The sequence below is a fragment of the Carcharhinus amblyrhynchos genome, chromosome 5 (assembly GCF_965287045.1).
Source record: "Carcharhinus amblyrhynchos chromosome 5, sCarAmb.v2.hapA, whole genome shotgun sequence".
NCBI classification, from domain to species: Eukaryota; Metazoa; Chordata; class Chondrichthyes; order Carcharhiniformes; family Carcharhinidae; genus Carcharhinus; species Carcharhinus amblyrhynchos.
Window position 1 is genome coordinate 14689781 of NC_137328.1, and position 144179 is coordinate 14833959.

At 44.7% G+C, this 144179-nt stretch overlaps 1 protein-coding gene across 2 annotated transcripts; it reads left to right on the forward strand.

The window, feature by feature from the left end:
- Positions 1-6816: 6816 nt before the first annotated feature.
- On the forward strand, positions 6817-84279 carry LOC145343399 (uncharacterized). Of its 2 annotated transcripts, none has more exons than XM_080189620.1 (2): positions 6817-7054; positions 83251-84279. In XM_080189620.1, exons 1-2 carry the CDS (start codon positions 7027-7029, stop codon positions 83556-83558), a joined length of 336 nt encoding a protein of 111 aa, XP_080045746.1. In that variant the 5' UTR covers positions 6817-7026; the 3' UTR covers positions 83559-84279. The 2 variants fall into 2 exon arrangements, 1 of the variants encoding a protein (XP_080045746.1); XR_013886700.1 differs by lacking the exon at positions 6817-7054 and adding an exon at positions 57974-58321.
- Positions 84280-144179: the final 59900 nt, after the last annotated feature.

Genomic DNA, 144179 nt, shown 5'->3' on the forward strand with positions numbered 1-144179 from the left:
TTCTGTGCTGTAGGGATTCTATGAATTTGAATTTGCAAAATGTAATGTCTTAAAATCTGAACAGATGTTCAAAATACACCCCCAAATATGACAGCAAGTGGTAGTGGTAGATATGACAGTATGATAACCCAAGCAGACATTATTTCATGGCCTGCAGTAATGCAGGATCTCATTTCTGGTGCATCCACTTGCACAGCATTTCTCTGTGAGTTGAGTACCGGTTAAGCCATCCCTCAAGATACGTTTTGGATGAAAAGTTGGCATCCTCCTCCCCCTCACCGCCTCAGAGTCATATCCATTAAATTTGCCTCGCCGATGTCCATACTGTTGGTGTTTAATGTAAATCGGTTCCTGTGCGTAACCCAAATCAAACCCATTTTTGCCAAAGTTCCACCGGATATTCTTTAGATTTGCCTGTTTGGAATCGTCATTATCGCCCAAGGCCTGGGGGAGCGCTGGAACAGAAACAGAACTCCATCAGTGAACATTGAGCAATTATTCAGATTGATCTCAACCTCGTTTGTCTCTGTCTCAACTGTTACCTCAGAAGGTGAAATATTCTGGTCTTTCAGCTGCACTTGTGGCCACACAGACACAAATCTCCAAATGTCATGCTGTTCAGTGTGCTTCACCAATACTGACAAAAGCACTTTGAATGTAAAGCCCTTTAAAGAACCAAGTATTTTGAAAGGGGGTGAATTGACTTCCTGATTATCACATAATTAGTCTTCCAGATATGCCAGTTTGATTTGGGGTTGCCATTCAGATGAACAGCTAAGAAACAAAAAGTAAATAGAAAGCAAATTGTATTGGAATTAAGGTTCAGCCTCTTTTCTACTGTTTAGCAGTTTAGGACACTGAGGGGGCAATTTTACCGTTTTGATTCTAAGTGCTGAATCTGGGTGCAATTCAGATCCGATTTGGAAACCTGGTCTCAGCCACCTCTATATGCTCTGAGCCTGAAAAAAAATGTCACAAGTTTGTATTGTGTTGTGGGTGGGGCTTATTGTTCCCGAAACGCTGCAGCTCCAATCGGAGCCTTCAACTGCGCAAGCGCAAGTAAAAAAAATTTGAAAAACGCTCCCCTGCACATCGCTCCTGGGTCGGATGAAGTGGCCTGGGAATGATGGCCCCCACAGATATCACCCCACTCCCCACAACATAACTGCCCTCCTTATCTGTCCACCAAACCCCCTGCTACCCAGACCGATCACAACTCCCTGCCCCACTTCCCCCCCCCCACCAATCACCCGCAGAGTGGCAGGGAACCCCCTTCTCTCTCCACCGATCACCCACAGAGGACTCCCTCTGCCCCTACCGCTCTGGCTCCCCTCCCATCAGAGATCCATCTAGCCTCCTCCCCCTCCTCCACCCACCAGAGAATGATCTGGCACGCCCTCCTCCACCACCAACACCCCCGCTCCATCTCCATCAGAGAATGATCTGGCACCCCTCCTCCACCACCACCCCCCCTCCCCCGCCATCTCTACCAGAGGATGATTGGGCCCTCCCTCCTTCTCCAGTTCCCCACCTCCCCCATTAGAGGACCACCAGGCCTCCCTCCCACCACCAGAGAATGATCGGGCCTCCCTCCTCTCCCTACACCAGAGATACACCTGACCTGCCTTCTCCTTCCTCCCCTCTCTCGAAAATGATCATCGATAAAGCGGGAATCTGCACAGATGCAGGCACAGATCATGCTATTCACTTCACACCCGACTTGACCAAGTTTTCGCACCCGAAAAGGGGCAGAACACAATAGTAAAATCGGGCCCTTGGAGTTCATGCAAAGAAACATCAAACAAGGTTCTCTCTGCGTTGAGTAGTTGACTGTTTGGGAGCCCTCAGACAGATCCTGGTGTTGAAGCAGAGTCTGCAAATCAAGTAGAGACTGTGGCCCTGATTTTACCAGCACTGCCGCCGGAGGCTCATAAGATCGCACCTGAGGCCAATGGGGAGTGCCGTTCGGGGACCCTTTTCCTTCCTGGTTGCAGGGTGGCCATGCCAGTAAAATCAGAGCCTGTGTGTTTCATCCAAAATGTAAAGAAAGAACATTGGAGGCAAGAAGAGTGAGAGATTGGGGATTGGACAAGGACCATTGCTTCTGTTGAAGTGGGGCCAGAGGCTACCAGACCATTTAAAAGGAAGGAGGAGAGAGTCTCTGGGTTTTCTGTGGCATCATGATTTTGATGACCCAAGTGAGAGACTGTTTGTAGATGTGTGGTGGTAACCATGCCCAGGAACTTTGGATGGAATACGGTTGCTGGTGAAAGCAGCTCAAGGATTGACATGCTTGGAAGGAAAGTCATATTACCAAATGAAAGCTGAGTTGGAAAGACTGAGATTACACATGGTCCCACATTTCTGCAAGAAGTAATGAGAGTGCATGTAACTATGGAAAGCATAGCACTGTTGTATCAATTAAAGTGAAATTTACCCTTTATATTGAACCATAGATACAGTGCAGAAGGAGGCCATTCAGCCCATCGAGTCTGCACTGATAACAATCCCACTCAGGCCTTATCCCCATTCAGTTACCCTGCTAATTCCTCTAACCTATCACATCCTGGGACACTAAGTGCTAATTTAACATGCCCAATCAACCTAAGCCGCACATCTTTGGACTGTGGGAGAAAACCGAAGCACCCGGAGGAAACCCACGTAGACACAGGGAGAATATGCAGACTCCACACAAATAGTGACCGAAGGCGGAAATTAAATCCAGCTTCCCGGGAGTTGTGGGGCAGCAGTGCTAACCACTGTGCCAACCTTCATTTTAAATGTCCTTCAACTATTAATCAATGTTTGAATTGTGTTGATGTTAATTGGTTTGTTGCTTAAAAGACTTAAAAATTGAAACCTTGCCCAGAAGCTTTCTTGCCATTGGCACTGTGAAGAATCCTTTCTTTAAAAAAAAGTATTGGTCTCTTTGGGGATTGTAACTGCAGGCAAAGGGGTACCAATTATCAAAAGTTATGACAATTACTCCTATATCTGGTAAAATATTCGAATACTCAACTGAATATAGAGACCAATGGCATTTCTACAATCTGGATGTTGCAAAGATTCAATCAAAAATATTAGTCAATAGATCAACAGTTTTGCTTCAAGGCGCATTCCAAAATTGGGAATATTCATATTACTCAGAGTTTACCCTTTCTTACATTTGTTGAAGTGAAAATTTTATTCAGCTTCTTCCTATCAGGCAGCAAGTTTAAAGCAAAAAGAAAACCAGGAAACTCTAGAATGACTCAGCCTATTTTCTCAAGAGAATAAGGAAATATGGCATGTCTGCTAAGCTCTCATTCTAATGCATGACAGCACCACAGATGCACCATAGAAAGCATTCTTCCTGATTGTAACACAATTTGGTATAGCTCCTGCTCTGCCCAAGACCGCAAGAAACAGCAAAAGGCTGCAAATGTAGCCCAATCCATCATGCAAACCAACTGCCCATCTATTGACTGTCTACACTTCCTGCTGCCTTGGAAAAACAGCCAGTATAATCAACATGCACCCAGTCTTCCACCTTCTTCATTGGGAAAATGATACAAAAGTCTGAGTATGTGTATCAGTTAACTGAAGAACAGTTTCTTCCTTGCTGCCATAGAACTTTTAAGTGGACCTACCTCGCATTAAATTGATCTTTCTCTACACCCTAGCAATGACTATAACACCATATTCTGCACTCTCTCCTCTCCTTCTCTAAGGTACTTTTTTTCTGTATAGTGCGCAAGAAATAACACTTTTCACTGTGTGCTAATACATGTGACAATAATAAATCAAATCAAATCAGGTCAGGTCAGGCAGCATTTAGGTAGAGAAGAAACAATATGATTGCATGACGGTCGTGGGTCTCTTACAAAAACACTTGAAACCAGGGTCTGCCCCCAAGAGCAACCAGCCAGTGAAAAAGCTATAAGACTTCAGCAGCATCACCATGAGAGGAAGCCATTACCAGAGTTGAACCTGAAGAGAGTGGGATGCAAATGGATGGATGTCACCCTCGGAATGAAGTGAGGGGAGTGTGTGGAGGTGAGGGTACAGGTGAGAACAGGGGTTAAGGTAGCAGGAGTTGGGTGCACCATAGGATTGACTACTGTTGCTGAGGTTGGGTGGGGGGAGGGCTCCTTTCTGGGAGACAGGAGGGCCCCTTACCTCAGCAGCCCCCTGGGAGGCAGCCAGGATACATCGTATGGCCTTCCCGTAAGGCAGAGGGTCACCCTGCTGTTGTGAAATTGCTAATGGAGGTGGGAGCTCATCATGAATGATCATCTAAATGGCTCAATTGGCATCTTTGTTGTTGGCAGAGCTGCCACTTTCTGAATCTCTGGGAAGGTGGCATGGTGATGAAAAGACAACTGGCATACCACCCCTGCTTTCTCTGCCTATTTTAACCCATTCCACCCCCATCAATGTCTCAAACCACCCCGAAGGGCTGGCTTTGCATGCTTTATTCCTGTATTTCTCACATTGCCAGAATAAAATTAACTATCCTTTAATTTTTGTTTAAAAACTAATATGTTGTGTTGTTTAAACTTCATGAGCTGAAGTTTACAGCCTGCTGCTGGTGTGGTTGAACGTGGAGGGTGTGTGAAATGTAAAATGCAGTGGATGGTCTTCCCACCACTTTCCCGTCCATTCCCAATCTATCTCCCATTTTACAGGTGGAGGAAGAGCAAGCAGGTATCTTGCCCGCCCACTATTGGGTCTATTGGGGGCCTTAGGGGTCCAATTAATGGCCTCTCTCTGGGCCTCATTGCAGCTCCGGGGAAGATCGAAGCAAGCAATTATCCTGGCACCTTTTGCTGCTGTTGGGTATGAAGGGAGGATGATATTTCCTGTGGGTGTTTCCCTGTGCCCAACCGAGGCATCATTCCCACGATTGTACCTGACTCCCCCTCCACTCCTCTTCCTCCCCCACTTCCACTGAAAGCTCCCTCCTCTCCTGCCTTTCAAACTCAGCAACCACCCCTCCATCCAAACCTTGCTGAGGTCAGCCACCTAGACTATCCAACAAAACAGAATTATCTCTGAGTCTGAAATCAAAACCACCTTTTTTCCTTGAACAGCCTGTGCACACCCCCCCATTAGCTGCCATCACTTGATCCTAGCATGGTGGGACTTCAGAGGTGTTGGCTAATCAGATTGCCTGACAGATTTCTAGAGCAGCATAATGGCACAGTGTTAGCACTGCTTTCTTGCAGCACCAGGGACCCGGGTTTGATTCCCAGCCTGGCCTACTATCTGCGTGAGTTTCCATCGGGTACTCCAGTTTCCTTCCACAGTCCAAAGATGTGTGGGTTAGCTGGATTGGCCCTGCTAAATTTCCCCTGCGTGTCAGAGGGACTAGCTAGAGTAAATGTATGGGGTTATGGGGATAGGGCCTGGGATGGAATTGTGGCCGGTGCAGATTTGATGGGCCAAATGGCCTCCTTCTACACAATAGGATTCTATGTCTATATCTGGCTTCCTCCCAGATGAGGAGCAAAGCCCACCACCCCATCCCGAAACATTTAAAACTGCACCCCTGCCCTTCCCCCTCATGTTAAATTGCTGCTGGACATTTGGCTTTGGGTGGGCAGACTAATAGCCCACTTTTTGGTCAGTACACAGTGAATGCAGTGCCCCCATAAAATCCGGTCCCGTACAATTTTTTCTTCGGCTATCTCCCACATATACACATACAAAGTATTGATCAGTGATTATGGAGTTAATATGACCACTGAATTGCTCACTGTCCCAATCAATAAAATTACATCACACAATGATTCTCTAAACACTCTCCTTGCAGGATGGAAATGGTTATTACACTTAGCCAATAAAAAGAGGGTTCAATACTCACCATAGTATCGGCGGAGGCGAGGTGTAGAATTGGCGCAGAGTTCGACAAGTTTATGGAGGAAATCGACGTCGCAGAGTTTCATCACAGCATTAGGATCAGAGGCCATAATGTAGGGCAGCATCAATCCCACTGCCAGGATGACTGCTGGATGCCTCATGTCAACTCACAAGAGATCAGCTTCAGCCCACCCTGTCTTTGTATAGGAACCAAGTGCCAATTTTTCCACTTACTCTCTGATGAACCCAATTGGAGCTGCTTTTTATTAACTAACCCAAATATTTTCTTCAATCACCAACTCCCACCTAACTGGATTTCTCTATTGCATTTGAGTATTTTGTTATTTCTTTTCTGCTCCCTTCTCCCTTTATAGCAGTTTTGCTTCCTTACAGTTTTTTAATTAACATTTGTTCAGTTTCTAATGACACTTGAAATTTTTCCAACACTTCAAATCCGTAACTTCCTAACCGAGCATAACTACAACTTTTTTTTTTGCTTAATGTTTAGCCTAACCGGTTGATGTTTGCAACAGATATCTAACAGCTCTTGAGCGGACCATGAATGCTGCAATCCTGTAGTATTGGGAACAAAGTAGGCAAAGTGGCAGGCATGGCTGCCGGGGGAAGCAGAGAGCATAAGGAGTGGAGGGTAGTGGTGACCTTGGGGAGTGGGGTTAGTGATGCCTGATGGCGGGAATACCTGTGAATGATGGGGTGTAACGGTGATTGGTAGGGAGCTGACAGTGAGCATTGTGGAGGAACTGTGGCAAGAGGTGGAAGAGCTGGGATGGTTATCATTGGCGTAAGAGGCAGCGATGCCAATTTTCAGGGGTCGCAGTGGTGGCTGGTGAGGGTAGATGGTGACCGTCATGGAATGGGTTAATTCTAACTGGTGAATATACCTATCGGATACCGTGTGCATCATTACAGGAAATGATGCAACATGACACGACAGAGTTTCTCATGCAGCCAGGACAGTAAGGTGTGTTCCAATAAACCTTGAGTTTTATACATCTCTGCAGACACATTACCTATTGCGCATTTTTGAAAAAACACCGAGAATAGTATATGGCAACCCACGAAAGAATAGTTCAGGGCAAATCCTTTTTTGTCAGAAAGCTTCAATAAGATCGCCGGCTTCAGCCAAGCAGAAGCGTGCCTGAATCAGCACTGGAGATTTGCCAGATGCTCCACGATATCGCTCGCTATGAAGGTGAGCAGTGAGCAGGTCAGTGTTGTTATATGTAATGGGTGACGGAGAAGGTGATATCTTTGTCAGGTAGTGTATGAATGAGGAGACAGCTATGTACACTGAAGTAATAAAAGCACTTGATACGTACTTTGATCTGACCGATGTATATCTAACAAACCTACCCAATGATGGGGGGAAAATGGTGATGCATTTATAAATGATATGTATGGACTTGCATAAGACTGAGTGTGATGCCATGAACAGTAGGAATGTTGGATAATGCTTGTCTGACCACTTGCTGTCAAGAGATGTTTCAAAAGGCAGAATTGATTTGTGGTTAGGGTTAGAGGTGACAGAGAGAAACCTATCTCAAAAACAGTTCATGGAATCATAGAATCCTTACAGTGCTGACAAAGGCCATTTGACCCACTGTGACTGCGCCAACAACAATTCACCCACCCACGTGTAACCCCATGTATTTACCCTTCTAGTCCACCTGACACTAAGGGGCAATTTAACATGGCCTATCAACCTAACCTTCGTTTCATTGGAGCAAACTGGACCACCTGGATGAAACACACGTGGACATGGGGAGAATGTGAAAATTCCACACAGACAATGACCCGAGCCGGGACTCAAACCTGGGTCCCTGCACTATGAGGCAACAGTGCTAACCACTGTGCCATCATGTTCCCATTGACTCAATTATATGTCAAATATATGATTCTGATTATATTTCAAATGTAAAAAAAGAGAATCTGTCATTAAAAAAAAAGACAGGAAGAGCATTCACCAAGAACCCCAGCTAACTGTAATTGGTGTGGTAGGATAAAATGCAGGGGTGAAAACATTTGCCAAAGAGGGCAAATGTCATTTATGTAGAAAGTTGCTCCAGTTCCGAGCTATGTACTGTAGCAATAAGCCTGTCCAGAGGTATGCACAAAAGTCCATGAAGTAGATGACATCCAGGACATTGAGCTGCCTTTCCTTGGAGAGATCTAAGAACCAAGTGGAAGCTTTTGGCATGCTGATATCCTAACGGATGGAAAGAAGACATACTTTAAGTTAGATTCCAGTCCAGCAGTTTCAGTTCTTTCTGCTCCTGGAATTTATTTGAAGAAGCATTCCCTTCAGCTATCATGTTTAAAATCCATGTGGGCCACCAGACATAGAACTTAATTTCACAGCGGACCCCAAGGCAACTCAACACTAATAGTCTCGGTAGCACCAATTACTGGGCGCTGCCAGGACTGGAAGCTGACCACAGACTGAGGGGCCCATGGATCCTGGAGTCAGGTAAGTCTTTAGTCTTGGGCAAGATGGGAGGAGGGTTGGGTTGTTCAGGATGAGGGCATGAGGGGAGGGGATTGGTGTTTTATAGATTAGGAGATGGGAAGGAATGAAGGAATACAATTGTAGGAAGTCTGCCCCCACAATGTGAAAAGGGCCCTTTGAAAAGATTTATTTCAAATGAGATCCATCCACCCCTTCCTGATTGCCCACACCAAACATATTAGGCAGCATGTTACCAGGGTCCAATGGTTGGTTATAATGCGTTAATCCTAACTATTTTAATATGCTAATGAGATACAGTGTACATTAGTGATATAACATCTCACTATAGATTCTCTCATTGAAACTATAGGCAGAACAATAAGATGTGCGTTCCAATAGACCTTGTGTTTTATATACCTCTGCAGACTCATTGTATGTTAATATTAGTCAAACAATACCGAGAATATTATATTCACTGTGAGGGCAGTCAGTATAGAGATTGGTGGTGGCTAATACTGCCAATCAATGGGGAAATGCAAAGTAGGGAGGATATAGCAGTGCTGAGTGTGTGGAGGGTTAGCAGTGGTGGGTGCGTGAGAGGGAGAACAGTAATGATCGTGGGGGGTGGTGGGAATGTCAGTGCTGATAGTGTGAGGGGTGTAGCAATGGTGATAGTGGGACTGTGGGAACTACCATGAGTGATTGTGCTGATTACGGGCAGTAACAGTGTTGATCGACAACAGTCTTATGTTTTCCGAATGTGATGTCTGGAGAAGTGCACATTTTTAAAACTCACCTTGGTGATCGTAGATTCAGCCCCGAAACAAAACCTGCATTTGGGTCACTAAAAGGTATTAGAATCCACAGTTACAGATGTAAAGTGGCTAATGAGTGTTCCATCTGTGGATACAGAACATAAATGTTTTGGCCTTTACTAATAGGATGGATGGTACATCCCATTAAAATGTGTGTGCGTGTGTGTGTATGTGTGTGTGTGCTTCCTGTCACCATATTGGAGACTGAAGAAACTGAACAACAGGCTCTATGTGGCCAAATTCCTGGGCCCAAGTTCCTGAGTGCACTATAGCTGCACCAATGAATTATGTAACACGGTGCAATTATTTGGAGTATTGGATTTAATCAAATGCTTATTGAAATGGCCCAAATCTTTAAAAATCAAACAGTTATGGCCCATTTTAATGGCTAGATTTCAATAGTTACATTAAAGACTATTGTTCCTTGCACCCCATCCACATCTGTCAGTGCACCACGTGGGAGTAATAGGAAAAGCTAAAGCTTTGTAGTTGCACTAGGATACTTATGTCGGGGTTACTTGATCATGAATAGGATGATATGAATTGACTGGGGGGAGTCAGTGGAGGAGTGTGTTGTGGGCAGTTTGTCATTTGCTTTGTGACAGAGCCATTGTCGTGATGTGGAGACAGGGCAATGGACAAGAACAGGTGCATAGGAATTATTTATCCCTTTCACACATTGCTCTGGAGCATGTTTTGAGAACAAAAATCTGAGAGAAACGCACATTTACATGATCGCCTGTAGCGACACCAGCCCATAACTTCCGACCAGCAGTGGACTCCAAAAATAGTTGAATTTTTTGCACACCTACTTCAGTTGAAAAATCACGATTCAAGTCCCGATGGGAACAACAGCCTTCAACTTTCAGCACAACAATCTCTGCAGGCCCCAGTGTGGCACACAAGGACTCCAGCCACACTCCCTTGAGAGATTGAAAGAATTCTCTGCTATTATAAAAGTCTGTTGAGGTTTTCTTTCTTTCTCTTTTGCTACTTTTTTTAAGCAGTTAATTTTCTTGTTAATGGCTCGGTTATAGTGTTTTTTTTATGATTGAAGACGCGTATAATTTAATATATGTAAATGAACATGGGTTTCATTTTTCTGTTAAATTTGGAAACTATTATTTAAATCTGCATTATATTATTATATAACTTTACATGTGGGATTCTTGTAAGTGCTTATTTTAGTTTAGAATATGGAAACCGAAAATGTAATTGGGAAGAAGAGGTCATAACTTCAGACAATGATTTGGATAACTCATCATGTGGAGATGCCAGTGTTAGACTGGGGTGGGCACAGTAAGAAGTCTCACAACACCAGGATAGAGTCCAACAGGTTTATTTGGAATCACGAGCTTTCGAAGCACTGGTCCTTGATCAGGTGAGTGGAGAGGGAGATTTCACAAACACAGCATATATAGACAAGGACACAACTGCAACATAGTGGTCATTTGTAAACATATAGACAAATGGTCTTTGTCTATATATGCCTTGTTTGTGCAACCTACTTCTCCAATCACCTGATCAAGGAGCAGTGCTCCAAAAGCTCGTGATTCCAAATAAACCTGTTGGACTCTAACCTGATGTTGTGAGACTTCTTACTGTGGATAACCTATTGCATGAGATTGAGCAAAGGAGAATTTATATTTTGGGCTGTGAAAAGTCTATATCACCATGTGATTATCAGTACTCCTCTGCCTTGCTTAATCATATTTAACTATTCTATTTTGATGTTGCAGTAAAGCAATTTATAACTTCATATTCAACTGTTCTGTTTTATTGTTTCAATAAAACATTGGTAGAATTTTGTAAAATTTAATGGAAAAATAGTTATAAATACAAAATTTTAATAGCATATTAACATTTAACTAAACATTTACTTTAGTAGCTGCAGTATGACATTACATTTAATTGCCTCACCTTTTCAAATTTCTTGCAATAAAATATATTTTTTCTCTTTAACACAACAATCAATAAAATATTCTTTCAGTTTAACACAAGGCATAGTGGCAAAGTTAGCACTGCCGCTTCACAGTGCCAGGGACCCAGGTTCAATTCTCGGCTTGGGTCACTGTCTGTGTGGAGTCTGCACATTCTCCTTGTGTCTGCGTGAGTTCCTTCCGGATGCTCCAGTTTCCTCCCACAGTTCAAAAGACATGCTGGTTAGATGCATTAGCCATGTTAAATTCTCCCTCAGTGTACCTGAACAAGTGCTGGCGTGTGGCGACTAGGGGATTTTCACAGTAATTTCAGTGCAGTGTTAAAGCTTGCGACATGGATAGGTAAACTTTAAAAAAAAATCTTCTGATGTCTCTGTAAACAAGGAGATAGGGAATAGAGGGAGAAGGGAGACATAAAATTGTACATTTTGCATGTAGCCTGACTCTTCTCTGCACCTATGTCAAATCCTCGAAAGAACTTTAATGATTTTACAAAACCAAGCTAGAAGTGTGATGTACCAGCGGTGGTGCAATATGACTCCAGATTTTCAATCTGCACTGTGTTCTGCAATACTTATCAGGCAGATCAATTCATCAGCTTACAGGAGGCTTGCATATGTCATCTTAAGTAATACACTTTAATAACACATTTGAAACAGCAAGTTGCAAACTTCCCATTGTAAATCTAGAACTAATTTCACCCAATATCTTAAGAGGCTTCTGAGGATCAATGTTGCATTAGCGAGAGTTTCAAAATTGGGATTAACAATACTGCTCAAAATACATAGTAAAATCCAAATGGACTTTAGCTAAAACTTATTACAGATACTACAAATCCATTTTGTTGTATAGAATCATAGAATCTTTACGTTGCAGAATGAGGCCTTTCGCTCCATCGAGTGCACCAACCACAATCCCACCCAGGCCCTATTCTCATAACCCCACGTTCTTACCCTGCTAATCCCCTGACACTATGGCCAATTTTCTACAGCCAACCGAACCTGCACATCTTTGGAGTGAAGCGGGGAGGTGGGGGGGGGGGGAAACCTGATCACCTGGAGGAAACCCATGCAGACACAGGGAGAATGTGCAAACTCCTCCCAGGAAGTGACCCAAGGCTGGAATTGAACCTAGGGCCCTGGTGCTGTGAGGTAGCAGTCTAACCACTGTGCCACCAGGTCGCCCCATGACAAAGCTGTAAAAAGGTTTTTGAAAAAATCTTTCTTTCACTTTTTGTGCATTACATATATTTTAAAAATCTTTAAAACACATTTACAAAAATAATAACGCATCCAGTCTCCTGCTGTTACTCCCTGCAGCTTGACCAGAAAATGTGTGTAAATAAATAGGCATAAATACTCATCTATCGTCAGGGAAGAAAGGGAAGTTTGAGAGAGACTTCAGCGCAGTGCTTCAATGCTGGTGGCTTTAAAAAACAGAAGGAGAGGTTTAAACTTGCCACACTCTCAGTGTGCATGTCCATGTATCAGAACTTGCATCTTTTTCCGATGTGCATGTGTGGCATACAATCCCCATAAATTGAGATTCAGACCAGAGGTTTCATTTGCCTTGTTGTCTAGTGATAGTGCCCCTATCCAGGTTCGAGTCCAACACCAGGACTTGTTGGCCACAGAAGGATGTTCAACTTGGTTCACCGGACTGATAACCAGTTGGGAAATCCTCCCACCATTTCACCCATTGCTCTCCAAAGGGTGAAAAACAGTGTGGATGCTAACAAAATTGTATTTAACTGCTCAATGAAATAAGACACACAATTGGATCTGTTCTGGAGATTAGAAGTGTCTGATGACAAACCTGCAATTACTTAAAATCTGTTGAACATTAGACCTCCTCTATCCATGAGCCTAGTTTCAAGTTTGCGGTAGCCAGTTGCAATGAGAATGTGAGATGTTGCATTAGGTCTTATGGTTTTTGTGCCTACAATTGCTACATGGTTCTCATCTAGCATCCTTTTTGGATGTATCACAGCTTGGTATGGCTCCTGCTCTGACCAAGACCACAAGAAACTACAAGGAGTTGCGAACGTAGCCCAGTCCATCACGCAAACCATTCTCCCATCCATTGGCTCCATTTAGACTTCCTGCTGCCTTGGGAAAACAACCAGCATAATCAAGGACCCCACATACCCCGGATATATTCTCTTCCATATTCTTCCGTCGGGAAAAAAATACAAAAGTCTGAGATCACATTCCAACAGATTCAAGAGCAGCTTCTTCCCCGCTGTTGTCAGACTTTTGAATGGACCTACCTCACATTAAGTTGATCTTTTTCTACACCCTAGCTATGACTATAACACTACATTCGGACTCTTTCCTTTCCTTCTCCCCATGTACTCTATGAACGGTATGCTTTGCCTGTATTGCACACAAGAAACAATATTTTTCACTGGAAACCATTGCATATGACAATAATAAAGCAAATCAAATCCAATATATATATTTCAGTGATTAGTTCTTTCTGCCATACCTTTACCTAGTTGCCCAAGGTTGATTTGAAAGTCGAATGAGGTTATTTCATCATATATATTACTACAATTTGATAGTGTCTTATTTGTAATGCTCTGCTCTGCCAAACCCATAGCAACCCAAGATTTGCTGATGGTTACAAGCACCCTTTATCTGATTAAAAAAAAGCTGTCTGCTAAACATTCTTTTATATTTCTGTTCCTCAGCTTGTAGATTAATACAGTTTCACCATCAATATTGTTCTATTTTGTTTTAGAGGTCATCTTATTTTTAGGGATGTCTAAAATGGTACTTTCTTTCAATCCCTCCCCACGTGTTTTGGAAGACCTTACCTCCCAGATGTACTTTGCAACCTCACAGTGTCTTGGCACTACCTGGACATGTCCATCACCATCTGGGGCTAGTCTTATTTGTGCAACCCCAGCGTGGTCACCATGTCTAGTATTCATCACACCAGCTGGGTGGGAAGATACGTTGAGGGTGGAACTAGTGGTAAAAAGCCTGCTAATAATATTATAATAGATGCTAATATATGCTCACTCCCCTTCTGGGTGTGAGCCTAATTGCATCATCAGAGATGGGTGCAGGGATGATCCAGGACTGAAATTTCGCCAGTGCAAATCCAGTTTGCGGCCTCTCACAAGATTTAGCGACCATGACACGATTTTTGTCCGCTGCCAAGGACACAAATATCTCCAAAAAAAGAAAACTTTCAATTTACTGTTCCCATTTACAATCTTCTGACCTTCACTGGAATGTACATTGATACCTGACAGGGGTGAAACCATGATCAGGCTGGGGGCAAGGCTAGCCCTTTGCACTGATGGTGTTCTGCACCCTCAGTCTGCTAAATTAAACATATCCATGCTACTAATTAATTTTGTTGCCTATTCTTTATTCTAGACAAAATTTTATTTACCAAAGATTTACCAAAGTCCATCACACAAACCAGCCAGCATCATCAAGGAGCCCACGCAACGCGGACATTCCCTCTGCCACTTTCTTCCGTCAGGAAAAAGATACAAAAGTCTGACATCACATGCCAACCAACTCAAAAACAGCTTCTTCCCTGCTGCCATCAGACTTTTGAATGGATTTACCATATTTTAATCTGAACTTTCTCTACACCTTAGCTATGGCTATAGCACTCTTTCCTTTCTTTCTCTATGAGTGGTATGCTTTGTCTGTATAGCGCACAAGAAACAATACTTTTCGCCGCATACATTTGACAATAATAAATCAAATCAAATCAAATCATATATTGGCTGGAATTTTGCACTCGGTGCGAGCTGAGGTGAGAAACCCAACAGGTAGATCTCCCACTGCACAGTTGAGATTTCTCCCCAGGTTCTCTGGCACACTGTGCACAGAAAGTCAGTGGGCAAGGTTATTGCCATCATGCAAGCGGGGCGGGACCTGAGAGAGTTGGTGACGTAGTGTGGTGGTCATTACATTCACTGCACACACAAAATGTCTGCGGTCTGAAACAGGGCAGATGCATTCCTACAGAGACTGGAATGTTCCTGAACTGCAATGAAACAGTACCTCCCCCTTCGCACCTACCCATGATAAGAGGAACAATCTCCGCACGCACCTGCCCCCACCTCACTCCCCAAGTATCAGGGGCAAATCCTGCTCCCTCACTCCCCTCACTCCCTCACAAGCACTGGGGCAACTCCCCGTTACATAACTGGAAACCTAATGGGGCTTCACAGAGGGCCTGCCCAACACTATTCCCAGGCTGCCTGGTGCAGCCAGGTTGCCACTGCCAGGGTGCCAAGGGTAAGTCCCTCTCACCCTAAGGAGTATACTTAGCATTGCATCCCTAACGGATTCACCTCCACTGTTTCTCATTTTGAAATACCTATTGTAAGCCTTGCCGATGTGACAGAGTTCCTTACATCAGGGGAATGTATGTAGGGACATGTAAATTTATTAAAATGATTTAAATGAGGGGCAGGGAAAGTCAGACAAAACCTTGCCACCTAGATTTTGGGAGAGGTGATGGCCAAGTGGTATTATTGCTAGACCATTAATCCAGAAACTCAACTAATGTTCTGGAGATCTGGGTTCGAATCCTGCCATGGCAAATGGTGGAATTTGAATTCAGTAGAAACATCTGGAATTAAGAATCTACTGATGACCATAAAACAATTGTCAGAAAAATCCATCTGGTTCACTAATGCCCTTTAAGTAAGGAAATCTGCTGTCCTTACCCGGCCTGGCCTACAAGTGACTCCAGAGCCTCAGCAATGTGGTTGACTCTGAACTGGGGATGGGCAATAATTATTATTTCATGGGACAAGCAACACCCATATCCCATGAATTAATGAATAAATAAACTTTTGAGATCCTGTACAGACCATTTACCCACATGGTGCAGTTGTTTCTTAGAATCCCACAGTGCAGAAAGAGGCTATTCAACCCATCAAATCTGCGCAATCCCATTCTATCCCCATAACCCTGTGCATTTACCCAGCGAGTCCCCCTGCCACTAAGGGGAAATTTAGCATACCATTGCACCTAACCTGCATATTTTTGGACTGTGGGAGGAAACAGGAGCACCTGAAGAAAAGCTACGCAGACACAGGGAGAATATTTGCATCCTCCCTTGGACTACAAGGAAGGGAGATATAGTAGAGGAGACAGAGCACAGGACAGGCTGGTGCAAGAGGGAGGAGGAGGAGGGGGAAAGGGCAACTAAATGCTGGCTTGCCACAATGTCCATGTCCCACGAATAAACAAAAAATATTCTGTGGTCTTGTGAGATTTTTTGACCATGGTATACACTGGCAGAAAATCCTCCTTTGCAACAGAATTAATTTTATTCTTTCAAAATGATTCTAAATTTAAAGACCATTATTGTTTGGAAAATTGTCAGTGCCCCTAAGGGGATCTGCCTCAGCGCAATGTTTTCAGTTTACAGTAATTTGAACACACCTTTCCTTTAATCTTCCCCCCATCCTCGATCCCTGATGTCACCGAAGCTCCACGCATCCTCAGTGCTACTCACTCCTCTCGCCTGTCATATTCTTTCTGTCACCCACCCCCAGTGCAGCTCCCCTGGATCACCCTGTGCTATCTGCCCACACATTATCACCCACTGCTACACCCCCACACTCACCCTCTCCACACCCCCCCCCCCCAACCCACTCCGCACCCAACAGCACCACTGTCCGTGGTTTGACATCAGAGAAATTAAAGAGAGCTGGATGCCAGGTGGGAGAGGTGGGAATGGGAGGATTACAGAAGGTGTGCGAGGGATGGGGTGGGGATGGGTGAGCTGCAGTTTTGGAGGATGATGGGATAGGGGGCTGCGGGGGGGAGGGGTGTGGCTGGAAGCTGACATGTCAGGGGTAAGCAACTTTGGAGATGGCTGGGGAGTGACAGTGAGGAGACTTTCACTTGCGAGGTTGAGGGAAGGGGTTGAGTGAGGGTTGAGCTGGGGGTGTGATTGGTAGGGTGAGTCAGGATGAGAGAGCAGGTGGATGAGCTGAGAGTCTGAGTCTTGGAGGTGAGACATAGAGTCACAGAGTCATAGAAGTTTACAGCATGGAAACAGGCCCTTCAGCCCAACCTGTCCATGCTGCCCAGTGTTTTCCACTAAGCTAGTCCCAATTGCCTGCATTTGGCCCATATCCCTCTATACCCATCTTGCCTATGTAACTGACTAAATGCTTCAAGACAAAATTGTGCCCACCTCTGGCAACTCGTTCCAGATACTTACCACCATCTATGAGAAAAAATTGTCCTTCTGGACCCTTTTGTATGTCTCCTCACTTACCTTAAACCTACGCCCTCTAGCTTTAGACTCCCCAACTTTGGGAAACGATATTGACTATCAAGGTGATCTATGCCCCTCATTATTTTACAGACCTCTATAAGATCTGTAAGTCTCTGGATCTCTCGTTCTCAGGGTTTCTGGGTCTCAGTGTCTCAGGGTCTCAGTGTCTCAGTGTCTCTGGGTCTCAGGGTGCTCAGGGTCACAGTCTCTCAGGGTCTCAGTGTGTCAGGGCCTCAGTGTGTCAGGGCCTCAGTGTGTCAGGGCCTCAGTGTGTCAGGGCCTCAGGGTCTCAGTGTCTCAGGGTCTCAGTGTCTCAGGGTCTCAGTGTCTCAGGGTCTCAGTGTCTCAGGGTGCTCATGGTCACAGTCTCTCCGGGTCTCAGTGTCTCCGGGTCTCAGTGTCTCCGGGTCTCAGTGTCTCCGGGTCTCAGTGTCTCCGGGTCTCAGTGTCTCCGGGTCTCAGTGTCTCCGGGTCTCAGTGTCCCCGGGTCTCAGTGTCTCCGGGTCTCTGGTTCCCTGGGTCCCAGGGTCTCAGGGTCACATGGTCTCAGTGTCTCAGGGTCTCAGTGTCTCCGGGTCTCAGTGTCTCCGGGTCTCTGGTTCCCTGGGTCCCAGGATCTCAGGGTCACATGGTCTCAGTGTCTCAGGGTCTCAGTGTCTCAGAGTCTCAGTTTCTCAGTTTCTCAGAGTCTCAGAGTCTCAGAGTCTCAGTGTCTCACTGTCTCAGTGTCTCAGGGTCTCAGTGTCTCAGTGTCTCAGGGTCTCACTGTCTCACTGTCTCACTGTCTCAGTGTCTCAGGGTCTCAGTGTCTCAGTGTCTCACTGTCTCACTGTCTCAGTGTCTCAGTGTCTCACTGTCTCACTGTCTCACTGTCTCAGTGTCTCACTGTCTCAGTGTCTCACTGTCTCAGGGTCTCAGTGTCTCACTGTCTCACTGTCTCACTGTCTCAGTGTCTCACTGTCTCACTGTCTCAGTGTCTCACTGTCTCACTGTCTCAGGGTCTCACTGTCTCAGTGTCTCACTGTCTCAGTGTCTCAGGGTCTCACTGTCTCAGGGTCTCTGTGTCTCTGTGTCTCAGGGTCTCAGTCTCTCTGTGTCTCAGGGTCTCAGGGTCTCAGTGTCTCAGGGTCTCAGTGTCTCAGGGTCTCAGTGTCTCAGTGCTTAAGGGTCTCTGTGTCTCAGGGCCTGGGTCTCTGTGTCTCAGGGTCTCTGTGTCTCAGGGTCTCTGTGTCTCAGGGTCTCTGTGTCTCAGGGTCTCTGTGTCTCAGGGTCTCTGTGTCTCAGGGTCTCTGTGTCTCTGGGTCTCAGCTTCTCAGGGTCTCAGCTTCTCAGGGTCTCTGTGTCTCAGGGTCTCAGAGACCCAGAGACACTGTGTCTCACTGTCTCACTGTCTCAGTGTCTCAGTGTCTCAGTGTCTCAGTGTCTCAGTGTCTCACTGTCTCAGTGTCTCACTGTTTCACTGTCTCACTGTTTCACTGTCTCACTGTCTCACTGTCTCAGTGTCTCAGGGTCTCAGGGTCTCTGTGTCTCAGGGTCTCTGTGTCTCAGGGTCTCAGTCTCTCTGTGTCTCAGAGTCTCAGCTCTCAGTGTCTCAGGGTCTCAGTGTCTCAGGGTCTCAGTGTCTCAGGGTCTCAGGGTCTCAGTGTCTCAGGGTCTCAGTGTCTCAGGGTCTCAGTGTCTCAGTGCTTAAGGGTCTCTGTGTCTCAGGGCCAGGGTCTCTGTGTCTCAGGGTCTCTGTGTCTCAGGGTCTCTGTGTCTCAGGGTCTCTGTGTCTCAGGGTCTCTGTGTCTCAGGGTCTCTGTGTCTCAGGGTCTCTGTGTCTCTGGGTCTCTGTGTCTCTGGGTCTCAGCTTCTCAGGGTCTCAGCTTCTCAGGGTCTCTGTGTCTCAGGGTCTCAGAGACCCAGAGACACTGTGTCTCACTGTCTCACTGTCTCACTGTCTCAGTGTCTCAGTGTCTCACTGTCTCAGTGTCTCAGTGTCTCACTGTCTCACTGTTTCACTGTCTCACTGTCTCAGTGTCTCACTGTCTCAGGGTCTCTGTGTCTCAGGGTCTCTGTGTCTCAGGGTCTCAGTCTCTCTGTGTCTCAGAGTCTCAGCTCTCAGTGTCTCAGGGTCTCAGTGTCTCAGGGTCTCAGTGTCTCAGGGTCTCAGTGTCTCAGGGTCTCAGTGTCTCAGGGTCTCAGTGCTTAAGGGTCTCTGTGTCTCAGGGCCAGGGTCTCTGTGTCTCAGGGTCTCTGTGTCTCAGGGTCTCTGTGTCTCAGGGTCTCTGTGTCTCTGGGTCTCTGTGTCTCTGGGTCTCTGTGTCTCTGGGTCTCAGCTTCTCAGGGTCTCTGTGTCTCAGGGTCTCAGAGACCCAGAGACACTGTGTCTCACTGTCTCAGTGTCTCACTGTCTCACTGTCTCAGTGTCTCAGTGTCTCACTGTCTCAGTGTCTCACTGTCTCAGGGTCTCAGTGTCTCAGGGTCTCAGTGTCTCAGGGTCTCAGGGTCTCAGTGTCTCAGGGTCTCTGTGTCTCAGGGTCTCTGTGTCTCTGGGTCTCTGTGTCTCTGGGTCTCTGTGTCTCTGTGTCTCTGGGTCTCTGTGTCTCTGGGTCTCTGTGTCTCTGGGTCTCAGCTTCTCAGGGTCTCAGCTTCTCAGGGTCTCAGCTTCTCAGGGTCTCTGTGTCTCAGGGTCTCTGTGTCTCAGGGTCTCTGTGTCTCTGGGTCTCTGTGTCTCTGGGTCTCAGCTTCTCAGGGTCTCAGCTTCTCAGGGTCTCAGCTTCTCAGGGTCTCAGTGGCTCAGTGTTTCAGGTTCTCAGGGTCTCAGGGTCTCTGCATCTCTGGTACTCAGTGGCTCCGTGTCTCGGTGGCTCCGTGTCTCGGTGGCTCCGTGTCTCGGTGGCTCCGTGTCTCGGTGGCTCCGGGTGTCGGTGGCTCCGGGTGTCGGGGTCTCTGGGTCTCTGCATCTCTGGTAGTCTGTGTCTCAGTGCCTCAATGTCTCAGTGCCTCAATGTCTCAGTGCCTCAATGTCTCAGTGCCTCAATGTCTCAGTTTCTCAGGGCCTCAGCTTCTCAGTGTCTCAGTGTTTCAGTGTTTGAGTGTCTCAGGATCTCTAGTTCTCAGTGTCTCAGTGTCTCAGGGTCTCTGGGTCTCAGGGTGCTCATGGTCACAGTCTCTCAGTGTCCCCGGGTCTCAGTGTCCCCGGGTCTCAGTGTCCCCGGGTCTCAGTGTCCCCGGGTCTCAGTGTCCCCGGGTCTCAGTGTCCCCGGGTCTCAGTGTCCCCGGGTCTCAGTGTCCCCGGGTCTCAGTGTCCCCGGGTCTCAGTGTCCCCGGGTCTCAGTGTCCCCGGGTCTCAGTGTCCCCGGGTCTCAGTGTCCCCGGGTCTCAGTGCCCCCGGGTCTCAGTGCCCCCGGGTCTCAGTGCCCCCGGGTCTCAGGGCCTCAGTGTCTCAGGGCCTCAGTGTCTCAGGGTGTCAGGGTCTCTCGGTCTCTGGATCGCTTGTTCTCAGGGTTTCTGGGTCTCAGTGTATCACTGTCTCAGGGTCTCAGTGTCTCACTGTCTCAGGGTCTCAGTGTCTCAGGGTCTAGTTTACAGACCTCTATAAGATCACCCCTAAGCCTCCAGGGAAAAAAGGTCCCAGTTTATCCAACCATTCCTTATTAATCAAACCATCAAGTGCTGGTAGCATCCTGGTAAATTTTTTATGCACTCTCTCTAGTTTTATAATACCCTTTCTGTAATAGGGTGACCAGAACTGTACACAGTATTCCAAGTGTGGCCTTACCAAAGTCTTGTACAACTTCAACAAGGCATCCCAACTCCTGTATTCAATGTTTGAAAATGGGAAGTAAGGATTCAAGATGGTGGGGTAGGGGGGAGGGGCATGATGGAGGTGGGATTAATCAAAGTTGACAGGAGTATGAAGGCATGCTTCCTGGTACAAAGAGCTGTGTTCCTAACGTGCTGAATACAGTGCTTATAAATCAGTGCCAAAAAGTAGATAAGCACAGGGCAAGCAGCCATTTTTGGTAAACCAGAAGTTCAGGTTTCCAGCGTAAGTTGGCTCCCTGGATCCCCAAAATTCCATTATGACTCTCAGTGGTGATGAACATCTTAGCATTCCTTGCTATTCAGTCTCGAAAAATCTGGAACAATGATTCCAATGTCCACCACGGAATTTTCCTCGTCCGCCCACCACAAGAATCGTAGTGGGCGGGGGAGGGGGGCAGCAAGGGTCCGTTGACCTCGAGTGGGATTTTCCTGTCTTGGGGAGAGCGCAGGTGGAGAATCCCTTCCCAAATCTGGAACAAGAGGTCACAGTCTCAGGATATGAGGCGGCTATTTGGGACAGTGATCAGGAGAAATGTCTTCATTCAGAAGGTGGTGAACCTGTAGAATTCTCTGCCACAAAAGACTGTGGAGGTCAAATCATTCAATGTATTTAAGAAGGAAATGCATCTCTTGGCATCAAAGACATATGGGGAGAGAGCAGGAGGATGGCGTTGAGATAAGGAGTCAGCTATGGTCTTACTGAATGGAAGAGCAGGCTTGAAGATGTGAACACCCGCTCCTAGTTTCTATCTTTCTGTATTTCTAAATACAAGACGATAATAAATTAGCTCAATGCATGGAACTGTGAGTGATGCTGACAGAGTAAAACAACACACAGTAGTGCTTTCCTCCCACAGTCAGAAAGAAGTGCTGGCTGGGTGCATTGGCCATGCTAACTTCCCCCTCAGTATACCCAAACACTAGGCAACTAGGGAATCTGCATAGTAACTTCATTGCAGTGTTAATGTAAGCCTACTTGTGATAATAATAAATAAACTTTAAACTTAAAAAATCTGCCTTTAAAAAGATTTAAAGGCAGACTTTGAAACAAGAAAATTGCAGCAATTTCCTCAAAAACCATAAAGCTTCCATACAGATGCTCAGAAATACTTTCTTACTTTTTAAACAAAAACAGAACATGTGGAATACACTTATCCTGTTTCTTTCTCAGCATCTCAATACTTTGCTGTGGACTTTTTAACTTCTCTCTTTTTCCTAACCCCTTTGTGACACTTCTAGTGCACAGGCTATGTTTTATTTTTATGAAACATTTGTATAGCATTTGTGAACAACTTGATCTTAACTCAGTTAATATTAACTCCATGTCCTCCATCACAGCCCCTGTCCCAATTCTTCATCTTTCTATTTAACTCCTTCTCTTACTTGACGTGCTTTCTGCAACCTGTCTTCCACGTCTGGTAGACAGAAAACAGCCATTTCTTCTGGATGGAACAACCATTCACTGAGACAGTGCTTATCACTTTCCAGGCTTCTCTCTGAATGGATTTGTGTACATTTGGCCATCCGTTCATCGTCAGGCCTGGCTGAGCAACAGCAAGCACTGTAACTTCTCACTCTTTCCTACCATAACTGTCCACTGTCCAGAATCACTCCACTCAGCTTTATTTCTCTGCTCTTAATTCCACCTTCTTGTGTACTCTCTCCTCAAGAGTGCACGATGGCACAGTGATTAACACTGCTGCCTCACAGTACCAGGGATTTCAGGTTTGATTCCTGGCTTGGGTCACTGTCTGTGCGGAGTTTTCACATTGTCCCTGTGTCTGCATGGGTTTCTGCCAGTTTCCTGCTCTAGTTTCCTCCCACAGTCCAAAAGATTTGCTGGTTTGGTGCATTGGCTGTGCTAAATTCTGTCTCAGTGTACCCGAACAGATGCAGGAGTGTGGTGACTAGGGGATTTTCACAGTAACTTCATTGTAGTGTTAATCTAAACCTACTTGTGACACTAATAAATGAAATTTAACTACAGACTTAAACTTAACAACAATTGTGAGCGCCTCATGAACTTTATTGTCTTTCAGTTTAGGGCCATTAGGTCCAAAGATGTGTAGGTTAGGTGGACTGGCCATGCTAAAATTACTCCTTAATGTCCCAGGATGTGTAGGTTGGATGGAATAGTCATGGTAAATATGTAGGATTACGGGTATAGGGCAGGGGATAGGGCCTGGCTAAAAAAACTTTGTCAGAGAATTAGAGCAGATTTGATCAGTTGAATGGCCTCTTTCTGCACTGTGGTAACTCTATGATTTGACAGTCTGCCTCTACTGCTCATTCTTTCCCCAATGTTAACCTGCTTGGATCCTGAACAGTGGTTAGCACTGCTGCCTCACAGTGCCAAGGACCTGAGTTCGATTCCTGGCTTAGATCACTGTCTGTGTGGAGTTTGCATGTTCTCCCTGTGCCTGCGTGGGTTTCCTCCAGATGCTCTGGTTTCTTCCCACAGTTTGAAAGACGTGCTGATTTGGTGCATTGACCTGAACAGGCGCCGGACTGTGATGACTACGGAAATTTCACAGTAACTTCATTGCAGTGTCAATGTAAGCCTTACTTGCGACTAATAAATAAAATTTAATTTTAACTAATGTCTCTCTCCATTTTCTCCCCATCTCCAATCTTATCCTATCCCTGAAAAGCCACTTCTCCATATTCACAATAAATGTCTTTATGATCCAAATTCTCTTCCTTTTTACCTCCCCCATTTGCTTTCTCTTAATTTCCCCTTTAGTCCTCCCAAACTGCTGCTATTGTTCTTGCAACTCGCTATCTGGAATTTTACAGCCCTTCCCTTTGACAGGATTTTCCAGTTCTGTCCTTGGCACCACTTGCACCGCAGCAAGGCCATAAAATTCTCTCCTATATTCAAATCTTTCTAATTCAGTTGCTACTGCTGGCCTGGCTCTGAAATAACCCAATCAGTAATAACCTTTGATTTTCTCATTGGTTGAGACACTGTCTAACTCAGCCTTGGATATATGCAATGGCCCAGACCCCACGGCTCTCTGGGAAAGAGAATTCCAAACTCTAATAAGAGAAAAAATTCTTATTTCCATCTTAAATGGAAGACCCTTATTTTTAAACTGTGCCTCCCATCTGGAATGACTGGCTGCGTCACACTGCATCTCTCAGTCTCAAAAACAAACTCATTAAACCCATTTGCCAGCTGCTCATTCTGGTTGCTGTCATTGTTACCCACGTCCTGTCTATAATCCAGCTCAGACTGCTCAATCCCAAATATCCTCTGAAGATTCTCAAAGTCGTCATAGCCACCTGATACCTAGAGGGGATTGGAACAGAAACAAAATTCCATTTGCCATTACTAAAAGATTATTTTGCCAGATTTTATGTTCTTTTTCTGATTGAGAACTGCTGCATCCCTGGAACTGGGATATTCTGAATCCTTCACAACACTTGTCACTGCTCAGACCATGAAGGGCCACCTAGGCTAGAGAGTGGGCTGCAAAGGGATCTTGATCAATTGAGCCAGTGGGATGATGAATGGCAGATGGAATTTAATTTAGATAAATGCAACATGATGCGTTTTGATAGATCAAATCAAGGCAGGATTTATTCAGTTAATGGTCAGGCATTGGGGAGAATTATAGAAAAAGAAATCTAAGGCTACGGGCTCATAGCTCCTTGAATGTGGAGTCACAGGTGGACAGAGTGGTGAAGAAGGCATTCAGCATGCTTGGTTTCATTGTCAGAACATTGAATACAGGAGTTGGGAGTCTTGTTCAAGTTACTAGTAAGGAATACTTGGAATACTGTGTACAGTTCTGGCCACCCAATTATGGAAAGAATGTTATTAAATTAGAAAGACTGCAGAAAAGAGTTACTAGGATGCTACCAAGACTCGATGGTTGACTTCTGAGGAGAGGCTGGATAGACTGAGACTTTTTTCCCTGGGGTGCAGGAGACTTAGGGTGATCTATTAGAGGTCTGTGAAATAATGAGGGGCATAGATCAACTAGATAGTCAATACTTTTTTCCAAAGGGAGGGGAGTAAACAACTAGAGGGCATAGGTTTGAGGTGAGAGAGGATAGATACAGAAAGGTCCAGAGGGGTAATTCCTTTCACTCAGAGGGTGGTGAGTGTCTGAAACAAGCAGACAAAGGCAGTAGACATGGATACAATTTTGTCTTTTAAAATGTGTTTAAGCAATTACATGGATAAAATGGGTATGGAGGGATATGAGTCATATGTGGGCAATTGGGACTAGCTTAGTGGAAAATACTGAGCGGCATGGACAAGTTGAGTTGAAGGGCCTGTTTCCATGCAGTAAACCTCTATGACTCTAAGCTAATATTATCACTCTAGTTCTGACTCACTGAAGAATAAAATCCCATTACCTTTCAATTGGAATAAAATCTGAATGCTCATGTTAAAATAGAATCCCTACACTGCAGGAGGAGACCATTCAGCCCATCAAGTCTGCATCAACTCCCTGAAAAAGTATCTTACCCAGGCCCTCTTCCCCATCCTATCCCAGTAACTCCAAATGTTTTCCATGGCTAATCCACCAAATTTACACATCTTGGAGCAATTTAGCATGGCCAATCCACCTAACCTGCACATTCCTCGACTATGGGAGGAAACTGAATCATCTAGAGGAAACTCACACTGACATGAGGCGAACATGCAAACGGACAGTAATCCAAGTTTGGAATTGGAATCGGGTCACTGATGCTGTGAGGCAGCAGTGCTAAACACTGTGGGGCTGATTTTACCATTTTTCTTTCTAGGTGTTGGGCGGACCAAAACTGGGAAAGTTTCAGATCTGTTTTTTGGACGTGTTTATAGCCATCCCTCCCCATAAGCATTCTGTCTGCAAAAATATCAGCAGCCTGTTGCTCACTGCAGAAGCCTGTGGTAAGGGCTTAATGCGCCCAAACGCTTACAGAGGAGGAAGTGTCTATGTGCAGGGCTCTGAAAATGCACATATGCATTAGTAGTAGCAGGGATCTGACAGAGAAGACAAAGTTCTCAGACCCTTGCTCATGCAGGCAGCCTGAAGCAGCTCCCTCCTCTGCAATCATCTGAGATACAGCGCCTTCTGATCCCCCCCCACCACCCAGACCGAATGCGCACCCACCGTCCTCCCCACACAGATTGCAGACCCGCCATCCTCACCCCACCAACCGCAGATCTGCCACACTTCCTCCACCGATCACTGCAGAATGATAGCAGGCCCCCTCCCTACATTAGCCCCACCCCAATTAGCCCCACCCCCTCTGATCACTCCTCCATTAGACCCGGCCCACATTGACTCCCACCTCCAATTAGCCCTGCCCCGGTACTGCCCAATGGGCATTGCCCAAGTGCTAGAGAGGCACTGTCATTCTAGCATTGCCCAAGGGGCACTCCCCCCATGCCCTCAACCTTCCCTAGGGGTCCAAATGGCCTCCGGTTCCACCTGCGAGGCCAAGTCAACTGCTCCCCTTTCCCAGCAAGATAATAAAGGCAGGTGAGCTTGGACAATTGACACCTGGCTTGCTAAGCAGACGTAAAACAGCATTATAATAAATTTCCATATATTAACCTGCCTCCCACCCATTTCCAGCACGAGGCTGACTGCGCTGGAAATCCAGCGCTCGCAAAATGGTGCCATTCATGAAAACCAGCGCCAATCATGCGAAGCGCTTTACATCCTACTTTACCACTGTGCTGCACCCAAAAACAGGTACAACACAGTGGCAAAACTGTCCCCTGTGCCATTCTCTTGTTAATGATGTTTCATCAGGGGTCAATGGTTAGCGGGGTGGCATGGTAGCACAGTGGTAGCACTGCTCTTCACAGTGCTAGGGACCTGGGTTTGATTCCTAGCTTGGGTCACTGTCTATATAGATATGCATGTTCTCCCCGTATCTGCATGGGTTTCCTCCGGGTAGTCTGGTTTGCTCCCACATTCTGAAAGACTTGCTGGTTCGGTGCATTCACCTGAACAGGCCTGACTCAGGGATTTTCATTGTAACTTCATTACAGTGTTAATATAAGCCTACCTGTGACTAATAAATAAACTTTATTAGATTGCGAGCCTGTCCATAAAAGGGCTTTCTATTACTTACCAAATAGATATTGAAGACGAAGTCTCAGATTTGAACAAGAGTTCGATACGTTTTCATGTGAAATCTCAATCGCAAGATTTTATCTGTTTATGATTCAGCTTTACTAACCCTGTGGAGGAAGTCAGCAATAACTCGATTGCCAGAATGAACACCAGACTCTTCATTTCAACTCCCTTGTGACCAGCTTCAACCCCTCTGACTCTGTACAGGAACCGAGTGCCATTGCTCCATTCACTCTCCAATGGTACGACTATACAAACTGAACCAATTTATCGTCTGATCCCAGTTTCTTTATTGGCCGCAAACTCTGATTTGACTGAATTGCTCTATTGTTGCTGAGTATTTTACAATTATTTCTTTGATCATGACTTCCATGTTCATTTGTTCCTTCACTTTTTATAGCAATTTTGCTCCCTCAAAGTTTTTCATTAACTTTTGTCCATTTGCTAATGACTTTTGAAATGTTGCCAACTCTATGAATCTGTAACACTCTAACTGAGGATATCAGGACTCTTCCCTTGGTTAACGCTTAGTTTAATCAGTTGGTGTTTGTGATCAATAGCTAACAGGTCTTGCTTAGATCTGCTGGGTGAACCTGCTATATCGATAGATTAGAATACACTGATGGAAAGTCCACAATAGGTTGGGCTTAGGAATGGTGAGAGCTTTGGGGGACACTGGTGATTTTCTGGGGGTAACCATGATGTTAACAATGATTAGAGGAAAAATATCTGCACTTGTTGGGTGGAGCGATCAGTGAGAGGTGAGAAGGCAAAAAGAACTGCATTTATATAGCACCTTTCACAACCTCAAGGTTCCCAAAGTGCATTATGGCTAATGAAGTGCAGGACACTGTTCTCAGGAACGCATATTGTAACAAATATTAGCTATTGCTGGGAATCATCAAGTTGATGAAAGACAATTTTTAGTCTGCCTGAAATTTGTTGGATTTTGATTTAATTTGATTGATTTGATTTATTATTGTCACATGTATTAGTGTACAGTGACAAGTATTGTTTCTTGCATGTTATACAAGCAAAGCATACCGCTCACGGAAGCAAAGGAGAGAGTGCAGAATGTAGTGTTACAGTCATAGCTAGGATGTAGAGAAAGATCAGCTTAGTGTGAGGTAGCCCATTCAAAAGTCTGATGGCAGCAGGGAAGAAGCTGTTCTTGAGTTGGTTGGTATGTGACGTCAAACATTTGTATCTTTCTTCCGACAAATGAAGGTGGAAAAGAGAATGTCTGGGATGCATAGTCTTCCAGCGCAAGTAATTGTCTCCGACCAAGTGCATTTAGATGAGCTCCTAAAACAACAAAACAAACAAGGCTATGGACCAAGTCCTGGAAAATAGGATTACAGTAGATAGGTGATTGATAGCCAGCATAAACATGGTGAGCTGAAGGGCCTCTTTCTGTGCTGTAGAACTCTATGGGCACAATATTACAAACTTGTACAGCCCAACTTTCGATGAGGTAAGGTGGTAAGATTGGGCTGGAGGCAAAAATCAGGTTTGTGCTCAGTTTCTTACCTCCCCTGATCACATCGGTACCATTTTGTTGGCTAAACCAAATTCTGCTACAACTCTCACCAACTTCTACAGGTACACCATTGAAAACATACTTTCTGGTAGAATCACAGCTTGCAATGGCTCCTGCTCTGTCCAAGACCGTAAGAAACTACAAAGGGTCATGAGCGAAGCCCACTCCATCACTCAAACCAGCCTCCCGTCCATTGACTTTGGCTACACTTCCCGTTGCCTCAGAAAAGCAGCCAGCATAATCAAAGATCCCATGCACCCTGGACATTTTCTTTTCCATCTGAGATCACATACCGACCGATTCATAAACAGCTTTTCCATATTGCCATTAGACTTTTGTATGGACCTACCTTGCATTAAGTTGATCTTTCTCTACACCCTAACAATGACTGTAACACTACATTCTGCTGTCTTCTTTTCTTCTCTTTGTACGGTATGCTTTGTCTGTATAGCGCACAAGAGACAATACTTTTCACTGTGTACTAATACATGTGACAAGAATAAATCAAGTCAAATTAATCAGCTTTGCACCCAGAATATCAACAATAATATCAAAGTCTTTACAAATGGTCAGCTACAAGCACTTCAGAAAGCTTGGCTTAGAGCTCATAAATTCTCATTGCCTTCCTAAAGTTTATTAGTCACAGGTAAGGTTTACATTAACACCGCAATAGAGTTACTGTGAAATTCCCCTAGTCGCCATACTTTGGCACCTCTTCAAGTCAATGCACTTAACCAGCATATCTTTCAGACTGTGGGAGGAAACCGGAGCACCTGGAGGAAACCCACGCAGACACAGGGAGAATATGCAGACTCTGCATAGACAATGACCCAAGCCAGGAATCGAACCCAGATCCCTGGTGTTGTGAGGTAGCAATGCCACTGTGCTGCCCCATTCCTTCTTTTCACTTTTTCACTCAGCACAGTGCCTATTTGTAACTATCCAGAAATTCCAGTATTCGCTAAGCCGAAGAATTAACCTCAGGTCTGCTAATTGATAGGCCACCAGGCTCTTAGAATTCATGGCTGGACTAGGTTACTGGGCAACTTTGTGCATATTATTATAAAAGGGCAGAAAAGGGAAGAGTGACTTTTCAGTATTACTTTGTTTAGAATTACAGGTTTGCATACTAACAGAGTAATACAAGATGTACAGGAAATGATGGACAACCAACGCTCCTGGTCATCCATCCACACTGAACCATACGGTTACTATTCCTTCTACATCACAGTTCAAAAGTTCCGCTCCCCAAACCCAATATGTTGTCACCTGACAGAGCAGAAAATAGAAGAACACAAGTAAACTAAGGGTGCAAAATCTGGAAAATTCATCTCTCCACCCCGAGGGGTGGGAACGAGTCATGGAGAGCATCCTGCCCTCATTAAGAACACAAGCTACCAAACTCTGCCAGGAGGCAATCTACTCATCAGCCAGAAGCAGCTTCTGCTCTTTTTCAAAACAAAACAGTAAATCAGTGTTAACTGCACAAACTGGCAAACTGTTTCCTGGGCCCTCAATTCTCAAAGGAAAGAGGAAATTACTGATGACTGACTTAGTTTAGATCTTATTCAACTTGCCTGCATGGCTCTCAGGCACCTCATAGCCTGAAAAGTTTAACCAGATTTTCACATTAGACTCAATTTCTGTTATAACAAGGACAAAATATGATGGCTGCTGGAGAAATAAAGGCACAAAGTGCTGGGAAAACTCAGAAGGACTGGTGGCACCCATGCAGAGAGAAGCAGAGTTAATGGGTGGAATCTTGAACCCTGTGAACAGAGTGCTGGTTAGCTTTCTGGCACAGAGCAGATTATGCTAAAAAGCTTAGCCTCGGAGGCACACAGAGGCTGTGACGCCCAGAAGGAAGCCCGCACAACAGCCCACCTGATGTCTCCTTCCCCACTGTGTTACTCGAAGTGCAGAAGGAGAATCAACCTCCTCATCTTCCATCTAGTTATAACCTTCCAGACCTCAGATTAATTTCTGGAAATTTCTGGAAATGGGGTGGGGGGGGAGTGGAATTTTCCATTGCCATTTTCAGTGGGTCGGACTGGCAGCAGGGGGGAGAATCATGGCGGAGCCCCATAATGGCTTTCACATGGATGGAGATGGTGCCTGCTGTGGAGCTTTTGTGGCGATAGGCAAACTGTAGTGGATCCAGGCAGTCTGGTGGGCAGGAATTGATTTGTGCCATGACTAAGCTTTCGAAGCACTTCATAACAATGCGTGTCAGAATTGCTGGAGACGGTGGTTCATATCTGTAGTGAGATTCTTTCTTGTTGTTTTGATCAGGGCAGCCTGATTGATTGAGAGCTGCTGGTAGAATAGAATCATAGATTCACTACAGCACAGAAGGAGGCTATTCAACCCATCGAGTCTGTACTGACCACAGTCCCACCCTATGTCCATAAGCCCACATATTTACCTTACTAATCCCCTGAAACTGGGCTGAATTTAGCATGGCCAATCAACCTAATAACCCATACATCCTTGGACAGTGGGAGGAAACTGGAGCACTCGAAGGGAACCCATGCAGACGCAGGGACAATGCGCAAACTCCACACAGACAGTGACCCAAGACGGGAATCGAACCTAGGCCTGTGGTGCTGTGAGGCAGCAGTGCTAACCACTGTTCCACCGTGCCGTTACATTTGGAGCGGGCTATTTCCTGCCTGTGCAATGTCATGGGACCTGCCTCCCAGCTTTCTGTGAAATTATGATGGGAGAGCTGGGCAGTGCCAGCTAGTGGGCCACACTGCCCACACTATGCCATAAAAAGAAAAGATCAACCCAATGGCTAATGAAGCTAATGTAACATCATAAGATGGTGACAGAATGGCCACAGCCATTTGTGTCTATTCTAGTCACTTTTGCAGAATGAAGTGATCTTTCCAATATTCAGCATGGTGCTGATGGGGATAGTTACACAGCAAAGTCCCTGATATCCAACAGAAGATGCTCGAGAATAGCTGAAGACATTCTCCTTTTGAAGGAGGGAGGAAGCTAAGTCTGATGTTTGAATTTTATCCGAATGCTCAGTGTTCAACATTATTACTTTCAAAACCCATTGTAAAGCAGCACGGTGTTTAGATAGAGTCACAAATGTACCTTTCTCTCAGTACATTTTGTGCTTGGAGAATGTACTGTGCACAGCCAGATCCCCCTGAAGCACACCCCGTGACAAACACATGGTGCATCAGATTGGAAAGCATGTCAGATGCCCACCAGGTGACCCTGCATACTTCCAGAATATTAGATTTTGCACACTTAGACTATGTTTATCTGACACATGGTGGCACAGTGGTTAGCACTGCTGCCTCACAACGCAAAGGGGCCCGGATTTGATTCTTGGCTTGGGTCACTACCTGTGTGGAGTTTACATGTTCTCCCTGTGTCTGTGTGGGTTTCCTCTTGGGTGCTCCGTTTTTCTCCCACAGTTCACAGATGTCCAGGTAAGGTGGATTAGCTATGCTAAATTACCCCTTAGTGTCCCAAGATTTATCCAGGATAGTGCCTGGGTAAGATGTTCTGTTGGAGATTCAGTGCAGACTCCATGGGCCAAATGGCCTCCTTCTGCACTGGAGGGGTTCTATGAATAGACTAGATGTTTTATTTTCATTATGTGCCACATGGGCACAGGTTAATTGTACCATATAGGATCACAGAATCCCTATAGTGCAGAAGGAGGCCATTCGGCCCATCGAGTCTTCACCGGCCACAATCCCTATTCCCGTAACTCCACATATTTAACCTGCCAATCCCACTGACACTACAGTCAATTTAGCGTGGCCAATCCACCTAACCTGCACATCTTTGGAGTGTGGGTGAAAAGAGGAGCACCCTGAGGAAACCCACACAGACACTGGAAGAACATGCAAACTCCACACAGACAGTCACCCAAGGCCAGAATTGAACTCTGTGAGGCAACAGTGCTAACAACTGTGCCACTGAACTGTCCATATGATTTTGAGCCTTCCCTGAGCCCTGAAGGAATAAAATTTGAGTCACAAGTGAAATTTGATAGTTTCTTAAAGTGATTCTGATGGGCAGCCAACGCTACCCACATTGATCATTGGTTGCAATGTCTTTTCACCGATGGGAAATTAGAAGTCTCTGAAACTATTTAAGGACAGACAGCACCTCTTCATTGGGAGGCAAACTCTGACTGGAAGCATCATGGGAGTATCCGAGATTGAAACCCTGAATCTGGCTAAGTTAGGGGTTCCATTCGTAGACACGCAGGGTAGAATAGGTGTAGGATGATGCGGCGGCGCGGGCTCGTTGGGCCGAAGGGCCTGTTTCCCGTGCTGGGTTGTTCTTTGTTCTTTGTAAAAGGAAATTACTGGAAGAGACCCAGAGAGGGTTTGCTGTGTCTCTGAGTGTGCGCTTCAAGCCCAGATTCAGGCAATGGACAGAAGGGTGGAGACCCTGTTTCTCCAGTATCAGTAAAGTCTGAAGGTAACACCTCTACCATTGGTGGAAGGAGATTGCAGAGGAGACCAATGGCATCAGCTTAGGCTGCAGGACCTCAAGGCAATATTGAAGTAGGTCCAATGGCCTCACCAGGTCTATCAAGATAAGATTGTTGAATGTTTCCTCTCCCTGTCCTCATTCACTCTCCTGCATTAACTACACCACACATCACTCTGCCTGCTTCTCTGACTCACACATTCACTACTTTTGCATCTCCCAGTTCTCCAAGCCTCACATCTAACACATTGCATCTGCACCATCCTCTCATGATGTGGGTATGCCGGCATTGGACTGGCGTAAACACAGTAAAAAGTCTGACAACACCAGGTTTTAGTCCAACCTATTTATTTGATAATATACTCACCTGACGAAGGGGCTAACCCCGAAAGCTTGTGAGTATATTATCAAATAAATAGGTTGGACTAAAACCTGGTGTTGTCAGACTTTTTACCATCCTCTCATAACAGGCATTATTGTAGCATGAGGTAACATGGTGAGGAAGCTTTAAATCACAATGGTGTTTCATTGAACAACAGTTATAACTTTTTTTACAGACAAGCTTAGCACTGATGCAGCTCTGTCATATGAGTACAGACTAAGTCAGTTAGGATTATATTCACTGGAGTTTAGAAGAGTGAAAGGGGATTTCATAGAAACTTATAAAATTCTAACAGGGTTAGACAGGGTAGGTTTGCAAAGAATGGAGCGATTCTCCCAAAAGTGCTGAATTGGTGGGAAAACTGTTCTAGATCCCAAGTGTTTTGTCAGTGCAGCTTCTCACCCGAATCTCCACATTCTGTACGCTGCAGAGGTCCCAATCATAAATATAACTAAAAACCCGAGGGGTGAGGGGGGGAGGGGGGGCAGAGCCTATTTGTGCCAGAGTCTGACAGTTCTGGAACATGCGCAGTGGTCCCAATCCCTCAGTCTCCCCGTTTGCTGGCCAGCCCAGGATCCCCGCGGTGCTGCCCCCCCACCACGACCCAATTGCGGCCCCCACAACAATTCCCGGGCCAGCCCTGATCACCCGCTCCGTCCTGGAGCACCCTATTGTCCAGCCCAACCTCCACCAGTGGCGATTCCCCCCATCTGCCTCATCCCCATCACCCCGGCAGACTATCCCCTCCCACTGACTGCCCCTGGGGACCCTCTGCCCCCACCACCCCCACCACCAATCATGCCTAGGCCCCACCCACAATAGGCCCCACTTGGTACTATCTAATGCTTGGTGGGCAGTGCCAGGATGCCCCGGGCAATACCAGGGGCACAGGTTGGCACTGCCAGGGTGCTCATGCTCAGGGGGCATTACCTCCACTGCTCGACTCCCTGGGAGACCCTGATTGCCCCCCTTCATTCCAGCGGGGTCTCCCACTAGCTCCCCGAGTGTGGGGAGCTAGTGTAAACTCCATCGGAATGAAGTACTCCTGGCAGGGTGGGACATTCAATCAGGACCGGTGAGTTCCCGGTAATGAATTGATAAACATATTTAAAATGTATTTTACCTGCCTTCCTGCTGATTTCCAGTGTGATCTGACCAGCGACTGTTTGCTGGCTCTGGGAGATGCACATGCGTTCCTGGCGCATGCGCAAATCCTGGTTCAAAGCCGCTGGTACGTATCTCCCATCTCGACCTGCCAGAAAAGTTGCGGGTTGCAATGGGAGAATCGCGGCCAATGTTCCTGATGATGAGAGAGTCTAGAACTATGGGTCATAGCTTGAGGATAAGGAATAAACCTTTTAGAACTGAGGTGAGGCGAAATTTCTTCACTCAGAGGGTGGTGAAAGTAAGGAATTTACTGTCACCGAATTTAACTGAGGCCAAAATATTGTCTGATTTCGGGAAGAAATTAGATATAGCCCTTGGGGCTAAAGGGATCAAGGAATGTGGAGGGAAGGAGGGATCAGGATATTGAACTTGATGATCAGCCATGATCAAGGTGAATGGTGGAGCAGGCTTGAAGGGCCGAATGGCCTACTCCTACTTCTAGTCTCTATGTTTAGCCCCATCAATTCCTGGGCTCACACTGCAGGCACCACCTATCTGGACCCACACCTTGACACTCAATAGGCTGAGGTATGTGCGCTCAATTACGATTGGTCCTGGAAAGATCATGTGACTTGTAAACATTGGCCCCCTGAAAAGAGTGACAACATCACAGGCATATTCTCTCGAACACCTCACGAGAATATCCAAATTTGCAGATGATACAAGTTGGGTGGGAGTGTGAGCAATGAGGAGGATGGAGAAATGATCCAGCATGATTTGGACAGGCTGAGTGAGTTGGCATACGCATCACAGGTGCGTATAATGTGGATAAATGTGAGGTTATCCACTTTATTAGCATAAATAGAAAGGCATATTATTATTTGAATGGATGGAAATTGTGAGAGGTGGATTCTCAATGAGACCTTGGTGACCTCATGCATCAGTCACTGGAAGTAAATGTGCAAGTGCATCACACAGTAAAGAAGGCAAATGTTAGTTTTGCCTTCATAGCAAGATTATTTGAGTATAAGAATAGGGTGTTGATGAGGTGTTGAGTATAAGAATAGGGTGTTGATGAGGCCACACCTGCAGTATTGTGAACAGTTTTGATGTCCTTATCTGAGGAAAGATGTCCTTGTTATAGAGTGAGTGCAGCGAAGATTTACCTGGTTAATTGCCTGATGGCAGGTGTATCATATAAAGAGAGATTAAGTCGATTAGGGTTGTATTCATTGAAGTTCAGAAGAGTGAGAGGAAATCTCACAGAAACTTATAAAATCCTAACAGGGTTAAACAGGGTAGATGCAGAAGGAATGGTCCCAAAGATGGGGGGCCAGAACTAGGGGTCATAGTTTGAGGACAAGAGGTAAACCTTTTAGGGCTGAAGTAAGGAAAAACTTCTTCACCCAGAGGGTGGTGAATGTGTGGAATTCAGTACAACAGAAGGTAGTTGATGCCAAAGTATTGTGTGATTTCAAGAAACAGGGGTCAAGGGATATGGGAGGAAGGGGGGAATCAGGGTATAAAATTTGATGATTAACCATGATCAAAATAAGTGGTAGAGCAAATGCAAAGGGCCAAATGGCTATGCTATGTTTCCATGAATATCACCATCGTAGAATCCTCTTCCTTGTGGGAGAACAGTGAGCACAGCCTGTACCCAAAAACAGTTAGCAGCAGGAAGATTGAGTATATTTTTGAATCATTGTGTTCTTTTTCTCTTTAACCCTCAATGATTCGCTGCTTGAGATGATTCACATTCTGTGCCATAGTATTGGTCAACGCCAAGAGGGTTTATTGCTAATTTCAGTGACTGTTCCATGATCAGGATATTGAATTGGAATCCGAGAGTAAACTGAGCTTAATTCCAACCTGGAGGAACTATTTTGAATCTTTCAGAGCAGGAATCTGATGAAAGCTTTTAAAAGCTGTCAACCCAGTCATATTTCAAAATAAAAACCATTCCGTTGCCCCACTTGGGACTTAGCTTGTCCAGGTTCATTTTGCAATTTACTGCTTTGGTTTCCTCCAAAGTTTCTTTTTTACTCCAAAGTTTAAAGTTTATTTGAAGTTTATGTATTAGTGTCACAAGTAGGCTTGGATTAACAGTGCAATGAAGTAACTGTGAAAATCCCCTAGTTGCCACACTCTGCTGCCTGTTCGGGTACACTGAGTGAGAATTTAGCATGACCAATGCACCTCTTCACTCAAAGGGTGGTGAATCTCTGGAATTCTCTGTCCGTTGAAGTGGTGGAGGCTGCCTCGCTAAATATTTTTAAGATGCAGATTGATGGGTTTTTGATAAGCGAGGGGATTAAGGGTTATGGGGAGAGGGCGGGAATGTGGAACTGAGCCACGACAGATCAGCCATAATCTTATTGAATGGCGGGGCAGGCTCGAAGGGCTAGATGGCCTACTCCTGCTCCTATTTCTTATGTTCTAACCAGCTCGTCTTTCGGACTGTGGGAGGAAACTGGATTACCCTGAGGAAACCCATGTAGACACAGGTAGAACGTGCATACTCTGCACAGAGTGACCCAATTGAGAATCGAATCCGGGTCCCTGGCACTGTGAGGCAGCAGTGCTAACCATTGTGCCAACTCATCTCGTTCATGAGATGTAGGCATCACAGACAAGGGCAGCATTTGTTGCCCATCCCTAATTGTCCTTGTATTGGTGACTTTGCTCAGTTGTTTTAGAGGGTAGTTAAGAGTCAACCACATTTCTTGGGTCCAAAGTCACATATAAGCCTGAGCAGCTCATGATGGTAGGCTTTCTTCCTTAAGGAACAATAGTGAACCTGATGGATTTCTAACTACAATTGTTCATGGTCATCATTTCTCAGACTGGCATTATGTTCCAGATTTGTTATTGAATTGAAGTTCTACCAGTTTGGAATATGAACCCATGTCCCCAGAGCATTAGCTTGAGCACCTGGGTTACTCGTCCAGTGCCATTATACTACTAAATTGTCTCCTCCCACTGTAAACATAACATGCATCTAAAGTTAAAGCTTATTTATTAGTCACAAGTAGGCTTACATTAACACTGCAATGAAGTTACTGCAAAAATCCCCTAGTTGTCGCACTACAGCATCTGTTCGGGTACACTGAGTGAGAATTTAACACAGACAATGCACCTAACCAGCACGTCTTTCAGATTATGGGAGCAAACTGGAGCGCCCTGAGGAATCCCACACAGACACGGGGAGAATGTGCAGACTCCACACAGACAGTGACCCAAGCCAGGAATTGATCCCAGATCCCTGGCGCTGTGAGGCAACAGCGTGCCTCACAGTAACCACTGTGCCATCACCATTCATTGGCTGCACTTATCAGCAATCTCTTTAGGAAACAGTACCACTTCAGTTTCGCTTACAATACTTCAATTATAGCCAAGTACAGTGGATGCTGCAAATATGGAATAAAAACAAAATGTTGGAGATACTCTGCAAGTCTGACAACATCTGTGCAAAAATAATAGGTAGGATTTTCCGGTGGCGCTCACCCCATGACAGGAAAATTACGCCTGAGGTCAATGAACCTTTGCATGGTCAGCCCCTCTCCCCCGCCCACCCACTACGATTCCCAAGGTGGATGGGACAGGAAACTTCTGCCCAATGTTTCGAGTGGCCTTCCTTCAACAGAACCAATGTCACTTCGGCAACTGAACATGACCTGGGAAAAAGGAAGTTTGACCCAGGCAGATCATGTCTATAATTATTCTTTTACAGGATGTTGGCATCACTCACTAGTCTAACAATTATTACCTAACCCTAATTGCCCTTGAGAAGGTGGTGGTGAGCCTCTTTCTTGAACTCTGCTGATCATGTGGAGTAGATACTCCCAGAGTGCTGTCAGTTCCAGGCCATGATCCAGTGATATTGAAGGAATATGGTATAGTTCCAAGCCAGATCAATGTGTGGCTTTGAAAGAATTTGCATGTGATGGATTCCCATGTGTCTACTGCCTTTGTCCTCCTAGATAGTAGAGGCTATGTATTTAGAAGGTGTTGTCAAAGGAACCTGGGTGAGCTGTGCAATGCAACTTATAGATGCTACACACAGCTGCCACTAATTGCCAGTGGTGATTGGGGTGAACTTTTGTCAATGGGGTGCCAGCCAAGTGGGCTGTTTTGTCCTGGATGGCCTGGAGTTTCTCATGTGTTGTGGGAGCTGCACTCATCCAGGTAAGTGGAGAATATTCCATCACACTCCTGACTTGTGCCTTGTAAATGCTGTACAGACTTCAAGGCGATCAGGTTTGTTATTTGCCACAGAATTCCCAGCCCTGAGGTTGTGTGGCTGTAAAGTTACTTATTACTTGTCAACCTAATCCTGAACGTTGTACAGGTCTTACTGCTGCCTTTGGACATGGATTGCTTCAGTATCAGAAATATCACAAATGATGCTGAACATTGTGCAATCATTGCAAACACCCCCACTTCTGATCTTAGTTGGAAGGAAGGTCACTGAAGATGGTTGGACCTAGGACACTAAACTGAGGAACTCCTGAAACAGAAAATGCTGTAATATCTGGGCAGGCCCAACAGCATCTGTGGAGAGAGAATAGAGCTAACGATTCGTGTCTGGATGACTCTTCATCCTGAAGTGAGTCCCAGAACTGAGATGGTTGATCTCAAACAACTGTGACCATCTTCCTTTGTGCAGAGTACGAATCCAGCCAGTGCAGAATTTTCCCACTGATTCCGATTAACTCCAGTTTTGCGAGGGTGCACCGATGCTACATTTGGTCAAATCCTGCCTTTGGGCAGTCATTCTCACCTCACCTCATGACTTCAGCTCTTTTGTCCATGTTTAGTCCAAGGCTGTGATAAGGTCAGGAACTGAATTGCACCAGTGGAACCTAAACCTTGATTTCCAATGCTGTACTGGAGGTCCCAATGAAGAAGGTAGAATGGAGGAGAGATGCCCTGTTTCCTTAGGAGAGCACAAAGCCCTTCAAACACGTAGAGTCATAGAGACATAGAGGTTAACAGCATGGAAGCAGGCCCTTCAGCCCAATTTGTCCATGCTGCCCTTTTTTTTAACTGCTAAGCTAGTCCCAATTGCCTGCGTTTGGCCCATATCCCTCTATACCCATCTCACCCATGTGACTGTCTAAACATTTTTTAAAAGACAACGTACCCACCTCTACTACTGTCTTTGGCAGCTTGCTCCAGACACTCACCGCCCTCTGTGTCAAAAAATTGCCACTCAGGACCATTTTGTATCTCTTCCCTCTCATCTTAAACATATGGCCTCTAGTTTTAGACTCACTTACCTTTGAGAAAATATATTGACCATCTAGTTGATCCATACCCCTCATTATCTTATAGACCTTTATAAGATCACCTCTAAGCCTCCTACGCTCCAGAGAAAAATGTCCCAGTCTATCCAACCTCTCCTTATAACTCAAACCCATCAAGTCCTAGTAGCATGTTAGTACACCTTTTCTACACTTTTTCTAGTTTAATAATATCCTGTCTATAATGGGGTGACCAAAACTGTATACAGTATTCCAAGTGTGGCCTTACCAATGACTTGTGCAATTTCAACAAAATGTCCCAATTCCTGTATTCAATGTTCTGACCAATGAAACCCAGCATGCCAAATGCCTTCTTCACCAGTCTGTCCACCTGTGATTCCACTTTCAAGGAGCTATGAACCTGTACCCCTCGATCTCTTTGTTCTATAACTCTCCCCAACGCCCTACCATTAACTGAGTAAGTCCTGTCCTGGTTCAATTAACCAAAATGCATCACCTCGCATTTATCTAAATTAAACTCCATCTGCCATTTGTCAGCCCAATGTCCAATTAATCAAGATCCCATTACAATCCTAGATAACCTTCTTCACTATCTACTATGTCACCAATCTTGGTGTCATCTGCAAACCATGCCAACTAAATTTTCATCCAAATTATTAATATAAATGACATATAACAGTGGACCCAGCACGAATCCATGAGGCACACCATTGGTCAAAGGTCTCCAGTTTGAAAATCAACCCGCTGTAACCATTCTCTGACTTCTGTCATTAAGCCGATTTTGTATCAATTTAGATACCTCACCCTGGATCCTGTGAGATTTCACCTTATGCAACAACCTACCATGTGGTACCTTGTCAAAGGCCTCATTAAAGTCCATGTAGACAACATCAACTGCACTGCCCTCGTCTACCTTCTTGGTTACCCCTTGAAACATGATTTTCCACTCACAAAGCCATACTGACTGTACTTAATCAGTCCTTGCCTTTCTAAATGCTTTCTAGATCCTGTCTCTCAAAATACCTTCTAACAGTTTGCCCACTACAGATGTGAGGCTCACTGGCCCATAGTTCCCAGGCTTTTCCTTGCAGCCCTTCTAAAACAAAGGCACCACATTTGCCACCCTCCAATCTTCAGGCACCTCACCCGTGACTATTGATGATTCAAATATCTCGGCTAGGGAACCTACAATTTCCTCCCTCACTTCTCATAATGTCCTGGGATACACTTCATCTGGTCCTGAGGATTTATCTACCTTGATGCGCTTTAACACTTTCTTCACCTCCTTCTCTATTATATGTACACTCCTCAAGACATCACTATTTATTTCCCCAATTTCCCAAACATCTATGCTTTTCTCAGCATTGAATACTGATGAGAAATATTCATTTAGGATCTCACCCACCTCTTATCTGCACATTAATCTTTAAGAGGTCCTACTCCCTCCCTGGTTACTCTTTTGCCCTTTATGTGTTTGTAGAAGCTCTTTGAATTCGCCTTCACCTTATTTGCCAAAATGATCTTGTGCCCCCTTTTTGTTTTCCTGATTTCTCTCTTAACTCTACTCCTACACCTCCTATACTCTTCAAGGGATCCACTTGATCCAAGCTGCCTATGCATGTCATGTGTCTCTTTCTTATTCTTGGCCAGGGCCTCATTATCCCAAGTCATCCAGGGCTCCCTACTCCTGCCAGCTTTGCCCTTCACTCCAGGAGAAATGTGCTTACACTGAACTATGCTTAACACTTTTGAAAGCCTCCCACTTACCAGACATCCCTTTGCCTTTCCACAGATTTCCCCAATTAACATGGGGCAGAAGTTTCCATTAAATGGCAAACAAAGTAGTCTGAAAACCGAGGTTTTCTCTCCATTAACACAACCGAGTTTTCTGACCAGATCTTCTGACACGCTGTCAAAAAAAGAATTGGGAGGTATGGTTTTTCACTGTCAGTCTGGAAAGGTGGGACCTGATAGGCCAGCTCCACAGAGTTCACAGCCCCATCTTTCAAGGAAGAATGGCTGTAACTGGGACAGTTGTTAATTCAGGAAAGAGAACTATTTCCTCCACCTAGTTTACCTGTGGCCAGTGTGATCGAGTGTCTGGTTCCTTGTCTCATACTAAAACTCAACTAGAATCATAGAATCCCCACAGCGTAGAAGGAGGCCTTTTGGCCCATCAAGTCTGCACCAATCACAAATCAACCAGGCTTTATTGCTTTGACCCTCATGTATTTACCCTAGCTAGTCCCACTGACACAACCTAACCGGCACATCTTTGGACTGTGGGAGAAAACCGGAGCACCCGGAGGAAACCCAAGCAGCACAGGGAGAATGTGCAAACTCCACGCAGACAGTGACCCAAGGCTGGAATTGAACCCAAGTCCCTGACACTTTGAAGCAGCAGTGCTAACCCCTGTGTCATCGTGCCACCCAAAAGCTAGCACATCAGAACAAAATATCTTGGGTCAGATCTCTCACGACTATCACAGTGGAAGTGCCATTTTGCTCCTATTTATTTATATGGAAAAGCCCCTGACCCCTCCATCCACAGAACATTCAGCCCTCCCCCACCCCCCACCCCCAGCCATATCAATACTCAGACCTCTCACGTCTACCAACATTGTCTAATTATCAGTATGGCAAGGGGTGAAAATGTGTGACAGTCTGCCCACCTCATCAGTAGGTGGAAGAACTTTCCGGCACCCTTGATGTTGTTGGAGGCAGTAGCAGCTGAGGTATGTTCTTCAGCCTCTCTGCACCTCTACATCATCCTGTTCAGTGACAGGTCGCATTCAGCTGTCTGTCAGTCAGGAGTCAGGCATTTCGTTGAGCAGAAATAGTTGATGCCAAAACATTGAATGTATTCAAGAAATGGGTAAGTTTTTCACTCAGAGGGTGGTGAGTGAGTGGAATCGGCTGCTGTCGGTGGTGGTAGGGGCAAACTTGCTGGGGTCTTTTAAGAGACTTCTGGATGAGTACATGGGATTTAATGAGATTGAGAGTTATAGATAGTTCTATGGCCTGGCAGATATGGATGTGATTGGCACAATTTGTGGGCTGAAGGGCCTGTTTGTGCTGTAGTGTTCTTTGTTCAATGTTCTAAATGGCTGGATATAGCACTTGGAGTGAATGGGATCAAAGGTTATGGGGGAAAAAGCAGGATTATGTATTGAGTTGGATGATCAGCGTGATCATAATGAATGGCAGAGCAGGCTCGAAGGTCCAAATGGCTTCCTCCTGCTCTGATCTTCTATGTTTCTGTGATATTTTTCATTCTGATTGCAGTGAATCTTTGGAATTCTCTGTAGCAAAGACTGATATGTTTTGAGTTGTGAAGCAACTCGAAAAGCCACATTGTCTCTTGTTAATCTTATTATGTTCTTAATGTTGATGTTCTTAAGTCAGTTTTCTTTCTCAACTGTGTTGCCCTGTTTCTTTCCCCGAATGCACAAAATAGCCGACTAACCACTAATCAGTGGAATGGAGGCCTTGCAAGTCTCAAACCCAAATAAATCAAAGCAGCAGAGACAAGACCCAGATGTTGACAGCTCTGTTATAGGCCTAGGAAGCCCTGGTAAGAAAGCATATTGGCCAACTTTGCTGAAAGGTTTATTGCTGGAATTCACACAAACAAAGGAGGAAAGATACTGACAATTGTTTGCTCTCCTTAATGGATTGGCCCACATATATAAGTAGGCCATCAGGTACATTCTAGTAGTTGCACAGTGGTACAGTGCAAGGAATCTGCGTTCAATTCCTGGCTTGGGTCACTGTGTGGGGTTTTCACTTTCTCCCAATAAACTTTGATATCATTAACCCATATCATGCCCATATCAACCTGCAGCTCCAACCTGCATTAAGGTGCGGGCCCAAGTGGGATCCTCATGGGGAGAGGGATTCCTTTGTGTGTGGCATTGGCCGTAAGCAGATAGAAGAGCTGGGGAAGCTGGCGATGGCTACTGGGGGAGTGGGGGAGGGAGATGGGTGTCGACCCTGACTGTGGTGGTGGGAGGGGGAAGAGGCCAGTGAGAATGGGTTGGGGGGAAGGGCCGGGGCCGATGATCGGGGAAAGGGGAAGGGGAATGATAAGTGCTGACATCGATCGGGGATGGGGAGAGGAGCTCCTGAGATCTCCGTGGTGGGTTGTGGGGAAGATCTAGGTATGGTCTGATCAGGCCGACCTTTAAAGGTGGCACCCTGACCTCAAGGCAGCCGGATTTTGCTGACAAGTTGAGGACCCCCCCACACCCACCCCCTGCTCCCTGAATGATGGCATGAAATGCGCCCACTTGATTTTTTTTGGCAAAGTGTTGTAAAATCTGGAGATAACGGTTTTCTCTGGAGACAAACCTTTTTCTCACCAGAAACAACACTCTGCCTCTCTCCAGTACAATTTCCCTTAACAGCTCTCTCAGCTCTGTCAGACAAGAACAAGGGAACTGTAGAAGGACAGACCTGCCAAAAAGCACACCAGAAACTAAAGAACAACTAGCTATGGAAACTAGACAATGAACGTGGGGTGGTATGGTGGCACAGTGATTAGCACTGCTGCCTCACTGCACCAGGGACCCAAGTTCAGTTCTCTGGCTCGGGTCACTATCAGTGTGGAGTTTGCACATCCTCCCCATGTCTGCATGGGCTCCTCTGGGTGTCCCGGTTTCCTCCCACATTCTGAAAAATGCGCTGGTTAGGTGCATTGACCTGAACAGGCACTAGACTGTGGTGACTGGGGGAATTTCACAGTAACTTAATTGCATTGTTAATGTAAGCTTTACTTGTGACTGATGAATAAAATTTTAACTTTAAAAGAGATATTGCAGGGAGTTTGTAATCGAATGAAAAATGGAAACTGGAACTGGAACAAGCTACTGTTCATTAAACCCACAGGCAGAGCTGAGAAGTTGCTGGTGAGAAACCAAAGATATCGGAAGTGATCTGAAGATTTGAGATATTTCACTATAGCCTGTGAAGTGATGATTGATGCAATTGTGAATCAACTAGTGGCTGGATCACTGAGAGTTTGTATAAAAGCATAAAAATATACAAGACAAACAAATACTGTAAAGAATAGTTGTAAAACCCAGAATGGATCATTGTTAATACAGTGTAGAGGATGCCTTGTTCAAAAAGGTAGTTGAAAAACCCGGAGGCAGATCCCAAATGAAAACAGCTGAAGGAAAACGTTGTTTGAAAGAAGATTTTAAAACATGCCTTTTTGAATGTGGATTTTGGAAGCACTTGTGTGACAATCATCTTGGGGGACAATTTGATTGAGTGGCGTCTACCACATGGTTTCAATGTGGAGTATTGTCTGACCACAGTCAGCCAATGCGTTTAAAGGGATTGTGTTTGCCAAAAATGTTATAACATAAGATATACTCTGTTACTGGTGTCATCCTTAAATCTGGGCACATTGATGAAGATAAGGAGGTGGGGTGGGGTGGTAAAGGAGTATTCTGTTATAGTCAATCAGTTCATGTTTAATGTGCTGAGAGCTAATTGCTTGCCTTCTGAATCTGTTCATCCACGTTTTTTTAATACAAAAAGTAAAAGTTATAGTATCACGGTGGCACAGTGGTTGGTACTGCTGCCTCAAAAGGTCAGGGACTTTGAGTCACTCTCTGTGTGGAGTTTGCACATTCTCCCTGTATCTGCGTGGGTTTCCTCCAGGTGCTCTGGTTTCCCCCCACAGTCCAAAATGTGCAGGTTAGGTGGATTGGCCATGTTAAATTGCCCCTCAGTATCCAATGGCAGAATCAAAGTTACAGATGAGAAGTACCAAGAATTGTAACTGTATTCGAGTTCTTTGTTTTCCTCAATCTCTCTGCCATCCTTGACAGAGTTCGCCAAACCATCCAACTCGGTGCATCTTCTCAATTTTCTGAATCAGTGGGAATGCTTTTACTTTGTTGCATGGTTTCCCATTCTAACATAGCTAATGGATCTTAACAAAGGCTTCTCATCTCACCCAGTGTGTTCCATGTGCGGCCTCTTAAGGATCTGTCTCTATGGTCTTCCTTTTCCTCATCAAGTTCTGCTCCATGGCAATACCTCCCATCAGAAATGAGAGCATCTTTTATATGTAAACTGACATCACTATCTCTCTACCATCTCTTGCAACTCCTCCACTGTCTCTGAGACCACAGTCTGCTTTTCAAACATGCAGTTTATTGTTCAGAAGGAAACACTTGCCTTTGACCCGAGCATACATTCTGTACCAATGAGAAATGCACTTCTACCACCACTATTTCAGATTAAATTAGATTTCTCACAACTTCAGCATTCAACTTAGCCCCATGATGAGTTTCTGATCCCATATCCTATTCATTACAAAGTCCACCTGTTTGTCAGTATATCTTGCCACTGTCCTACTGCTTAAACTTCCGTTCATTCCTTTGTGACAGCCACATTCTATATCTTTCCAGGCGTCTTCCATTGTTCACCCTCCTCAGTACATCAGTTCTTGCAAAAACCACTGCCCATTTCCTATCCTACACCGAGTCCCACTAGCTCATCCCACCTGTGCTCACTGGTGTACATTAATCCCTGGTCAACCTATTCTTCTAATGTGAAACTCATGGGAAGAATTTTACAGCCCCTATCACCAGAGGCCAGAGAGACTTTCTGGTCTCGATTATGTCAGTGGAATTTTGAATGACTTGCTGCATTTTCCAGCCATGATAGGACTGTAAAGTTCAGCCCAACATCATTGAGCCTAAATCGCTTCATTGCTTCGTCACTCTTGATCTTGGTAGCCTCCTACAATCTTATAATCCTTCATCACCACCCAGAACCCTGCTTTCCTCTGATTCCGACCCCCTTCACATTCCAATTCCCTGCAATCTCCCAGTGAAGGCCATGTCTTCAGCAACCCAAAACTGCCATGCCAAGAAGGAAGTGGCATAGTGGTATTGTCAATGGATTAGTAATCCAGAGATCCAGGGTAGTGCCCTGGGGACCTGGGTTCGATTCCCACCATGGCAGATGTTGGAATTTGAATTCAGTAAAAATCTGGAAGTCTACAGATGACCATGAAGCCATTGTCAATTGTTGCAAAAATGCATTTGGTTCACTAATATCCATTAGGTAAGAAAATCTGCCTCCTTATCTGATCTGGCCTATATGTGACTCCAGATCTACAGCAATGTGTAGATTCTTAACTGCCCATCTGAAATGGCCTAGCAAGCCACACAATTCAAGAGCAATTTGGGGATGGGCAATAAATGCCAATGATGCCCAGATCCCATGAGTGAATAAAAAAAAGACTCAGGGCAATGGTCCAGGGACCTGGGTTCAATTCCTGTTGTGGCAAAAGGAGAAATTTCAATTACAAAACAACTGGACTGCAAAGTCCAATAATGACCATGGAGCAATTGTCACAAAAACCCCATTTGATTCACTAATATCCTTCAGGGAAGAGAATCTGCCGTCATGTGATTCCAGATCCTGAGCAATGTACTTGACTCATAAAATGCCCTCTGAAGTGGTCTGAGCAAGCTATTCAGTTCAAGGGCAATTAGGGTGGGGTAATAAATGCTGGCCCAGCCAACAATACTTATATCAAAAGAATAGGAGATAAAATCAAGAATTTCCTTCCTCTTTTCAGCTAACAGGGCCAAAGGAGGTTCACAAGAATGATCCCAGGAACGAAAATCTTGAGGTATGAGGAGTGTTTGAGGAGTCTGTACTCGATGGAGGTGAGAAGGGGGGTTTGCCATTGGAACTTACAGAATACTGAAAGGCCTGGATAGAGGGGAGGTCTGGAAGATGTTTTCATTAGCAGGAGAGACTAGGATCCAAGGGCACAGCCTCATTTTAAAGGAATAACCTTTTAGAACCGAGATGAGGAGGAATTTCTTCAGCCAGAGGGTGGTGAATCTATGGAATTCATTGTCACAGAAGGCTGTGGAGGTCAGGTCATTGAGTGTACTTAAGGCAAGAGATAGACAGGTTGTTGATCGGTAAGGGGATCAAAGGTTGCAGGGAAAAGGCAGGAAAATGGATTGAGAACCTTATTAGTCATGGTTGAATGGTGGAGCAGACTCGATGGGTTGAATGGCCTAATTCCACTCCTATGGTTAATGGTCTTATGGTTTTAACATCCTTCTTACGAAGCAGCTTACTGGGAAAATGTTGACCATCCTTCTTAATATCTATTTCATTGTCTGATTATACCCCTGTAACTTGAAGATATATATTTTTCCCACTTTGAAAGCACTCTGCAAATATTATGTGCAGTGTTATATATTATGATGGTAGAGACTCTTGTGTTAAGATTGGTCCAGAAGTGTATTTTTTCTCATAAAATGATATTGATAAGAAAGCAGAGCAATTCAAGTTGCAATATATCTTTTAATACTTTTTAGAACAAATTTGTGACTACAGAACTTTAAGTCCTTGACAGGGACTATTCTAAAAAGATTTGATAAAGACAATGGAATAAATCTAATGAATTTGCTCTCCCGGATGTAGAGGTGCTGGCATTGGGTTGGGGTAGGCACAGTAAGAAGTCTCACAACACCAGGTTAAAGTCCAACAGGTTTATTTGGTAGCACGAGCTTTCGGAGCACTGCTCCTTCATCAGGTGACTTACCTGATGAAGGGGCAGTGCTCCGAAAGCTTGTGGTACCAATCAAACCTGTTGGACTTCAACCTGGTGATGTGAGATTTCTTATTGTTCTCCCAGCACAGAGCTTCCCATTGTGGGGATTTGGGGCAAGGGATTATCCATCTGTGCAAGATTTTCCAGCCATTTTTAGATGGAAAATCGTACACAATATGCTGATCTGTGTGCCCTGATCCCCAAAATGGACTGTCATCAAATTAAGGTTCTTGTCGGAAAATTGAATTCTGAAAATGTACCATCTCGCCTTAAGATACAAATGATTCTGAACCCCAAGCATATAGAATATTCGGTGAAAAAACAGTTGACATCATTTCACCAGAAGCAGAGTCGACGCAGCTGCCTTACGCTACAAGAAGTTTCGCAGCATTGTTCACTTATTTCTGTTTTGTTGAGCTTTCTCGCTCCAATGTTGCTGACTTTCTCAGTCTCAGAGGCTTGATAATTTAAATTGCCTGGCACCTTCCCATTCTGGTCACTATTGAGTAGCCGCTGTATGTTTGGCAACACAAACCGCTGCATCCCATCATTGTCATACATCCTCTTAGATTTCACCACAAAGACATCTTCGTTGTGTGAACTTTCCACATTAGCTGAAATGGAAATAAAACTCCATCTATAAACACTGATGGCTTATTGAGATTAAATTTATGTCCTTTCCCTCTACACTAACCATACGCTGCAACCCTCTCTCTCAGTATAAGTGAGATGTTCTGGACCCTTGCTCAGACACCACATATCTAATATTGCACAGAGAAAAAGAATATAAATTGATCATAATTGTGCCAATTAGTTGACGTTTATCATTTTAATACTGAAAATAATGGCATGTCTACCTTGCAAGTAGCAAATATTTTGTTATTGAACTACCAATGGATCGGCATTTCAGCTTTTTATCATAATTTGAAGCAAAGCTTCACTTCAAACAGAGTTTACCCAATCTTCCATTGGTTAAAGTGAGCACTTTAGCCATTTTATCATCCTCCAGAACTTTACAACAAACTTTGTGGTTTTCTATCCTTCAAGATAAGTTTTATGATCCTGCTTTCACAGCTCAGAACTTCATTTGAAAGCACAATGACATTGAGATTTCAGATAAAACTTTTGACAGGAAACAGAAGTATTTTAACTCATTTAAATTTGTACTTGTGGGTCTTAAAAACAAGTTTTTATCTAAGTTCAATTTTGTGCTTCTGCATAAGAAAGGATTGGCATTTTAGTTAAACAGAGGTGCCTGCATGTCTGTGGGTTTTGGTCATTTGAAACAGTGCCTGTACTGGAATTAAAGTGTTGATGGTACAAAAATAAATTGGGTTTAAAGAAAGACTATGCTGTTGCTCAACAACCATGGGGTCACTCTGGTTTAAAGATAACATTTGTGTTTAGTTTTAAGCTGGACCCAGAGGCTGGGCAGGGCAAGGGAGTTGCAGGGAGCAGAGTTCCCAAAAGAGCAAAAGGAAGTCCAGAAACCAGGGAGTTAGGACTAGAAGTACGCCTCGCGGAGACAGCTATGCTAAAAGAATAAGGAATAAGAAGTTGAAGGCATAGGAATACAAAGGAGAGATTAAAATCCTGGAAGTGGATCCTTGATGAAAGCATCCAAGAGTTAGCTAAAAGCAAAGTATTGCGGATGCTGGAATCTGAAACAAAAGCAGAAAATGCTGGAAAATCTCAGTAGATCTGATAACATCTGCGGGGAGAGAATAGAATCAATGTTTTCCGTCTAGAGCTAATAGCAAGAAGAATCAGTGGAGATTTATACTATGAGGTTGGGGGAGTGGAATTGGACAAAGGGAATGTAAATAAGGACAAACAAGGCTGAGAAGGTGCTAAAAAAATGCTCATTAAATGATCAGAACTTGTGAAGGGCAGAACAAAAGTGTAGATTGTTAAAAGACTGCCTGAGGAATGTGATGGTTACCCTGAAAGGGTGGGGGAGAGGGCAAGAGGGAGAGCTGAAATGGAAAGTAGAAAAATGGAGATGAGAAAGAAGGAAGTTGAATTGGATGAATGAGACAAAACAAAATGTAAAATGAATGGGAATAGGGTTAAGGTGGAGGGGAGGATGGGGGGGGGGGGTCTTTCGGGTCAAACCAAGTAGACAAACTCAAATTACATTAGGACAAAGTAAAAGGGGCAGCTCCCCAAAAGGGAGGGGAATGACCCAAACAAAAACAAAAGTACAAAGGAAACTTAAAACACAACAAATCAAAATGTGATTGTCAGGGCCTATAATGCACCTCAGCCCCTGCGGTGCCTAACGGGCACGAAAGGCATCGACTGTGCCCGCGGACACTGCGTGCTCCCTCTCCAGGGACACCTGGCCGCGAACGTAGCTGCAGTAGAGGGGCAGGCAGTCGGGATGGACGCCCCCCCCCCCCCCCCCCCCCCCCCCGATCGTCCGTTGCCTGGACCTGTTGATGGCACGTCTCGCCAGGCCCAGGAGCAGGTTCACGAGGAGATCGGCATCCCTCCCCTCCCCTCTCCGCACCAGGTGTCCATAGATCAGGAGCGTGGGACTGAAGTACAAACAAAACATCAATAAAAGGTGTTTCAGAAAATCGAAAAGGGTGTGCAATCTATAACATAAAACGTAGACATGGTCCACGGACTCCACAAGGCCACAGAAAGGGCAGTCTCGGGAGCCCATGAACTAGTGAATCCTACGGTGAAAGGTGGAGGGGAAGCTTAATGCTCTTAAGTTATTGGACTCACAATGTTCAGTCCAGAAGGCTGTAAAGTGCCCAATCAGAAGCTGAGGTGCTGTCCCTTCAGTTTGTGTTGGTGTTCACTAGAACATTGCAAATGGCTAAGGACAGGCATGTGGACTGGAGAGCAGGGTGGTGTGTTGAAATGGCAAGCGACAGGAAGGTCTGGGTCCTGCTTGCGGATGGGCTGAAGGTGTTCAGCAATCATCCAGTCTACAATTGGTTTCTCCAATGTAGAGAAGACTGTATTAGGAGCAGCGAAAACAACAGACCAGATTGAAGGAGGTGCATGTGAAGCACTGCTTCACTGGAAAGAGGTGTTTAGGACCCGGGGTGGTGAGCCGGGAGGAGGTAAAGGGACAGGTGTTGCACTTTCTACAGTTGCATAGGAAGGTGCTGTGGACAGGGAATGAGTTGTTGGGTACAATGGAGGAGTGGACCAGGGTATCCTAGAGGTAACAGTCGTTGTGGAATGCTGAAAGGGGGAGTGAGGGCAAGATGTGTTGAGTACTGGCATCATGCTGGAGTTGACGAAAGTGACGGAGGATGATCCTTTGAATGTGGAGGCGGATGGGGTTAAAAATGAGGCCAAGAGGGATCCTATCCTGGTTCTGGGAGGAAGGGGAGGGAGTGAGAGCATGCCCTGGGGATGGATAGGATGTGGTTGAAAGCCCTGTCAACCACAGTGGGTGGAAAACCACGATTGAGGAAGAAGGAAGACATATTGGCAACACTATTTTGGAAAGTGGCATCATCAGAACAGATGCGGCGGAGGAACTTGGAGAAAGGGATCGAGTCCTTACAGGATGTGGGGAGTGTAGTCAAGGTATTTGTGGGAGTCAATGGACAGGTTGTCACCAGAAATGGTGACAGAGAGGTCAAGGAAGGGAAGTGTCAGAGGTGGACAAAATGAAGGTGATAGAAGGGTGGAAATTGGAAGTAATTGGAAGAGATTTCCAAGAGTTAATGTCATTTTGGAGAAGGTTATTAAGGCATGTGGAGTTTGGAAACTCATGTGGAAGTCAGAGTTCCAGTGGGAGCAGTTGGCTCAGAGTGTAATAAACATCTTGGGGGGATGGTGTTGCTGAGAAATGCAGAGAGGTTGTCTGTCACTTGGATTCAGAGTCTGCTGTGTCTGATCACTATTGGCCTTTGGTTTGCATGCACTGTGTACTTACCCATAGTATAAGATATATTCAGTAATTTTTGTATGCTGAAAACATCTGTCTACATCTGTGAAGATATAGGTGGGGTAAAGGAGTCAATATTACAGTCAATCTTTTCATGTTTAATAAATATTTTACTTTTTGTTAAAAGCTAAAATTTACAGACTCTGTTCCCCCACGACACTACAGAAAGGCAAAAGTTGAGCCAGAGTTCCTTTCTGGGACCTGACTGTCCAGTTAGTAAGGTCAGCTGGGATCATAACACTTTGTAGAGCTGATTCACCAGCCCGTGTTCCTGTTGAGACTTCCTCACATTGGTATTTTCCAAATGCATTTTCAATGTAGAGCCCACTGCTCCACGCGCCACTGGAATAAATTGGTGATGAAGTACAACTGGGTGGCACAGTGGACAGTGGTTAGCACTGCTGCTTCACAGCACCAGGGACCCGGGTTCAATTCCAACCTCAGGTCACTGTCTGTGTGGAGCCTGCACGTTCTCCCTGTGTCTGCACGAGTTTCTTCCAGGTGCTTTGTTTTCCTCCCACACATCAAAGATGCGCGGGTTAGGGTGATTGGCCATGTTAAATTGTCCCTCAGTGTCAGGGGGACTAGCAGGGTAAGGGGGGGGATGGGGCCTGGGTGGGATTGTTGTCGGTACAGTTTTGATGGGCCGAATGGCCTCCTTTTGCACTGTAGGCATTCTATAAGAATTTATTGTTATTCTATAACTGTGTATTGGATGGTGTCCCCTTTTAGGCTACATCATCTGATGATGTGGAAAGTAGCACCCCTTCCCCACCTTATCACTCTATATAAGACGTGAGGGCAACTGTGGCTGTCATTAATTTTTCTTTGAGCAACTAACTTGAAAATCCATTTTCCAGTCTCAGTACATAGCAGGTCCCAACAGTGAGTGAAAGCTAAGGAACTCTTGAGCTAGGCAGTCCCCACCCTGTCCCTGCTACTGCACATCCATGGCCTTGTTTCGAGCTAGTTCAAGGTTCTGCCTTGAATCAAGATCTCAAGATTTGCAAGTCCAGGACCTGGAGATGCACATAGAATTATACAAAATCCCGCAATGCATTAACAGACCATTCAGGGCAAGTGAAATGTTTCTTTTATTTTGTCATGGACATGGCATAGCTGCCTGGCTAGCATTTATTACTCACCTCTAATTGACCTTGAGAATGTAGTGGTGAGCTGCCTTCTTGAAACCCTAAAGTCCATATGCTGTGGGTTGACCCACAATGTCATTAGGGAGAGAATTCCGGGGTATTGACCCAATGACTGGGAAGGAACACAGATGTATTTACAAGTCAGGATAGTGAGAGGTTTGGAGGGGAAACTGCAGGGGGTGGTGTTCCCATGTATCAGCTACCCTTGTCCTTCTAGATGGAAGTGGTCATAGGTTTGGAAGGTGCTGTTTCAGGAACCTTGGAGAGTTCCTGCAGAGCATTTTGTAGATGGTACACACAGCTGCTACTGAGTGTCGATGATGGAGGGAGTGGATATTTGTGGATGTGGTGCTAATCAAGCAGATGTTGTCAAGCTTCTTGAGTGTTGCTGGAGCTGCACTCATCCAGACAAGTAGGGAGTATTCTATCACAATCCTGACTGATGCCTTGGGCAGATTTTGGGGAGTCAGGAGCTGAGTTTTGTGCCACAGTATTCCAAGCCTGGAAGTCAAGTAAAGAATCATGTTGTGGGATGAGCAGGTCAGGTCAGGAGGAGAATTTGCTTGGGACTAGTTAGATTGTGTTGGGCGATTGGAGATCAAGTGGGTAATCAGGGAATCGGAGAGGGAGTTGGGATTACAGGGCAGGTGGACTGGGGGCTGAGGGGGGAGGGGGTAGAATGAGTGTTTGGAGGGTCAGTGATATAATTGTCCAGGAGTTAGACTAGGTTATTTTCTGTCTAACACTGCCAGAGTGACTCTCCGGGCAAGGAGTTTGGAAATGTCTGAAGTTTCTGACTCTAATCCAGAGTTGGAGACTTTTCTGGGAGTCTCTGGGAGAAGGGAAATTGCTCAATGGAAGTTTACATTTCCTGGATAATGTTGACAGAGTCTTGTGATGGGATTTCTAAAGGTCCCATTAGTGCACCTTTCAGGTTACACCCGGTCTCTGATCGGCTGCAAGAGATCTAGAAGATCTGGGATTATATTTTCTCTTCTGTAGTCACCTTGTTTTGAATTCTATGCGTTCTGCTACAGTGCACTGACTCCATGGGCCCAGGATCTCAGTTATGAGGCTATTGCACAATATCTTGTCCAAAGCCTTTTGACAATCCAAACATATTCCATATGTGTGTTTGTGAATTTTTTTTTGGCAGAATAGACCTGTCTTAATTTCTATTTAAGGTTATTAAAAAATTGCCATTTGTTGGTCTAGCTTTCAATTGTAACTCTTTAACAGTTTAATTACAGTTCCATTCTCATCCCCTCAATATTAGCTTTAGGTTCATTCAATTTTTATTAACCTTACTTATGATTTTAACTTTATCTTAAATTTTTTTCTTACCTTAAACCTTGGGGCAGCACGGTGGCACAGTGGTTAGCACTGCTGCCTCACTGTGCCAGGGACCTGGGTTTGATTCTCAGCTTGGGTCACTGCCAGGGTGGAGTTTGTACATTCTCCCCATGTCTGTGTGGGTTTCCTCCAGGTGCTCCAGTTTCCTTCCTCAGTTTAAAGATGTGCAGGTTGGGTGAGTTGGCCATGCAATGTACAAACTCCATAAAGACAGTGACCCAAGCTGGGATTCGAACCTGTATCCCTGGCAAGAAGCGATTCTTCCCTGCAACGATCAGGCTTTTAAATGGACCTACCTTATATTAAACTAATCTTTCTCTACACCTTAGCTATGACTGTAACACTATATTGTGCACTCTCTCCTTTCCTTCTCCCCTATGTACACTATGAACAATATGTTTTGTCTGTATAGTGTACAAGAAACAATACTTTTCACTGTATCCCAATACATGTGCCAATAATAAATCAAATTAAGAATTATGCATTTAGTTCACCTAATTATCCTCAAGCAAATGGACAGAGTGAGAGGGAGAACTGTTCAGCAGTAATTAAAGAAAAAGAAGGGCCCTCATTTTAGCTCTTCTGAATTATCGATCCTTGCCATCACAGAATTCTTTTTTCCAGTGGAGTTACTAATGGGTAGGAGATTGGGGAACACAGCTTTAACCTCCTTCTTACACTACAGTTAAAGTTAAAGTTTTATGTATTAGTCACAAGTAGGCTTATATCCACACTGCAATGAAGTTACTGTGAAAATCCCCCAGTCACTACACTCTGGAGCCTGTTCAGGTATACTGAGGGAGAATCTAGCATGGCCAATTCACTTAACTAGCACGTCTTTCAGACGGTGGGAGAAGCACCTAGAGGAAAGCCATGCAGACAAAGGGAGAACATGCAAACTCTACACCGATAATGACCCAGGACAGGTTTGAATCTGGGTTCCCGGCTTTGTCAGGCAGCAGTGCTCACCTCTGTGCTACTGTGCCACAATTCAAACCCAACATTACCACAAATGACCACAAGAAGGTAAAACAGCAGGAAGAACAGATTTATAATCATGCTGGGAACTTGACGTAAAGCATATGAGTTCCCAGGGTTGAAGCCCGGAGAGAGAGCTTAGGTCTGAGACCAACAGAGGGAAGGCACGCTCATTGAAAAACTCCACCATTAAGTTTGTACAGAGTTGAGGCAGGCCAGGGTATCATAAAGTGATATCAGAGTGCCTTAATATCATTGAAAAGAAAGCCAGTAGAAACTCAGGCCAGAATTTCATGTTCCCCTGACAGCAGGTTTTATTTTGCTGGGGAAGATGGTAGGGGTGTGAAATTGAAGGAACAGGATTTCCTCCCAGTTCCCACCTGCCCCTCACTGTTGGTGGGCAGGTCGATTGACCAGGTGGCCTGTAGGGACTAGCTGCAACCTAGGTGCAGGGCAGGATGAAATGTCTGGCCCGAAATAAAATTAACAAATGCGCCTGGGACAGAGATCTGTGTATGATTGTGCTACCGACACATTTGGGGCTCAGTTTTAACATCAATGTTTAGACTTTAAGGTTTAGCAGCTCCCTGAGATTGCTCCGCAGAGGTTGTCCCCCTGAGGGAACATGTTGAAAACATCAGCTCGCACCCACTCATCCTGGCGCCTACCCTCTTTCTGCCCTCCCTGGCAGTGCTTAACTATTTCACACTGGATGACAGGTAATTGGCCAACCAGCATGAAACTTTGCTCTAGGGATAAACACGGCCGAGGACACATTTTGTGTCTGCTTCTGAGCCTGCGTGTGCATGTGACCAACAGTCAAAACATTCAGGCTAATATGTACTGACTGATGTAAATCCAATTGTAACTGATGCTCTTGAATGTCCACATCCTGGCCAATAAGAACATATAATGATTGATAATTCAACCCCCCCACCTCACCAAGTTTTTACTTAGTCCACTACAGACTGAATTTAGGGGCAGGAAAAGGCCGGCTTGTCTATCAAGCATCTCCCGCCCTGCAAGCCAGCAGTGAAAAGTCTTTGCCGTGACCACCACAGCTTTGGCAAAGATATGGCAGTGTGGTGGGAACATCTCCAAGAAAAGTCCTGTACCCCTCATTGAGCAGCTCATCTCCATTACCCTGGTTTACATGCTGACCAACCCTTTACTGAAGAGTTCATTCCAATTTATTGACCCCAGTGAAACTATTAGTACACTAGGCCAAAAAGTGCACTAAATATTGGGACTAATATGCTCTTCTTCATTGTGGTCAGTGACAGTGGTCATATGACAGTGTGGGAAGATCAATAAAAGGGACAGATGCAAAGAAAATCCAACCACGTCCCCATCTGGGAGACACACAGACTCGCTTTCAACAGGAATTACTATTTCAAGTTTATTTACTGGTATTACAAGTGGGGTCACGTAAGTTATGATGAAAATCCCCCAGTCGCCGCACTCCAGTATCTGTTTGGACACACTGAGGCAGAATTTAGCATGGCTAATCCACCTAACCAGCTCATCTTTGGGACTGTGGGAGGAAACCGGAGACCCGGAGAAAACCCATGCAGACGCGGAGAGAATGTGCAAACTTCACGCAGACAGAGACCCAAGCTAGGAATCGAATCCAGGTCCTTGGCGCTGTGAGGCAGCGGTGGCATTGTGCCACCGTGCTGCCCGAACAACAGTCAGGGATAGGAAGTGGCTGATTTACTCCCTTCCATTTTCTAAGGTTGTTGAGGCCAATTGTGTCTGACTAATTAACTGAATTCAATTAATAAAACACTGACTGAAGATTGAACCTGAAATGCATCCCAGAATTTTTTTTTGGGCTCTACCTCATGTTAAATGTACAGGATTTTCTGTAGAGATAATGACACTATTTTAATCACTACTGATAACAAAGATTAATCCCATCCTATTTTAACAGGAAATACATTCAAATGTTTAATTCTCACAGGTCAATCAAATGTCTTTACCTTGACGAATAGGGCGGATTTAATACTCACAGGGTTTCTTGGAAAGGAAAAATTCTTGGTCGAATTCCTGGCAGATTGAGAGTACTGTGATGACAAATGAACGGCCACAGAGATTGCTGAATGTCTTCTCAGGATCTACTACTCCTTTCACTGAGTGGGGAAAGGAATTCAGCGCCAGGCCAATTGCCAGGATGGAGACCAGACTCTTCATTTCAGCTTCACAGGTGATCACGTTCTGGCGCTCTTGACTCTGTGAGAAGACTCACAATACCAGGTTAAAGTCCGACAAGTTTATCCGATCGTGACCCCGCAAGCTTTCGGAAATGCTGTTCCTTTGTCAGGTAAGTGGAAAGTTCTGATCAGAGAAAGACATATAAAGACACATACAGTTTACAGAATACTGATCAGAATGCGAGTCTTTACAGCTAATCTGCTATTCAAATCTTAATCACTCTTGACTCTGTACAGGAACCGAGTGCCAATCGCTGCTGTCGCTCTCTAATAATTCTACTGTGTGAAAGGACCTGCTTCTATCGACTGATCCAAATACCTTTTCTGGTCTCAAACTCTGACTGGATTGAATTTCTCTGTTGATTCTGAGTATTTTTTACTATTTCGTTCATCTGTTTCTTTCTCCCTTTTTAAGCAGTTCTGCTCCCTTAGCTTCGGCTCATTACTGTTTTACATTAACTCTTGCCCCTTGTTCTAGAGATCCTTTCAGATTCCACCAAACCCTTGGGTCCCAGCCGAACGTAACTATATTTTCACCTTTGATTAATGTTTAGTCTAAGTAATTGGTGTTTGCAATTAATACCTAACAGCTCTTCCACAAGTGGGTAAATCTTTGGCGGTTTCACTCTCATATTAGCTTCTCATTCTTTACATCAGTATTGCAACTGTGTGTGGAACATTGGGTTGGGTCTAATAGGAGCAATGGAGAGGGGTCTCTTCCTGAATTAAATGCCACTCAGGCATTCAACAGACCACTCTGCTGGAAACAAGACCCCTGCTGGCCAATCATCAGCCAACAATTCTTCTATAATTATCAGCACTACTGGGGAGGGAATGGCTGCTGTCGCTGTTACACTCAGCTCGAGCCTCGCATTGAGAATAGACCAAGACACAGGTGAGCGATGGCAGGGGCTGCTGGATGGGGATCATGGGGGATAAGATGTGAGGACTTAGATGCAGGAACTAGGAATGGCTCTCAGCAGCCCTCCCCCCACAACTGCACCCATGCCCACTCACATTATAATACTAGTTCCCTCAACTGGGCATGACGATGTCTATGAATGAGGAACTCCTGCCCACCTCATACCATGACCCCCCCACCCCCCAACCTCCCAGGATCCTACAAGCATACATGCCAGGGTTTACTTGTTGTTGTGCTCCTTGAATGCTGAGCCCATGTCCACCAGCAGCAGTGACATGAGACCCTTAGTGAGCATTAATTGCTCACTTAAGGGTTGCAATTGATGGTGGGCAGGAAACTGAACCATGGGCCTCCCCAAAATAGAACATTGAACGTAGAACAGTACAGCACAGTATAGGCCCTACGGCCCTCGACGTTGTGCCGAGCTATGTCCAAACCCAAGAGAAAGCTATCCCACTCCCTATCATTCTGATGTGTTCCGTGTGCCTATCTAATAACCGCTTGAAAGTTTCTAAAGTGTCCGACTCCACTATCACAGCTGGCAGTGCATTCCACACCCCAACCACTCTCTCAGTAAAGAATCTACGTTGGACATCCCTCCTATATCTCCCACCATGAACCTTATAGTTGTGCCCCGTAGTAACAGGTACATCCACCCGAGGAAATATTCTCTGCACGTCCATTCTATCTATCTCCCTCATCATCGTATAAACTTCTATTAAGTCACCTCTCATCCTCTTCCGCTCCAAAGAGAAAAGCCCCAGCTCACTCAACCTTTCCTCATAAGACCTACCATCCAAACCAGGCAGCATCCTGGTAAATCTCTATGCACTCTCTCAAATGCTTCCACATCCTTCTTATAGTGAGGTGACCAGGACTGTACACAATACTCCAAATGTGGTCTCACCAAGGTCCTGGATAGTTGCAGCATAACCCCATGACTCTTAAATTCAAACCCCCTATTAATAAATGCTAACACACTATAAGCCTTCTTCACGGCTGTATCCACTTGAGTGGCAACCTTCATAGATCTGTGGATATGAACCCCAAGATCTCTCTGTCCTTCCACGTTCCTCAGAACCCTACCGTTGACCCTGTAATCCACATTCAAGTTTGTCCTACCAAAGTGAATCGCCTCTCACTTATCAGGATTAAACTCCATCTGCCACTTTTAATGGAGGGAGAAAGTTAGCATCGGTGAAGGCAGAAAAATGGCATGGTCCCCATACTCCACCCTCAAGCCTGATCAAATGTCCCAAATTCCACTCTTCAGCTGGATTAAGTATCCCACACTCTACCCTCCGTATGATTTTGGACTCCCCTCCCCTGTGGAAAAAACCTTGGCTATTCACCATTGGTTTTTTAGCGTGACTTCCAGAACAAAACTCCAACACATCGTGCATAATAGGGTGCCTCAGTGGGATTCACTCTGGAATTCAGGGATGGGGCTTATTCCCACCTGAGAGGCTGGCAGCATACTTCTGAGGGTCCGTGGCACATGCGCTGATCTGTCAGCCTGTACATCATCGCATGCCAGCCCCCTGATCGCTGGTCAGCCCAATCGTTAGCCAACCCCACAATCCCCCACCATTGCAGCCCCCACCCTGGACGTCCCCAGGCCAGCCATTATCTCCCTCTGCCCCATTCAGCCCCAGTTTCCCCACCACTCCGCCAGCCACAGCCTGCCCTGACCTCCCTGACATTCCTCCCCTCTGTTGACAGTCCCAAATCACCCCAAACCCACTGCCAATAGTCCCAAACAGCCCCCTCCTCCCGATGACCATCCCCGACACCTCCCTGGCAGCCCTGTCTTCCCTGCCCCTTCACTACCTGGATGGCCAGTCCCAATCACCCTCTTCCCTCCCACTACCAGCGATCCCAATGCAAAGTGGCAGCGGGTCCCCCACTTCCCAGTAGGCCATGCCCTCTTGATGCTGCCTGTTGCCCAGTGGGCAATGCCAGTTTGCCCCTTGGACAGTGCCAGCGTGCCACTCAGGCAGTGCCAGGAAGTGGGGACAACGCATTATGATCATTATTAAACGTAAAGAGATCTCATCTTTCCAATTACCAACATCTGGCATCCAAACACAATAAAAACTTAAAGTTGAATTAATCGTTATATTCTTGGTTTAATCATAGACCTGGCAACCCCTGATCTGGAAGCAGTGCCGATAAGAATGCAGTTTACATACAGAAGTTGTGTGACCAAATACAAAGGAGGGCTGCAGACAAAGGAGAACTGTAGCAGAGGGGAGAAAAAAGGGAGGCAGATTTACAAGGAGCAGTGTTTATTAATGTGTAATCTGTCAAATAGGACAAGGTGGGGAAGACAGAATTAGAACAGGAATGGTCAATTGGATAATTTTACTGTCATTGTGTCAGTTTTTCCGGAGCTAGGTTTTTCCAGAAATAGGCTTTAGAAATAAACTTCATTGGATAAAGGAGTCTCTGTGGAAAATGCATTACCAAGACTGTTTGAAGCTAGCTGAGGAGATTCTACAATTGTCTCCTCTATATCGGAGAGACCAAACGCAGGCTGGGTGATTGCTTTGCTGAGCACCTCTGGTCTGTGCACAATCAGGACCCTGACCTTCCAGTTGCTTGCCATTTTAACACATGATCCTGCTGCCATGCCCACATGTCTGTCCTTGTACTGCTGCAATGTTCCAGTGAAGCTCAATGCAAACTGGAGGAACAGCACCTCATCTTCCAACAAGGCACTTTACAGCCTATCAATCATAATATCAAATTCATCAACTTCAGATGATTAGCTCTATCCCACCTCAACCCCTGTTCTCATTTCATTTCATTTTTAACTGTTTTATTGTTAACCTTTTATTGTTTTATTGTTAACTGTTAACCTTTTATTTTTTCTTGTCTTCTTTTATTTTTCTTTTGCCCCACTGTTCCCCCATCTTATCCTATTGTTCCTTAAGTTTTCTCCCCCTTTACTTCCCCTTTCCCACTTTTTCTTCATTTTACCTCTCTCCCACCCATCTCCTCCCTCCCCCCAACATCTTCATCTGTCGCAGCTTACCCTCTGATTTCAGTTTCTCAGACTTTTAGCCATTTATTCCCTCTATGGACTGCCATTAGCACCTCTTAGACTTTTGTGGCTATGACTTATCTTTCATTCCCTCCCCCTGCAGTATAAATATCACCCACCTTCTATGCCTTTTAGCTTTGCCAAAGGGTCATCTGGACTCGAAACGTCAGCTCTTTTCTCTCCTTACAGATGCTGCCAGACCTGTTGAGATTTTCCAGCATTTTTTCCTTTGGTTTCAGATTTTACAATTGTGTTTTGTTTGAATGGCAACCATCTTTTGGATCAAACTGTGATTGTGGGTGATCAAGGCTCAAGGGCTGAATTGATTGAGTCACATGTCTGTGGGGAGAAATACATGTGTTTGTAGTTATGTAAGATGTATATTTGTTGTATTGCCTAGTTGAAGTGAAATTTATTCTTTTATTTGGAGTTTGATTTTCCCGGTATGTTTAATTGAAGTTAGTTCTGATTGTGATTACGTAAATGGTACTAAAAGCAGAACGGCGCTGGCGGTTTCTTCAATTGGGGGTTATTTGATAGTTTGGTTTACAGATCTTTCAGGAGCATCATGGCCACACAACCCAAGGCTGGAAATTCCCCCTCCCCCTTGCCGCTGAGCTCAACAGACCTTTAAATGGTCCACCAAGTTTTCTGTCTTGCCTGCTACGATCCCCGTGGAGGATGGGATGGGAATTTTTTGGCCCATAATTTGAATTATCCCATAAGTTCATCAAAGATGAGAGTTTGTGAGCTATTTAGAGTTTTTGAGAGCTTTCAACTGTTTTGTCTTGAATTTGGGGTCTAGACAGCCTTTCTTTAGGGATTGTCTATTTCCTTAAGAAAGCTACCTCAATCTGTAATTTATATAAAACAATCTTGTTCATTTACAGATGTATACTCGGTACTCCACTCAAGGATGTATTTCTGTTTTCCATTAAATCACAGCCTCTTTGTCATGTGGTACTGTATCAGTGTTACATCATTACCAGTTGCTTCTGGCATTAACCCTTAACTCTACATTGTCATATCATTTATATTGTGTCTTTTCACCTGAACACAAAGAATGGAGTGGTCATCAAGATCTGCCCAATTAGTATCCACCACCTTGCCAATCACCCTAATTAACCCTGACTATCCATTTGTGAATCATCACTGCCATCCACTTACCAATTTGAGTCATGAACCCACACTCGTGGTTATACTTGCTCAAAAACCATCCTTCTTCCACTTTCACCACAGTTCTCATATTCGCCAATGCTGACATCCACTAGCCAATCCCCAGTGCTACATCTCTAGCCATTCCTAAACCTCTGTCGGTTATTACCACTAACTCCCCTGATAAAGTCATACCATTTCCCAGTAACGCCTCCTGTTAAATCCTCTATGACCGGGGTGCGCCCCCAAGAACTCACACCATAGCCGGATGTCAAAGAATGCAAGTATTTATTGAAGGTCTTACTCGCCCCACAAATCTCAGCCCACTCCCAGGCTCATCTGACCTATTCCGTAACACCTTAAGATATAGGAGCAGAATTAGGCCATTTGACCCAACAAGTTTACTCTGCCATTCAATCATGGCTGATGTGATTCACATTCCCATTCTCCTGCCTTCTCCCTTTAATCCTTGATCGCCTTAATGATCAAGAACATATCTAGCCCTGTCTTAAAGACATTCAAAGACCTGGCTTCCACAGCCCTCTGTGGCAACGAGTTTCAAAGATTCACCACTTTCTGGCTGAAGAAATTCCTCCTCATCTTAGTTTTAAAGGAGCGTCCCTTCACTCTGAGGTTGTGTCCTCGAGTTCTAGTCTCTTGCACTAGTGGAAACATCCTCTCCATGTCCACTCTCTCTGGGCCCCTCAGTATTCTGTATGTTTCCATTAGGTGGCTCCTCATCCTTCTAACCTCCATCAAGTATAGCCCGAGACTCCCCAACCACTGTTCATGTAACAAACCCTTAATTCCTGGGAACTTAAAGGGGCTGTCCCCCAACATGCACAATATCCCCACCCGCCCTATTTCTCACTCACATCAGGGTTGCTATGACACTCGCAACTCACTGATCTTCATTTGTGGCAATTCAGTGAGCTTCCTGTTGATCTCAGCCGCTCACCAACTCGATATAGTTCAGGCTTAATGTCGGTGGTGGTATGACAGGCTTCGCTACTCAGCTAACTTCTTGCATTCACACAACTCCGAAGATGGCAGAGGGGTTGGGATTAAATATTCTACTGAACAGTATCCGCACCATTCAATTCCTCGCGTGAACTATACTTCTTTATTGTATAGAACGAGATTAAAATGTGAAAAACAGAGCCAATCCTCAGGGGTTAAAGTAACACAACTTAACCATTGTGCACAATGCAGTCTGAAAATGTTTCAGTCTGAAAAAAACAAGAAATAACCTGTTCCCTCTTTGTGCCGTAGGCTCCCCACAAATTCTTCAATGTTTATTTTCCTGCCTGTTTGGGAACTAATTGCTTTTAGAAATCAATTCATTTCACCTGAGTGAATTCCAACATTCACAACATTGTGTTCCAAGTGTTGTTGAAGTGTTACTATAAAGTATCTGAATTTACCAGCTATTAAACTGTAGCGTTTCATAAGGCTCCCTGAAAATGGAACGGAACAACTTCACAGGCTATTGGCCAGCACAAGAACCACTTGGTAGCTACTAGAAACAACTTAGTTAGGTTAGAGATTAATGGAAGGAAGTGTTGTGGTTATGCCCCATTAGGAAGTACAGTTCTGGAATATTGGAAACCTTTCAAAGGTAAGTCACAGTAAGTGAGCACAGTAAGTTAGAAAAAAAAGAGAAGGAAAAGATGAACATGAAATAGAGATTCACTTGTGAAACTTGTGGGAGCAACAGGGGTCTCAACCCTTGGCTAGAGAGCTGGCGAGAGCCCCCCGCCACCCCCCACCTTATTTTCAGGAGTTCCAAGCAGGCACTTGGCAGGATGGCCGCAGACATTCCCTCAGGATCAAGGACCCCCAGTGGGTGGTTGTCCTAGCCGGCAAGAGCTGCCAGCCAATCAGAGATAAGTGGTTCTTCTGTATTCAACAATGCCACTCAGGAGGCGGTGGCTACTGTTGATATGACATCTACCTGAGGCCTAGAATCGTCACTACGTTGCAGGCCAGAGGTGGGTAATGACAAGGGGGAAGATGGGGTGGGGGGGAGGGGTTCATGTTAGAGGTCACAAGAGAGTTGGCAAAGAAAGGTCAGCAACAAGGGTTGGGGAGTGACTTTCAGAGGACCACCTCTTCCTGATACCAGGTGCCTCGATTTGCTATTAATTGACTTTAAATGAGGAAGTCTCCCCCCTCCCTATGTTTCTCCCATGTTGAGCCACCCTCACTCTCTCCACTACTGAGTTAATAGCAGTGGTGATGGGATTAGGCAAAAGGCAAGGCTTCCAATTGCAACCGCTTTCAGCCATAACTGCCAGGTACATGATCCACCGTGGCTTCCTGTGTCCTCAGCATTTTAGATGCTGGTCTTTAGCCAATTCGATTCACTCCATGTGATGTCAAGAAAAGACTGAAGGCTGTAGATTCTGCAAAGGCTATGAGCAAGAATCGGTCGTGGGTTTGGAAAGCCTCCCATAGTCTTTCAACAACAGACTTGATAGGGGTAGAAGCAGGGAGGCCCAACCACCACCCTCCTGCACGATGAAATGCTCCCCCACCATCAAGCTCGCCATGAGGAAGGGCACAAGATTTCACTCAAAATATCCAATGTTTATTCTGGCCATAGACAATCTTGTTCTCCTCAATGTGTTGGAATGACAAAACGAGGAACGTTTGTGCTTTGGAATTGCTTAAAACTTGGACATGTTGTGTGGAGGTTCATCCACATAATCAGTTATTGCGCGCATCACAACTGCTTCTTTTGATGACGATTGAGAAGTATTTTATCTGTTCAAGGGATGTGGATGCTGCTGGGTGGGCCAGCATTGTTTACCCATCCTTACTTTCCCATGGTGGTGAACCATTTGTTCGCACTGCTAAAGTAACGTTTTTAAAGTTTATTCAATAGTGTCACAACACTAACACTGCAATGAATTTACTGTGAAAATCCCCTAGTCGCTACACTCCGGCGCCTGTTCAGGTACATTAAGAGAGAATTTAGCATGGTCAATGCACCTAGCCAGCCCGCCTTTTGGACTGTGGGAGGAAGCTGGAGCACCTGGAGGAAACTGGGGACAATGTGCAAATTCCACACAGACAATGACCCAAGCCAGGAATTGAACCTGGGTTCTTGGTGCTGTGAGGCAACAGTGCTAACCATTGTGCCACCTCATGCAGTCTGTGTGCTAACCATGGGGTCCACAGTTCTGTTAGAGTGAGAATTCCAGGATTTTTGACCCAGTATCAGTGAAAGAACAAAGACTTAGTTCCAAGAGAGGTTGGTGAGTGACTTGGAGGGCAACTTCCAAGTATCGGTCTACCCATGCATCTGCTGCTCTTGTTTTTCAAGGTAGGAGAGGTCATTGGCTTGGAAGGTGCTGTCTAGAAGCATTGAAGACTTCCTGCAGTGCGTCTTGTAGATGGTACATACTGCTACCACTGAGGGTTAGTGGTGGGGGGAGTGAATGTTTCAGCCATAACTAGCAGGTATATGATCCACCGTGGCCTCCTGCGTCCTCAGCATCTTAGATGCCGGTCTTCAGCCAATTCAATTCACTCCATGTGATGTCAAGAAAAGGCTGAAGGCTGTAGATTCTGCAAAGGCTATGCGCATCAATTGGTAGTGGGTTTGGAAAGCCTCCTGTGGGCTTTCAACAACAGGGGTGCCAATCAAGTGAGCTGCTTTGTCCTAGATGGTGTTGAGCTTTTTAAGTGTTGTTTGAGCTGCACTCATCCGGGCAACTAGAGAGTACTCCACTGCACACCTGACTTGTGCCTTAGAGATGGTTGACAGACAGACAGTAACCCAAGGTCAGAACTTCACCAGGCTGCCTCATTCAGTAATTGAGAATTCACGAATGGTACAGAACATTCTGCAATCACCAGCAAACATCCCTACTTCTGACCTTATGATGGAAGGAAGGTCATTGATGAAGCAGCTGAAAATGGTTGAGCCTACGACCCTGAGGAATTCCTGCAATAATGTCTTGAAGATGAGATGATTGATCTCCACCAGCCACAACCATTTTCCTTTGTGCTAATATGACTCCAACCACCAGAGGGTTCCCCTCACTCTTAATGACTCCAGTTTGGCTAGGGCTCCTTGATGCCACATTTGGTCAAATGCTGCCTTGAAACCAAGCGCAATCATTCTCACCTCATCTCAGGTGGTCAGCTCTTTTGTCCACATTTAAACCATAGCTGTTATGAGGTCAGGAGCTGAGTGGCGCTGGTGGAATCTGAGCTGAACATCAGTGAGGAAGTTATTGCTGAATAAGTGCTGCTTTGTAGCACTTTCCATGATATCTTCCATCACTTTCTGACAATCCAAAATAGACTCTTTGGGTGGCAATTGGTCAGGTTGAATTTGACCTGCTTTTTGTGGGCAATGCATAACTGGGCACTTTTTGACTTTGAAGAATGTCAGTGTTGTAGATGTAATGGAACAGCTTGGTAAGGTCCATGGCAAGATCTGGATCCAAGTCTTCAGTCCTATTGCTGGAATATTATCATGGCCCATAGCCTTTGCAATATCCATTGCCTTCAGCTGTTTCACGGGGAGTGAATCAAATTGGCTGATGACTGACATCTGTGATGTTGCAGACCTCCAAAGGAGGCCAAGATTGGTCACCTACTCAGTATCCCTGACTGAAGATTGTTGCAATGTTTGTGGAGCCTCCTCCTGCTACACTGAGTTGTTTAATTGTCCGACAACATTCATGACTGGATGTGGCAGGACTGCTGAGCTTGGGCCTAATCTGTTGCTTGTGGGGTTGTTTAAGATTGCCTACTGCGTGCTCTTCGTGCTGTTTGGCACACAAGTAGCCCTGAGCTGGGGGCTTCATAAAGTTGAAACCTAATTTTTAAGTACGCCCATGGTTGTTCATGACATGTCCTCCTGTATTCTTCATTGAATCAGGGTTGATCCCTTGGCTTGGCAGTAATAGTGGTGTGGGAAATACGCTGGGCCATGAGGTTACAGATTGCAATTGAATACAGTTTTTGCTGAGCATTTCATAGTGGCCAGTTTGAATAGCTAGGTCTGTTCAAAGTCAATCCCACTAAGTTACACACATCACAATAGAGAGTATTCTCGATGTGAAGGTGGGATTTTGTCTCCAGAAGTACTGCACGGTTGTCACCCTGATGGATGCTATCATGGATAGATGCATCTGCAACAGATATGTTGATGAGGCCGAGGTTGTCTAGTTTTCTATGTTGTTGGTTCCTGCATCACTTGCTGAAGACCCAGCTTCACAGCTATATCCTTTAGGACCCAGGCCAGCTCAGTCTGAGGTGGCACAATTGAGCCACTCTTACTGATGGGTATTGAAGTCTCGCACCCTGAACACATTCTATGTTCTTGCCACCTTCTGCTTCTTACAGTTGGTTTTCAACATAGAGGAGTGCTGGTTCTTCAACTGGGTTGTGGAGGGGGGGAAGGTCAATAGGGGGGTGGTAGTGGGGAGGGGGGGAGCTGGTAGGAAACAGCAAGAAGTTACCTTGCCCATGTTTAACCTGATGACTTGAGACCTAATGAGGTCCAGAGTTAATGTTGAGACCCCACAGGGCAACTTCCTTGTGACTATGTCCTACTGTGCCACTGCCACCTCTGTCTGTCCAATCAGTGAGGTAGGATGTACACAGAGATGGTGACGGTGGTATTTGTGAGATATTATTCTGTGAGGATGACTATGTTAGGTTGTTGCTTGATTAGTCCCTTCCAATTTTGGCAAAAGCCCTCAGATAAGAGTGAGGATCACTTTGCAAGGTCTATGGGTTTGCTGTTGTTGTTTTTCATGTCCACGTGCCAGGTGACCCATCCAGTTTCATTCCTTTTCTTAGGCTTTTTAGCAGTTTGATACAACTGAGTAGCTTGTTCAGCCATTTTAGAGGGAATTTAAGAGCCAACCACATTGCTGTGGGTTTGGAAGCACATGTAGGCCAGGGTAGGTCAGGATGACAGAATGGGCGGTCGTGAACCAAATGGGTTTTTGCAACAATTGACCATAGTTTCATAGTAATGATTCCATTACTGAGATAACAAGTGGGATTTTATGGCCTCAGCCAAGCGAGAGTAGAAATTTTCACCTGAGGTCAACAGAGCTCCGTTGTCTGACCCATGTCCGTTCCAATTCCCTGGCGGGTGGCAGTGGAAAATTCTGCCCTGAGTGTCAGTAGAAATGTATTCCGCACCAACCCTCAGGTGGTGAACACTGATCACTTGCTATCCTTAAAATCCAACCCCAGTGGTTAGCACTGCTGCCCCACAGCGCCAGCAACCAATTCTCAATGTCTGTGTGGGATTTGCACATTCTCCCCAGTAACGGAAGGGGTAGAGGGAATTCTGAAAGGGGAGGGGACCCAGGCAGAGGTCATAGTACACGTAGGGGAGGGGGACATAGGAAGGAGGAGTAGGGTAGAGGTCCGTAGGCAATTTAGGGAGTTGGGGTCCAAACTAAAGAGCAGGACCTCCAGGGTGGCACTCTCTGGATTGCTGCCCAGTACCAGCAGGGCAAAGAATGACGAGATCATGCAGTTGAATGCATGGTTGAGGGATTGGTGCAGGGTAGAGGGCTTTACTTTTGTGGATCACTGGGAGGTGTTTAGGAGAGAAGGGCAACTGTACAGGAGGGATGGGGAGAACTTGAACGGGAGGGGAACTAGTGTCTTAGCGGGGAGGTTAGCTGGGGTGTTCAGGAATGGTTTAAACTAATAGGGAGGGGGGGTGGGGAGGTGGCTGGGAGAGAGTCGGGTGAAAGGAAAATTATCAGGGAGAAGGAGGTTCCGAGGGACACTCGTGGGTTGAACTGTGTCTGTTTCAATGCTAGGAGTGTGGCAGGGAAAACGGATGAGCTTAGGGCCTTGATGTTTGTGAGGCAGTTAGATGCAGGTGCAGCAGGTGGTCAGGAAGGCGAATGGGATGCTGGCCTTCATAGCGAGGGGGATTGAATATAAAAGTAGGGAGGTCTTGCTGCAGCTGTATAGGGCATTGGTGAGGCCGCAGCTGGAGTACTGTGTGCAGTTTTGGGCGCCGCACCTGCGCAAGGATATTTTGGCCCTGGAGGGAGTGCAGAGGAGGTTTACTAGGCTGATACCGGAGTTGAGGGGATTGAGCTATGAGGAGAGGCTGAATAAACTAGGCTTGTACTCGTTAGAGTTTAGAAGAATGAGGGGAGATCTCATTGAGACGTATAAGATGATGAATGGGATGGATAGGATAGAGGTGGAGAGACTTTTCCCGCTCAAAAAAGACAGTAGGACTAGGGGGCACAGCCTCAAGATAAAGGGGAGGCGGTTTAGAACGGAGTTGAGGAGGAACTTCTTCACTCAAAGGGTGGTGAATCTCTGGAATTCTCTGCCCATTGAAGTGGTGGAGGCTGCCTCGCTAAATATTTTTAAGAAGCGGGTTGATGGGTTCTTGATAAGAGAGGGGATTAAGGGTTATGGGGAGAGGGCGGGAAAGTGGAACTGAGCCACGACAGATTAGCCATGATCTTATTGAATGGCGGGGCAGGCTCGAAGGGCTAGATGGCCTACTCCTGCTCCTATTTCTTATGTTCTTATGTTCTTATGTGGTGGCTGTAACAGAGACATGGTTACGGGAAGGGCAGGACTGGCAGCTGAATGTTCCTGGGTACAAGTGTTTTAGGTGTGACAGAGGAGGGTTGAAGAGAGGTGAAGGGGTGGCACTGTTAGTAAAGGAAGAGACAGGGATTGAGTCGCTGTGGGTGGAGTTGAGGAATAAAAAGGGAGAGATCACATTGCTAGGGGTGTACTATAGGCCACCCAACAGCCCAAGGTCGGTGGAGGAAGGCATTTGCAGGGGCATTTTGGACAGGTGCAGGAAGAATAAAGTGGTTGTAGTGGGTGACTTTAATCTTCCAGGAGTGAATTGGAGGGGGCCTAGAGCTGGGGGTACGGAGGGAAAGGAGTTTGTGAGATGTGTTTTGGAAGGGTCGCTGGAGCAGTATGTAACTAGCCCGACTAGGGGAGGGGCTATACTTGATATAGTGTTGGGTAATGAGCCGGGGCAGGTGGGTGAGGTAGAGGTAGGCGAACATGTGGCTAATAGTGACCACAAGTCCGTCTACTTTAGGTTAAAAATGGAAAGGGACGAGTGCCGGCCGAACGGGAGTGTGCTGAACTGGGGAAAGGCGAGCTATAGCAGGATTAGGAGGGAGCTGCAGGACACTGATTGGGAGGGACTGTTAGCTGGAAAGTCCACGGTTGGCAAGTGGGAAGCTTTTAAGGGCAAAATGAAATGGTTGCAGGGGAGGTATGTTCTGGTTAAGCGGAAGGTTGGGAAAGGTAGGATTAGAGAGCCGTGGATTACAGGGGGTATTGAAGACTTGGTCAGGAAGAAGAGGGAGGCGTATGTTAGGTCGAAGCGACTGGGTACGGAGAGTGCGCTGGAGGAATATAGAGTGAGTAGGAGGGAGCTAAAAAGGGGAATTAGAAGGGCAAAGAGAGGGCATGAAATGGCTTTGGCTGGTAGGATTAAGGAAAATCCAAAGGCATTTTATTCCTATATTAGAGGCAAGAGAGTAGTTAGAGGGAAAATTGGTCCTCTTAGGGACAAGAGTGGAGAGTTATGTATTGAGTCGGAGGGAATGGGGGAGATCCTGAATGAATACTTTGCGTCGGTATTCACGAAGGAGAGGGGTTCGGAATCGTGCGGTCTCTTGGAGGGAGCGGAGGATCAGTTGCAGGAGATATCTATTACTAGGGCTTTTAGGTAGCGTAAGGACGGATAAAGCTCCAGGGCCTGATGGTATTTATCCCAGGCTGCTTAGGGAGGTGAAAGATGAAATTGCTGGGCCTCTGGCGCAAATCTTAGTCTCTTCTTTGGACACAGGTGAGGTCCCAGAGGACTGGAGGGTAGCTAATGTGTACTGCTGTTCAAAAAAGGTAATAGGGATAACCCTGGAAATTATAGACCGGTGAGTTTGACATCGGTGGTAGGGAAATTAATGGAAAAAATACTTAGGGGTAGGATGTATGAGCATTTGGAGCGTTGCGATCTGATTAGGGATACGCAACATGGCTTTGTTAGAGGGAGGTCTTGCCTTACGAATCTGGTGGAATTCTTTGAGGAGGTGACAAAAACGGTTGACGATGGGAGAGCCGTTGATGTCATCTATATGGATTTCAGTAAGGCGTTTGACAAAGTCCCTCATGGTAGGCTGGTAGAAAAGGTTAAGGCGCATGGGATACGAGGCCAGGTAGCTAGGTGGATTGAGAACTGGCTGAGTAATAGGAGACAGAGGGTAGTTGTGGAGGGGACCTTGTCGGGCTGGAGGCCAGTGACCAGTGGTGTGCCGCAGGGCTCAGTACTGGGACCTGTCCTCTTTGTAGTATACATAAATGACTTGGAAGAGAGTGTAGGTGGTGTGATCAGCAAGTTTGCTGATGACACCAAGATGGCAGGGTTGGCGGATACTGAACTGGATTGCCAGGTGATACAACAGGATATAGATAGGTTGGTGCATTGGGCAGATAGGTGGCAGATGGAATTTAATCCTGACAAATGCGAGGTGATGCATTTTGGAAGGAATAATGCAGAGAGGAGCTATGTGATAAAAGGTAGACAGATTAGGAGTATAGACATACAGAGGGACCTGGGAGTGCAGGTTCACAAATCCATGAAGGTTGTGTCACAAGTGGAGAAGGCGTATGGAATGTTAGCCTTTATAGGAAGGGGTATAGAGTATAAAAGCTGCCGTCTAATGCTTCAGTTGTACAGAACGTTGGTTAGACCGCATTTGGAGTACTGCGTCCAGTTCTGGTCACCTTACTACCAGAAGGACGTGGAGTCTCTGGAAAGGGTGCAGAGGAGGTTTACCAGGATGTTGCCTGGCATGGAGGGGCTGGGGTACGAGGAAAGGTTAGAGAAACTGGGACTTTTCTCCTTGGAAAGACGGAGATTGAGGGGGGACATGATAGAGGTATATAAGATACTGAAGGAAATAGATAGAGTTAATAGTGAGAGACTGCTCCCTAGACTGGGTACAAACGCGAGAGGTCATGATTTAAGGGTGAGGGGGGAGAGGTATAATTTGGAAGTGAGAGGAAGGTTCTTTACGCAGAGAGTTGTGGGGGTGTGGAACGCGCTACCGAGTAGGGTGGTGGAGGCAGGAACGTTGGACTCGTTTAAGGTTCAGTTAGATAGGCACATGAGTGAAACGAGGATGGAGGGTTATGGTAGGGGCTATTAAATAAGGTTAGAACCTCGGGAGACACCGGAAAAGCAGGCTTGTAAGATTAACGTTTTTGTCTTTTTATTCCGCAGGTGGAGGTCCACCTCGTGTCAAACGAGGGGCATGCACACGGTGGGTCGTGCGTGGGCTGCTCTTGGAAGTTCCGGGAGTGGCCTAGTACTTCGTGTCGGTGTGTGTGCTTGATCCTGGACCGGTAGACGGGCGCCGCAACAGCTCGGTGACTAGCACTGCTAGCTGTGCAGATACATGGATTTGGGCCTGTGTCTGTGGGAGTTTGCGCATTCTCCCTGTGGTTGCGTGGGTTTCCTCCGGGCGCTCCGGTTTCCTCCCACACCCCAAAGATGTGCTCTTAGCCTGATTGGTTTTACCAAATTGACACTATTCTCCCCTGAATCTGGCTAAGTTAGGGGTTCCATTCGTAGACATGCAGGGTAGAATAGGTGTAGGGTAATGCGGCGGCACGGGCTCGTTGGGCCGAAGGGCCTGTTTCCCGTGCTGGGTTGTTCTTTGTTGTTTGTTCTTTGTGCGGATTTCGTCTCAGTGTTCAGGTTTCGTCCCGTAGTCCAAAGATGTGCGGATTAGGTTAAAATAATTTGGCCATGCTAAATTGGCCCTAATTTCAGGGGGATTAGTGGGGTAAATATGTGGGGTTACAGGGGTAAGGCCTGGGTGGAATTGTTGTTGGCGCAGGCTTGATGAGCCAAATGGCCTCCTTCTGTACTGTAGGGATTCGATGATTTGATGACTCCATGACTCTATTTCAAGTTTCTATTTAGCATTGGCTAAATGGGTTTTCCTTTGTAAAAGACAAACTAAATCAGCTCCCTCTTGGAACTGCCATCTAACCTTGTATCCCAGTGGGGAAAATAATCTCTCCATGACCTGTGCTTAAAACGTAATTTCTCGAAGTGATTTTTGAGGTCAGTCTTTATAGAATTTTGATTTGATTTATTATTGTCGCATGTATTGGGAAACAGTGGAAAGTATTGTTTCTTGAGCAGTAAACAGACAAAGCGTACTGTGCGTAGAGAAGGAAAGGAGAATGTAGTGTTACAGTCGTAGCTAGGGTGTAGAGAAAGATCAACTTAATATAAGGTAGACCCATTCAAAAGTTTGATGGCAGCAAAGAAGAAGCTGTTCTTGAGTCGGTTGATACGTGACCTCAGACTTTTGTATCTTTCTCCCATCAGAAGAAGGTGGAAGATAGAATGTCCAGGGTGCATGGGGTCCTTTATTATGCTGGCTGTTCTTCTGAGGCAGCAACAGGAACTTTAAACAGAGTCAATGGGTGGGAGACTGGTTTGAGTGCTGAACTGGTCTTCGTTCATGACCCTTTATCATTCCTTGCGGTCTTGGGCAGAGCAGGAACCATACCAAGCTGTGATACAACCAGAAAGAATGCTTTTTATGGTGCATCTGTAAAGTTAGTGAGAGTCGTAGCTGACATACCAAATTTCCTTCGTCTTCTGAGAAAGTAGCAACATTGGTGGGCTTTCTTAACTATAGTGTCGGCATGGGGGGACCAGGACAGGTTGTTGGTGATCTGGACACTTAAAAACATGAAACTTTTGACCATTTCTATTTCATCCCCGTTGATGTAGACAGGAACATGTCCTCCACAACACTTCCTACAGCTGATGACTATCTTCTTCATTTTGTTGACACTGAGGGAGAAGCTATTGTTGTCACACCAGCTCACCAGATTCTGTATCTCTTTCCTGCACTCTGTCTCATCATTGTTTGAGTCCCAACCTGCTATGGTGGAGTCATCAGCAAATTTGAAAATCAAATTGAAGGAAAATTTGGCCACACAATCATAGCTGTATAGGGGCTGAGAAAACAGCCTTGTGGGGCACCGGTGTTGAGGATGATTGTGGAGGAGGTGTTATTGCATATCCTTACTGATTGACATCTGTGGGTTAGGAAGTTCAGGATCCAGTCTCAGAACATAGAACAGTACAGCACAGTAACAGGCCCTTCAGCCCATGATGTTGCGCCAAATTAAATTAATTCGTTCTGCCTACCCTTGACCATATCCACCTGTTCCATGCATATTCATGTGCTCATTGAAAAGCCCTTTAAACACCCCAATCATAACTGCCTGCACCACCACCCCTGGCATTGCGTTCCAGGGACCTACCACTCTATGTAAAAAACTTGCCCCTCTCGCCTTAGGTGTGTGCCCCCTAGTATTAGACATTTCAACTCTGGAAAAAAGATTCTGAATATCAACCCTGTTTATGCCTCTCATAATTTTATAGACTGTCAGGTCTCCCCTCAGCCTTTGCCACTCCAGAGAAAGCAACCCTAGTTTGTCCAGCCACTCTTTATAGCTCATACCCTCTAATCCAGGCAGCATTTTGGTAAACCTCTTCTGCATCCTTTCCAAAGCCTCCACATACTTCCTGTAATGTGGTGACCAGAAATTAACACAATGCTCTAAGTGCAGACTAACCAAAGTTTGACAAAGCTGCAACATGACATCTTGTACTCGATGCCCCAACCAATAAAGGCAAGAATGCCATATGCCTTCTTTACCACCCTCTCTACTTATGTGACCACTTCCAGGGAGCTATGGACTTGAACCCCAAGTTCCTTCTGTACATCAGCAGTGTCCTGCCATTATATTTATTTCTGGGAAATAAATTTCTTGAGTCTGACTGCATAGCTTAGAAGACAACATAAATTAATGAAATACTAAAATATTAGGAATTAACAAACAACAAAGAAAATTACAGCACCAGAACAGGCCCTTCGGCCCTCCAAGCCCGCACTGACCATACTGCCTGATTGAACTAAAATCCCCTTCCTTTGCAGGGACCAAATCCCTCTATTCCCCTCCTGTTCATGTATTTGTCAAGACACTCCTTAAAAGCCACTATTGTAACTGTTTCCACTATCTCCTCCGGCAGCAAGTTCCAGGTGCGCATCACCGTCTGTGTAAAAAAACTTGTTTCATACATCTCTTTCAAACCCTTGCCCCGAACACCTTAAACCTGTGCCTAGTAATTGACTCTTCCACCCTGGGAAAAAGCTTCTGTCTATCCACTCTATCCATGCCTCTCATAATCTTGTAGACTTCTCTCAGGTCACCCCTCAACGTCCATCGTTCTAGTGAGAGCAACACAGGGGACTCCAGTGATGTAGGATAACAGCACAATCAGGAAGTATGAGTCTACATAGGAACTGTTAAACACCAATTACAAACACCAACTGGTTAAACTAAATGCTAATCAAAGAAAGATTTGTGGTGATATTTTGTCAGGACATTGAGGTGTTGGAAAATTTTCAAAAGAGATTAAGAGAAAGAACAAAAGTTAATGAAAAACCGGAGTCATGGTAAGGGAGCAAAACAGCTATAAACAAAAAAGGAATCCAGCACCATAAAAGTCAGGGGGAGAGAGGAAATATTAAAATACCCGGAATCAATTGAGAAATCCTGCCAAATGAGAGTTTGAGACAAGAAAGGAAATAGAGATCAGCCAATAAAGGCAGATCAACTTTGTACAGTGGAAATATTAGGGAGTGGGTGAAGCAATCAGCACTCTGTTCCTGTCCAGAGTCAGAGTTGCTGATCACCTGAGAGCTGAAATGAAGAGTCCAGTGTACCTCCTGGCTATCGGCCTGATCTTGCCTTCCTTTACAGGCTCTGATGAGATTAAATGGGTGTACCCTGAGAAATTTACACACCTATGCGGTTATAATTATGTAAGAAAAATATACGAGACCTGTGGAGGTTGGCCATGGAAAGCCCTCCTTCCTCATCGGTTTGGTGAGTATTGCCATCCCTTCCAAAGACTAGAGTGAGGAACAGGATCTGGTACTTATGGGATGCAACTGAGGGCATGTGCCAGCGACTGGGAAGCGTGGAAATTCTGGGAAGAAGGAGAGCTTCTGCTCAATTTAATGCCTGGATGTTATTTGAAATCCATTTTCTGTCAGGCAGTTGGCCAGAATCAGTGAGTGGTCCTGAATAAATGCCTGGATGCAACCTGACTGCTGCCTCCCTTCAACTGCCGGGATTCCAGAGACGGAGAAAACTTGGCTGCTTTGCGTTAAGTTTCAAATGGGATTTCCAAGTATCAAGAATGCAACCTGATTTAAATATTGAAATCACTGACCCGCCTTTCCAGAGCCAGCCACTTCTCCAGGCTGGGTTGGGTTTGCATTTTATGCGTTTTACAATTTAACCCCTGACCCCCCATCCTGCCCATCATGGGGACGGGTGAGGGAAAATGTGTGTGTGGTAAGGGGGGGAGGGGGAATAAAAGTCCCCCTGCAGACATTGTTCTTTATGTGGAGATGCCGGTGTTGGACTGGGATAAACACAGTAAGAAGTCTCACAACACCAAGTTAAAGTCCAACAGGTTTATTTGGTAGCAAACGCCATTAGCTTTCAGAGCTGTTCCTTCATCAGGTGAGTGGGAGTTCTGTTCACAAACAGGGCATATAAAGACATAAACTCAATTTACAGAATAATGATTGGAATGTGAGTCTTTACAGCTAATCAAGTTTTAAAGGTACAGACAATGTGAGTGGAGAGAGCATTAAGCACAGGTTAAAGAGATGTGTATTGTCTCCAGACAGGACAGTTAGTGAGATTTTGCAAGTCCAGGCAAGTCATCGGGGTTACAGATAGTGTGACATGAACCCAAGATCCCAGTTGAGGCCGTCCTCATGTGTGCGGAACTTGGCTATCAGTCACTGCTCAGCAACTCTGCGTTGTCGTGTGTTGTGAAGGCCGCTTTGGAGAACGCTTATCCAAAGATCAGAGGCCGAATGCCTGTGATTGCTGAAGTGTTCCCCAATAGGAAGAGAACAGTCTTGCCTGGTGATTGTCGAGTGGTGTTCATTCATCTATTGTCGTACGTCTGCATCGTCTCCCCGGTGTACCATGCCTCGGGGTATTCTTCCCTGCAATGTATCAGGTCGACAACCTCTACCTGATTACTTCATATTCTTATCCTTATTTTGCAACTTCTGAAATCTCCATCAAGATCTCCAGTGCCCCCCACCACACCATCCCCCTCCCCACTCAGTGCCCTTCTTCAGGTTGTCTTCTGGTAATCTCTATCTTTGTTCTAACATTCACACGTTCCAATCTCTTAATGGACTCTCTTGGTGCCATTCTCAGTCCGTATCATCACCATTTCTGTTTCCTTTGTCCAATTACAGCAAACCCCCCCACATCTACCCCGCCAAAAACTTCTCATTGCAAAGCTTCCTTCTTCAAGGTCTTATCCTCCTGATTTATATTTGGACTTGTTCATATTTTCTTGTTGCTTTTTCATGGAGTTTAGCTTATTCTCCATTGTCTCAGTAGTTTCTCCTTCTTCTCCTGATTTTGTCAATTTTTGCAACCCTTTTTTTCACATTTGCTACCAGTTATTTCAACTTGTTGTTTTAATGTATTCTCTGGAGGCTTATTCCTTTTTGCCGACATCTCTTTAAGTTCAATAGCTTCTACTTTCTTCTGAAGTCTTTAATTTCTGCATTTCTTCCAAGGGGAGTCTGTCATGTTCTTGCTGGACATATACATTTCACAAATGGAACTTATATTTCTACTTGTCTTAACTTCAGCCAAAGCTTTTTTGGCTTCACTGTTGGTCAGTTCTGTCTCTGACAAAGTGTTGGTTTGTTTTCATTCTGAAATTATCCCATGGCTCTTCTTCTGGGGTCTTCCATTGCCCTCCTCCTGGGGTCTTTCTCTGCCTTCCTCCTCGGGGCTTTCTCTGCCCTCCTTCTGAGGTCTTCGGTCACCTCTTCCTTGAGGTCTTTGTTGTTTATGAACTTTTTTTCAGAGTTGCCCTGTACCTGGGATTTTCTCCAATTCTCCTGTTCACTGCTGTTTGTTCCTTCTTGGGGTTGCTATTTTTAGTGCATTGCCATTTTAAGTGTGTTACCTCTTTAAATGCATTAGCACTTGATGACTGTAATCTTTTTCACTGAGCTGTTAGCAGCCGTTGGCTTTCCCTCTGTGTTTCCTCTGTGCTTTTGAAGTCTTGCCGCAAACCTGGCTGCTCATTTTTAAATGATTAAAACTTCACTGTTCACCCATACTGAGAGCCATGGAGTGTCAATTAAAATAAAGGCACTAAACTTGAAAGGAGTGAAAGTTATTTCCAAGGAAGTGAAAGTACACATTCAGAACAAACCTTGGGCCCAATTTTACATTGCATCGCACCCGGTGAAAAACGGGAAGTCGGGCATGAGGCTATCAACGCAATCCACGCCCGCATCCACGCAGATGCCGACTTTACCAAGGCCCTAAAATGGCCGCATCCGGAACAGGTGCAACAGCAACTTGCACACATTTAAATTGAACGAATGAGCTGCCTGCCCAACTTTTACAGCATTTCCCCCTTTACCGTAGTGCGAAACAGACATGCTTGGCAAAGGTCTATTTCGGGCGCTCCAGCTTCTGAAGAGGTAGGTTCTGAGCTTCCAATGGCTCTCTGACACAAATCGGTGGTGGTGGCGGGGGGGGGGGGGGGGGGGGGGGTGGAGGCGGGCCACATCATTTTCTGGTGGGGGTGGAGGAGGAGACAGGTCAGATGTATCTCTGGTAACAGGGAAGGGAGGAGATCGTTGTCTGGTGGGGGGAGAGGGAGGAGGGAGGTCAGATTGTTGTCTGGTGGGGGGAGAGGGAGGAGGGAGGTCAGATTGTTGTCTGGTGGAGGGAGGGGATGGAGGGAGGTCAGATTGTTGCCTGGTGGAGGGAGGGGATGGAGGGAGGTCAGATTGTTGTCTGGTGGGGGGAGAGGGAGGAGGGAGGTCAGATTGTTGCCTGGTGGAGGGAGGGGATGGAGGGAGGTCAGATTGTTGTCTGGTGGGGGGAGAGGGAGGAGGGAGGTCAGATTGTTGCCTGGTGGAGGGAGGGGATGGAGGGAGGTCAGATTGTTGTCTGGTGGGGGGAGAGGGAGGAGGGAGGTCAGATTGTTGTCTGGTGGAGGGAGGGGTTGGAGGGAGGTCAGATTGTTGTCTGGTGGAGGGAGGAGGGAGGTCAGATTGTTGTCTGGTGGGGGGAGGGGTTGGAGGGAGGTCAGATTGTTGTCTGGTGGAGGGAGGGGATGGAGGGAGGTCAGATTGTTGCCTGGTGGGGGGAGGGGATGGAGGGAGGTCAGATTGTTGTCTGGTGGGGGGAGGGGTTGGAGGGAGGTCAGATTGTTGTCTGGTGGAGGGAGGGGATGGAGGGAGGTCAGATTGTTGTCTGGTGGGGGGAGGGGTTGGAGGGAGGTCAGATTGTTGTCTGGTGGAGGGGTTGGAGGGAGGTCAGATTGTTGTCTGGTGGAGGGAGGAGGGAGGTCAGATTGTTGTCTGGTGGGGGGAGGGGATGGAGGGAGGTCAGATTGTTGTCTGGTGGAGGGAGGAGGGAGGTCAGATTGTTGTCTGGTGGGGGGAGGGGATGGAGGGAGGTCAGATTGTTGTCTGGTGGAGAGAGGGGATGGAGGGAGGTCAGATTGTTGTCTGGTGGAGGGAGGGGATGGAGGGAGGTCAGATTGTTGTCTGGTGGAGGGAGGGGATGGAGGGAGGTCAGATTGTTGTCTGGTGGAGGGAGGGGATGGAGGGAGGTCAGATTGTTGTCTGGTGAGGGGGGTGGAGGATACTAGGAGGGAGATCAGATCGTTGTTTGGTGTGGAGGGGCAGGGAGGCCAGATTATTGTCTGTTGGGGGTAGTGGGGTGCTGGGACGGAGGCCAGATCGCTGTCAGGCGGGGAGGGGGAGGGAGGCCAGATTGTTGTCTGTTGGGGGTGGGGGGAGGGGAGGGGGAGAGGCCAGATGGATTTCTGGTGGAGGTGATGGGGGAAGGGGCCAGATGGATCTCTGGTGAGGGGGGCAGTGGGGGGGAAGGCCGGATGGATCTCTGCAGGGGCAGGGGGCCCGCTGCCACTCTGCAGGTGATCGGTGTGGGGGAAGGAGGGCAGAGGGTCGCAACTGGTCTGGGTAGTGGGAGGATGGGTGGATAAGGGGGACAGTTATGTTGTGGGGGTGGGTCAATGTCTGTGGAGGCCATCGCTTTTCACTCCTGAGCTGCTTTACCCGCTTTTTGTGGCCCGGAAGCGATGTGATAGGGGCACGATTTTCGATTTTTTTTTCACTGTGCACGCGCAGTTCAGAGATCTGATCGTTTCGGGGTGTGCTAAGCCCCGCCCAAGCAAATTCGAATTCGTGATATTTTTTCAGGCAGAGTACACATGGGGGCAGCTGAGAATAGATTTCCAAGTCGAATCTGAATTGCACCCAGATTTAGCACTGAAATGAAAATGGTAAAATCGGGCCCCCTGTATGCAAAACAGGAAGCTAGTTGGTCTCAGCATTTAAAGGGACCCTTGCCTAGAGATTAGAGTGTGCAGCAGGACCTGGGTGTCCTTGTGCACCATTCACTGAAGGTAAGAATGCAGGTGCAGCAGGTGGTAAAGAAGGCAAATGGCATGTTAGCCTTCGTTGCGAGAGGTTTCAGGGACGGGAGCAGGGATGTGTTATTGCAACTGTACAGGGCCTTGGTGAGGCCACACCTGGAGTATTGGTCTCCTTTTCTGAGGAAGGATGTTTCTGCTCTCGAGGGAGTGTGGTGAAGGTTTACCAGGCTGATTCCGGGGATGACGGGACTGATGTATGAGAAGAGATTGACTAGGTTAGGATTATTCCCGCTGGAGTTCAGAAAAAAATGAAGGGGGGATCTCTTGGAGACATATAAAATTCTAACAGGACTAGATAGGATAGATGCAGGGAGGATATTCCCGATAGCGGGGGAGTTCAGAACTGGGGTCACAGTCTGAGGATTCAGGGTAGACTATTTAGGACGGAGGTGAGGAGTCATTTCTTCACCCAAAGAGTGGTGAGCCTGTGGAATTCATTATCACAGGAAGTAGTAGATGCCAAAACATTGAATGTATTCAAGAGGTGATTAGAACTTGCACTTGGGGTGAATAAGATCAAAGGTTATGGGGAGAAAGCAGGATTAGGCTATTGAGTTGGATGATCAGCCATGATAGTAATGACTGGCAGAGAGGGCTTGAAGGGCCAAATGGCCTCCTCCTGCTCCTAAATTTTATGTTTGTATTTTTCTCTTTCGTTTGCTGAGCTACTACAAATCCCATTCTCCTCAAACTGTGATTTCCCTGCCAAATTCTCCAGAGATGGAAAACCAGTACACAAACAGCTGAACTCAAAAATCCCAATTAAAGCAGCTGTTAATATGATCATTGCACAATTAAAAATGTCCATATTGGGCTTTTAGTCACTTTCAGCTCTTTTGATGGTGTCTGCTTACTTACCCTTGAGTCCACAACCAGGCTTAATCAATCAAACACAGTGAGCATCAGTAGTAAACAGACTCACACAAAGAATAATGGAACATTACACTAAGGTGGTAATCAGCAGGTTGGTGCTGGCTTCTTGATGTGCCATTGCTTTCAGCACTTTTAACCAGTTGCTACTCACTAACAAATTCCATTTTCCAAATTAAAAATTCCATCCCTGGATTTAATCCTGTTTCCTCCCACGTCAGGCAGTGCCTGAACTGCAGAGTGCTGCCAGCATTTTCTGCTTCCATGTCAAGTTTGAAGTTGTGTGTTTGACCCGTCACAGAAAGGACAGAGCATCCTGCTCTCTGAGACAGAGAGCAGCAGTGTGCACCTGGGTTGGGGCAGATATTGTAACGCCAATCTCAGTATTCCTTCGATGTTGATCAGTGGAATTTCTTCTCTGTTCCAGATATTTTCCAGGCCTCGGGTGACAATGGCAACTCCAAAGAACGGAACAAAAAGAAGGTTCAGGCGATGACCAAGGATCAGCAGCACATAGCAAGGCATCGCGAGCAGCGCAACGTGTATGATGATGCCAACCCCTATGAGCCAATTCAGGATTATTCTTCCGAGTTTCTCACCAAGCCTGTGGCACACGTCAGTGTGGTGACTGCTCATCCAAAAGTTGATGTCCGAACGAAACTAATCGAAGGCGCACTTTCAAAGAAATGCTGCCAATCGAGCTGTACTACAACCGATATGCATCAACTGTGCTGAATGTGAAATGGTCTTCAGCATATCTCTGTGCTTACAAACTATTCTCTATCCTTCAATTCAGAATCAGTCAGACTTTAATGTGTAAAGGTATGTCCTGATCACTCTTTCTTCATTTTGGGAATCAGGATACAGATGGTAGCAGATCCTGCAGGATTTTCTGCCCAGAATGGTTGAAAAATCCCGCAGTTTGGTGATCTCTGCCTCCGCCAAATTCCTACAATGGGCGCTGGCAGAGAATGTTCTGCTCTGGAAATGCCAGTTTGTTAAATTTATTCTATAGTAATGATCTCTTGTCAAGGACTTGTCTCATGGTCGCATTGCTGTTATAAAATTACTGGAATTACTGCAGCACTGATTATTTCAATCTCTGTTCATTTTCTTGTCCAAATGAAGTCATCCACTCTATTTTCTTAAGAGTGCCTGGAAAACCACCATGTCTAAGATCATGTGTAAAGTCTGGAAAATTAAATATTGAGATGTATACAGTAAATCAAAACTTGCAGTGAATTTAAAGTTGAAAATGTAAAAGCCTTCAGGGGCTTCATCAAAATCCCTTTATTTACAAACTCTAACAGCAATACTCAGAGACAGCAGAATTTTGTAAAGTTTAATGAGAAACATTTTTTCACAAAAATAATGTTATAAATAGAAAACTTTGATACCATGTTAACATTTAACTTTAGCAGCTGCAGTACGACACTTTGTTTATTTAATTCATCTTTTCCACACTTCTTGTAATAAATTTTTTTTCACTTTAACACAATGATAAATAAAATGTTTCTTTGCTTCAACACAATGGTTTTGTTGAATTTCTGTAAAAAGGAAGTAAGTGAGTGAGCAATGTAATGAGGGGAGGGAAATGGAAGAGGAGGGGAAGAGAAATGAGGGAAGGGGAAGTGAGGATTTCGACATGTAAATTGTACAGTTTATGTAATAAGTCTTCAGAGGTAGAAGACCCTACACCAAAATCCCTTTATCTACAATTCCAACAGCAGTACACAGAGTGCAATCAGTCAGCAGTCTACCTTCAGGAGTGCCAGAGGAACTGACACTCCCAGTTAAATACAAGGAAAATACTCCCTGAATCAATGCTTAATCAGGGAGCTCATATTCCAACAGGCCAACTTCAATGGCCTGATTGAAGTCATTACAAAAAGAAAACATAATTTACAGAGAAGGGGTAATTGATTTCAAGCCAAAGATCTACTGTTGAAGAAGGATGATTAAACACACAGTCAAAAAGTAGGCTTTAAAATGCTGCTAGAAGGAGGAAAATAAGACGGAGATTTTGGGAGAGAATTCCTGAGTGTGGGGTTTTGGCAGCTGTAGTCATAGCCACCAAGGCGAGACAGATTCACAGAGATTTCAGAGATAAGGAGGAGCGAGACCATGAAGGGATTTACACGCAAAATATTGAATGGCAAACATTGATGTACCTGGAGCAATTGGAGGTCAGTACGGAGAGGGCTGGTCAGAAAACATTCCTGGGCGTGAAGTAGAATATAGTCAGCTGGGAATTTTCCTGAGGTGATGTCCATGGACAATGAAAGATGAGAGGCCATTGGTCAATCAGGAGTCACATCAAGCCTGACCCAAAGTATATATAATGTGGAGATGCCAAAGTTGGACTGAATTAACGCAGTAAAAAGTCTCACAACACCAGGTTAAAGTCCAACAGGTTTATTTAGTAGCAAAAGCCGTTAGCTTTTGGAGCACTGCCCCTTCATCAGGTAAATGGGAGTTCTGTTCAGAAACAGGGCATATAAAGACACAAACTCAATTTACAAAATAATGGTTAGAATGTGAGCCTTTACAGGTAATCAAGTCTTAAAGGTACAGACAATGTGAGTGGAGAGAGGGTTAAGCACAGGTTAAAGAGATGTGTATTGTCGCCAGGCAGGACAGTTAATGAGATGTTGAAAGCCCAGGCAAGTCATGGGGGTTGCAGATAGTGTGACATGAATCCAAGATCCTGGTTCAGGCTATCCTCATATGTGCAGAACTTGGCTATCAATCTCTGCTCACCGCCTTGGAGAACGCTTACCTGAAGATCAGAGGCCGAATGCCCATGGCCGCTGAAGTGTTCCCCAACAGGAAGGAACAGTCTTGCCTGGTGATTGTCAAGCGGTGTTCATTCATCTGTTGCCATCATGTCTGCATGGTCTCCCCAATATACCTTTTAGAGGACATCCTTTCCTGCAGGATATCAAGTAGACAACACTGGCCGAGTTGCAAGAGTATGTATCGTGTACCTGGTGGATGGTGTTCCCAGGTGAGATGATGGCATCCGTGTCGATGATCGAGCACCTCTTGCAGAGGTTGCTGTGGCAGGGTTGTGTGGTGTCATGGTCATTGTTCTCCTGAAGGCGGGGTAGTTTGCAGGGGGTAAATACATAGGGATAAGGGGATAGGTCCTGGGTGGGATTGTGGTCAGTGTAGACTGGATGGGCCAAATGGCCTCGTTCTGTACTGTACGGATTCTATGATTCCATGAAGGTTATTTTCCCAGAGACAGCACAGGAGTTGAGGGAGGTGGCGAAGAGGCAAGCCAGGGACCATCAGGAAACCTGTAGAATTTGATCCCATATCTATTGATGACAGTGCAAGAAGACTTTCGAGTCTGAAATAAGGATGGGATAGAATTAATCCTGCAGAGACTCCAGGGGTAACAATGAGGTCATTATTGCTACAATCCCCTGAGTACGATAGGATAGAGAACTGTGAAACCAAATTAAATGACTGTCATGTTGTTGAGGCATTGGATGTGATGGTGTAGCTAGCCATGTCTGGAGAGAGGATACACAGGAATAGTGCACCTCAATCACAGTTTGATTTATGACCTGGATTCTGGCCAGTTAAGTCCTAGGAATGGTTGGAATCCAGACTGGGGAGCTTTTCAATCCGGGGTTGGGATCCTGATGCCTGAATCTTTTCCAGGTCCTAGGAGCATCTGAGGGGAGATAGGGGAGATTAGGGGCAGCATGTTGGCACAGTGGTTAGCACTGCTGCCTCACAGTGCCAGTGATCTGAGTTCAATTCCCTGCTTGGGTCACTGTCATGTGAAGGATGCACATTCTCACCATGTCTGCGTGGGTTTCCTCCAGATGCTCTGGTTTCCTCCCATAATCAAAAGATGTGCGGGTTAGGTGGATTGGCCATGCTGAATTGTCCCTTAGTGTCAGGGGGACTAGCTAGCACAAATGCATGGGTTGTGGAGATAGAGCCTGGATGAGATTGTGGTTGGTGCAGACTTGATGGGCTGAATGACCTCTTTGTGCACTGTACAATTCTATGATCTATAATTACAAAATGGAGAGAGTTGTCAGCCTGGAGCCGCGGGGGGTGGTGGGGGGGGGGTGGAGTGGGGGCGGGGGGGTGGGTGTAGATTTGGTGGAGGAGGTTGCTGGGCGTACATGGGCAGAGTTGGATCATATGGAACAACATCTCACCTCCCGGTGAGGCACACTACAGCCTTCCGGCCTCAACATTGAATTCAACAACTTCAGATGATAAGCTGTAGCCCAGTTTGACCCCTTTGTTTTCATTCCATTTCATTTTTAACTGTTAACTATCTTTCATTTATTTCTTGTCTTTATTTTTCTTTCACCCCACTCATTTCCCCTATCTTATTCCATTTTTCCTTACCTCTTCTTTCCCTTTGCTTCCCCTTTCCCACTTTTTTCTCAATTCTCCCCCACCCATCTCCCCCTCCCCCCACATCTTCATCTGTCACCGTTTACCCTCTGACTTCAGCTTCTCTGCCGTTTGGCCATTCATACCTTCTATTCCCCCCATAGGTCGCCATTAGCACCTCTTAGCCTTTCCCCTTGTTCCTGCAGGTATGGTTCCCTCATCCTGCAGTATAAATATCTCCCACTTTCTATGCCTTTTAGCTTTGACAAAGGGTCATTTGAACTCAAAACGTCAGCTCTTTTCTCTCCTTACAGATGCTGCCAGACCTGCTGAGATTTTCCAGCACTTTCTCTTTTGGTTGGATAATGTGTGTGTTTGTGTGTGTGTGTGTGGGGGGGGGGGTGGGGTTGCGCGGAGGTGGGTGTCGTTTGTCAGAAAGCAAAAGATTTGAGCAGAAGAGGCTGCTAATCAAATGGTCGGAACTCAGTGACAACAAAGACCATGGGTTTGACTAACTTACTGTTAAAGATGAAAGAGTAGTTTGCAAGAAAGATCAACTTAAGAGGCGTGGCTGATAGTCAGGAAGAGCAGTTGGGAGTTTTCTTTACTGTCTTGTCGTGGTGTGTGATTTTGGCGGAAAAGAGTGAACCTTTACACAGTGCTTAATGTGGTCCAGTCAGATCTGATACTGGAACAGTCATTGGGCAATACACGCAAGGCTGCATCACTTTGACCCTGGGAACAATGATGTGGACATGCCAAGAGAAATGACCCTGATGCAGCAGACAAGAGCAAGGGTTTCTTATGTTCCCAATAACATGCATCACCACACACTGCAGGGACAAACCCTACTCAGAATGGGCCTGGGGAAAGGAGTTTATTCCGCATTGTCAGACCATCTTTCTGTTCCATTTGCTTTTGTTCCTGAAATACAGACATCAGCTACAAGTGCCAAACCAATCCTTGTCTTTGGAGCCCTCACGTTACACAATCCAGTGAGACTCATATCTGATCAGACCAGTCACAATCTCATTGAATGGTGGAGCAGACTCGATGACCTGCCACTCAGCTTCTTGTGTGTTTGTTCATGGTGAGGGGTGCTCCCTCACACTGTACAACATGCAGCGCATGCCAACATCAAGAGGCCTACCCACTGCCGACAATCACTCGTTTTTGTAATTTTATTTCTTCCCTTCTGATTTTCAAAAGTAAAGTAAGGCTTACATTAACACTGCAATGAAGTTATCGTGTAAACCCTTATTGAGTCTCCCTTTGTGGACATTGGTTTAAACCCAAGTTTGAATGTGTTTTGAGTGAGGCCAATAATGGATCAATAACGATAGTGAACTCTTTCTCAGAGAGTTTGTTTTTCATACCATCTATGGCTGGTCCACATCTTTATTTTAGTTTTTCAAGAGCTGGATTACTGAAAAAATCAGGAAGGTGGGCTTGAACCTGAGTTAGCTTTTGAAGGGTAGGATTCATTCAAGTAGAATTCCCTCCCCCACCTTCTGGGGACACAAAGGGACTATAGCCCTCTGGGGGAGAGGGATAGGCCCAGGCACTGCCCCTTGGCTCAGGTTAGCTCAGCCATGTTGGCAGTAGGTCGTCATGATCCCTGCGGAGAGGAATGAGGTGGGGGGGGTCACCCTGATGCCTTCAAAGGGGGTGCGGCTGAGAGCGGCGGTGGGGGGGGTGAGGTTGGCCCAATGTCTGCGGGGGGGGGGCGGTGGCAGTGAGGGGGGGTGGAAGTCCCGATGTCTGCGGAGGGAAGTGGGAATGAGGAGGGGCCATCTCCATACCTGCAGGGTGGGAGTGATGGCATAAACCCTGTCCGGGGATTTTAGTTTTACTCTGAAAGTGGAAATTGGTCTGTGCTGCAGGAGAGCGTCAGCCGGTTTTCAGTCTGAACTTGACACTCTCAAAAAAATAATATGGAAAAGTTCTGCCCTTTGTCTTTCATTTATTAAAAGTCCTTTTGTTTCTTACCTGCATTGACTGACACATAAACTACAATTGGCAATTTGTGGTGTCAATGGTAGTCATGATAACACAATAGCATCATGACTACATAAACTACAAACTAAGACAAGCCTCTCACATGGGACAGCCAATTGTGGAATCAAGAGATGGAGTTTGATTGATGGACATGCAAGCTGATTGGTGGCAGATGGGAGACACCATCAACATCGCAGAAACGGCTTGAACATTGCCAACAGGTGAAACCTTGGCTGTGTCTGTGAGAAGAATTTGAAACGAATCGTGCTCACCAGAGTTTTGTTTTGAGAAGCCTTGAAAGGCTGACATGGAGACAGAAAGTTGACTTAAAAGGACTGGGCTTTCAGGATTGGCTGTTGTTTCATTTGGAGTGGAATGGTCAACCAAACAGAGGTAGGCTGAGTGGGTTGAAGGGCCTATTCCTATGCTGCATTGTTCTTTGTTCTTTATGCACTCAAGATTATGGGAAGAAGGCCTGGGAACAGAGTGACTGACTGAATGTTATTCGGAGACTTGGTAACCATAGAATCCCTACAGTACAGTAGAAGGCCATTAGGCTCATCGAGTCTGTATCGACTACAATCCCACACAGGCCCCAACCACGCAGGTTGAAGCTGTGGTTAAGAAGATTATAGTGTACTGGCCTTCATCAATCGAGGAATTGAGTTTAGGAGTCGAGAGATAACATTGCAGCTAAATAGGACCCTGGTCGGACCCCACTCGGAGTACTGTGCTCGGTTCTGGTTGCCTCATTGCAGGAAAGGCGTGGAAGCCATAGAAAGAGTGCAGAGAAGATTTACAAGGATGTTGCCTGGATTGGGGAGCATGCCTTATGAGGAAAGGTTGAGGGAGCTTGGCTTTTTCTCCTTGGAGAGACAGAGGATGAGGGGTGACCTGATAGAGGTGTATAAGGTGTTGAGAGGTATTGATTGAGTGGATAATCAGAGGCTTTTTCCCAGGGCAGAAATGGTTGCCACAGGAGGACACAGGTTTAAGGTGCTGGGGAGTAGGTACAGAGGAGATATCAGGGGTAAATTTTGCACTCAGAGGGTGGTGGACACATGGAATAGGTTGCCGGCAACAGTGGTGGAGGCAAACTTGATAGGGTCTTTTAAGACACTTTTAGGTAAGTACATGGAACTTAGTAAGACAGAGGGTTATAAGTAAGCCTAGTAGTCTTTAAGGTAGGGACATGTTCGGCACAACTTTGTGGGCCGATGGGCCTGTATTTTGCTGTAATTTTTCTATGTCTATGTTCTATGTTTCTATGTAATCCTCCTGCTAATACCCCTGATGCTAGGGTCAATTTAGGATGGCTAGTCAATTTAACCTGCACATCTGTGGAATGTGCGAGGAAACTGGAGCACCCAGAGAAAACCCATGCAGACACGGAGAGAAAGTGAAAACTCCACACAGATGGTAACCCAAGGCTGGAATTGAACCCGGGTCCCTAACACTGTGAGACAGCAGGGCTAACCATTGTGCCATTATGCCGCCCACTTTAAATCGTGGGAGTGAGGTGGTATATAAACCAAAGGCAATTTTACTATTTTGGGGAGTTGTGTGAAGCGACCAATTTGTGGTTGACATCTATGATATAGTATGGATCTGTAATCGAGTATGTATATTGTGAAAGTAATTTTTTAATATATCAAGTACTTTCCCCTTTCAGTAAAGTTATCTTTCTTTCTCTTTATATTGTTATTTACATTATTATTATTGTTGTTATCCAATAACATTGTCCTTTTAACAGATTACTCAACATTGTCAGTCATTCCTGTTGTGTTCAGAGTACTGCTCCAAACCTAGTTATGATTCCATAAGGGACCCTTGCAATGCTCAGCTCAGCACTGCGGGATCCCATCAGGAGAGTCAGGCAAAAGAGGTATTGGCTGAGGATGCCTATGGTGTCCTTGTTGTGGCAGCACCTTATTGTGCGCCTGCTGTGTATGAGTGCACGAGTTCAAGACCAGAATCGTGAGTCATGTTGTGGCAGGTAACACTTATCAGTCTAGAGTAATCCTTTGGTCAGCCACACCAGCTGGTCGACATTCTCTGATCTCACTCACCCTGCCACCGCCGCCGGTTAGGACAGAGAATTTGGCACTCTGCCAAAATCCCCATTTACAGCAGTGGAATTCGAGAATCCCAGCCGTTGGTAACTTGGAGAATGTTGGCGTCTGTTAAAGAAGATTGCTGCAGAATGAATGAAAGGTGACTGCTGCCAGGATAGTGGGCATCATGATGCCCAGCACCAGCTGCATGTGGAGAAAATAGAATTCCTTTTGCTTGGCGTTATGCACCAATGGGGAATCCTCCAAGCTGAGCAGAGGCAGAATTGAAACCTGGGCCCCCAGGGCATTATCTAGACTGTCTGGATTACTATTCTAATGACAATACCACTGTACCACCACTTCCCCACCACCTCCCCGTTTTATTTTACGAGCCTCCTGGGGGTCTTAGAATCCAGTCCCTTGATTCCATGATCAGCAGCAGCGCAGTGACACAATGGTCAGCACTGCGGCCTCACAACAGTGGCTCATATTGTATGTCTGCTGTGTATGTATGCATGGGACACAGGTTCAGTTCTGGCTTTGGGTGACTGTCAGTGTGCAGTTTGCATGTTCTCCCTGTGTCTGTGTGGGTTTCCTCTCAGAGTTCAAGGATGGGGGACTTGGAGCAGCGCTCTGAAAGCTCCTGATTCAAGATAAACCTATTGGACTTTAACTTTGACTTCTTACAGTTGGTTAGATAGATTGGCCATGATAAATTGTTCCTTAGTGCCCCTAAAGTGTGTAGGTTAGAGGGATTAGCTGGGTAAATATATGAGATTATGGGGATAGAGCTTGAGTGGAATGCTTTATCAGAACGTAGGTGCAGACTCGAATGGTCTCCTTCTGCACTGTAGGGATTGCATGATAGAAGAACGTTCAGCAAACACCATTTTTGAGGTAAAATTGTCACCTGTAATGGCACACAATACTAACACACCAGGATATGGGGGCTGGTATCTCCTAAGGTGGTGTAACAAATGGTGATGGACAGATATTACATGAAGATTCTTCCTGATCTCTCTTAACGAAGCAGATTGTGATATCTGGGAAATCATAAAAAGTGAGGAAAAGGTAAAGTTGCTGTTGTATAGTTTTTTTTATTGTTTCAGTGCAGCTACAAAAATTCCTAACAAGCAAACCGAGAGAATTATTTTATCCTGGACATTAGCATTGGTTATAAGAATTTGCAATCTCCCAGTGGAGAGCTCGGCCTGCCAAAAAAACACCATTGTGGGAAGTTTCAGGCAGCGATCCTCAAACTGGTAAGAGTTTTCAACTGCGACACTTGGGAAATCTTCCAGGAATTGCTGACCTGATTCCCAAAATGAATTTCTGGCAGGTAAATGTCCTCCTTAGGAATGCAAATGGGTAACATCTACCTTTCTTAAAATCTGAATGATTCTCAATCACCTGCATAGAATATTCCAGAAGCATTAGTTAGACAATCAACATTAAGAAAATATCCGGCATTGGTTTCTTCGATATACTCATGTCAGCATTCCGTAGGATTTCTTTGACTTCCTCTTTCCTTTTTTTCTCTGTTTATAGCGACGCTGCGTAATACCTATTTCCTCAGCCTCAGGAAAGTATTCATGAAAGCCACGTTGCATCTCATCCTGGTCAGAGCCAATGTCAAGCTCTTCATTCTCGAACACGTGCTTCTGAATCCTGTCGCCGTATTCCGCCATCCGATCCTTCCTCACGTCCACCTCTGTGAAGAAATCATTCTCATCAGAGGCCAGGGAGAGATCTGGAATTGAGAAAAAAAATTCCACCCATGAGCAATGACGGATTCCTGAGCTTGATTGCGTGTTATTTTTCCGTCGATCACAGCTAAACTTGACTGCGATAAGGAGAGGCTGGATAGACTGGGGCTTTCTTTCCCTGGAGTGTAGGAAACTTCGGGGCAATTTTAGAGATGTCTATAAAATAATGAGGGGCATAGGTAAGGTCAGCATCTTTTCCCAAATGTAGGGGAGTCTAAAGCTAGAGGGTATAGATATAAGGAAGAGGAGAGAGATACAAAAGGATTCAAAGGGGCATTTTTTTTCACTAATAGGGTGGTGAGTGTCCGGAACGAACTGCCAGAGGCGGGTACAATTTTGTCTTTTAAAAAGTAGTTAGACAGTTACATGGGTAAGGTGGGTTTGGAGGGAAATTGGCCAAAAGCGGGCAATTGGGAATAGCTTAATGGTAAAATCTGGGCTGAAGGGCCTGTTTCCATGCTATAAACGTCTATGACTCTGTGCTATTGTTATATCAGAAAAAATGGGATGTTCTAACCCCTTCACATCACCTAATGGCTGCTCAGGTACAACATTTTACACTTCAGGGAGGCATGGTGGCACAGCTCCACAGACCTGGGTTCAATTCCAGTATTGGGTGACTATGTGGAGTTTGCACATTCTCCCTGTGTTTGCATGGGTTTCCTCAGGTTGCTCCTGTTTCCTCCAAAGGAGTGCAGGTTAGATTGATTGGCCATGCTAAATTGCCCCTTAGTGTCCGAGGGATTAGTAGGGTAAATATGTAGGGTTACGGGGATTGGGCCTGGGTGGGATTGTTTTTCATATAGGCTCGATGGGCTGAATGGTGTCCTTCTGCACTGTAGGGATTCTATGATTCTGTCTCCAGTAAACCACTTGAAGGTTCAATTCAATACAGAATCAACTCAAGAACAGCTTCTTCCCTGCTGCTGTCAGACTTTTGAATGGACTTATCTTGCATTAAGTTGATCTTTTTCTACTCCCTAGCTATGACTGTAACACTACGTTCTGCGCTGTCTCCTTTTCTTCTCTATGAATGATATGCTTTGTCTGTATCGCATGCAAGAAACAAGTCTTTTCATTGTATACTAACGCATCAATAATACATCAAATCAAATCAAATGGAGTGCTCCTCGTTGCAAGCAATGGAATATTGGTTTAATCATCAGTCAGAATTTTAACATTCTAACTTGTGTCATTATTCTTGAGTGGTGCATTCACATCAGACAGAGTTTACCCATTCCTGTATCTGTTCGATTTGATTTGATTTATTATTGTCACATGTATCAGTAACAGTGAAAAATATTGTTTCTTGCATGCTCATCAGACAAAGCATACCATTCATAGACAAGGAAAGGAGAGAGTGCAGAATGTAGTATTACAGTCATAGCTAGGGTGTAAAGATCAGCCGAAAGGATTTTTAAAAATCCTGGTATTCCTATCTCTCGATCCTATCGGATGATTTCAGTGATCCTGTTCCCCAAGCTGGGAGCCTCACTTTAGAGGACTATGGCTTGGAAACAAGGCTACAACATTGTATAACTGATTCACCAGCCCATGCTACCAACTATTGCCAATTAGGAATTATTTATTTTTGTCAGTTAAAATTTATTGTTCTTGTAAGACCCATATTCCCCCACAATCCTCTGGAGTAAATTGGTACTCAAGGGAAATAAAGGAGTGGTGTGAGTTCCATTTCGTGGGCCACTGGCATCATTATTGGAACAGGGGAGAATTGTACTGATGGGATGGTATCCATGTGAACTGATCTGGGACATGGATCCTTGCCGAACGACTAAATAGGGAAGTCAACCCGGACTTCAAACGAGTTAATGGGGGGTTGGGCTCAGTAGGAGTTAGTAAAGTTTCCAGATCTAGCCATAGAGTAGAGAGTGTGGAAATTGGCAGAAGTAAAATTTCAGGCGCAGCAGACAAAGGGACAACTATGGGAAGGGAGGCAGTCAACACAGCACTGAGACTGCTGTACCTAAATGCAAGCAGTATACGAAACAAGGTAAATAAGCTGGAAGCACATATTGTAGTTGGAGGGTATGATGTTGTGGGCATCACAGAGATGTGGCTGCAAGGGGAACAGAGGTGGGATCTGAATATCCAAGGATTTGTGACCTATCGATAGGACAGGCAGATGGGTAGAGGAGCTTGTTGGTAAGAAACAAAATTAAGTCATTAGCAAGAAGTGAAATAGGATCAGACAGCATAGAATCTGTGTGGATAGAGTTGAGGAATCGTAAAGAAGTAAGACAAAGGACAGCCAGTGGATGTGATTTATTTAGATTTCCAGAAAGCCTTTGACAAGGTGCCTTGCGGGAGGCTGCTAAATAAGCTAAGAGCCAATGGTGTTAGAGGCAAGTTACTGGCATGGATAGAAGATTGGATGACAGACAAAAGGCAGAGAGCGGAGATAAGAATGTTCTTTTCAGGATGGCGGCCGATGAGTAATGGTGTTCCACAGGGGGTCAACGTTGGGACACAATTTTTCACTATATACATTAATGATCTGGAAGATGGAACTGAGGGCATGGGTTGCTAAATTTGCAGATGATACAAAGATATGTAGAGGGACAGGTAGTGTTGAGGAAGTAGGGAGGCTGCAGAATGACTTGTACAGGCTAGGAGAGTGGGCAAAGAAATGGCAAGTGGAATACAATGTGGGGTAGTGTCAGGTTATGCATTTTGTTAGGAAGAATAGAGGTGTCGACTAGTTAATAAGTAGGGAAAAGCTTCAGAAATCTGAAGCATGAGGGGACTTGGGAGTCCTGATTCAGGACTCTCTTAAGGTTAACATGCAGGTTCAGTTGGCACTTGGGAAGGAAAATTCAATGTTTCTGTTAATTTTTAGAGGACTAGAATATAAGAGCAGGAATGTACTGCTGAGACCGATTAAGGCTCTGGTCAGGCCCCATTTGGAATATTGTGAGAAGTTTCAGGACCCATACCTAAGGAAGGAAGTGCTGGCCTTGGAGAGGGTCCAGAGGAGGCTCACAAGAATGATCTCAGGAATGAAAGGTTTGTCATATGAGGAGCAGTTGAGGAGACTGGGCCTGTACTCAATGGAATTTAGAAGGATGGAGGGGAGATCTAATTGAAACTTACAGAATACTGAGAGGCCAAGATAGAGTGAACATAGCGAGGATGTTTCCACCAGTGGGAGAGACTAGAACATGAGGGCACAACCTCAGTATGAAGGGACGCTCCTTTAAAACGGAGATGAGGAGGAATTTCTTCAGCCAGAGGGTAACGAATCTGTGAAACTCATTGCCACAGAGGGCTGTGCAGGCCAGGTCATTGAGTGTCTTTAAGACAGAGATAGATAGGTTCTTGATCAATAAGAGGATCAAGGGTTATGGGGAGAAGGCAGGAAAATGGGGATGAGAATCATATCAGCCATGATTGAATGGTGGAGCAGACTCGATCGGCCGAATGGTTTAATTCTGCTCCTATACCTTGTGGTTTTATGGAGCAACAGATGTTTTAAATGTCCATTTTAGATTGGATCATGTAATAAGTTGGAAGCCTATTTCCTCCACCTGACCTGACCTTCATCTCTCATTCTATATAAAGAACTGACCACATGGGCTGGAACCTACTTTATATTAAGTTGATCTTTCTCTACACTCTAGCTGTGCCTTTGGCAATTCTGGTGAACTAAGATGGTGTTGGAGCGAGGTCCGCAGCAAGCAGTCCCCAGTATACTCTCTAATTCGATCATTTACTCTTCTTCTATGCTTTTAAAACTTTACTTTAACTCCTTTAAACTCTCTAATAATGTTCTATTTCAGTACTATATCATGAGATCCCTCCTTTCCTTCCCCCCTATGGACTCCATGAATGGTACGTTTTGTCTGTATAGTGTGCTAGAAACAATAGTTTTCACTGTATCCCAATACATGCGACAATAATAAATCAAATCATTTTCATGGAACCGGGATGACTCCTGGTGAAACTGGAAGTCAGGTCCTGATTCCGGGAATGCCAAATCCTTTTCAGGGGTTCCTGATTTTCAGTAATGCCTTTCAGTGGTATGGGGGTGCTGGCTTGGGTTGTGAACCTGGCACCCAGCCCTCCTCTGGCTCCATTGCGCAGAGAGACATTCCTAGTTTCATGGAGTTGAACCAGCTTTTCAAAGTGTTGTGGTTCATGGCAGCTCATAGAATCATAGAATCCCTACAGTGCGGATGGAGGCCATTGGGCCCATCAAGCCTGCACCGAAAGCAATCCCACCCAGACTTATCCCCGTAACCCCACATATTTACCCTACCACCCCACCCTGACATCCCCCTAACAATAAGGATCAATTTAGTATGGTCAATCACCCGCCCATTTTTGGACTGTGAAAGGAAACTGGAGCACTCGGAGGAAAGCTATGCAGACATGGGGAGAATGTGCAAACTCCACACAGACAGTCACCCAAGCCGGTCCCTGGCGCTATTAGGCAGCAGTGCTAACCATGCTGCCACTGTGACGCTCTGAAAGCAGCACCATCACTGCAGACACACAGCAGAGGTGACACAGACTGACACCTCCAAAGGAGAGTTGGGTTTGGGGCACATTGGCAAGGGAGCAGGTCAGTGCAACATTCTCTCCTGTATTGTGGGCCATGGTGTTATTATATGGGAAAATCTGCAAGTGGCAGTAACTGGAGTGGATACGAAGAAAATCCCACAGCGTGTCCTCATTTGGGAACTGCATAGACTTATTTTCAACAAGCTTTACTGGACAATGGTCAGAGACAGGAGCTTACTGATTTACTTCCCTCCCTTTTCCAACATTTCTGAGACTAATTGAGTCTCACTAGCTGACCAACAGAGTTCAACTAACTCAGCACTGACTGAAAATCGAACCTGGAAACATTGCTTCAGCATAATTATTTATTTTAACATTAAGAAATGTACAAACCTTTTTTTTGAAAAGCCTGATATTGCTTACTCTTCAGACGAGCTTTCTTGAACTAGACCACATACTTCTGTTCAGCTTATCCATTAGTGATAATAAAGTTAACGTACTCACTGTACTTCAAACCACCTGATCAATAACATCATATGCTATTTTGATATAAATATACTTACCAAAAGGATATTGGGTCTGAACGCTCTTAAAGTTGTGACGTTTCGACATTGTCCTGCCCAACTTCAGGGTATGGAGATTATTTTCTACATCTCTGGATTTTGGATCACTGCTCAAAGCAAGAGCAAAGATGGATAACAACACTCCGATCACAAGGATGATCACCAAAAGCTTCATTTCAAATCACAACTGGTCAGGTTTGATAACTCCGATTCTGTACAGGAACCTAAATTCAATTGTTCTACCCACTCTCGATGGATTTCTCTCTTGTTTCAAAGTGTCCTGTCTTCCTTCTTAGCCACCGACTGTTATATCCATCTCTTCCTCTGCCTTTTATTCATTTTGCTCCCTTACTGTAACTAAGTGCTGTTTTTCATTAATTTTTGTCCCATTTTCTAATGATTTTTGAAATTCTTCCAGTTCCATGATTCTGTAATGTGTAAACTGAACAACTCTGTGACTCTTCCTTTATTTAATGTTTAGCCTAGCCAGTTGGTATTTGACATTCAACAGCTCCTATGTGGGCCACTGGTGGCAAAATCTGTTGTTATCCTGCATGACCAGTATTACGAACCACGCAGATGTTGTCTGCGAAGGTGTCTCAACTTGAAACAGTGGTGGTGCTTAGTTTTGTTTTGGAATGGTGTGAGGGGGCACATGAAACCCACAGTGAGAATAAGCAGTCAAGCCATTGCGTAATAATTACAAAACACTCTTTAGGAAACTAAAGAAAAGACAAATATACAAGACTAGGACTATAAGACTTTAAGACAATTAAATACATGTTGGGAAATTTTCCTGTCCCACCCACCAGGGAAATTGTAGCAAACAGGGGACAGACCACGCAAACATCCGTTGACCTCAGGCAGGATTTTCTAGTTTTGCGAAGAGCTCAGCTAGGTATTCTCATCCACTACTAAACACACATATAGTTTATATAGAAATTAACCCTACATATCTGCGATCCTTGAAATCATTAAGATTTTCCTGTTCCCAAATAACACCTAAATTAAATAAATCTATAAGTCAAATCCAGCTTATAGTTACCAAACAATACAAGGCAGACAAGCGAGACTGGGAAACATCTTTTACTTAACAAGCGAAGACATTTAAACTGCCTTTGTGAAAGTTTCTTCATATCTTGGTTTTAAGGCTTCTTAGATATTAAAATAGTCTCTCAGACTCTGAGCTGTAAAACTGGTTTCTCCAGCTTTCAGATGTTATAATGCATTCTTAGCTGTGAAATGTTAAACTGGCTCCCAGATGTGAGACATTAAACTGGCCTGCCTGCTTCTGCATGTGCTGGCAATTATACCCTGGTTTCTCTGTGATTTTGCCCCTTTAGTATTTGGGCTGACTGCATCCCTTACATTTCATGACTCTCAAAATTAACATCTGTATGCCTCCACTGATTTCTTAGTTGTCTAGGTAAACTGTTTCCTGATAAAAGCTATTTACACCTGCTTCTGTTTGCTGGTCTCATTACTGAGAAAGTATTCATTTCATCATCCCCTTTGAATTTTGACTACTGCTTTTGCTAGGCAGATCCATGACAGAAGGTATACTGGAAATGTGACTGTGGTGTCACCTGTAGCTCATACGTCACATCAGAATCACATTAACGTTAGCAATATAGTGATTTCATTCATAATCCTAAAGAATATTGCTCCTTAACATATTTCAATAATGTACCTATCGCCCCGGTAGCACAGTGGTTAGCACGGTGCTGCTTCATAACTCCAGGGACCTGGGTTTGATTCCTGACGTGGGTCACTGTCTGTGTGGAGTTTACACATTCTCCTCATGTCAGTGCGGGTTTCCTCCAGGTGCTCTGGTTTCCTCTCACAGTCCAAAGATGCATGGGTTAGGTTGATTGACCATGCTAAAATTGCCCCTTAGTGTACTTTAATGCATAGGTTAGAGGGTAACTGTATAGTGAAATGGGGGTAGGGCCAGGGTGAGATTGTGGTTGCTGTTGACTTGAAAGGCCAAGGCTTCTTTCTGCACTGTAGGGTTTCTATGTCTCTTCTATGTTCTATGTGCTATCTGATTGGTACTGGTGGGATATAGGATCACTGTGCTGGAATCCTTGTCAATTCTATGTATTTCCATCTTGCATTATTGTAGGAAATGAGGAGGAGATAGTAACAGACTGCAGGTGAAGTGGGCAGATACAGACCATGCTGAAGGAATGGGCATTCTCCATGGAACAGTGAAGCTTCAGAAGATATTTTGTGACATGGTAAATAAGATAAATCTCTAACAGTAGCAGAATAGATAGTAAACAGAAGAAATATGTTGGAGTGATTGATAAAAATATTAGTCAGTCGCTTTTCAAATGTGGGTTAATTTAGGAATACCAGCATACGTAGATTTGTTAAAGAGAAATCTTGTTTTACTGACTTAATGAGTTTTTGGTCAGGAAACAGAGAGAATTGATGAATGCAATAGATTTGATACGGTGCACATAGGCTTTCAAAAGGCACTTGACAAAGCATATAGTGCAGAAGGAGGCCATTCAGCCCATCAAGACTACACCAACAACAATCCCACCCCAGGATCTATTCCTGCAACCCCATGTATTTACCCTGCTAATCCCCCTGACCATAAGGCCAATCTACCTAACCTGCACATCTTTGGACTGTAGGAAGAAATCAAAGCACCCAGAGGAAACACACGGAGAGATGGGGATAATGTGCAAACTCCACAGAGACAGTCACCCAAGGCCAGCATTGAACCCAGATCTCTGAAGCTGTGAGGCAACAGGGCTAACCACTGTTCCACTCTGCTGCCCCATAATAAAGCATCCCACTTGGCAAGAAGTGCCGAGGGGATGATTCATTTTGCCCTTCTGTTGATGTCCCAGCATCACCGATATCAGTCTTCAATTTGATTCACTCGCTGTCATATAAAGAATGAGCCGAAGACAGTGAGTAGTGCAAAGGTTATGGGCCCTGTCAACCTTCTGACTGCAGTACTGAAGAATTGTGATCCTGAACTAGCTGCATCCCTTAGCCAAATGGTTCCAGTATAACTGCAACACTAGAATCTATCTGGCAATGTGGAAATTTTCCCAGGTACATCCTGTCCACAGAAAGCAGGATAAATCCAACCTGGCCAAATCGATCTATTTCTGATCTGCAACAAAGTGATGGAAGGTGTCAGTGATAGTGCTATCAGGTTGCACTTAGTCAGCAATAACCTGCTCACTGACCCTCTGTTTGGATTCTGACAGGACCACTCAGCTTCTGACTTCATTTACAGACTTATTCCAAGCACGGACTCCAGAGATGAAGTGAGAGTGACTGCCCTTCCCAGATCCTGCTCCCTGGGACACATACTTGGCCATGGCATTCTGGTTTCAGTCCTGCTGTTTTGCACCATTCTGTTTATTTTCTTCTGTACCAGTACACAGGGACAATTCCCAGTCAGAAGAGCAGATAAAAAAACCCAAACTGTGTAAGTACTGCCATTGCCAGGTGAAGCCTGCAAAGGAGGCCTGAGATTTATCAGACGCTGAGTTTCCAACCTCCGAGCTGAATTTTTGATCTTCATCAGATATCATTCAGAACCACACTATCATGTTTGCTTCTAGATATTTGTTAAAACATTGCTGGCAAAAGATTTCTATGTCCTAGTTGGAGTAAATATCCAAGAGAATAAGTGTTCCGCTTTATTGGTAAGTAGAAAATCCAACTGAAAAATCCAACGGTAAAGTTTAACGCCCGTATCCTGTATGTACTATGGTTGCAAAAAAAAAATTAACAAAGTCAGGCAGTGTTTTTAGAACGTTTTATTAAATGATGACTTGGGAACCAAAAGCATGGTTGTGAAGTTTGTAAGTGTCTCCAAACTTGGAGAAGTAGCGCAGAAGGGGAGATATGTTGAGCCATGATCTTTGACTCTGGACTTAGGCTTGGGACTGTCCACCAGAGTCTGCCTTTGTGAGAGCATTTCCAGTGGCTACTGAGAACTTCTGTTGATAGGTGGCAATGATGGGAAGTGATGACCTCTGGGAGTAGAGCCAGAAGTCCTGAGCACGGCTAAAGAACAGGCACAGCCAGAAGTACAAACAGCAGCAGCAGGACAAAGGAGCATGAGCCCAAAACAGGAAGCCTGAAGCCATGACTGAGACAATCTTAAAAGTAGAACTACCCTCCCCTCTACTCCCACCAGAGAAGGTCCAGAAGTGCAAGAGATGCCCATCGTGTCTCATGAGAAGCTAACTGGGCTGACGCATTTAAGGGGAACTAGCAATAAGATTGATTTGATTTGATCTGAATTATTATTGTCATGTCTTTGGGATACAGCAAAAAGTTTATTTTTGCACACTATACAGACAAAGAATACCCTTCATAGTGTATGTAAGGGAGAAGGAAAGAGTGAAAGAAAAAATTAGAGAGTATGCTGGGGCAGCTTGCAAAATGTCACCTCATTCCGGTGCATCTTAATTTGCCAAAGTCTCACTGTCTTCACAGGCAGTATTAAGGCACCACCAACCTTGATATACTTCAGATGTCTGTCTTCTCCAGGTCTGGACCTTGCAGCTCTGTCTTTAATCGGGAGCCTCTGTCTATCCATTTCTTTAACTTCAGCGAACGCACCTTGTTCAGATTCTGGATCTTTGTCCCTTTGATTTCAGTCTTGCTGGGCCTTTCTTTTTCATTGTCTGGTTTCTAGAGCTATCAGTTCTTTAACTTCCAGATTGCACTATTTTCTCTCATTATCTTTATGGATGGATCATCTGTGATCCATCCATTCTTGACATTTCCTTTCTTGAGCTTGCTCAACTCTTTTGGGGCTGTTGAAAGCACACTGTATTTCACAATTCCCTGTGAGCTTCCCTGTGTTATCTTCCTCTACCCAATTACTATCTCTACCAGTCTACTCTCAATCATTAGTGGAGTGTAGGAAGATGTTATCAAAAATGTTATCAGGAAACACTTGCTCACTAATAAACAACTCTGCATGGATCACTCAGCTCCAGACCTCATTACGGACTTGGTCTAATCAGGAAGTAAGGAATTGAATTTCGGAGGTGAGGTGAGAATGACGGCACTTGGCACCAAAGCAGCCTTTGTAAAAATTGAGTGAGTAGGAATCAAGAGGAAAATTCTCCACTGGCTAAGGTCATTGATAATAGAAAGGAAACTGGTTACATGTTGTGGTTGTTGGTGGTGGTGGGGGGGCCATTGCTACAGAAATTCCTCAAGATAGTGTCCTCAACCCAACCATCTTCAGCTACTTCATCAATGACCCTCCCTCCAAAGTAAGATTAGAAGTGGAGGATATTCACTGAAGATTGCAAGTGTTGTCCTTCTGCTCAGAGCTCCTTAGATAATAAAAATACTGATTCTCCGTGCATTTTGAACTCATCCAAGAGTTTCCACAATGCTGGCATCCGTCCAGCTAATTCCCCACTTTGCCTGCGGGATTTTGTGGATGGTTTGGCAGAATCACAATGAGATCCGAGGCCCAGTTGTTGGAGGCCCTTGGTCTTCATTGTTATAGAGCAGGCCATGAATCATGGCTTTCCTCCGGTTACTCCTGTTTCTTCCTACAGTCCAAAGATGTGCAGGTTAGATGGATTGGCCATGCTAAATTGCCCCTTAACATCCAAAGATGTGTAGGTTAAATTGATTAGCCATGATAGATGTGTGGGATTATGAGACAGAGGGGAGGGCCTGGATGGGATACTCTTTCAGAGAGTTGGTGCAGACTCGATGGGTTGAATGGCCTCTTTCTACACCATAAGGATTCAACGGTTCTGTGAACCCTCACATGCCAAATATATGCCTGTCTACATTTACAGGTCATAGTGTGTGAGAAAATATAACAACAGGACTCAAAATATATATACACGATTATGAGCAGCAGCATGCCATTAGGAAACAGCATTAACCAATCCCAATGATCATTCACAAATCGTTTTATCTCAATCCAGATCCCTCCCTGTACTCCAATGGCGATGCCAACTTCAAGGAAACAGCAATGTCCCAATGGATGAGAGGCAACAATGTGATGAAGCAGGGCGAGTTACTGCATAACCAGCCACCAATCCACAACGGCTTCAGACAATATGGGGAAAAGCCGAATATTTTTAACATACACCCATCGAACACGAGGAGAGAGACCATGAACCTGGCCAATCCATCAGAAACATCCTTGGAAAATCTATTGGACGTACCGGAATTTGGAATCTTCAAAGCATGCTGTAAAACTGCCTGCAGACTTGAGGAGATCACTTACATATACTGTGGAGAAACAAAATGATGACAGTTGCCTCTAGAACTTTCCATACTTGTCTGTCAGGTTTCAGGGATTAGTGGATAAAGTTTAGAAATTTAGGCTCCTTGGCCACCTGTCCCTTGATGTTCATTCTTGCTCTCACTGAGCACTGTAATTTGTTCCTCTATTATCACATTCTGCTACCTTAACTTTTGCCACATTCTATGGTGTTAGAGAAGATATAAATAAATGTTGGTTTTGTTCCTGTGTAATGATGTCTTTGTAATCCTCTGTCTGAGCAGTCTTCAGCCATCTGAAAATCATCAATTTTCCATGATATCGCTGGCTTATGATACTCTCAATATGATGGGCAGGATGTAAGCGGTGAGCCTTAGGCCCTGCTATGTGTTAATAAGTTGCCAAGTTCCAGTTTATCCATGAGCATTGATGATGTTGCCAAGGAGCAGCAGGCAGATGAGGAAAAGGATGAGGCAAAGAAAGATCAATAGACAGGGAACAGTGGGGGATGGAAAGAGATGCTATTCATAGAATCATAGTACCCCCACAGTGCAGAAGAGGCCATTCAGCCCATTGAGTCTTCACAGACTCCTAACAAAGTATCTTACCCTGCCCATAACCCCACACATTTCCCATGACATATCCATCTAATGGACACATTTTAGGACACTAAGGGGTAATTTCACATGCCAATCCCCCTATTCTGCATATCTTTGGGAGGAACCGGAGCACCAGAGGAAACCCATGTAGACACAGGGGATAATGTGCAAACTCCACACACATACAGTCATCCAAGATTGGAATTGAACCTAGGTCCCTGGCACTGTGAGGCAACAGTGCTAACCACTGTGCCACCACCTCGCCCTTTTTGTTTTTTCTTAGAAAAGAATCATAGAAACCCTGCAGCGCAGAAAGAGGCCATCTGGTGCATCACGTCTGCACCGACCACAATCCCACCCAGGCCCTACACATATATCCGCTAATGCCTCTAACCTACGCATCTTAGGACACTAAGGGGCAGTTTTAACATGGCCAATCAACCTAACCCGCACATCTTTGGACCGTGGGAGGAAACCGGAGCATCTGGAGGAAACCCACACAGAGATGAGGAGAATGTGCAAACTCCATACAGACAGTGACCCAAGCTGGGAATCAAATCTAGGTCCCTGGAGCTGTGAAGCAGCAGTGCTAACCACTGTGCTACAGGGCCATCCATCCACTGGGCTACCGTGCCACCCACACGTTTGTTGGAGATTCTCTGGCTATAGCCAGATAAATAAGCATGGAAACAAATAAAGGCCATCCTGTTAAACTGGACGGACAGCAAGATCGAATTATAAGCAGGTTATTCTGAGTGATTGTGGTAAAAACTGCTGAGCTCGAGTAGGGAACTAGAATACAACCCAGTCACAGAACATTTTATTTGTCAGTTAGATTTGGACCATTTCAGTGAAGAAACCGCTTTGAAGAGATTTAAGCACCAAGGTTAGGAAGGCTGGAGGCAATGACTTTGCAGAAGAAATAAAAATGAGAAATGGGACAATATTTTGGAAAGGCAGAAGAGCTACAGAAGATTTTTCACCCTCTGGAAAGCAGAGGTCAGGAGTGTGATAGGGTTCTCCCCACTTTGCTGAATGGGTGCAGCTCCACCAACACTCAAGAAGCTCGACCCCATCCAAGACAAAACAGCCCACTTGATTAGCACCCCATCCACCAGCAGAAGCATTCACTTGCTCCAGCACCATTACACCATCTATTGACTTAAAAGATGCACTGCAGCCACTCACCAGGTTTTGTTCAAGCTCCAAAAGCACCTTTTAATTCTGCAGCCTTTCGCTTTCTTATTCTTTTTCTTTTTCCTTTGCCTCCAATTCAAGGTTTTCTTTCAGTTCTATTTCTCTGTTGGAATTGAATTGTGCCAGTTCAGTTGATTCGCTTTTCAGGGAACTTGGTCTATCAGACAAGTTTTGCAATTGTACTCTCAAAGTTCTTCCTTACTCCTGCGGGTAATTCTAATTCCAATAAACCAGTTAATTTAGTTAACTGATGCTTGGTTACTTTCTGTTGACCACTCAGAGCTAAATCATCCATTTTTTTGGATAGTCATTTAATTTATTTATTCTATTATTGGTGTCACAAGTCGGCTAACAATGAAGTTACTGTAAAAATCCCCTAGCTGCCATACTCCGGCCCCTGTACCCAAAGCAATTTTGGATGGTAACGCGTACAGTTTACCTCACAGTAACTTGATTCCTATGTCCAGCACCTCAGTATCCCACTCATTCTTTTTAAGGATTCACAGATCCCACCACGGGTGGAGCAGTGGTTAGCACTGCTACCTGACAGCACCGGGGACCCAGGTTTGATTCCGGCCTCAGGTCACTATCTGTGTGGATTTTACAAGTTCTTCTTGCGTCTGCATGTTTTTTCCTCCAGGTGCTCCAGTTTTCTCCCACAGTCCAAAGATGTGTGGGTTAGGTTGATTGGCCATGTTCCATTGACTCTAGTTTTGGGGTATTAACAGGGTAAATATGTGGGGTTATGGGGATAGGGTGGGATTGTTGTTGGTGCCGGTTCAATGGGCTGAATGGCCTACTCCTGTACTGTGACGATTCTATGATTTACCCAGGATCATTACTTTGCATAACACTCCAACGTGTTTCTTTGTCATTCACGAGATGTGGGCATCACTGACAAGGCTGGCATTAATTACCCATCCTGATGTAAATGGCATTCTAACCATTTCAGAGGATGGTTAAGAGTCAACCACGTTCCTGAGGTTTGGAGTCAGGTGTAGGTCAGACATGGTAAACAGGGAAGATTTCTTTCTCTGAAGAACCTTAATGCACTCAATGGATTTTTATGGAAATCGAGCAGTTTCACGGCCACCATCATTGACCGAGCTTATTATCCCCGATTTACTTCATTGCATTTAAATTAAACTTAATAAACCCAGTTTCTGTGGGATTTGAATGTAAGCCATTGGGCTCCTAGTCCACCAATATAACCACTATTCTAATACAGTTACCCTGTAGTCAATGTGTGAACCGGATTTCCAAAATCTAATTTGTCTGGGAGCTGAAATCTATACCTGAAGCCTGTCCTGAGACTGACAATGACCCTGAACAAAGAGATATCAGAATGGAATTCATGGAAAGTGACAACTCAGTCAAGCTCACAGATGTCAGAAAACACGGTGGAAGTGTGAGTTGTGGGGAGGATGTACAAGGAGATTTGTACAAGCTAAATCGTAAGATTTTAAAGACTCATAGCAAAAAAGAGGCCCTTAGGACTATCATACTCATATTGGCCTTCAAACACCTATCTGTTTCACTTGCTTTCTGTGTTAAGCCTAGTTTGTAGGGATGGTTGTGTTGGAACAGTATTCTTTGCTGTTAAGGTTTATACAATGTTATAATTGTGTTTTTGTACGTTGGTAAAAGTCATTGCTATTTTTTCTTATTATATGTTAATTGTATTCTCAAACAAACTTTGTTTGATAAAAGTTCCTTGGCAGGTCATTTGAATCTTACATGGAATGATACACCTTCACCGGAATTTTATCACCCTGCCTGCCACGGGAATTGGAGTGGGTGAGGGGCCAACAATGGGAAAGTCCATTGACCTCGTGTGGGATTCTATGGTTTTGCGATGAGCGAGGCCGGAAAATCCCATCCCTCACACTTATCCATACCAAATTCAAAATACCAAAACTTCTGGTCTAAGCCAACTCCATAAAACACCTTGGAGTTTGGAGCCTGGATTATAACAATAGCTTAAAATGTGCAACGAAGGAGATGATAGTGGGGGGAGGGGGGGGTTCAATGATGGTAATGCCATTGAGTATCAAGGGAGATGGTTAGATTCTTTCTTGTTGGTGAAGGACTGGCACTTGATGGATTGTGTTGAGATGAGGAGGTATTGAAGGTGGGAAGGTGGACGCAGACTGAAGGGCACTGGTGACTGAGGCTCACAATTGCTATTGTCACCTTTCTTATAGCTGGTGGTGGCTATAACCATGTTACATGCACATCTGCCTTTTCTAGCCCATGCTCCGGCCTCTCGTTCTGGACACTCAGCTTCCTCAACCTCATCAGACTCAACCTACCAGACATCCTCAGCAGCTTTCTCTCATTCCGACAGCTCCCTTTGGAGTGCCAGGTTGTATAAAGCACTCAAAGCCATTATGATGCATGAGACCCTGTTGAAAAGTACTCCAGAGCACTGCCAGAACTGTCCAAACATTGAAATGTATCTTCAGGATGCCACTGCCTGCTCAGAGTGTGTTGCTGTTTGAGCAGTGTTACACCTCTTCCCTGAATACTTTGTGGCCATCAGACAGACATGACCATTCACATCTTTTGAAGATAATCTTTGTCACTAAGGTAGCAACCTTGGCTGTGCTGTGGGAACTTCCATTACACATGCCTGCAACAATCTGCTTCAATGCCAAAGATATGCAGGTTAGACTGAGTCTCCATGGTAAAATGTTCTTACTGTCAGGGGGATTAACAGCATAAGTATGTGGGGTACGAAGATTGGAGCCTGGGTGGGATTGATGTTGGTGCAGTCTCGATGAGCCAAATGGCCTCTTTCTGCATTGTAGGGATTCTATGATTCTATGACTCTATGAACCAGGTGCAAACCAGCAGCTCATTGAGAGATTGGGATCCTTTCTTCTTTATGTATTCTAGCACCTGCTGCCAGTGAGCTCTTAAATCCACATGAGTGCACTTAATGGCACCTTGCATCTGTGGTAATCTATTGATTGCTGCAAAGCCATTGTTCTGACAGCTGAGCTGGAGAACTGCATATAATTTTGCATCTTTCTCAACAGGGCGTCGGTAATCTCTCAGATGTAGTGCTGAGCAGATGTTTGAGAAATCCTGCAGAGGTGCCCAGTGGAGCCCTGGAACAAGCCACTGGCAAAGTAGCTCAAAATGGTGGTGACTGTGAGAGCCACTGCCTTCCTGTTTCCTTCCTGTTCCTATGGCATCAACTCCTCCTAGAGAGTGTGGTAGATGTGAACCATTAATTCCGTAGGCATGCAAAAATGGCTACAGCATAGTCTCTCACTCATCTGGAGGTATGAGAAGCATCTTCAATACCCCTTGGTCTTGCCAGGCACCTCCACTCAAAGGCTCTGTCAGCGTCTGGGTCTTAAAAGGCCCTTGTTCATCAGGATGAGATTGCTCCCTTAGCCCAGCCTGGTGGAGGTGGGCACTTCCATTTTCTAGAACTCTAATAGCCACAAAGAACACAACACTGCCTTTCTCCATCCATTATTCCCTCATCATTTTCTCTACAGGAACATTGAAGAGTCACATGAATGAGCATAAGCCAGCAAACGTCATCTTTCCAGTCACTCACTAGGGAGTTGTTGTGGAGCCAGTGTGTTTCTTCCATCCCAGCTATTATATCCCTATTTTTCCCTTTGCAATGTTATTACAGCCTTCCTGATCATTGGTAGCGCACCGAGCAACCCAACCAGCATCTCCCCACTGCATGGACAGATTTCACACCCCATATTATTTGTTTCTATGCACCCTTCCCTAGTCTACTCCACCCCCACATTCAAGCCTTTGCCCTCCAGCTTCTTCCCTTGTCTCTGTTTTGTCTCATCCACCCACCCGCGCACTCCATCCCAGTTAAGCTGTTGCCCTCCAACGACTTCCACTCCCCCTGCCTTCCCGCTGGTCTGGAATGGTAAGCCTTGGCACAGACCCTCCCTTGAGTCGATGCTGGTCTTGCCAGCATAGCCTGGCATGGAGTTGAAGCAGCCATGAACACAACGCAATGCAAGATGGGTAACATACGTCAAGGTCAAGAGTGAAGTGCTGCTCATCAGATGCACATCATTTATCTCTCACCGTGAATCATGCCAGTCTAATTAGCCGTTGGCGTGACCAGTCCTCACTGACTGCTCAGTCTTGCTTCTGAACACTAATGAATATTCACAACATTTAAATGTGGTTTCTGACATTCCAAGATGAGCTGCTCCACCCGCCATGACAGTCAGGTGCCGATATTCACAAACTGTTTTTATGCTGTCAGGAAGGGTGGCACAATGGCTCAGCGGTTAGCACTGCTGCCTCATGGTGTCAGAGGCCTGGGTTTGATTCCTGGCTTGGGTCACTGTCTGTGTGGAGTTTGAACATTATTTCCATATCTGTGTGGCTTTTCTCTGGGTGCTCTGGTTTCCTCCCACAGCCCAAACGATATGCTGGTTGGGTGCATTGGCCATGTTAAATTCTCCCTCAGTGATCCGAACAGATGCCAGAGTGTGGTGACTAGGGAATATTCACAGTAACTTAATTGTGGTGTTAATATAAACATACTTGCGGCACTAATATAAATAAATAAATAAATAAACTAATTTTTTGGCCATTCTCCAAACTTTTATGTGCTACCTACCATGGTTAGGTGGATTGGTCATGCTAAATTGCCCTAAGTGTCAGGGGGACTAGCTAGTGTAAATGCGTGGGGTTATAGGGATAGGGCCCAGGGGTGGAATTGTGGTTGGTTTGGACTCGATGGGCTGAATGGCCTCCTTCTGCATTGTAGGATTCTAAGATTCTATGCCCACCACTGAGGCCACTGGAAAACTTACCCCAAAGATTCATAAGGTCAAAAGTAACTTGAAGGAAGGCTGAGCAGTCTTGGTGAGGACTCCTGGAAAAAATAGAGATGAAGGAAAGTCAAAGGCAGTGCTGCCATATTTTCAGTTCAATGCTGCAATACTCTTCAACTTGGCTGCAACTGAAATACAATGACTTTACAGAAACCCCCATTAATGTGACATTTCACTCGCGATTGGTCTATATACAAGTGATCAACTCCAAACATCAACCAGGTCAGATGAAACATTAATCAAAGCTATCTTTAGTTCAGGCTTCACAGAATTGAGGCATGGGAAAAGTTTCAAAAGCCATTAGACAAAGGGAGAGAAGTTAATGAATGACAAACATGAGTCACTTAAAGGGAGCTTTAAAACTGAAATGCGAGAACAAGTGAGAGAAAAAGGAATATTAGGAAGATACTCTGAAACAATACAGAATAACAAATCACTAGAAGCTCGAGACAGAGAAAGAAATTGAGATCAGTTGGTAAAGACAGGACGGATCTGCACAGTTGAACCACTAGAGACTGGATAGAGCAATCGGCGCTCAGTCCCGGTACAGAGTCAGAGTGGCTGATCACTTGTGAAGCTGAAATGAAGAGTCTGGTCTCTATCCTGGCAATTGGTCTGCTGCTGTCCTCAGTTACATTTGGTGAGACTGATCCAACAGAAATCATTACTAATGTGTGCGGAGAAGAATTTATGCAAAAACTTGTCCAAATTTGCCAAGCTGATGCTTTTATTGCCAGGCGTAACACTAGTGAGTACCCTAATCCTAAACATTGATCACTAACAAGATTTATACCTTTTCATTTATTGAACAGCAGCCCAGGAATACAAGAGTCATATTTGTTTCCTGATCATTAAAGAATGTTTTGCACCATCACCTTTGGAATATGGTCCAAAAAATGTAATCTGGTTCAAGAAGAACAGTAAATGTCACACGCAAAATTGGATTAATTAATATTTCACAATTAGATTCAGTAAATCTCAGATTAAAACAGGAGGCGATGAAGATTGCAGGTTCACTCTTCAGTTTGTGTTGAGTTAGTTATTTAGACACAGTTGGTCTCAGCAATTTGGGAGGGAACTAAATCAGTGAATTTCTGCCTCTTGGTGTTATCCAGGGATTCCTGTTCAAGGTGAGTCTGTGCATGTCCCACACGAGATAGATATACTCGGAATTTCTTGGTATCCATCCCAGTTGTTCTGACTTCCAGATTCTGCCATGTAACAACACTGGGAATCACAATGGAGAAGGGGGTCTTGTACTAACCTCCGCTGCCTCCAATGTGCCTCCCATTCACTTTCCTTTGAAGGTGCCAGTCTCTGCCAGCTTCTCAGGTGCAGTAGTGACAGTCCCACTGTGACACCCCCGGCATTCCGTGGGCAAGAATTCCCAATGTCCTGTTGCTGGGGGTCTTCTGTAGACAATACTGTTGGAGTTGGATAAAAAGAAGTGGGAGGGAGATTGTGGTGAAATGTAATCATTAACCAGGCCAGTGGTGCTGAATGCCTGTTTCTGTGATGTACATTCAATCTAATTCTTTGTAGTCGGAGAATTGAAACATTGGCCAGGATTTCACACCAAGATGGTGGAGCCACCCACGGCTGGAAAGTTGGGATCAAGTCCGACTCCACTGTGGCAGGAAGATTGACTTTCAGTTTTCCTGCTCAGAAGACATTAACCACAGCCTTGGACGCAGTGAAGTCTCATTTCGGGTGAATGTGTGGAGGGGGAGTGGAGTCTGTAACCTCCCCAGGTATAATATTATATTTGTTTAATAAGGGAAAGCATTCATCCATTAGACTGCTCCCTTCATAATCCCTTCAGATTAGTTTATTTCGTGGTGTGTAAGGGTGAGAGTTTAGGAACATTTGTTTAACATTATTTGAGCTTATCAACAATAGAAAATTATAATTAAATGGGTCAGACAGCTCATTTTCAGACATGTTCAGCAGAAGAGTGTGGCTGTGATGATTGATAAAAATACACAATCAATCTCAATAAACCCTCAGTGTTCACGAATGGAATTTTCTCTCAGTTCCAGATCTCTTCCTGACCTCCGATGAAAATGCTGATTCTACGGAGAAGGTCCAGAGAATGTTGGACGTTGGGATTAAGCAAATTGAATCGGATTTTGGGCGGGAAGTGTTTAACAATGGCGACAACCAGAATGGACAGTTGCCAGATGGTTTTAGTGAATCTGTCTCTAAAGTTCAGAGAGACAACGTGATGCCAGGTACTCTTCCAAAAGGATTTGTACAAAGGAAACGAAGACAAAATGAAATCATGGATCAATGCTGCACTGCCAACTGCACCACAGTGGAGATCCTTCCAATGTGCTCCTGGTGAAGTAATGTCAATGATGTTACTATGTTTATAGAATAGTCTAAACATATGAATATGGGATCGATCAGAGGGGAAGGCAACGTAATTGAATTTACAAATACAGATTCCTGACAAGAATCTTCATCTGCCAGAAGCTCAATTTTGGGAATCTGGGCCTTGAGGTCAGCAGGATTTTCCATCCATAATGTTTGGAAAATCCTGCACAGTTGATCTCTGTCCCCAATCTCCCACAATGAGTGCGAGCAGGTGGAGTTCTGTACTGGGAGCATAGATTCATAAAGTGCCTTCTGGTAGGTGACAGTAAAATAGTTTTAGTCAGGTTCATGTCAAGGTCTTGTAAAACACATCAATGCCAAAAATAATTAAATAATTAATTTTCAAACAATCCACTTCATTAACAACGTGAGTTCATATTCTTTTTCAGTGTCTGTACATAACCATTTATTTGCTTATTAGTGTCACAAGTAGGCTTACATTAACACTGCAAAGATGTTGCTGTGAAAATCATTTGGGTACACTGGGGAAGAATTAAGCATGGTCAATCCACTTAACCAATAGATCTTTTAGATACTGGGAGGAAACCAGAACACCCAGAGGAAACCCACGCAGACCCAGGGAGAAAGTATTTAGACTTCACACAGACAGTGACCCAAGCCAGTTATCAAACCCGAATCCCTGGCATTGTGAGGCAGCAGTGCTAATCACTGTGCCATCGTGCTGCCCAGGAGGAGTTTTTTGCCAAATTCAGATACTTCATATTTTGCTCCATCATCTCATCTGTAGCCATGTGCACAGTTCAAAAGCTGGATGCCATTTTGTTAAGGGAGTTAGTATATGGGAAACATTCACCAGAGAAACACAGACTCGGCAGGTAGTAACAGCAAGCAGGAGTAAAGTTAATTTGTCACTAGTGCTGCAGTTTTGGAGCTTTACATTCCATCTGAAGCCTTCTCTTCACTTCCTGCACCTGAATATGCTCAGGAAAAAATCAGTCTTTTTTGTAGGGGATTATCAACAACTTTCAGTTCATTGTTAATCAACACCTATTGGCTCTTGCTGTGACTGCAGCTGTATTTGGTGCTTTGCCGAGTTGCTTAATTCTGCTAAATCCTTGTGGTCAGTGGTCATGAGTCTTGTGGTCAGTGCTGAAGGGCCTTTAGGATCATAGAATCCCTACAGTACAGAAGGAGGCCATTTGGCCCATCAAGCCTGCAGCAACAACAATCCAACCCTATCCCTGCAGCCTCACACATTTACCCTACTAATCCCCCGGAAACTAGGGACAATTTAGCATGGTCAATCAACCTAACCCGCACACCTTTAGACTTCTCCTCACTTGAGAGATTCTGCACAGACCACTTGCTCTAAGAAATGCATGCACTAATTTTCATTCTTTTGGACAAGAGGAACGCTTGCGGAATGAGCAAAGGTCACGCAGAGCAAGGTAAGCTGCTGGAAGAGGGAGAGAAAGATTCTCTACAGGAGGACATAGCTGCCCAGAATTTTCAGGGAAATTTCTTCGATCTGAATTGCAATAAGGAATGGTATATCTAGCATCTCCGCTTGAAAATTTCTGAAATCTGTCACCTGCTGTAGCCATAACTGTAAAGACCATAAGACCATAAGAAATGGGAACAGGATACGGCCATTCAGCCCATCAAGCCTGCTCTGCTATTTAATAAGATCATGGCTGATCTAACACTTGCTAATTTCACTTTCCTGCCTGCTCTTCATAACCCTTAACTCCCCGACTGATTAAAAACCTATTAGAGTCATAGAGTCATAGAGGTTTACGGCATGGAACCAGGTCTTTCAGCCCAGTTTGTCCGTACCACCCTTTCTTTTTTAAAACCCCTAAGCTAATCCCAATTGCCTATATTTGGCCTATATTCCTCTATACCCATCATATCCATGTAACTATCTAATTGCTTCTTGAAAGATAAAATTGTACCCACCTCCACTACTGCTTCTGGCAGCTTGTTCTAGACATTCACCACCCTCTGTATGAAAAAATTGCCCCTTTGGATACTTTTGAATCTCTCCCCTCTCGTCTTAAACCCATGCCCTCTAGTTTTAGACTCCCCTACCTTTGGGAAAAGACATTGACCATCTACCTTGTCTATGCCCCTCATTATTTTATAGACCTCTATAAGGTCACCACTCAATATCCTACACTCCATAGAAAAAGATCCCAACCTATTCAGCTTCTCCTTATAACTCAATCCATCAAGTCCTGGTAGCATCCTAGTAAATCTTTTCTGCACTTTTTCTAGTTTAACAATATCCTTTCTATAATAGGGTGACCAGAATTGCACACAGTATTCCAAGTGTGGCCTTACCAATGTTGTACAACTTTAACAAAATGTCCCAACTCCTGTATTCAATATTCTGACTGATGAAACCAAGCATGCCGAATGCCTTCTTCACCACTCCCTCCACCTGTGACTTCACTTTCAAGGCTCTATGAACAGGTACCGCTACATCTCTTTGTTCTGTAACTCTCCCCAACGCTCTACCATTAACTGAGTAATTCCTGCCCTGGTTCAATCTACCAAAATGCATCACCTCACATTTGTCTAAATTAAACTCCATCTGCCATTTGTCAGCCCACTGGCGCAATTGATCAAGATCCCATTGCAATTGGAAATAGCTTTCTTCACTGTCCACTATGCCACCAATCTTGGTATCATCTGCAAACTTACTAACCATGCCCCCTACATTCTCATCCAAATTATTAATATAAATGACAAATTACAATGGACCCAGAACTGATCCCTGAGGCATACCGCTGGTCATACGCCTCCAGTTTGAAAAATAACTCTCTACAACAACCTTCTGGCTTCTGTTAAGAAGCCAATTTTGTATCCATTTAGATACCTCACCCTGGATCCCTTGAGATTTAACATTATGCAACAGCCTACCATGCGGTACCTTGTCAAAGGTCTTGCTAAAGTCCATGTAGACAACATTAACTGCATTGCCCTCATCTACCTTCTTGGTTACCCCTTCAAAAAACGCAATTAAATTTGTGAGACATGATTTTCCACTCACAAAACCATGCTGACTGTCCCTAATCAGTCCTTGCATCTCTAAATGCTTGTAGATCCTGTCATTCAAAATACCTTCCAATAATTTATTCACCACAGATGTAAAGCTCACTGGCATGTAGTTCCCAGGCTTTTCCCTGCAGCCCTTTTTAAACAAAGGCACAACATTTGCCACTCTCCAATCTTCAGGCAACTCACCCGTGACTATTGATGATTCAAATATCTTGGCTAGGGGACCTGTAATTTCCTCCCTAGCCTCCCACAACATCTGAGATGCACTTCATCAGGTTCCGGGGATTTATCTACCTTGATATGCTTTCAGACTTCCAGCACCTCCTTCTCTGTAATATATACACTCCTCAAGACATCACTATTTATTCCCCCAAGTTTCCTAAAATCTATTTGGAAACTTGGGGAAATATTGATCTCTGGGTTGAAAATGTTCAAGGACTCGGCATTCACAGCTTCCTGGGCTAAAGAATTCCAAAGATTCACCACTCTTTGAGAGAAGAAGTTCTTCTTCAAATCCTTAATTGAGCATTCCCCTTATTCCGTGAGTATACCCTCTGGCCCTGCACTCTCCCTTGAGTGGAAACATCTTCCCAACATTTCTCCTGTCTAAATCCCAAAAAATCTTATATGTTTCAATCATTTCACCTTTCATTCTTCTAAATTCCAACCTGTTCAACCTATCCTCATATGGTAGTCTCGCCATACCCAGGGTCATTCCAGTAAACCTCCTCTGTACTGCCACCAGTGATAATTGCCAGAATTTTGCTGGTTGTCCACACTAGAATTGGGGCAGGCGCTGCTCACAGAATGGAATTCTCCATTGGCCTAAGGCAGGATTTTATGAGCCTCGCCTGACTGAGGTTGTAAAATACCGACCAATATTTATTTCCCTAAATAAAGGGGCCAAAACGGTACACAGCATTCTAATGGTGGCCTCACTAGTGCCTTGTACAGTTGCAGCAATGCCTCTTTACATTTATACTCCAGCCCTTTGAATAAAAGCCAGCGTTGCACTTGCCTTCCATATTACTTTCTGCACCTGTATGCTAGCTTTATGGTTTCATGAACAAAGACCCCCAAGTCCCTTTGTATCATAGCTTTCTGCAGTCTCTCTCCATTTCAATAATAATCTCTCTTCTCATTTTTCCTTCCTAATTGGACAATCTCACACTTTCCCACATAGAAAGTCCTCCACTGTTCCTCAGTTGACCCACCATGAAGTTTTTGCTCCTAGTCTACCTTAGCCAACTCCTCCCTCATCCCATTGTAGTCTCCCTTGTTTAAGCACAAGGCACTGGTATTGGGTTTTACCTTCTCATGCTCCATCTGTATTTTAAATTCAACTGCATTGTGATCACTTCTTCTGAGAGGACTCCTAACTGTAAGATCATTAATTATTCCTGTCTGATTTCACAGGACCAGATCTAGGATAGTTGCAACCTCATAGGTTCCATTACATACTGTTCAAGGAAGCTATCACAGATACATTCTTTGAACTATTCCTCAAGGCTGCCTTGACTGACCTGCTTTGACCTATTGATATGTAGATTAAAAACCCCCATAATAATTGCTGCACCAGTTTTGGAACAGTTATTTCTTTGTTTTATAAAATTATAGCAAAGTTCTATTAAAATCACATTAAGGTTTTATAAAGTTTTATAAAGGAATTAATGCAGGGACAAGATCAAAAAGATTGGGATGCAAATTCTTGAAAATCCTTAATCTTGAGAATGGTCAATGACCAAGATATTTTTCAAAAAAGGCAGTAGAACATTCAACAGAAATTAGAGCGCTGCCATTTTGAAAAGAAAATTTAAAAACTGCATTCTTCTCTCAAAAATGGTGTTATATTACATTTGAAATTATGTAAGGAGAGTTAACTATTTTAACAAATGGTTGATTTGATTTTATATTGTTGTGAGGCTGGGACTAGAGTTGTAGAAATAACTGAATATATTAACTTAATATTTATCTGGGGAAAATGCGAGATAAATCTTGTTTTGAACTGATCTGGATTAAAATCTTTTGTTAAGTTTAATAATATATGTTACTGATAAAAATTAACAATGAAGAAATTATTTTATAATTAGTTTCTGAAAAGGAAATCACTACGGAGTTTTGGATGCTGGCAAGAAAAGGTAATGATGTCATGGCAACCATCTGAGAAAAACTACTCCGTCCCCTTTGGAAACAAGCAGAGAATTAACCCATTCTGCCCCAGTTAGGATGAATCTTGTGTTTTAAAGATTTGCAGCAGTTTTGTGCCAATATGTTAGAAATTGTTAGCTTAAATCAAAAATCTAGCAGAGGTGGGGGAGAGCATCCAGTGAGGAGATTACACAAGATCGAATGGGTGGGGTAGTGCGAAGTTTACATTTGCCCCTATTGGATAATTTGCAATCACAGCACCGGTTATTTTAGGACTATTCAACAACGATAGTGGCCTAACAGCATGTTAGTTGAATTGTGAGGAGTGGATGTTTAAAGTTAGTGAACCAATCACGTGACTGAGAGAACCAGGCCAGAGCACAGAGCACGCCCTGGTGCAAAGTTTGAATTTGGGAAGTTTGAAAACTCTATCAGATGCCTATGGAGTGCCCCAGGGATCTGTTCTAGGACCCTTGCTGTTTGTTATTTTCATAAATGACCTGGATGAGGAAGTGGAGGGATGAGTAAGTAAGTTCGCTGATGACACGAAGGTAGGTGGTGTTGTGGATGGTCTGGAAGGATGTCAAAAGTTGCAGCAGGACATAAATAGGATGCAGGACTGGGCGGAGAAGTGGCAGATGGACTTCAACGCGGATAAATGTGTAGTCGTCCATTTTGGCAGAACCAACGGGATGAACGAGTACACTATCAAGGGCAGGAGTCTTAGTAGTGTTGAAGAGCAGAAGGATCTTGGGGTCCGGGTCCACAGGACTCTTAAATTGGCCTCGCAGGTGGAGGAGGTGGTCAAGAAGGCGTATGGTGTACTGGCCTTCATTAATCGAGGGATTGAGTTTAGGAGTTGGGAGGTAATGCTGCAACTTTATAAGACCCTTGTCAGGCCTCATTTGGAGTACTGTGCACAGTTCTGGTCGCCTCACTATAGGAAAGACGTAGAAGCTATTGAAAGGGTACAGAGGAGATTTACAAGGATGTTGCCTGGACTGGGAGGCATGCCTTATGGAGTTAGGTTGAGGGAGCTGGGTCTCTTTTCCCTGGAGAGACGAAGGTTGAGAGGCGACCTGATAGAAGTTTATAAAATGTTGAGAGGAATAGATAGGGTGGATTCTCAGAGGCTATTTCCCCGGGTTGAAATGGTCGCTACGAGAGGACACAGATTTAAGGTGCGGGGAGGAAAGTACAGAAGTGATGTTAGGGGTAAGTTTTTCACTCAGAGGGTGGTGAGTGAATGGAATTGGCTGCCGTCAGTGGTGGTGGAGGCGAACTCGCTGGGGTCTTTTAAAAGACTTCTGGATGAGTATATGGGGTTTTATGGGATTGGAGGTTATAGATAGGTCAATAGATTGGTAGGTGTTGATGTGATCGGCGCAACTCGTGGGCCGAAGGGCCTGTTTGTGCTGTAGTGTTCTATGTTCGATGTTCTATGTTCTATGCAAGTCAGGCTCTAAAGGAAAGAATCCAGTAGAATAAGTGAACATTGAAGAAAGTGAACAAGGTGATAAGATAGACATAAATAGACATTTGAAAGCCCACAATGCTGTTTTCTGAGTTTGGGACAATTCTAACATAAGAAAATGTGCTGTGAGCAAGCTACCTTAACACAATGATGCTATTTAAGATAAAGAACCAGCAATCAAAGCAAGTTACTACCTGGAATCAAATTAAAAGGTTTGATTTTCTTTCAAAGATGTTATTATAGAATTCAATAAGAAAGAAATTCCAGAAGTCCAGAAGAAGATTATGTACAAAGGCCTCTCACCAGAAACGAGGTAAGATAAGTATTGAAGGCTTCTTAACTATGACAGGAATTTTGTGGAGGATTATGAAGGTTTTGCAAAATCGTTTCTCATTTTCTGTCAAGAAAAGGATGGAATGCAAGTTGCAGTAGTGACATAATGGCATGAGGATCAGTTAAGACCAGAAGGATAATACTCAGCCCAGTTAGATTCAGTAGCAAGGGATATCCTTGATGGGAAAGATAAGCTTCCACAGTCTTCACACTATTGTCCAACTTTTAGAAGCTTGGAGATCAAAAGAGGTTTCTAATGAAAGACATTCAAAATGGGAAGCAAATCTTTTGCCAGGACAAATCAGCAGAGATATGAGGGAAAATCCTGTAAGAGGATTGACAGTGCTAGAAACAGAACATGAATGTGTAGCAGAAGTGAATGAGGAAACGAGTGAAGGCTCAGAAGAGGAACCACCCACTGGTGAAGGGGTGATCAACCTATATGCAGATGGGGCTAGAAAGTATGTCAATGGTGGGCCCCGTACAGCATAAGCAACAGTAAATGATGAAGGAAAACTGGTTGCGGAACAAATACCAGGGAGCAATTCAGCACAGGTAGCTGAGTTGTTAGCTTTAACCAAAGCTTTAGAATGGGGTAAAGGAGAAAGGATAAATGTCTACACAGACAGCTGGTATGATTTTGGGGTGGTCCATGACTGTATGACAGCTTGGGACTGACGTGGTTTTATTACTTCAACATGAGTATTTTATCAGAAACCTAATTCAAGCAGTTCATAGGCTCTTAGGAGCAGCTGTAATAAAAGCGCAGGCACGTAAGAAGAATCAGACCCAGGCTCTAAAAGGGAGCGCCGATGTGATAAAGCAGCCAAAAGATTGTTTGAACAGAAATTGGAGGTTGTACAAACAGCAGGGGGAGCAGCATTACAAGTTAATGAGGTTACAGACATTGATGCAAAACAGATACAAGAACAGGTCCCAGATGAAGGGAAACAGAATTGGAGGAGACAAGAGGGTGCAAATGAGGCAAGATGGAGTTTGGAGAAGGAAAGGGAAAATTATAGCTCCATAAGCAATATGGCAGACCTTGTTACCGAAATGTCATGGTTTAGCTCACACAGGACTAGACAAAATGGTCAGCTTAGTTGGAAATCATTGATGGTGGAGAAGAATGGGGGAAAATACAGCAAAATCCTGGTGGAGTTGTGTTCAGTGTGCACAAATAGAACCAAGTCAACACTATAAGAGTAAGTTGGGAAACTAGCCAAAACTCAAAGGACCACGGGAATATTCGCAAATGGATTTCACAGGACTACTACCTGGAGTTAAAAGGGAAACTTACTGTTTAGTGATTATTGATCAGTTCACTCACTGGGTAGAAGCATTTCCATGTAGAGATGCCTCAGCTAAAACTGTAGCTATGATATTGGCAAGTGAAATAATACCCAGGTGGGGAATTCCTCTTCAGTTAGATTCAGCCCAGGGAATTCACTTCACAGGAAGAGTGTTAAAAGAAGTGTAAAGGATGTCAGGGCAGAGAGTTCACATTCCGTGTCATCCATAGAATTCAGGAATGGTAGAACAAATGAACAGAACACTGAAAATAGGATTAGTCAAAGCTATTCTAGAGGAAGAAAATAATTGGACACAGGCTTTACCTGTCATACTGTTACGACAGCCCTCCCGAGGAGCAGGGCTGACACCTTTTGAACTGATGACTGGTAGAGCATTGCAATTTCCAGAAGATGTGACAACAGGAGGAGGAGAGTTAGTGGGCGGCCGAGAAGCAGTGTTTAAGTATATGAGGGATTTAGTGAACCGTTCCCTCAAACAGCAGGTAATCAATCAGCAACAGCGCAGAGACTGCATAAGATTAACAGTGGAGAACCCTGCAAATTCATCTATAGCTGTTGATAAGGTAAGTGGTAAAACGCATGACTGACAAGAAGCAGTTAGGAGTCAGATAGAAGAGTCCTTCCAGTGTGGTAGTCGCAGGACAGACATGCACCCTGATTGATGAAAAGTGTGGCCCACTACGAAGACACTGGACACAGTTAGACCATATCTCAATGAACAGCCCTGTAACAGTGAGATTGTTTTGTAATTTTGTAAGAGAGAAATATCATGATTCTTATCATCACATTACTGATAATATGGAATAATTCAGATTTGCGAATAGATATCAGATTAGAGTAGATTATGTTATAAGGGAATATTGGTACGGAGGGAATGTAAATAATGTAAACAATATAATGTCAATCATTGATTTTAAAAGATGCTGCCTTTAAGGCTGAAAGGCACTCTGTTTTTACTCACAGATTATTGAGGCTGAGGTTATCCAGGAGCTCCAGCCCTGGTGAAAAGAAGAAAGACAACCTGTAATCAAGCCCCGAGAACTGATTGTCAAACTTCCAGATTCAGGATCAAGACTGATGCAGTAGTACAGGATTGCATGTGAATTCTTTGACCAGTAACTGGGAGGTAAAAAAGGAGAATATTGTAATCATCAGTTGAGAATTATCAGAATGATTGTAAAGTTTTCTGTTTTTTTATTGCTGAGTTTACTATGTTTAATGCAGACAGACAGTCTATGGAGAACTGCATACTAATACTTATCTGTACATGGCATATATGTATGCTAAAACTGCTAATATATTTAAATGTTGAGTATGCTCCCACATTCCTATGCATGCGGAGGGAGGAATACCTTTACATCCAGTGCCTTTGTCACGGGCAGATTTAATTGTGTGGGATCAGTCTTTTAGAGATTATGAGACAGTAGGGTCAGGATTTCTAAGGGTTTGTGATAGTGTAGACTTGTCTGCTGAAACTTATACAAATCTTCCATATCCTCCAAGAAACTGCTAACATACAGTCACAGACCAGTCATATCTTTAAACCAGTTAGAACAATGTGGCAAATTCTACGATAGCAAAGTTCCAGCAGGGAAACAATGCTGATAGGGAGACAAGGCAAAGTTGAACGAAAATACTATAGCACCAATTTCCAAATTAGAGCTCTCTGCAGGCACAGAGTCCTGATTGGAGAAATAAAACACCTTTGATTCTGATGCCTTGTACTTGATTCCTTGTAGTCCGACCCACATTGAGTGTACGGAATTATCACTGGCTGTCCCTTGACTTGAGAAAGATGTTTGCTCAGAATGGTGACTTCCTGTCATGTGACTGAGTAGGCCGCTTATGATTCATAGAGTTGTGGATCCATGGAGTAGAGTGTCCAATATGGTAGTGAGATCTTTATTGCAGGATTGTTTTACTTCTCGACTGTGTTAAAACACTAATGATTCATTAGATCAAAGAACAAAGACCAAGAAGCAAAGAAGAGTACAGCACAGGAACAGGCCCTTCGGCACTCCAAGCCTGTTCTGATCACATTGCCCTAACTAAATTACAAAAAATCTGCAGTTACTTGGTCCGTATCCCTCTATTCTCTCCCTATTCATGTACACATCCAGATGCCTCTTAAATGTTGCTAATATGCCTGCTTCCTTGACCTTCTCTGGCAGCATGTTCCAGGAACCCACTAGTCTGTGCATGAAAATTCTCCCCTGCACATCTCCCTTAAACTTAACCCCTCTCGCTTTGAACTTGTGCACCCTTGTAATTGATACTTCTACACTGGGAGAAAGCCTCTGACTATCCACCCTGCCTGTGCCTCTTATTAATTTGTAGACTTCTGTCAGGTCTCCCCTCAGCCTCCATCTTTCCAGTGAAAAAAAATCTTAGTTTATCAACCTCTTCTCATAGTCAACACCTTGAGACCAGGCAACATTTTGGTGAACTTTACTTACACTCTCTCCAAAGCTTCCACCTCCGCCTGGTATTGTGGTGACCAGAACTGCACATCATTCTCAAAATGCAGCCTAAACAAGGCTTTATCTAGATGCAAAATGATTTGCCAACTCTTGTGTACAATGCCCCAGTCGATCTAGGCAAGTGTGCCATATGTCTCCTTAATCATCTTGGCCACCTGTGTTACCACTTACAGGGATCTGTGGACCTGCACACCCAGATCCCTCTGTATGTTAATGTTCCTATGAGTTCTGCCATTTACAGTATAATTCACACCAAAATTAAATCCTCCAAAATGCATCACCTTGCATTTGTCTGGATTCAACTTCATCTGCCATTTCTGTGCCCAAGTCTCCAATCTATCTATATCCTATTTTATTCTCTGACAATCCTCAGGACTATCTGCAACTGCAGGGCACCACTAGCTACACATCTCCATTCTGAAAAACACCCTTCTACCACTACTGTCTTCTATCACCATGCCAGTTCTGTATCCATCTAGGCAGCCAACCCCAAATCCCATATGATTTTAGTTTTTGTACCAGTCTGCCATGTTGGACCTTGTCAAGCATCTTACTAAGGTTGATGTAAACTATAAAGGCATCTTGATGGATACATGACTCAGGAGGGAATAGAGGGATAAGGACCGAGTAAGGGCAATTTTTTAAAAAAAATTTAGTTAGGGCATTATGATCAGCACAGGCTTAGACAGCTGAAGGGCCTGTTCTTGTGCTCTACTTTTCTTGTTCTTTGTACATTCACAGCCCTTCCTTCATTAATTATCTTTGTTACTTCTTCAAAAAACTCATTCAAGTTATTTAGACATGATCTTCCCTGTACAAATCTATGCTGCCAGTCACTAACCAGTCAATTTTCTTCCATATGCACAAATATCCTGCCCCTCCATCAAAAGCTTCCCTACCACTGACATCAGGTTCACTGGCCTATCATTTCCTGGATTATCCCTGCTTCCTTTCTTAAACCAGGGAACAACATTGGCTACCCTCCAGTCCTCTAGAACCTTGCTTGTGGTCAAAGAAGATGTGAAGATATTTGCTAAGGCCCCAGCTATTTCTTTCCTTGCCTCCCACAGTAACCTGGGATAGATCCCATCTGGCCACAGGGACTTGTCTATGTTAATATAATTTAGGATGTCTAACACTTCTTTCTTCGATACATTGACATTTTCTACACTGTTCACACACCTATCCTTGATCTCAGCCTCCATCAAGTCCTTCTCCTTGTTGAAAGCAGATACAAAGTACTCATTAAGGATCTCACCCACTTCCTGTGGTTGGAAGCATAACTTTCCTCCATTGAGTGAAAGTTTCTCTCTTGCAACCCTCTTACTCCTAATGTATGCATAAAAAGCCTTGGGATTCTCCTTGACTATGTTTGCTAAAGATATTTCTTGGCCCCTTTTAGTCCTCCTCATTCCACATTTCAGTTCCATCCCACTTTCACTGTACTCCTTAAGAGTTTTGTCAGTTTTTAGATGACTAGAATTATTGCATGCCTCCTTTTCCCTTTTGACTAAGCTTACAACTTCCCTCGTCATCCATTGTTCACAAAACCTGCCATTTCTGTCCTGCACTTCAATCAACAGGCCTTTAAAAGCCTCCCACATGCTAGATGTAGAGTTGCTCTCAAATAGCTGCTCCCAATCCACATACCCCAGTTCCTGTCTAATTTAAATGTAATTGGCCCTTGTTCAATTAAGCAACCTCACCTGAGGGTCATCCTTGTTCTTATCCATGATGTCCTGAAATCTTCTGGAATTATGGTCCCTAAGGCAAAAATACTCTCCCACTGAAACATCGATCAACTGGCCTGGCTCATTCCCCAATACCAAGTCTACTATAGCCTCCTCCCTGGTTGGATTGTCAACATACTGGATCAAAATGCACCCCTGGACACTTCAAACAAATTGCTCTCCATCCAAGCCCCAGTCAATAAGGTGGAAGTTAAAGTCTTAATTCTTAATATTGTGCATTCATAATATTGTGATTTCACCTTTCCAATTAATGACTGCACCCATAATCCCTCACTACAAGATCTCTCCAATGTGTTCTCCTTCAACACAGCTGTGATTTTCTCCCTAATCAGCAATGCAACTCCCCCACCCCCTGTTTCCTTTCTGTCCTGTCTAAAAGAACAATATTCTGGAAGGTTAAGCTGCCATTCCTGTCACTCCTTTAAGCATATCTATGTAATTGCAAAACGTCATAATTCCATGCAGTAATCCAGGCTCTCATTTCATCTGCCTTACCTGTTACACTTCCTGCATTGAAGCAAGCACACTCCAGACCTCCAATTCCACCAGGCCTTGAGGCTTCCCTCTGCCTGCTCTTAATCTGCACTATGTTAATCTCAGTCTCACTTATTCCCCAGTCCCTACACATACTGGCCTGATGTTCCAGATCCCAACCCCCCACCACACGAGTTTAGTCTCCAGAACAGCATTAGCAAAGCCCCCACCAAGGATATTGGTGTCTCTCCAGTTCAATTGCAACACATGCTTTTTGTACAGGACTCGTCTTCTCCAGAAGACATCCCACTGATCCACATATCTAAAGCCCACCATCTATACCAGCTCTTTAGCTACGTGTTCAACTGTACTATCTCCCTGTTCAAGCCTCACTAGCACGAGGATTAAACCCAAGATTACTACCCCAGAAGTCCTGATTTTTAACTCCCTAAATAACTCCCTGAAGTGTCTTCATAGGACCTATGCCCTCTTCCTGTCTATGTCATTAGTGCAAATGTGGACAATGACAGCTCTCCCTTTACCCTCCCATTTCAGGATGCCCTGTACTAACTCAGACTTCAGGACCCCAGCACCAGGGAGACACCACACCATCCTAATGTCTGTGCCCCTGATTATGGAGCCCTACCACTATCTCTTGCTTAATCTTAGCCTGACCCTGTTCTAGAGCAGATCTCATTGTGATGCTACCGGCCTGGCTGCTGCTTGTATTTTCCTCTGAGAGGTTTTTCCTCCTGACAGTATCCAAAATGATATCCCTGTTTGAAAGGGGAATAACCACTGGAGACTCCTACATTACCTGCCTGCTTCTCCTGACATTCATCGATTTCCCTCTCTGGACTTGTGGTGTGACCACCTCTTAAAGCAAGTGTCTATCACACTCTCTGCCCCCTGTACACTCTGCACTGTGTCCAACTGCTACTTCAACTGAATCGCGCAGCATGAAAGGAGTTGCAGCTCCTTAACCGCTCCTTGACACCAGCTCTTCCGCTACCCACTGTACAGTCGAGGTGGCTAAGTAGACTTCCTCCAGAATGCTCCTCTGCTGGGTTGTTCCTATCAGGACTGTACGCCTCCCAGTTTTGGAAGTGGAGCTACAATATTGTAGCACAATCTCTGTCCCACAATGCATTATTGAGTCATTGGGACTCAAAGCACGATGCAGCTTGATGGACAAGTTGTCACCATTCTGAGTAATTGGGGACAGGTTCCTCACAGTCACTGAGGTCAAGGCTGCTGCAGTTTCTGGAGAGTTTCAGAGTGTTTTTGAAATGCTTTTTTTCTCGTTGTGAAAGGCTAGGGAGGAAATTGCAGGTCCCCAACCAGGGATATTTGATTCATCGACAGCCACAAGTGGGATGCCTAAAGATTGGAGGGTGGCAAATGTTGTGCGTTTGTTTAAGAAGAGCTGCAGGGAAAACCCTTGCAACTACAGGATGTGAGCCTAACGTCTGTAGTGGATAAGTTGTTAGAAGGTATTCTGCGAGACAGGATCTACAGGCATTTGGGGAGGCAAGAATTGATTAGGAACAGTCAGCATGGCTTTGTGAGTGGAAAATCATGTTTCATAAATTTGACTGAGTTTTTTGATGGGGTAACCAATAAGGTCGATGATGCCAGTGCAGTCAACGTTGTCTACATGAAATTTAGCAAGGCCTTTGACAAGGTACAGCATGGTAGATTGTTGCATGAGTTTAAATTTCTGGGGATCCAAGATGAGATAGCCAATTGGAAACAAAATTAACCTGATGACAGAAGATAGAGGGTGGATATGGAGGTTGTTTTTCAAAGTGGAAGCCTGTGATCAGCAGTGTGCCTCAGGGATTGATGCTGGGTCAGCTGTTATTTGTCATTTACGTTAATGATTTGGATGAGAATATAGGAGGCATGGTTAGTAATTTTGCAGATGACACCAAGATTGGTGGGACAGTGGACAGTGAAGAACATTATCTAAGATTGCAAGGGGATCTTGACCAATTGAGCCAATGGGTTGATGAATGGCAGATGGAGTTTAATTTAGATAAATGCGAGGTGATGCATTTTGGTAGATTGAATCAAGGCCAGATCTACTCAGTTAATGGTAGGGTGTGGGGGGGAGTTATAGATCAAAGAGATCTAGAGGTATGGGTTCATAGCTCCTTGAAAGTGGAGTCAAAGGTGGGAAGGGTGGTGGAGAAGGCATTCAACATGCTAGGTTTCATTGGTCAGAACAGTGAATACAAGAATTGGGACATCTTGTTGAAGTTATACAAGTCATTTTTTTAGGCCACACTTGGAATACTGTGTGCAGTCCTGGACAGCTAATTATAGAAAGGATATTATTAAACTAGGAAGAGTGCAGAAAGGATTTATCAGAATGTTACCCAGACTTGATGGTTTGACTTATAAGAAGAGGTTGGATAGACTGGGAACTTTTTCCCCTGGAGCATAGGAGGTTATCTTAAAGAAGTCTATAAAATAATGAGGGGCAGAGATAAGGCAGATAGTCTACATCTTTTCCTAAAGATAGGGGAGTCTAAAACCGAAGAGCAAAAGTTTAAGTTGAGAGGGGAAAGATACAAAAGGGTCCAAAAGGGCAATTTTTTCTCACAGAGGGTGGTGAGTGACTGTAACGTGTTGCCAAAGGCAGAACTAGAGGCGGATATAATTTTGTCTTTTAGATTGTTACAAGGGTGAGGTTGTTACAGTGGGATATGGGTCAAATGCGAGCAATTGGGACTAGCCTAGTAGTAAAACTCAGCAACATGGACAGGTTGGGCCAGTTTCCATGATATAAGCCTCTGTGACTCTATGGCTCTATGACACTGTGGCACTTGGGAATGTGGCTATTGGAGAATTGAACAAACAGGACCTGGCAGAAGAAACATGGTTGCCTGACAATCAAAGCTGATTTTGTGTGAGTTTGGTTCAAATGCCGACAGCTCTGGCTTCAAGAAAGACACAGAAATTTGTACAATTGTCCTCATTAAATCCACCAAAGGCATTGTGATTGGAATTTATCTGGCATTCTTATATATCACTGATCCTAGGGAGGCCAGGGAGGAAATTGCAGATCCCCTAGCAGAGATATTTGAATCATTGATAGTCACAGATGAGGTCCCTAAAGATTGAAGATTGGCAAATGATGTGCCTTTATTTAAAAAAGGCTGCAGAGAAAAGCCTGGGGACTAAAGGTCGGTGAACCTCAAATCTGTGATGCGTAAGTTATTGGAAATATTTTGAGAGACAGGATCTAGAGGCATTTAGAGATGCAAGGATTGATTAGAGACAGTCAGCATGGCTTTGTGAGTGGAAAAATCATGTCTCACAAATTTGATTGAGTTTTTTGAAAGGGTAACCAAGAAGGTGAAGGCATTGCAGTTGATGTTGTTTACCTTTGACAAGGTAATGCATGGTAGGTTGCTACATAAGGTTAAATCTCACAGGATCCAGGATGAGGTAGCTTAATGGATATAAAAGTGGCTTGATGATAGAAGCCAGAAGGTGATTGTAGAGGATTGTTTTTCAAGCTGGAGACATATGACCAGCAGTGTGCTTCAGGGATCAATGCAGGGTTCACTCTTTTTGTCACTTATATTAATGATTTGAATGACAATATAGAAGGCATTGTTACTAAGTTTGCAGATAGCAACGGGATCTTGATCAATTGGGCCAGTGGGCTGACGAAGGGAAGATGGAGTCTAATTTAGATAAATGTGAGGTGATGAAATTTGATAGATTGAACCAGGGCAGGACTTATTCAGTTATGGTAGGTACAGAACAAAAAGATCTAGAGGTACAGGTTCTTAGCTCCTTGAAAGTGGAGTCACAGGAGGGCAGAGTTGTAAAGAAGGCATTCGGCATGCTTGTTTCATTGGTCATAACATTGAATACATGAGTTTGGACATCTTGTTGAAGTTGTACAAGTCATTTTTTAGACCACGCTTGGAATACTGTGTACAGTTCTGGTCACCCTAATATAGAAAGGATACTACTAAATGAGTAAGAGTGCAGAAAGGATTTACGAGGATGTTACCCAGACTTGATGGTTTGAGTTATAAGGAGAGGCTGGATAGAGTAGGACTTATTTCCCTGGCACATAAGAGGCTGAGGGGTGCTCTTATAGATCTCTATAAAATAATGAGGGACACAAATAAGGCAGATTGTCAACAATTTTTCCCAAAGGCAGGGGAGTCTAAAACCGAAGGGTGAGAGGGGAGAGATGCAAAAGGGTCCAGAGGGGCAATTCTTTTGCACAGAGGGTGGTGAGTGGTTGGAATGAACTGCCAGAGATAGTAGTAGAGGGGATACAATCATATCTTTTAAAAAAACATTTGGACAGCCACATGGTTTACGTTGGTATCGAGGGATACGGACCAAACCCTGGCAATTGCGACTAGCTTAATGGTAAAAACTGGGCAGCATGGATAGTTTGGGCTAAAGGGCCTGTTTCCATGCTGTAAATCTCTATGTCTCTATGACTTATCCCTGGGAATGTGGTTATTGGAGATTTGGGCAAACACGAATGGCCGGGGAGACAATTTTTAGTTGTTCAGACACAGGGCCAGACAATCAAAGCTGATTTTGTGTGAGTTTGGTTCAAGTTCTTACCGATCTGGCTTCAAGAACAACACAGAAATTGTACAATTGTCCTCTTATTGAATCCACTGAAGGCATTGTGGTTGGAATTTATTCAGTATTCTTATGTGTTGCTGATCCAGGTCTCGTACAGTACAGGAACATGGTGATGAAGCTGCTCTGAAAAACAGCTTTTCTTTATTTGCTCCAATAAAACTGTTCAGGAACATTGCTGCCTCTATCAATGTTCTCAGTGCCCTTCTCTCCTCATAGGATAATGACCACAAATTCAATTTCTTCAAATACCTACATTTCTAATATCATTCGGGGAAATCTATTCCACACTCTCGATAAGGCTTTGATCTCATTCCTAAAGTGCGGTCAGAGAATGGAACACAAGAGTCAGTTGAAGATGAAAATTACGTTATAAAGATTTTTTAAAAAATGTCCTTGCTTTATCCCCTCTGTTCTTTATTCATAAAATCAAGATTCCTACATGCTTTACTTTAAGCCTTCTCAACTTGTCATGCCAATATTGAAGACTTATGAGCGTCTACCTCTATGTCTCTCTGTAACAACAGTCTCTTTGAACTTGGACCAAATATGTCATATTACCTAATTCTTCTTAGTCTGACCAAAATATATCACTTAACATTTCTATGCCCCAATTTCATCTGCCCAGTATTTGCACATTTTTGCTGCCTCAGACTCCTGAATCCAGTGACTACCTTCATTGTTTTCTACATTTCTGAGTTTTGTACCATCTGCAGACTCTGTAATTATATGCTTTATATTTAAGTCCAGGTTTTTCCATTTGTCATAGAAAGCATTGTCCTTGTTTGGTCCCTGGAAACACGGTTCAATGCCACCATCTGAGGAAATGAACTGTTAACACTAATCACTGCTTTGAATCCCTTCATCAGTTTTGTCCCTCTTAATGTTGTTAACAAGTCTATTGTGTACTGATGGGGAGAAAATGCCCAGAGCTCATAGTGACTGCAATAGGAGGAGGGAGAGAATCACTACTATGTTCTAATTTTACAATGTCTTCTGATTTGCTAGAAAAAAAGTGTTTTGGTGATATTTGAACGTAAACTACTGGCTTCCTGGTTCACTAACATAACCACTATTCTAATACACTCACGCTGCAATGTGTGAATAGTATTTCCAGAATCTAATGGTCTAGGAGCTGAAATCTACACCTGAAGCATGTCCTGAGGCTGACAATAACCCTGAACAATGAGATATCAGAATGGAAGTCATGGGAAGTGACAACTTTGAAATCTACAATTTAAATTCCAGGCATGCTATTATGGTTAAGCTAAAATAATGACTTTATTTTGATGGCATTACATAAAAACTCCTGTCTCCCACATGTCATAGAAATGTCTCAAGGCAGCACCTAAACTATCCATGGATGGATGGAGGTTACAGGGAGGGGAAAAGCCTTCAGTTTGGCAGTACAGAAAAATGTTCAATGACCTCACCAGATTTGTCAAGGTCAGAACATTGCATTCTAACTCCCTCTCTCTGCTTTACTTTACTCTCCTGGCACATCCCTCTCCCCCCATGGATGTGCTTATCTTTTACAGATGCACCATAGAAAGCATCCTTTCCGGTTGTATCCCAGCTTGGTATGGCTCCTGCTCTGTCCAAGACACAAGCAACTACAAAAGGTCATGAATGTCGCCCATCTATTGACTGTGTCTACACTTTCCTGCTGTCTTTGCAAAGCAGCCAGCATAACTAAGGACCCCACGCACCCCAGACATTTTCTCTTCCACCTTCTTCCATCAGGAAAAATATACAAAAGTCTGAGGTCACATACCAACTTACTCAAGAACAGGTTCTTCCCTGCTGCTGCCAGGACTTTGAACGGACCTACCTCATATTAAGTTGATCTTTCTCTACACTCGAGCCATGACTGTAACACTACATTCTGCATTCTCTCGTTTCCTTCTCTTTGAATGGTATATTTTGTCTGTATTGTGCACTAGAAACAATACTTTTCACTGTATGTTAATACATGTAACAATAATAAATAATATCAAATCAAATCTCCCCTCAGCCTCCTATGTTCCAAGGAAAACAACCCCAGTCGTTCCTCATCTGATCTTTCCTCTCAGCTGCAATTTTTCAATCCTGGCAACAGCTTTGTCAATCTCTTTCTGCACACTCCCTCAAGCAAATACATCTGTTCTGTAATGAGGTGACCAGAAGTACAGGCAGTGTTCAAGCTGTAGCCTTACTAATGACTGATGCAATTCAAGCATGACCACTCTGCTTTATATTCAATACCTTGCCTCATGAAGGCAAGTATTCCATATAATTTCTTAATAACATTATGGACTTGTCCTGTACCTTCAGCGACCTGTGGACATGCATTTCATTGTCTCTCACTTTTTCTATACCTCTCAGTATTCTCCAATTTATTGTGCATTCCATTTGCCTATTTGACCTTCTCACATACATCACCAGACCAGTCTATTGATAACTCGTTGCAGTCTGAAATGATTTTCCTCGCCATTAAGCATGTGGCCAATTTTTGTGCCATCTGAGAACTTCTTGATCATTCCTCCTACACTAAAGGCCAAATCATTTATAAATGGCATCAAAATCAGTGTGACTGGTACTGATCCACATGGCTGAAAACAGCCTTCCAGATGCAAAAACAGCCGTCAACAATTGCCCTTTGTTTCCCACCACTGAGACGATTTTGTATCCAACTTGTTACATTTCTCAGGGTCCCATAGGAGCTCCTGATATCCGACTACTGATTTAAATGTGAGGGTTCTTGACAATATATGTGTATTACTAGGCAAACCCTGATTGAGTGCACCTCTCTGCAGAATGAATAGCAGGTGCAACCAAGACAGATTTCATGGATTCCAGACCAATCCTACAAAATGTCAGCCAGCATTGTGAGTCAACTGCTCTCACTGAAACTCTTTCCCCCTCAAGGGAAATTCCAGTCTTCACTATTAAATATCTCCCCGGAAAATTTTCTTTAATTTCAGCCAAACCTGAATGGCCTCAACAATGGCTCACCTTAAATTGTTTCAATCTCATCTCCTGAGGTTCTCTCCCCCTGTAATCCTGTGTCAGCATCAATGAACAAGCAGGGCGTCTGATCTTCAGCCATACTGAGAAACATACTACTCATCCAAAGCAGAACCTTCACCTTAGCTGCAGACAGCACGGAGATACCAAGCCTCTGATGCCTTTTTCTGATAAAATGTGGAGATGCCGGCATTGGACTGGGGTAAGCCCAGTAAGAAGTCTCACAACACCAGGTTAAAGTCCAACAGGTTTAATAGGTAGCACAAGCCACAAGCTTTCAGAATGCTGTTCCTTCATCCGGTGAGTGGGAGTTGTGTTCACAAACAGGGCATATAAATACCCAAACTCAATTTACAAAATAATGGTTGGAATGCCAGTCTTTACAGGTAATCAAGTCTTAAAGGTGCAGACAATGTGAGTGGAGAGAGGGTTAAGCACAGGTTAAAGATGTGAATTGTCTCCAGCCAGGACAGTTAGTGAGATTTTGCAATCCCAGGCAAGTCATGGGGGTTACAGATAGTGCGACATGAACCCAGGAACCTGGTTGAGGCTATCCTCATGTGTGCGTGACTTGGCTATCAGTTTCTGCTCAGTGATTCTGCGTTGCCGTGTGTCTACCTTGACCCTTTATTTTCTGTCACTGAGCTGATTTTAAATGCAACTCGTCATCTTCCCCTGTATCCTGTGGGCTTTTACTTTTCTGACCAGTCTGCCATGTTGGATCTTGTCAAATGCCTTACTGAAATCCATGTAGACAAGATCCATGCACAACCCACATTAATCTTCTTTGTTATATCCTCAAACATTCTATTAACTTAAATCGACATAGCTTTCCCTGAACAAATCCACGCTGACAATCCATAATAAACCCATGACCTTCTGACTAATACTTTATCCTGTCTCTCAAAATGGATTCTTAATGAGCCCTCATGGGCACTGCCCAGCCATCTGCCCAGCCACTGGGGGCCTTCAATGTCCTTTAAGTCCCTGGCATGGCTAATGCTCCTGGTCTCCCTTTTTGGGCGCGATTCAGTGTGCTCCGTTAGAAAGGTAGTGGAACGATTACAAACTATTTGGTGGCCGGTGGGTTCGTGGTTTCCAGTGGTCTTCCACAGGGATCAGTCTTGGGATCTTGCTGTTTGTTGTACATATAAATGATTTGGACTTAAACTAGGGAGATGTGATTGGAAAATTTGCAAATGACACAAAAACTGTCTACGTGCTTAATAGGAAACAGGGTAGTTGTCGACTCCAGATTGATATCAATGGATTAGTGGAGTGAATGGAAAGATGGCAAATGGAATTCAATCCAAGGAAATGTAAGAGGATGCATTTTGGGAAGGTCAAACAAAGCAAGGGACTACTCAGTAAACAGGAAGCTGTTGAGAGGCTTTGAGGAAGTGAGAGATCTTGGAGTGCATATCCACAAGTCTCTGAATGTAGAAGGATAGATGGATGAGGTGGCCAAAAAAGTACATGGAATGTTTTCCTTCACTGTGCGAGGTATTGAATATAAAAGCATGGACGTATATCTGGAATTGTATTAAACACTGGTGAGGCCTTCCTGGGGATGAAGTCAATTTCGGCAGCAAAACAGGACTGGTACGGTCAGAGGTGGTCAAAGTCCAGACGCGAACCTGATTTTTCACCTTGCGTCCAATCTTACCATCTTGCCTTGCCGAGAGTCAGGCGGGCCAAGGTTGTAAGATCCCACCCTTAGAATTTGTTCATAAAATTCCACCCTAAGTGTCATAATGGCAAGAATATCAGAGTGATCCGCACTGGTCGTCAGGCACAGTCTGGACTGCAACCATCCCACACTTAGCCAGAGAGAGCAATAAGTTTTGTGCCTGTTCTAGGGATGGGGGATGGGGGCTAAACATGCCAGTAAGCCCAGATGCAAATCATTTGGGCACCATTTTTGAGGGGCTCAGAGTGCACTGGGAGACCTCCTCCCCACCCACAGAAATCTGGACACCCCCCTACTCGGCAACGTGTTTCCCCAAACCCTCCTTTCACAGATTACCAGTATTGGATCCCTCCCAGTGGGAACCCCATCATGTCCTCTGACCTGCCCCCTTCATGCTCCACCCCTGCATGGTCCACCACCCCCCTCCGCTGCATGACCAACTGGCACCGCGCATTTCTCTCCCTGTCATGACCTCCCCCCCTCATCATAGCCCCCAAACAGGCCCCCACCCTGACTCTGACCCCACCCTTGGCATGGCCAGGGAGCCAGTAGGGCACTGCCAAGTGGGCACTGCCTCATAGGCACTGCCCAGCCATGTCTCTGGCAAACCGAGGCCTTCAATGTCCTTCAAGCCTATGCACGGCCATCTCTCCTCGTTTCCCTTTCTGGGCACGATCCAGTGTACTTCATTAGAAAGGTTGAGGGATGTTTATAAACTATTTGGTGGCCGGTGCAAAACCAATTTTTCGACCCGCACGCTAACTTTCGGGATCAGTGCGATCTGTGCCAGGAGCCACAAGGTTGGAAAATCACTCCTGCCCTCCCCATATCTTTTTCTCTTTATTTTGAGCCCACAACCTCAAACATAGTTCAGACATTAAACACATACACCAGAATATCACTGCTCCACCCGCCACGGGAATTGGAGCGGTGAGGGGCAGACAATGGGAAGATCCATTGACCTCGGGTGGGATTTTATGATTTCAGGATGAACGAGGTCGTAAAATCCTACCCTGACATTCTTGAAACACTGAACTTAAACTCTCATTGTGAATGAAGTGAATTGTTGCAAAAATTATTTGTTCAGACAACAAAACATTAATAAAGAATAATGGAGCTGCATTTTTTTTTATTATTTTGTCTATTGCAGTGTGACCACAAGTCCTTGGCCTGGACCCGACGAAAATCATTTTACTGCCACCTACAGAAAGTAATTTATGAATTTGTGCTCCCAGTACAGAGCTCACCCTGCCAGTGCCCATTGTAGGAGGCTGGGGACAGAGATCATCAAACTGTGCAGCATTTTCCAAACGTTAATCAGGTTTGATCTGTTCTCCTTGGAATTAAAAGAATGAGAGGTGGTGTGATTGAAACATATAAGATTCTTAGGGGGTTAACCAGGGGAATTGTTCCAAGTAATGGGAGAGTACTGGACCAGAGGGAACAGTCACAGAATAACAGGGTGATCATTTAAGATAGATTTCAGGAAGAATTTCTTCTCTCAAAGAGTGATGAATCTTTGAAGTCCTTTTCCCCAGGAAACTGCGGAGTCCATGAACATTTTCAAAGCTGGGATTAATACGTTTCTAAACAGTAGAGGAATTAAGAGTTATGAAGAGAGTGGATGAATAAGTGTTAGATCAGTCATGGTCGAAGGGCTGAAATCCATCAGGAATGCTGACCTCAGTACCTTGATTCCTAAAAAAAGATACTGGCAGATGATTTCCTTATCAAGAATTCAAATTCATAAGATTCAATTTTCTGTTTTAGCCACTGATTGATTCTATATCCACGTGTTTAGAATATTCTATAAACACAGAGATACACTCCCCATCAAATCCACATTAGCAGTGAGGGAGCATGTCAGCTGTGGAACAGCTAGATGAACAGCACATAGAAGCAATTTTACTTGAGGACAATTGCCTGACTGTGTTTTGAAGGGCAACTGGCATCACATTGTCTCTCTGAGCCTCAGAGACAGACTCTTTAAAACCAACCGGCATCTGTTCAGTCTGGTTGTCGTCATCATTCAACGATGCCTGTTGAATATCCAACTGAACCTGCTCAATCTTGGCTTTGTCCAACATCCTCTGGATCCTCTCCATGTCCACCACTGTGAAGCCACCATTTACATCGGAGGTCAGGGAGGGATCTGGAACTGAGAGAAAATTCCATCTGTGAACATGGGGGGGTTATTGAGATTGATCGTGTGTTTTTACCAATCATCACAGCCACACTGCAGCTGAACACGTCAGGAAGTGAATCCCTCACAGAACCTGTGACTCTCAATATTTTAACCTCTGAAAAAACATTGCAACATTCTTTAACACAATTGCAAGCAACAATATATTGGTATTGAACAATGTTCAGTATTTTTCTTCATGTCATTACTCTCATTTGTGTGAGTTAATTCATTCTTACAACTGTTCAGAATTTTGTTCCACTTCTGCCAATCCAAAAAATATTGGGAGGAATTTTGTGACATCTACATGCAGGTTCCCAGAGAGTGTCGGGAGTTCATTCCTGTCAGGGACTAACCAGAGACAAGTTAGTTACAGGTGTGAAGTGAAATTACATTTACTGGTACCAATAAAGGTGCCTTCAAAATAAGTGTTACTGTAAAAACATGGGAAAGTGAGACTGTAAGGTGCCTAAATATTCTATCCAACCATTATCCTCCTTTACCCGGGCCATCTTAGTGCTGCTACAGCTCCTTAACATTACATGGCCTATCACTGCATCTCAGTGCCTTCCCTGGATTTAAATCAGAGGTGGAGGAGGCCAGCTGCCTACTGTGCCTCATGGCCTGTGATGCCCTTGATGATCGTCATCTTGAGGGCCTGGATCTTGGGGGCCCTGGCTGTCTTCTCAGTATCTGGCATGTATCCATGTCACCCTCTTCTTCATCTTGCTGCCTCTGATATGCCCTGGTGTTAGGAAGGGGGGTGTCAGAAGATGCAGCCACGGCCACATCACCTGGCTGGAAGGCCCTGGCACGAGTTGAAGCCCTTCCTCCTCTCTCGAGGTTCATGTGGGCCCCTGGGCCACTCCATGGGGCGCTAGAGCTCTGGCGTCACCTGGCCCTGCCTATCCTGGAGGACCACCTGATTTCTTGCCATGGTGGCAGAGCCCTCTGCAATGGCCCTCTGAGTCAGGGACAACCTGTCAACCGCAGCAGTAAGTGCCCTATGCGACTGGGCCATGCTCTGCAACCCCTCAGCCATGACCCTCCGTGACTGGGAACGTTTCAAAAGGCTGTTGTCATAGCCCGCTGTGTCTCGGCACTGTCCTGTTGGATCTCCTGCAGGCTCTCGAGCATCTCAGCTATGGACAGCTGAATCTCAAGTAAGCCCTCTGGGACTCTGTCATAGCCTGCTGTGACTTCGCCATTGCTTGGGCCAAACATGGTGAGGATTTCCAGCCCCAGGCTTTCGACCGTGGTTGACAATCTTGCAGTGTTGGCTTGGGAGCCACGCAGAGCAGGCAATAGCAGGTCTGTCTGAAAGTTTTAGGACCCCTCCCAACAGCCTCGCAGTCAGTCCAGTGTTACTTACAGCCCTTCTTACATTCCCTGGCTCTGTTTCTGCATCTGCAGCAGCTGAGGGAGAAGTGATAACACATAGCCTGGGGCCAGCTGAGTCCTTGCCATCCAGCAGGCCCCCCAGAGGCCTTGGACATTCCTTGCTCCATTTGATGTATTTCAGCAAATGAGTTGTGCCCAGCAGAGGGTGATCCAGAAGCCTAACTTGGCCCAGTGGTGTGAGAGTCTCTGGGATAGTGAACTATGCAATAGAAGCTGACGCAAAATTGGTGCTGGATTCAGAGGTTCCTTCATCGGCTTCTGCCGAGGAGTCGTCCGAGCTGCCAGGGGCAGGGTGGGGGCCTCGGTGCCAGATGGCCTTGGCATGTCGGGGCCCCTTCCTGTAACAAGGACACAAGGTTAAGCACAAGGGAGGGAGAGGGACCAGGGCTGCATGTTACTGACTTCAGATATCTCCAATATGTGCCGAATTGGCAGGTGCTCATTCAATGCTCCAAACCAACCATACGGTCACTCCCAGCCTGCATTTCCATCCCTTTCCCTGGGACAGCATCCAAAAAATGGATGAGAAATTCTCCCGTTTACAGGCTTGCTGGACACTTAGAAAAAATCTTGCAACTTTGCACCCCAAGTGTTTTTGGTTTTTAAACATTCAGGATGAGCCATGTATTCACAACAGGAAGGCTCACTTGACAGGACTATGGGTTAAAAACAGAGTTACAAATTGTCAAAGTGATTCAACATCTAGTCCTCCTGTTCTGACGTTCAATTATTGACTGTTGGATTGTTCATCATTTCCTAAACTATTTTTAAGAACTCATTCTTGTAAAACTCACATCTCCACACAATACAGAACTAAACAAGTTCCTGAGGGAAAAATTGTATAATGAATGCATGTTATCCCTTATTTAACAGAATCACTTCACACTTGGGGACTCAACATTAACTGAAGATTGGCCCTCACTCTTCACATCAGCAAGATGTAATCCTAGATTTATCAATTTTGCCAGGGGGAAGTTATTAATCTCATTTTAGTTCCAGCATTTTAGATTCTTTCAACTCCAGGTGACGGTATTTGGTGAAACTCCATCTATAAATGTGTAAAATATTCATTAGCGATTCGGAATCAAATATAACCATTGTGTCCCTGGTCTATTGGTAGATAAAAGTCAGTCACATTCATATAAATGACAGATAAACACTTCATTCTAGATTAGCAATCATTTCTCACCCAGAGTCAATAGAAGAGTTTTCAGTACTCACTGGCACTACGTTTATACGATAATACACCAGAATCGCAGACGTCACGAAGTTTTTTCTTAAAATCTTCACCGCAGAGATTGCTGAATCTATCACTTAGTCTGTAGTAACGAGGCATAGCCGAGGGCAGCATTAGCCCAATTACCAGGATGAACATCAGACACCTCATTGCAGCTTCACAACTGATCAGCCTGAGCAACTCTGAATATAGAGGAACCAGGTGTCAATATCCGCCCTCACTTCTCCAATGGAAATTCAACCTGCCTTTATTGACTGATCACAATGTCTTTTCCTGTCTCAAACTCTCACTGAACTGTTTTATCTGTATTGTCGCAGAATATCTTCCTCACGCTTCTCTCCTCCAACTTGTTTTCTCATCTCTTCCTTCTCAGTTTTATAGCAGTTTTTCTCCCTTACAGTGACTCATCATTGCCTTTCATTAACTTTATTCCATTTTCTAATCATATTTGAAACTTTTCCCAAACCTCAGTTCTGTAATCTGTAACCAATGAACCAAAGATGACGACAATTCTTTCTTTGATTAATGTTTAGTCCAACCAGTCGGTGTTAGCAATTGAGGCCAAACAGCTTTTATGTTGACCAAAAGTGGGTGAAGCTGTTATTATACTGCATTAATGGGGATTTCGGAAATAGAAACATAGAAACAGAGAGCTAGAAACTAGGAGCAGGGATAAGCCATTTGATTCATTGATCTTGCTCCACAATTTAATACGGTCATGGCTGATCTTGTATTTCAATACCAGATTTCCTTGATACCATTAACGTCTAAAAATGATCTATCCCTTTCTTGAACAGATTCAGTGGCTCAGCCTCCACAGCCTTCTGTGTAGAGAATTCCACATTGTCACTACCCTTTGAGTGAAGAAACTGCCTCCCTCCTTCACCCCCCAACCTCCCCCAGAGAATAATCTGGCCTCATTCCCCTCCCCCACTCAGTGGTACATCTGACCCACGTTTTTGGCGAGGTTCCAGATTGGCGAACTGGACGGTAAAAGGGGAAATGCTGATAAAGTTGGGTGGGCAGCTTATTAATTCAATTTAAGTGCATGCAAATGCATCTAAATTGCCATTGCGCCCATTTCGGCTAAAAATTGGATCGCGGCCACTCCTGGGTCTCGGTAAAGTGGCCATCTGCATGGATAGGGGCACCGATCACGTTAATGGCCTCACACCTGACTTTCCCACGTTTTTGCACCCGAAAATGGATGCGACGTAATGGTAAAATTGGGCCCAGTGTGTCAGGTACTCAGAAACTGGAGCAGGATCACCAATTGGTCCATTCTGAATTCTGACAACAAACTGGATACAATACCCACCAGTTCCCACTCCAACTGGAGGTCCTGGTGCTTCATCCAATGATTCTGAGACTCTCAGTTCAATTTCTGCTCCCACCAGCCTCCAATCCATCTCCATCTGCCAGGAAATGCATGGCTTTTCTAGCTTCGGTTCTGCAATTTTGGTTCCAAAATTAAAAATGATAAAATGTTACAGATGTATTAAATTTATTCAGACTACTCTTGCCAAAAGAGCAAAACTGTTGGTTATTGACGGAAAATTGTCCGTTCAGCCATTCATATTGCTGCCATCTCTTCTGGGTCTGTCCTGCTGATGGGACAGGAATGGTGGTGGGTAAAGTATGGTTCTGTAAGGATGACTGTCAGGCTGTTGCTTGACAACCATGTGGGACAGCTCCCCCAATTTTGGCACAAGTCCCCAGATATCAGTAAGTGGGACTTTGCTGAGTCGACAGGGCTTAGTTTGCCCTTGTCGATTCTGGGTGGTCTGTCTGGTTTCATTCCATTGAGACTTTTTAATGGTGCATATTTGGTGGCACGGTAGCATAGTGGTTACCACTGCTGCTTCACAGCTCCAGGGTCCTGGGTTTGATTCCCGGCTCGGGTCACTGTCTGTGTGGTGTTTGCACATTGTCTGTGTGGGTTTCCTCCGGATACTCCGGTTTCCTCCCACAGTCCAAAGATGTGCGGGTTAGGTTGATTGGCCATGCTAAGAAATTGCCCATTAGTGTCTAGGGATGCGTAGGTTAGAGGGATTAGTGGGTATAATATGTAAGGATATGGGGATAGGTTCTGGGTGGGATTGTGTTCGGTGCAGACTCGATGGGCTGAAGGGTCTCTTTCTGCACTACAGGATTCTATGATTCTATGAAATGGAAAGCTGATTTGATTTATTATTGTCACATGTATTGGTATACAGTGAAAAGTATTATTTCTTGCGCAGCATACAAAGCATACCATTCATAGAAAAGGAAAGGAGGAAAAACAGAATGTAGAGTTACAGTCATAGCTCAGATGTAGAGAAAGATCAAGTTAGGGCAGGGTAGGTCCATTCAAATGTCTGATGGCACTGTGAAGATAACAGAGAGAAAACAGCATCTTGTCAGGGTCCAGAAAAAAATCAGTTGACAATATTAAAATCATGTTCTTGTATTTGCTAGAGTAATTGAAATTTAGAGTTACAAATCAGTACAGCATACAAACAGGCCCTTTGGTCTAACCAGTCCATGGCGACCATGGTGCCCTCCCAGTTAGTCCCAATTGCCATGTTTGGCCCATATCCCTCTAATCCTTTCCCATCCGTGTACTTATCCAAATGCTTTTTAAATGGTGTTACTGAAGCTGCCTCAACCATTTTCTCTGGAAGCTCATTCCATATACGCACCACACTCTGTGTGAAAAAGTTACCCCTCAGGGCCCTTTTAAATCTTTCACCCCCTCACCTTAAACCTATACCTCCTAGTTTTCAAATCCTCTTCCCTGGGAAAATGCATTAAATTTAAGCTGTGTTCACAGAGGAAATGCTCAGTGTTGGACGTAAAAGAGTCAGAAACCTCTGAATAATTGAGAAACCCCAGCTTTCGTGAATTTTACTGGGCTACATTGTTTTTTTTCCTGATTACACGACTATAGTATTGATGTGTGAGGAATAACTGCAGAACAAATAAATAAAAGACAACAAACTCTTACATACTGAGCCATCTGACCATGACTATTCCTGGGAAATGGAATATGTGTTCAAGACAGGGAGGAAAAGCAACAAACGCTCATCCTTACAGAGAAGGTACTTGGGATTCTCTTGAAGGAATGAATGATGAACCTTTTGGAGAACTGGAGACCAAATTTTAATAATTGGTCAGTCCTTTTTCACATTTCTAGTGTTGGTTAGCAGGTATGTGGTTGGCCAAACAGAAACAGAAAATGTTGGAAAATCTCAGCAGACCTGACAGCCTCTGTGGCGAGAGATTAGAGTAAGAAGTCTCACAACACCAGGTTAAAGTCTAACAAGTTTATTTGGTAGCAAACACCACTAGCTTTCGGAGCACTGCTCCTTCGTCAGGTGAGTGGGCACCTGACGAAGGAGCAATGCTTCGAAAGCTTGTGGCATTTACTACCAAATAAACCTGTTAGACTTTAACCTGTGTTGTGAGACTTCTTGTTTACCCCAGTCCAACACCAGCATCTCCACATCAAGAGAGAATAGAGCCACAAAAAGTGGTGAATCTCTGGAATTCTCTGCCCATTGAAGTGGTGGAGGCTACCTCACTGAATATATTTAAGCCACGGGTAGATATGTTTTTGATAGACAAGGGAATTAAGGGTTATGGGGAGAAAGCGGGAAAGTGGAACTAATCCACTTCAGATCTGCCATGATCTTATTGAATGGCAGGGCAGGC

Coding starts and splice junctions, on each gene's coding strand:
- LOC145343399 (XM_080189620.1), top strand. CDS start 7,027: ATGCTCCACGATATCGCTCGCTATGAAG. Junction 7,055..83,250: donor CGATATCGCTCGCTATGAAG/GTGAGCAGTGAG, acceptor TCTCTGTTCCAG/ATATTTTCCAGGCCTCGGGT.